Source organism: Clupea harengus, chromosome 26 (assembly GCF_900700415.2).
Source record: "Clupea harengus chromosome 26, Ch_v2.0.2, whole genome shotgun sequence".
Taxonomy (NCBI): Eukaryota; Metazoa; Chordata; class Actinopteri; order Clupeiformes; family Clupeidae; genus Clupea; species Clupea harengus.
The window spans coordinates 10,607,014-10,710,532 of NC_045177.1; the positions used below are offsets into that span (position 1 = coordinate 10,607,014).

The 103,519-nt window shown below is 43.1% G+C and overlaps 7 protein-coding genes and 1 long non-coding RNA gene across 12 annotated transcripts; 1 reads left to right on the forward strand and 7 right to left on the reverse strand.

The window, feature by feature from the left end:
• Positions 1-2,734: 2,734 nt before the first annotated feature.
• Positions 2,735-19,670, reverse strand: rgl3a (ral guanine nucleotide dissociation stimulator-like 3a). Its single transcript, XM_031563796.2, is given in 21 exon segments — positions 2,735-5,577; positions 5,854-5,968; positions 7,660-7,749; positions 7,752-7,757; positions 7,759-7,944; positions 8,620-8,755; positions 8,872-8,964; positions 9,284-9,405; positions 9,583-9,615; positions 9,792-9,878; positions 10,776-10,847; positions 11,670-11,754; positions 12,020-12,123; positions 12,353-12,583; positions 12,684-12,865; positions 13,108-13,328; positions 13,438-13,482; positions 14,093-14,382; positions 17,911-18,100; positions 18,759-18,853; positions 19,209-19,670. Coding segments are annotated over 19 exon segments (2,433 nt in total). The 5' UTR covers positions 18,070-18,100; positions 18,759-18,853; positions 19,209-19,670; the 3' UTR covers positions 2,735-5,401.
• A 2,424-nt stretch (positions 19,671-22,094) lies between these two features.
• odad3 (outer dynein arm docking complex subunit 3) lies at positions 22,095-32,915 on the reverse strand. The gene is made up of 14 exons (XM_031563833.2): positions 32,646-32,915; positions 31,969-32,090; positions 31,782-31,859; positions 31,430-31,609; positions 30,666-30,701; positions 29,970-30,071; positions 29,555-29,680; positions 28,987-29,109; positions 26,851-26,997; positions 26,596-26,756; positions 26,108-26,264; positions 25,558-25,707; positions 24,526-24,610; positions 22,095-22,730 (listed from the first exon to the last, which is right to left on the reverse strand). The coding sequence occupies exons 1-14, from the start codon at positions 32,722-32,724 to the stop codon at positions 22,600-22,602; spliced, it is 1,677 nt and encodes a 558-aa protein (XP_031419693.1). The 5' UTR covers positions 32,725-32,915; the 3' UTR covers positions 22,095-22,599.
• An 89-nt stretch (positions 32,916-33,004) lies between these two features.
• slc44a2 (solute carrier family 44 member 2) lies at positions 33,005-48,584 on the reverse strand. Of its 3 annotated transcripts, none has more exons than XM_012831193.3 (22): positions 48,432-48,581; positions 45,455-45,503; positions 44,939-45,012; positions 44,684-44,768; positions 44,420-44,504; positions 43,842-43,964; positions 43,669-43,729; positions 42,986-43,115; positions 42,762-42,845; positions 42,200-42,312; positions 41,505-41,636; positions 41,051-41,150; positions 40,863-40,955; positions 40,552-40,636; positions 39,327-39,589; positions 38,394-38,488; positions 38,018-38,121; positions 37,413-37,486; positions 37,245-37,315; positions 37,022-37,110; positions 36,734-36,818; positions 33,005-34,335 (listed from the first exon to the last, which is right to left on the reverse strand). In XM_012831193.3, exons 1-22 carry the CDS (start codon positions 48,541-48,543, stop codon positions 34,235-34,237), a joined length of 2,208 nt encoding a protein of 735 aa, XP_012686647.2. In that variant the 5' UTR covers positions 48,544-48,581; the 3' UTR covers positions 33,005-34,234. The 3 variants fall into 3 exon arrangements, with proteins under 3 accessions (XP_012686647.2, XP_012686646.2, XP_031419692.1); XM_012831192.2 differs by lacking the exon at positions 33,005-34,335 and adding an exon at positions 34,700-36,262 and having other exon boundaries at positions 48,432-48,584; XM_031563832.2 differs by lacking the exons at positions 33,005-34,335; positions 48,432-48,581 and adding exons at positions 34,700-36,262; positions 46,248-47,691.
• Positions 48,585-53,009: 4,425 nt separating this feature from the next.
• gcdha (glutaryl-CoA dehydrogenase a) lies at positions 53,010-57,555 on the forward strand. Its single transcript, XM_012831198.2, has 12 exons — positions 53,010-53,117; positions 53,570-53,681; positions 53,879-53,911; positions 54,033-54,173; positions 54,275-54,337; positions 54,572-54,742; positions 55,039-55,168; positions 55,971-56,187; positions 56,366-56,469; positions 56,674-56,799; positions 56,941-57,101; positions 57,357-57,555. Exons 2-12 carry the CDS (start codon positions 53,582-53,584, stop codon positions 57,428-57,430), a joined length of 1,320 nt encoding a protein of 439 aa, XP_012686652.1. The 5' UTR covers positions 53,010-53,117; positions 53,570-53,581; the 3' UTR covers positions 57,431-57,555.
• A 9,275-nt stretch (positions 57,556-66,830) lies between these two features.
• acp5a (acid phosphatase 5a, tartrate resistant) lies at positions 66,831-68,750 on the reverse strand. Its single transcript, XM_031563919.1, has 5 exons — positions 68,578-68,750; positions 68,178-68,377; positions 67,966-68,090; positions 67,536-67,878; positions 66,831-67,213 (listed from the first exon to the last, which is right to left on the reverse strand). Exons 1-5 carry the CDS (start codon positions 68,666-68,668, stop codon positions 66,950-66,952), a joined length of 1,023 nt encoding a protein of 340 aa, XP_031419779.1. The 5' UTR covers positions 68,669-68,750; the 3' UTR covers positions 66,831-66,949.
• A 1,807-nt stretch (positions 68,751-70,557) lies between these two features.
• On the reverse strand, positions 70,558-81,605 carry ilf3a (interleukin enhancer binding factor 3a). Of its 3 annotated transcripts, none has more exons than XM_012831194.3 (20): positions 81,513-81,605; positions 80,537-80,687; positions 80,115-80,235; positions 79,465-79,649; positions 79,090-79,252; positions 78,832-78,970; positions 77,685-77,776; positions 76,801-76,896; positions 76,434-76,545; positions 76,242-76,339; positions 75,782-75,887; positions 75,462-75,575; positions 74,739-74,947; positions 74,449-74,610; positions 74,041-74,187; positions 72,748-72,879; positions 72,378-72,474; positions 72,149-72,211; positions 71,727-72,050; positions 70,558-71,458 (listed from the first exon to the last, which is right to left on the reverse strand). In XM_012831194.3, exons 2-20 carry the CDS (start codon positions 80,644-80,646, stop codon positions 71,343-71,345), a joined length of 2,586 nt encoding a protein of 861 aa, XP_012686648.2. In that variant the 5' UTR covers positions 80,647-80,687; positions 81,513-81,605; the 3' UTR covers positions 70,558-71,342. The 3 variants fall into 3 exon arrangements, with proteins under 3 accessions (XP_012686648.2, XP_031419782.1, XP_031419781.1); XM_031563922.2 differs by having other exon boundaries at positions 72,378-72,471; positions 75,776-75,887; XM_031563921.2 differs by having other exon boundaries at positions 75,776-75,887.
• A 665-nt stretch (positions 81,606-82,270) lies between these two features.
• Positions 82,271-86,906, reverse strand: ptger1a (prostaglandin E receptor 1a (subtype EP1)). The gene is made up of 3 exons (XM_012831202.3): positions 86,097-86,906; positions 84,195-85,099; positions 82,271-83,886 (listed from the first exon to the last, which is right to left on the reverse strand). The coding sequence occupies exons 2-3, from the start codon at positions 85,056-85,058 to the stop codon at positions 83,626-83,628; spliced, it is 1,125 nt and encodes a 374-aa protein (XP_012686656.2). The 5' UTR covers positions 85,059-85,099; positions 86,097-86,906; the 3' UTR covers positions 82,271-83,625.
• Positions 86,907-98,643: 11,737 nt separating this feature from the next.
• Positions 98,644-100,566, reverse strand: LOC122128904. The gene is made up of 2 exons (XR_006151692.1): positions 100,252-100,566; positions 98,644-98,790 (listed from the first exon to the last, which is right to left on the reverse strand). It is a non-coding gene; the product is annotated as an uncharacterized LOC122128904 (long non-coding RNA).
• Between the last annotated feature and the right edge of the window lie 2,953 nt (positions 100,567-103,519).

Consider the following 103,519-nt stretch of genomic DNA (forward strand, 5'->3'; position numbering starts at 1 on the left):
TAGTTTACAGCTAGTTTACAACCGCCATAGTTTACAGCTAGTTCACAACCGTCCATAGTTTACGGCTAGTTTACAACAGTCATTCACAGCTCAAAGACCACATTTAAGTGTGCACTACCTCTTTAACGCTCTCTTGCCTGGCAGCCGCTCACAGCTCCAGCTCCCCTCCAGTGCTCATGACTGGCTGGCTCCATCCCGACCTGTAAGAGCTGTGATCTACACTCACTCACTCACCGTGGGCCCGGGCGCTGCCGCCGCCCTCCCTGCCGAACCGCAGTGTGGTTTCTAACAAGACCGGCGCACGGGGCCCACGGCGCACTCCAGACAGCCACTGTCTCACACGCGCTTCAGCAGGAGGCATGGCTGGCAGGCTGGCAGGAGCAAGGGCACGGGCACAGGCACGACGTGGCGACATGGCCACTTTCCCTTCCACCGCCAGAGTGACTTCCTTTTGGCTGGCAGAGTGGGAAGCCCTCGGTTGTAAAACTAGATTTTTTTTTTATGAATGGATTCAAGTAAATGATCCTCTTTCTCAATATAAACACACACACGCTATCTAAAGGGTGAATGAGTGTAATTACACAAGATTGTGACATAATGACTGGGGACTGCTTTTGTCCCTTAATGAGATTGGAAATGGTGAGCAATTTATAAAAGCCGTCTCTCCCACCTTCAGCCCACAGTAGATGGATGTGTATTTTCAGCTCATTCTGCTACAGCATCCAGCCACAAATATTAAAGGCTGTGTTTTCTAGCCAATCCATTTTAAATCCTAAATTATATTCCTCCTTCTCTAGTCTTGTCTTTTCAGTCACGAAGTTGCCTTTTTCCCCTCCTTTCCAGCTGCACCTCTCCCGAAATAGCACAGTAGGTACTCATGACAGGTTCCTGGAAAGTGGTTCCGTGCATTTATGGGCGTGTAATTAGAGAAGACACTGCTGCTCACAACAGGAGTTTGTTTGTGAACCGCCAAAGCCTGTGGCACCGAGACCAACTGATTAACTATCAATTACAGGAGGCAGACCCTGCCTTTGGCGCCTGACCCAGGATCAGCTTGTGCAAGGGGATTGTGTTTGCCTAACACACACCCGCCAAACACGTCAGCCAGCCGGCCGGCCGGCCCGCCCGCTCTGTGGCGAAAGGGCACTCGGCACCGTTCCTCAGTGTCAGGTCCTGTCATCTGGGTCAGTGCTGTTTGCTGGGTCAGCGGCCTCACATCCGCTAGACTGACCTTTACCGACATTCAGCATTCGTCACCAGGCCGACGGACTCGGATAATCTCCGTTCGTTTTGCTGTCACTGGTGTTTCGTGATGGGGCTGTGTCCCGTCCTTCCTTCATTTTGGAGACGATGCTCATTAGAGCACATCAATTTGTAGAGCTGTACCGCTAATGCCTCGTCTGTCTGGGTTTGAGAGGCCAAACAGTATTCAGTGTTGTACATCAGGTTCAAGATATAGCCTAGCTATGAGGAGGATGGGAGCTGGAGCTAAGAGTTGCATTTGGACCAGTTAATCAAAACACCAAAGCTTAGATGATATTTAGCACATTAAGCCACATCACAACTTCATCCGATAAGCATGGCAACAGACAAAGAAAAAGACTGAACAAAGAGCACACGAGCGCAGTGAGAGTCTAGCCTCTTCACACGCAGCAGCTCTGACCCCTTCAGGTGAAAAGTGGAATTGCTGTTACCCGTTCTGGAACACTGGACAAGGCTGGCCTCTTGTGGTGACATCTCACCACCACGCAAGCTTTGTGGACCCTCTGACATAGTGCTAAGGCATGCTTTTTCAAGTAATCAATATGAAATGTATCTATATTTGTGTGAGTTTGGGCTGTGATTCACATAGAAATGTCATGTGCGACGCATATATATTTATATGCTTGCCAATAATACATCTTGGAAGATCAAACCAAAGTTTAAGCCAAAGATCAAGTGGACTGGCTTGGACTGGGATTTTCTGCGCTCTCTCTCTCTTTAGCTTTCTCATATTCATATATCAAAGTCAAAGTCATATATAAACATTTAAATGCATATACAAGCACATGCACGTACACACACACACACCCGCAATTTCACTGACAAGGAAAGGGCAAAGCAACAAGGACGAGCAAAGTCCGTTACGCTTGAACTAAAGTTATCGTGTGACGCGTGGGAGCTTTGCCGTGACCCACCCATGTTTGTGCTTAGGATCTTGCTGATGGTATTAAATTACCATTAAATTAGCTTTAGTTCATGCGCGGCGGACTTTGCTCGTTGCTATGCTGGTTGTCAGGTGACCGTCAATGAAATCAGGGTCCACACTGAATGCAAGCTCTTTCTCTTTCTCTAAATCTCATGTTGACAGTAAATCTTGTCCATACTGGCCTGTCAGGTGCAGGACTGGCTAGATGTCAAACCATACAGCAAGTGGGGTCATTCCTTGTACAATCACACAAATTCTGAGAATCTTTCCAGGCTGGTCGTCTCAAAATGAGTAACTTCTTGTAGGCAAAACATTTCCTCCTCATTTCCAGTAGTCTGATAAACACATAAAAGAAAGTCCAAAGGATGAAAAGAACCTTTAACAGTTTTAAATATAACATAACATAAATAAGATACAACATAAAAAGCAATAAAAGGTACTCTCACAGTGTGTAGGTGCTCAGTAAGGAGGAAGGGGAACAACTGTTCAGCACAAATGTTTGTGTTGCACTATCTGCAATACAGTAAGACAAGTTTGTCTTGACCTGCAATTCAGAAAGCTTTATTCCAGATTATTGTTGTCTTATTCTTTACTCTACGTCTTCTTAATCATTTTAGTTACCCATCTGGTGGTTGTTGTGTCTTCCAAGTCCCTCGAACGAACCGTGGCACTGTCCTTTAGACTTACTTTATGCAGATGCCCATGCACATCCAACAGGGAAAGGAAATCACTGAATGCACATCCAACAGGTCTAGACATTAAAGGAGATCACTGAATGCACATCCAACAGTTCTAGACATTAAAGGAGATCACTGAATGCACATCCAACAGGTCTAGACATTAAAGGAGATCACTGAATGCACATCCAACAGGTCTAGACATTAAAGGAGATCACTGAATGCACATCCAACAGGTCTAGACATTAAAGGAGATCACTGAATGCACATCCAACAGGTCTAGACATTAAAGGAGATCACTGAATACACATCCAACAGGTCTAGACATTAAAGGAGATCACTGAATACACATCCAACAGGTCTAGACATTAAAGGAGATCACTGAATGCACATCCAACAGGTCTAGACATTAAAGGAGATCACTGAATGCACATCCAACATGTCTAGACATTAAAGGAGATCACTGAATGCACATCTAACAGGTCTAGACATTAAAGGAGATCACTGAATGCACATCCAACAGGTCTAGACATTAAAGGAGATCACTGAATGCACATCCAACAGGTCTAGACATTAAAGGAGATCACTGAATGCACATCCAACAGTTCTAGACATTAAAGGAAATCACTGAATGCACATCCAAAAGGTCTAGACATTAAAGGAGATCACTGAATGCACATCCAACAGTTCTAGACATTAAAGGAGATCACTGAATGCACATCCAACATGTCTAGACATTAAAGGAAATCACTGATCTGAAATTCCAAAATTATGAAATTGATGAATCCCAAGAATTGAACATCAGAGGACCTCTTCGGTCAGTCCTGAGAAATCTATCCACCAAATGTTGAAAAACACAGAGTTGAGTACATTTAATATTAATTTTTATTTAATATTTCATGGTTTAAAATATAGTCTTAAAATAATTTACCTGAAACACAAACCACACAAACAAACAGTCACCGCATCCCCAGAGCCTCTCTGGCCTTCTACTATTACTGAAGAAGCCTCTAAAGCATTTTGTGCATTTGAGATACTAACCCTTTAACCTTGTTTGTGCATCACTCACGCCTTCACCTTCTGACCACTCCATTAAACAATCAGCTGTCTGACCGCATCCATGATTTAAGATCCTCACACCGCACTCAAATCATCACTCAAATCACACATACGGTATCATTCATGTGCACACCAAGTCGCAGGTCTTCACTTCATATTACTCTCGATAAACCCATTCACTATGAGGCTTCAGAGAAACTCATCTCTAGCTTGTATTTGACTGATGTCTGCAGGAACACTCCTTCAACAATAACAGTGGCAATCCTTCAACAGTAACAATCCTTCATGAAACACAAAGGGAATTAACGGACATACACAAGGCAGTGTTACCTCCTCACTTATATGTTAGTCCACATCTGCATGTCCTGTTCATACATCCTTACATTTAGACTTATAGATTGAAAAAGCTCCCCAAAAGCAAGAATTTCATCAGAAGAAAAAAAGTAAAAACAAAAACTGACACCACAAATGCTGACACACATGAGCAAACACATAAAACTGATTACATTCACATTCACAATTAACACTGAAATGTAATGGCATTAAAATTAAGACTGACACAAATCTAGTCTCAAACATCATTTTCAATAGTTATCAGCTTCTCTTCATTTAAAACTGTATATAACTCTGTGTAATATTTAATTATTAGCCTGAAAGCAGTAGCATAGTGCATGTTTTTGTTAGAGAGGGGATCGAACAATTTTAGTCCCGGATAGACCCCTAAACTGGACCATCAATCTCGTCATACAATCAGTTCCCATGGTTCCTTCCCTGGTCTGTAGTTTATACTCTGTCCAGCCTATGGCTGTGTTTACCACCAGAGTTCTCTGTTCATTTTTATGTCAGTTGAGGTCTTTGTTTGTGTCCCACAGCTGAATTCCATCATGTCGCCCCAATAACAGAATGGCAATCCTCCAGATGCTTGTGCAGCATTGTTGGAATGACTGCAGAGAAAAGCGGTTCTCTATAAAATAGGCCTCGCTGTGCCAAGATGTCCTTCTCACTGTAGATCATCGTAAAGACCCTCCATTGAACGAGCTGCAGAGGCAGAACTGCTAGTGCAGTGATTTGCAGATGATGTACTAAAGTGCTGGAGATGTTTACGTCAAACATTGCTGCCTTGGAGAGAAAGGAGTGTTGGCCTTCCATTAAGCACCATTCCAATGTGTGTCCTTGTCTGTCCCACTCCAAAGCTAGCGCCCGAGTGACTTGAGCCTTCCTCTGTTTCCGCTCTGTTCATTGCACGTGTCCCACGCTCTTTCCTTTTCTGTGAGTCCGAGATCAGATGGGATCCCTAACCTGACATTTTATGTTAATAAAAAAAATATTCTAACTATTGTGCAATCTGCACACATCTCCTCAGAAAGGCAGGTGTGTGTGCTGCACTTCTCCTCGTGTAGTTTTACATATTAGCAGCAGGGGGGCGCTCTTGAGCTAGAGAGCTAGAGAGTAACGGCAGACCAACAGCCAGTGGTTTTCATTTGCCGTGCCGCACTCGAGCCACGGGGCACGGGCTGGAGGATGAGCCCAGGGATCTGGAGGATGAGCCCAGGGTTCTGCCGTGATTCCTCCAGCGCTGTCTCAGCACAAAGTCATAGTTGGCCGACGTGCACATGGCATAGAACACGTTGGCTTTGTCTGGGAACAACAACTCTGGAAAAAACACAGAGAAAAGGGCTGTCAAAGGGAGGGTGAAGCTGAGCTCCTCCACACAGCTCTGATACTAAAATGCCTCTATGTGTAAATCCCTTTTTTGTGGAGGATTTTTTCAAAAGGAAACATGATGGCATGTCATTGGAATTGAGGACCAGTTACAATGGATTCCCTCATTTTTATAACATATGATCAAACATAACATATGAGTGAACATTGTGTGTTGAGTTCCTGTGCAGTTGACAGAACTGTTGTTCCCTGGCTGTTCGCGCTCACCTTTGTCTTGGGACAGCACCTGGCTCAGGCTGAAGGCGTGGCAGTCCATCCCCTCCAGGTTGTGCTTCTCCAAAGCCTTCTGAACCACCTGGGGGGTCTTATCCTGACTCGTCAGCTGAGGAAGACACATCCACAGGGAGTGATAATGACATCACTAAAAGACAAACATGAATGGGCTATGCTAGGATTCCAATCCACATGACCCCACAGATTTGTATAATGCTTACTGCAGTAGCATGGCTAGATATATTCATTTAGGGGGTGCTTGTGGGAAATAAGGTGTACACTTATTTTAATATCTCATTTGCCTAATCTTAGTTCTATACATTGTATCGCTAGCAGGCTACTGTTTTTTTTGTTTGCTATTGCCAAGCAACATATGATAGTTTCAGGAAATAATTGGCAGAGGTGAGCACCTCATTTCTTCATGTAATGCTACAATGATTTCCTCAATAACATTATAGCACAACTGTTGCATACAACCTTGAGTTGTGGCGACTACAACGGTCTACTCACTGAACACCTGCAGCATTGAACATGCAACTACACCACATCACATTTCCATATAGCAAGGGTAACCACACAACCATAAGACAGCAACCATAAGATGACCACAAAACCTAGACGGCTCTTTTCTGACAGCTGTTGTCTGTTCCTCTTTCTCAATGCATGGACTCTTGAAAAACGTGTCCCGACTCAGAGAGCTTTCTTTTGGCCTTTTTAATTCAATCTCTAGCTAGCTAGCTTGCCGTGACTGCTAACTGAATAGCATAAAGGCAGTGCTTGTGCCAACACCACCCCCTGCTCATTCGATCGGTGAACTTTCATTCTAACTGATAGGAAGTCTCTCTGTGGCTGGGTGCAGGGGCATTTCTAGGAACTTTGGGGGCCGCAAACAAAACTCTGAGCATGGACCCTCTCACCCTACACCTGACCCCCTCATCACAAAGGGTATCTGTTCAAGACAACCTTTCATTTGTAACAGTAATTAAAACGTTTAATATTTAAAAATGTGTGCGTGTGGACACCTTATACAGATATTTTGGAAGGCAAGTCACTGTCATCTTCATATTGGCATAACCTGATCCTAGGCCTATCTGTGGAGACATCTACTTAATGAGATGCATTAAGAAACTTAACTAAATCTCCTTCAGAGAAAAGCGCATAGTTGTATCTGATCTGCTATCTCAGAAAATAGATTTGATATCTTTGGGTTAGGAGAGAACAATGCCAGCACAGTTCACACCCACCAATAGACCTATTTTTAAGATCTTAACGAAATTCGTCTCGTTGTTGTTAGAACTGACAACCCATTAATTGGCAGGGACAAATGAAACCGCTGCATGCCTACTTCAGCGTAAATGATTCTCACTAACAGCTGTTTTGTGCTTTCATCTCTAATAGTATGACAGATAGTTGAGTTTCATTTCTAATAGTATGACAGATAGTTGAGTTTCATTTCTAATAGTACGACTGATAGTTGGGTTTCACAGTGTTGCTGTAGTCTCCTAGCAAGCGGATGGTATGGGGATCCCGTAGGAGGTTTCTGGACAGATCATTGCAGGCTCCTGGAATTGTCGTTGCTGTGGACTAACATAATCAGCTGTCTTCAGGGTCCCCCTTCCAGCTCAGGCCTATTGCGCCACCGCCTGGCTGGGAGTGGCAGCTTTAGAGTTAGATGGCGGAGGCACGTCCGGGCACATCCATGGCTATGCTAGTGGCTTACTGAGGACAGCCTGGTTCTGAGAGCAGAAACAATCCATCCTATACAAAACAGGTAACCACAACATTCCACACTCGACTCACCAGAATGCTCTTGTAGACATTGCCGTTGTTGCCAAACTCCACGTTGACCCGCACGATACAGGAGTCAGCCACCTGCTTGTTGTAGACGGGATGAGACGTGGCACATGGAGGTGGAGAAAAAGAGGATGAGGAGGATGAGGAGGAGATGGAGGAGGAAGAGCTGTCGGGGCTGAGGGGTGTCAGGTCGGTCTGGGAGGAGCTGTTGGAGGAGCTGGAGGGAGTGGGGGACGTCGAGGAGCACGAGGAGAAGTCTTCAGCCACATTCTGACAGGAGTTGGAGAGAGACTGGAAGAAGGAGACACAGCAAGCAGAAGTACAAGTGAACCAGATGTCTCATGCATTTTACTCTTACGTAAGACTGCTTGAAGCAAACTGGTTTGACCCCCTGACCTCAGCTAATGTGACCTCTCGTTCGGCTAACCTTTGTCCTAAATCAAGTGTTTGTGAACGCACTCAGAACAGAACATTCATATCAGGCAAGAACCTCGGCAGAACAGCAAACATTCTGCGCACTATCACCTCAAGGGCATCAAGATTCAGTTGGCACCATTCCGGAGCATTTCACACAGGTTTATTAAACCTTGGTGGAATGTTACTGTTACGACCCCCTGCGCCCCTGCAGATGATGCAGTGGACATGCATGGCCTGCAGGCAACAAGGGGACGACGTAACAGCCATGAGTGATTGATTTGACTGATTATCCACACCTGGGGAGGTGTGGGGGATAAAGGCCCAGTGGACATCTCTCTCTCTCTCTCTCTCTCAGCATACAGACGTCAAAACCCCTAGACACGTTGTTTTTGTGTTATAATTGTATGGGCTAAATAAACACGTGTAATTTTGTAAGAAAACCATTCGTCATCTGCCTCCAATGTTTATGTTGCGGTCACGAGCCGGCCGTAACGTAACAGTTACCTTCTGAATTCTACTTGAGTTGTTTAGGCCATTCTAAAGACATACCTGGAGTTTAAGTCTGAGAGGGGAGGCGCTGGGGCTGGACATGTCCTCCATCTCAGAGCCACTGGATCCAGACGAGGAAACACTGATCTGGTCGGCGTGGGTCTTTCTGCCCGAACTCTCACTGTTGGTCAGCAGCCTTTCACATAAACAGAAATTCTACAGTTACTCACCGAACACAGACATCTACACAGAACACAGAAATCTTGTGATGCAGATCATGATGTCCTCGGAGCCTCTGCTCATGGTACTTACGAGGTGATCTTCTTGGAGATGAGGCGGTGGCTCCAGCTGGGTGAGTTGGGACAGGGGTCCACCGGGGGCTCCAGCTCTTGGGACAGCTCATAGCTGCAAGACATTCAGAGGGAAGTGTTAATACAGATGTTCCCATTAATATTTAATATACAGATGTATTACAAATACAGCGGTAATTCATGGAGAAACCAGTAACCACATATTCAATTCAATTTCAATTCAATTCAATTTATATAGCGCCATAACAATACAATTGTCTCTAGGCGCTTATATATATTATATACACATATTCTATCTATATGATACACACACAGCAGGTAATAGCAGGTAATAGCAGTGGTATCCCTTGGCCATCAATGCCAGTACCAGCAGCCCATAGAGGTCATTGGTCATAGGTCACAGTAGGTCGTACCTCTGCTGGTCGGTGAGCAGACTGCCCTCTGCCAGCCAGGAGCTGATGTGTGGGTGAGGCTTCAGCCGGTAGTTTGAGCAGGAGGCTTGGAGCTGCCTGATCTGGGCGACGATCTCAAACTCCTGGGGAGACGCGCAAGTAGAGAAGGCTATAAACATGTGGACCTGATGTGGCCCTACAGCTGATAACTTGTTAAGTGCCTTTGTAAATGACATTCTGACTGACTGCTCTGCGATTTATTAGTGCTAAGTGACGCACTGGAGTCTTTTTTGCTCCACAGGAAAGAAGGTCAAACTCACCCGTCTCCGCTTCTCAAAGTTGATGAGCCCGCCCTGGAAAAGAGACGGGAGAGGAGATTAAACACAACAATATTTATTAAGATAATCCATTTAGCCTCTGTCACTTTGCCCATGACATAATAGCATCATGTGGTCGATGAGCGTGTTAACGATGAGGAACGCTGCAGTACATGCGGGCGCTGACAACAGAGACGTCATGGTGCGCTCACCTCAACTGTGTCGGTCAGCGCGGTGTCCAGCATGGTGAGAACGGTTAGGTAAGTGCCCAGATATGGAATTATCCCCCTGTTGGTGCCCTGTTCAAAGGGTCAAACAAAAACACATTAGCACCATCATCAAACACTAGTCACACGCAAACACCACAGATGGGTTCTTTGCACCCTCACATAGCCTTTCAATAGCATCCATTTTGTATGGCTTGAACCAAAATAACCTTCAAATTTACACAGTGGTATCAAGTGAGTGCAAAGCTATGCTGGATGGCTTCACGTTTTTTGGTCCTGGTGTCATTGGAGGGCACTGCACTCTGGGTATCTGGGCATGTGACTTTTAGAGAAGCTGAAACTGGGCTCAGAGCTGAAATAAATCACTTATTTCCAGACTTCCTCTTTCTTCTCTCAGAAGAGCATCTATAAACCAGTAAATTCTGCTTAACTGACAGAATCACTTTTCCCTCATTTCTTTCTCTGCACGTGTTTCTTTTTGGGTGGTCTGGCTTCACTCCAATAAGGAACTCTGGTGGTTTGGTTGGATGCTACTGATGCTCAAACCTTTTCCATTAACATGCTAATAAATAAATGTACGGGCGACAGTGGTACAGGAGGTAAAGAAGTTGTTTAGTAATCAGAAGGTTGCTAGTTCGATTCCCTGTCGAAGCGTCCTTGAGCAAGACACTGAACCCCTAATTGCTCCTGATGTGCAGTGTGCCATCAGTGTAAATGTAAAAATGTGTATACATCCTTGTAAGTCGCTTTGGATAAAAGCATCTGCTAAATGACTAAATGTAAATGTAAATAAATAAAAAAACAACAGGAAAAGTCCTTCAGGGCACAGAGTCTGTGACAATGGTGAAGTCTAGAACAATCTGCTGACCTGTAGTGTACATTATACACTAATATAGATGATCTAGATCTTTCTGAAGATATCTCATGGGGATCAATGAGAAGATAAATGAAAAAAAAATGAACACTCACAAGCTGCCTGGACAGAGGACAGAGTTTGGGGGACTTGGGTGCAGGGTTACCCTCTGCTGAGGGGCTGTCCACCTGAAGGAAGGAATGAAGGAATGAAGGAAGGAAAGGGTCTGGTTATTTTCATGCCCGACAATTCTGACATCAATTCATACAAAATTGAATAGTCAATAAATACCCAAATGTAAAAATGATGGAGATGAGTAACACTGTTCTGGTCTGACTAGGCAGCGCGACTCTCGCTTTCTTTTAGTCTTAGGACCACACATTTACACAAGTCGGAAATGTACTGTTAAGTGGTATATTATCTGACATATGGTTACATAAGTTCATTATACGCCTTATAGTGGTGTAATTGCTCTGTTGAAATACTTAAATGACAGTTATTAAGTGACCCTTTGAAAACAAAAAAGAAAAAAAGTTTACTCAAGGCTCAGGGAACCGGTGGTACTGTTTAAGGTTTGTCCACTGTTAATAAACAAATAACATCTGAAGCTGCGCCCATTCACGCGGGGAAAGCCGTTGAAACAAGCCCTTCTCCAGCGGTGTGCATGACAACCATTAAGATGATTCATCACACTGTATTTCACTTTGGTTGGTGTTGTCTCACAAACATTGCATGAGACATTGAGTTTTGATTACCCTGGCCATACAATGAGGCTTTTAGGATGGGAGCAAGCATGGACCAGCCTGCATGAGAGAACAAGCTTATCGTTGTTCAAACACTGATACGGGTCCGGAGGGGGGTGGAAAAAAAGCGCCGCTAAGCCCTTCGCACTGACTGGTGACGTCAACGACACGCTAATGCTCATGCGAAGACAATGGAAAGTGCTTGGGCAGAGAGTTGTGGTTCCTCTCTAGCCCTGTGCACACATTGAAACGTGGGGGAGTGCTAACCTCGACCAGGATCTCCCTGCTGGTCAGCACGCAGTTCTCATCGGGGAACGTCTCGCACAGTTGATCAAAGGCTTCAAGGCTCTCCCTGCAAACGAGAGGTGGAGACGGCGGCCATTAAGATTCAGTTTTCCAAAAACATAACATAAACAGACAATAAAGTACGAAAACATTTTCAAATCTTCTGCGATCAAATTATCTTCAGCTAATTTGACTCTGACTGCTAGTGCGTTTGCTTTTCTGCGATGATGTCTGGGTTCGTGGTTACGACTCCAGAGACGCGGGTTCAGGCCCCATGTGGGTGAGTGTTCACTCCCTTGGCCACTCTGGTGTTTGTGTGGAAGGTGCCTTACCTGCTGACAGCCGTCCAGGTCTTCTTCAGCCTGTAGACTGCATTGGACTGGAGCGCTGATAGGATGGCTCGGAGGGACGAGAAGTTCCTCAGCTGCCTGCACTCCTGCAGCACAACAGACACAGAGACACAAATCAGGCGACGCTCATACTTACATATCAGCAATACTGGGATGGATCTTTCAAATTAAACCATATGCAATATATATGTTCAAAGGCTACAAACCTTAATTAAGGAAGCATTACTTGTGTCTACCCTCAGACCTCATCAAGCCATCAAACGTGCACTTTTGATTCAAAGTAAAAAAGCGTCTGGCGTAGCAGACGCCACTGACCTTGGCCACTGTGATCCACTTCTCGATGACCTTCGCCCTTTGGGCGGGGCCGCTGGAGGAGACGGGCTCTGTGGGGTAGCACAGCAGCGAGGTGATGACCCGGTTGGTGACGGCGTTGAACTGGGCAATGGTGGCGCGCACGGTCGGGGCGATATCGCGGTTCTCCTTCTTGTCTCGCTGGGACCAGACGCAACCGACGCAGTGGAACGGGACGACTTTAACAAAGAGCTCCTGTGAAAAGGAAGACAATGAGGCCGAGGTATGCAAGGGGAAGAAGGACAAAATGGAGGTAGAAAAAACACTGACTAGCATAGAGGCTAAAACTACTCACAGCATCCAGTTGTGTTAGCTGCTCTGCGATGTCTTGTTCTGTGAAGTCCATGAACTGATGCGGTATCTCTGGGTCTTTGAGGTTGCTGCCTAGTTCCCCTGTGAGTTCCCCTGATTCCTCCTCCTCCTCCTGGGCAGCGACACAGGGCTCTGGGGCAGAGGCAGCAGCGCTGGTGTGGTTATCTGTTCAGAACAACCATAGGGCAAAATCACTCAAAGTTCCAACTGCAACCCACTTAATCCTTCACATGTATGACAAGAACCCAGTTGTAAAAATGGTGCACAACTGTGGACACTTAATGAGAAATAAATGGTCATCTCTATACCATCAAAGTTTATTATTATTATACTCCAACAAAAAGCATACACTAGCTATGTAGGGAAAAATGATTCCTCATACAAGACGAGACTATTGAGACACATACCTTCATCCTGGAACTTCCTGAGGAGGGCCTTGGCCTGGCCTGCGAGGCGGCGGAAGCAGACGCGGTGGGTGAGGTGGACGCAGAGCACCCTGAGGGCCTGGTGCTGCGGAGGCTCCCGCAGGTCCTCCTTGTAGTCCTCCAGCCACATGCTGATCAGGGGCAGCAGAGGGCTGTTGGGCGAGAAACAGACCAGTGGATGAAACGTCATACCTTGTACTTCTCTTCAGAACAAGACGGGTGGGCGTCCACACTCAACTTGATCTGCATCACATATACTGCAGAGCAGAACTCTTAGATATTGATGTCAACATGGCCAGTCCCTCCACTCACCTTCTCAGGCAGACGCCGTTGTCCAGGTTCACAACCATGTCATCTCTGCAGAGACAGACATAGAGAGGTTTCAGTCGGCTTACACCACTTTGAAGATGTGGTTTTTTTTTTGTCACTTCAGGCGAACTGACTGGTATGAGGATGCTTAAGGCTGCTTGACTGGTTTCTAGCCGTGTGCGTGCAGAAACGGCAGCCATCCGCGGCTGAGGAGGCCTGACAAGTACTCTTGTGGTTGTGCTGTGCGTCATGCGGTTAAAACCGGTCAAGCACCCTTCCCATCGATGGAATCCCAAATATGTATGGGGTGACTACTTTCACCTCAGTCTCATCTCTTTGGCATTTATATAGCTGTTCCTACATATCATTAAGGATAAGGTCGTCATGACTAATTCATGTGCCATCTGAGGACGGTGAAATGTTCGTGTTTTGCCCTCTACTTCAATTAAAAGTATGGCAACTTATTTGCCATGTTTGGGAAAAAATTACAAGTGATACTGAAGCATGATCCTGAAAGCAAAGGCTCAACAATCAGGTAAAATGTGTTAAGATCTCAAGTGCACCCTTAACAGTATTCCATTGATGTCATAATTCGTTTATAAATCAGCATTTGATTGTTTCGAGGTCATACATGTTTGCTCTTCCCCTCATCACTCACCTCTGGAACAGCTGCTCAATAAGGGTGTTGGGGGTTGTGAAGGCTCGGTAAGTGGAGAGGAAGATGCGTCCGTAGTCAGGGTCCTGGCATTCTGTGTCCAGTAGCTGGCCCACCAGGCGGTCTAAGGTGGCGGCCTTGACCCTGCGGACCTTATGGGTCCGGTACTGAATAAAGCTAGACACGGGCTGGGCCTCGTCTGGTTCAGTGGGGGACTGGACCGGCTCGCGGCGCAGAGTGACACCATACACGATGTCCTCCTCTAGCTCGTCGGCCCACTCCTGCACAGGATCCTGAGGACACATTTCAAGAGGAGAGGATAAACATTCAACTCATGAACATTCAATCGTATGTATTTGCTGTAAAGCACTTTGAGCTGCATTCTTTTGCATGAAAGGTGCTATATAAATAAAGTTTTATTATTATTATAACTCAACTACACTCTTCTATATGATGGTGGTCCATGACACCTTTAAGCATACATCCATATCATGTAGTCATTAACTGACATTGTGATATCGTCATTGACATACAGCTGCTGTTTTTGTGCCTGGTGCACTTTCAGGAGGAAATGAGCTGGGAATTCATATTTCATAGTTCTCGTAAAAAACGATGTCTTTCCGGATTAGTTCTGGATTTAACTGAATGGTTTACTGAGGCCATTTCCTTATTAGTAATAAGACTCTTTCCAATGGTGTGGCCTATCGGGAAACTCAACACAGAGGTATCTGTAATGGTGAGAGTTAGGGAGAGGTCAGACTTGATCTGCATGGCTTAGGAGAAGGCCTCTTGATACATGATCCCTCAGGCTTATAATATTAATGTGCCTAACTGCCAAATCAGATTTCCTGAAGTACATAAAAAGATGGCACTCCAGATGCTTTCAAATTCCCCAGTATTATGAAAAATAAACCAAACTATTTTACATATGTAAATGAACCATAAACAAAGACAACTATTCATTTCCAGATATGCTTCAGGGAAGGACAACCAGGAAAGACAATTGAGATACCAGTTGAGCAAGAGGGCAGAGGCAGACTGATGGAATTTCTAAAGAGGGCAAAAGACTGCTTCTTCTTTTGAGACAGTCTTACAAATGGGAACTACAGGGAAGGAAATCCCCTTCTATTATCAGATCTGATTCATGAATAAGTTCCATTAATAGATAATGATATAATTCTTTCACGAGAAAAATGGCGACTTGCCTACATTTCAGTCCTGAAATCATCAGTTGAAACAGTAATGTTAACAAGTACATATAGAGTAGTGCATTCACTATATTTATGAATGCAAACTAAAAAATGATAAAAAAAATGTATTTATAACCAACAACACAACAAACCCAACACAAAAAAACCTACTCCTATGCCATTCCCAGTGCAAAATACAATGAACTGTCATTAGGCATAGTTCAGAGCCAGCGAATCAGGTTTTAGTTTCAGAAGAGCTGAAGGCTCTATTCCACCCGAGGGCTCCGGCGTAGATTATACATCTAAATAGCCAACAGTGATAAAGACTTAGTAAAGACTTAGTATCACTTAGTGATGAGACTTAGAATGTAACCGTACGCTTCTAAAAGATGTTAAATTAAAATGATTTCCATTCTTACTGTACATTACTGTAACTTCAATTTAAGCTTTAACTTACAATTAAGTTATATGCACGTCTCAGAGATTTTCTGAACACAATAGAAAATAGACCCCAATGACAAGTGGGCTACTGTGAGAACTTTTTTTATCTTGCCCCTATCTTGCTTGTTAATATAGATCACTCCGTGCAAGCCTCCTCAATCGCTTTCATTAGACATATCGATGCTCACAATTGTCTTATCAACATGACTGTCACGAATGTGATATAAACTATATTCACCATCGTAAGTTGACATTTCCCCATTATTTCTTCGTGCTCCTGTAGTTAGAAAATATTTCTAATACACGGTCAGGCGTTTATGGATTCATGTCTGTAATGTAGTGTATCCAATATCGTGAAGGTTTTTTGTAGTTCAGCTTGATCCACGTTACTGAAATCTTGAATCACAAGTTGCTCTCTGTCACCTGAAGTAAAGCGTCGAGTCAAAAATCCAGTATCGAACATTGACAGAGTTCCATCGCATTTTTACAAAAAAAAATAGCGCTACTGTCAGAGCCTCATATTATCCCAATGTTATTAGGCTACAGTTTCCTCGGCCGCCTTTGTGGACACAACTCTGTTGGCCTATCCTAAAACAGACGAACAGTTTTAAATTGCACACCTGTTCACTGGCTGGTGGGAGGGGCTTGAATCCCAGAGAAATCTTTCTAATGCGACTGTCTTGACGATTCGGAAAGAATGGGTGTGGAGAGGCGTGGCATTCAGCTGCAGTTTTACGTATTCATTCTCCCTTTACAAACAAGCCCAACCAAAATACCTTACATTACCGCTACCATTTTCAGTGAATTTCACAGGGTTCAGGATGTTACACTGAAGAACGTGCAGAAGCCTAGCCTATAGGACTACAGCAGAAAACTACGCTCGGATAGAATGTATTTCTCACGTGAAGTAGCCACAGGCAAGCACGGAACTCAGACAAGAGCCTTGGTTAGGGGAGCAATGTTCTTCGACATCATCTCATGCGGCTTTGTGCAACTGACAGTTGGCAGGGGCGTGGTCACTTAAGAATCACCCCACTGATGTCATCGTAAATATGTAAAGTTTGCTCATTACGGGTCTATTTTTCGCAGGAAAAATAAAAACACTTCATTCACCCTCCAGACAAATTAAGGTCACTGCAAGAGTTTAATAAACACTTTTTAAGTGCACTAGTCCGTCACTTTAATGTTTTCCACCAACAGTATCTCCATTATTTATTATTAATAATAATAATAACACAATAAATGTATTTGGGTTGATTTCGGTTTTAACCGTATTATACAATCTTGATATAGCCTATTGGACAGGAGTCAGACTTTAGTCAAACTGAGCAACTGGGTTCAGTGAATGGATGCAGTGTCTCTCTGCCCTCTACCCTGTCTAGAGACCTAACAAACACACAAAAAGTCACAGTGGGGTTACGCTAATTAGTTTCCACTAGTAACTAATGAAACAGGAATGAAACAGCCACAGGAACGAGACAGGTAATGATGGGTGTCTCCATCAGACTCCAACGGAATGACTTTCAGTGATAATCAAGACAGGTAGGTAAGTGAAGCTTCTGTTGGGAGGTCACACTAGAAGAGTTTTTATTTTTTTCATTTTCACCATCAAAATATTTTTGGTTTTCTCATTTCAATCATTTATGCAATGATTTTTCCGATGTACTTTAGAAGCAAAGCCTAGACAAGCAGGTGCCTGTGATGGATGAACTTCTCCTTCCTGGAATGTTACTTCCTTAGTGACAGAAATAGTTTTCTCCGGTCATTTTTAGCCATGTCAGACATCACTACTTACAGTACAGTACTGATGAATTAAGTTCGAAGATCAAACCTCTTTCTATAAACTGTCAATCACTTTCAAGTTACTTTTTGTAACAATACAATAAGACAATATTGTCCACATCTAGCACATTATACATGTGGAATAAATACACATTTCCATTAATATCTAGAGGGAACGAGTAACATAGTCTGTTCAAGATAAATTATATCACATATGTTAAGACATGTGTACACTCTAATAAGAATTTAGCCGAGAATATCCTAAAGAAGAGATTTGACTCTGTACATAATAACAACAGATGAAGTGCAATAAAACACTGACCAGGACATCAATGTGTGTGACGATGTTTGAGGTGCTGCACAAGTATTCTGATCCAGAGACAAAGACACCTGTCTGGAAGGACACACCTGGTCGTTATGTTCCATGTCCAGCAGCTGGAAGCTCTGGAGCCACACCCCAGGGTTGGCGTCCACTGGGTCCTCCATGTGCTGGCCACCCAGGCACAGCAGCCATCTCATCGGGCCCACGCGAGACCGCGGGCCCTTCTCCCCTCCAGACACTACCATAACAGACCTCATTCTTCACCGCCACCAGGACCTAGAACCAGAGTGTATGGACACAGATGAATTAAGACACGGCAGACCACCGGGAACTGTACTGAGCACCATTTTGTGTAAGATTGACTCACACTTCATATGAACTTGATCATGAAATTGAAAAATGTTCCTGGATAGAACATTACAGTCCTCTCCAAGAAACAAGCAAATAAACAAATTATTAAATTGTATCATACTAATTTGTAGGATTAATAACACAGGTTCACAATAGAACATTAAACAATGTAATTATTATTAATTAGGATTATATGATTTTATTTTATTTTATCCTAAACTGTTGCATGCATATTTTTCAGTTTAAGTACATTGAGAGCAATTAAACCCAGAAAAAATTCCTTGTATGTGGAAATGTACTTGGCCAATAAAGATGATTCTGATTCTAGGACAAAACCTCAAATATATCCTTACATTCGCTCCATTTATCTTTCATAAATGTATAGTACTCCCTCTCATAGTTTTCCTTCTGACATGTAATAATATAACCCATTCTCCAAAGTGTTTCCAACACAAAGCTAGCACGACTTTTTAAGAAACACCTAATGCTAAAACAGTGTTTGACATGGTCTCTGATCAACACAAAACTGTCTCTGTACAGTCTGTTGAAGTTGTTTACAGAAAAGTAATGACACGTTGCTTACCTCAGTCACATAGAGTACAGTGTCATCACGATGATTTGCAGAGAAATGAGTCGACTGTTGAGGGGTTATCAGCACGGAAGGAGTAGTCCAAACACCTACACAGTCAAAGTTTACCCAAGCAGAATAAACCTTTCTCTCTGACTCAATCAGACTTATTAGACATCCTCAGATAAGACAGCCAGCATGATGAAAAAAAATATATAACCATTTGTGTTAAATCTACTAGATTCTAGACCTAATCTAAAATAAGGAAAATTCATTCCAATGGTTTTACCATTTCACACTATTATCTAATCACAGATTTCCTCTTAACATTATGTTTTTAGTCATCATGGTTGATACATTCCCCAATTTCTCTCTATTTAATAAAACTAAAACTTTGGCAATCTTCTTTTGAAATGCAATTTACACAATAATTAATAACAACGAATGAATCAGATATGTACTTACAGGGGTGGATTTGTTTGTCTACCCAAAACTCAATGCCTCTCTACAGTACGGTTTAGTCCACCGCTTTCCATATCGTCTTAATTAATTCCTTCAGGACAGCATGACACCCGAAAAGGAACATTCCAGAGAGAAAAACAAAGTGACACTGTGATAGTGACAGTGACATTTACTGTTGTTTGTTTTGTTGTATTCTGGGGGTTCATCTGTCCTGTGGAACCCCCACCTCTCTAGCTCTCTCTCTCTATACGCCCTTCTGTTGTGTGATGATGGAAATTAGTAAACTATCTTCACAGATTTAATGGCTGTCACAAAACATTATTCCGCCTTGCTCTGAAAATTCATTAACCTAGAGTGACCCAACAAACCCTGCTGTCCCTGCACCCCTCTCTTTTGTTTTCCCTTTGGGGCATACTGTATGCCAGCTACAACACAACCCCCTCTTTGTGAAGATTGTGTTTGGCCTGCTGGAGAGACAAAAACAATGTAAGTATTAAGGTTATAACTCTCAACACTGTTTCAATAATATTTTTAAATCTGTCCAAAAATTGGGGCCTGCTGCTGGGATTTTGGAGTCTTTTCCAAAGGGCTGTTGTGTGAAGGTTACTACCTGCTCAGTAGTGCGTAACTGGTTGTTGGAACTAATGCTGCTTTGAAATGGCGGGCTTGAAATGCACATGACTGCAAATGCACTTGGGTTTTCTTACCATCAACTTTGTGGACTGGTTTACTCCACAATAAATGTCTTCCCAATCACTCCTTAATAAGGCTACCTTTCACAGAGGTAACTAAGGATTTCGTCAGCTCAGCAATATGAAAAGGTGTTTGACATCATAGCCTAGTTTCACTGATTACCAGCGACTGCGCACTAATGAGGCTACATTCACATGTAGACCTTGGATTTGGTGGCTAAACCATGTCCGTTTCACACAATTGAACACTTAATCGATCCATTTGTTACGGAAAGCACAGGGCAATTACCATATTCAATTTACTCCCCACAGTCAAACCATGTAGACGGTTGTGTTGTTATACAGGGTGTTTGGTGTATTCAAACAATTGCAACCAAACGAGTCGGACAGGTAAGCTTTGTGTCAAGCTAACGTCAGTGCACGCCATGACGTGTATTACAGACGCACACGGGATGATTGGTGGCGGTAAAGAGGTCATGAAGAGACTACTGCAATTAAGCTCTGATCAAATATGTTAAATAAAGTCTTTCATATGTAGTATTTTTATTTCCACAATAATTGAAATTGAAACCTTATTCAAATTAAATCCGATTGCTCTATTTTGTTCAATTTGAATTACCCTTTTTTCTTTCTATCCCTCTACTGGGCAGGTCGTAGGCAGATGGGTCCCCCGTTCTGAGCAGGGCTCGGCTCAAAGTCTCCTCCTGTTAAAAGGGAGGTTTCTTCTTGCCATTCACCTCTGTGACTTCTTGTAAAGGGTCAGGCTTTGGGCTCAGTAATCTGCCCTGAGACAGTAAATAGTAATAGTAAATAGAAAGTACATAGTTAATGGTGCTATGTACATAAACACAATTTTAATTGAATTGACCTGATTTAAAATACCAAACCAGTCTACTTGAACCTTGACAATTGTGTATGCTCAAAATATGTACTGTGGTGAACACAAAAATGTGCACTTCCTGCGCCAGAGGAATGCTCTTCTCTGTCCTCTTGCCCTTGCCCTTCAGCTGGTTATGTGATGTCTTTGTGTTTCAGCCAAACATACCTCCCTTCCACCTCCTTATCAAGAGCAAACACCCAACAAACTGCTCTCCTTCGAGAGTACACACAGCCGACAGCTCACGCCAGGGATTTGCATGATAGTGAAGCGTGTGGTTATGTGGTTGCGGTTTCTTCTCTTCTTACAGTCTAAATGGTAATGGTCTGTGAGCAAATCGAGAGCTGCTTTTACTTGGAAATGTTTTACTTACTTTCACTGGAAATGCTATGGGTGTCAGTGCACAGGTTAAATGTTATTAGGTTGCTATAGCAGAAACACACACACACACACACGCGCACGCTCACTCACAGTCTCACACACCCATACTAATGAAACAGAGAACGTCTAATCCGTGTGACTCAGAGCTGACTGAAAACCCCTTTGTTTTCGCTCTGGCGATCGGACTGCTTATGTAATTGTGTCAGTCAGAGTCACTCAGCCACCATCATCAGCATGTGAGAACACCAACATTCATTGGACGCAGAGAGGAACACCAGGTTCTGTTCACAAGATGAGGACACAAAAACAACGCTATTGTTTTCCATCGAAAAGATTTGCATGTGCAAGTGTGCAGAAATGCAGAGTTATAGAAATTACAATATAATTACTAAACCATATAAAGGCTCTTAAAACTATTAAATTGCAAAATTGCACAGAAAATAATGTGCAGCAGCCAAACGACAGTAATCTCAGTAATCAGAATCTTATTATTTCAAACGGAAAAAAAACTCAATTTAAATTGATACTTGTCCATTTAGATCAATGTTTTCCTTAATGATTAATCATAACACAGAGTCCAAGAAGAACAAATAAACAGTACATTTATGTTGTGCCACTATAGTTGGAAACTTTCTGTTGTCAAAATATAGTCAGTACTCATACACAGAGCCAAACTGGTTTTTAGCAGAAATGGTGCAATATACAGAAGCATAGACATACAGAAGCAAAATGAAATAGAGCAGAAAGATTAGGACAAGTTCCAGGGATGGGCACTGGAGGATTCTGTGCCTGTCCCCTTCCTAGCCGTCCACTGCATAATGAAGGACTCAGTGGACTACTGCGAAAGCACATCATTCTCAAGCCAAAATGGAAGTAGAAAATTAGAATTACATGGAGCCGTACTGTGGTAACATACAGTGTTCTCAAAAGGGGAAGAGATCCACTTCAGTTTTTATTTTATTTTTATGATGGCCCAGTTGAATACATGGAATGGCCTGGTTGGTGTCGTCTCCTGCCCCTATCCCACATCCCACATCCGTGATGTTTAGACTCAGTGAACATACACAGAACTCCTCTAGTCAGAACAGAATGCTCTCATCCAGGTGTTTACATTTTCTGTCATTTATTCAGCTTTGTCATGTACAGATCATCATGAGGAGGAAGCATATACAGTGGTTTGTGGAGATACAATCAATATGTGCATGTGATTGAGGTGCAAGAGAATGTGTCAAGACACTGCAGTTCAAATATAACATCTCTAGTCCTAGGCTTAGTATACATAGTTCTATGAAACAAAATGACCCCACTATTATATTTCACTGTATCAAACTCAGTAGAGTTACTACAGCTGGTTGTGTACAGGAGGAGAGGGACTTCAGATCAGATCAGTCTTGGTGCTTTGGTCCAGCCATCATACAAACCATCAGGCGGTGAAGACCTGGGATCAGAGCTTGCCCTTCTTCTTCTTGGGCCGTGGCTTCCTCTTGGTCTTGGAGTCAACGATGATTTGTGATTGGCGCTTGAGGATGGCGCGCGTGATGATGTCACCCTCGTCATCCCCGCTGTCCTCCTCCTCTGTTGTGGAGGAAAGAAAGAAAGAAAGAAAGAAAGAAAGGAAAGAACAGAACACGTGAGGCATTTCAGGAGGAGCGCTGAGATCAGAAGCTCATCTAAAGGCACCTGGAATGTTCAAAACTCCACTTGCAACAGCTTGCATGTGCCGTATAGTGTTCTGAAGTACAGATTTACACTGTGTGTTATTGTGTGCTGTGTTTACTGTGAGCACTTAATGCCTGAGATTGACCAGTTCCCAAGAGTGGTTTGACCAATGCTTTAGACAAATAAAGAGAACACGGCAGGCTCTAGTTATTAATAACCTAAAAAGTGCTCTAGGGCCTCTGTAGTTTTCTCTCTCTTTCTCTCTCTCTTTTGTATAATATATCTATTTGACATTTTTCCAACAGCTATCACAACAAAAGAGGAACTAAATCGACCCTGATAGCACAGTTACGTAAATGAAAAGGTTATTTATAAGTCCTCTTATAATGTCAACATGATTCTGAGCATGTGTGTATTCAATACTTAGAATAACTGCACTTGACCTTCACTGAGAAAAGAAAGCCAAGAAAGAAGTGATAATAGCATTCTGCTACAGGGCAACATCCATCACTCACTCACGGTCAGCAACACACACACTTTGGAATGGCACGCAATGCTATTGGAACCAAGTGCTACAGCCCTCGAGGAACACATGACATCTTGGTATCTGGAGTTCTTTCAAACAAGGTGACAGTCCTTGTCGCGTGCAGACACACATGAGGTGACAGTCCTTGCAGTGTGCAGACACACGTGGTTCACACCTGATGTACAACATGTCAGGCACTCTGTTAATCTCTCTGTCTAATAAGCACCTGTCCTTGGCCAGCAACATTTTACTACCAGTATATCACTCGACACGAGTGAAACAAGTTCAAGTTCATGTCTATTTGCTCTCAGCTACAGAGAATGTTCTTAGGGGACTCTACAGACACCCATGCCTCAAAAGCAAACTTGTACTTGAAGAAATAATCACTTCTAAGGGAAGAAACTTTTAACTCAACACAGCACATATGTAGTGCTCAAATTTGCTCCACTATTGTCCTGCTATGACTAGAGAGTACTGATTTTGTCAGAGAATGTGTGTGCAGGTCAAAGACGGACCCTGGAATGTGTGTGTATAATGAGCAAGGCCAAAGGCATGCGACTGCATTGAGTACTGAGAGTCTGGACTATCATTTGTGTGTTTTTGAGAAGGAAGTGTAGGACTGTATGAATGTAGTATGTATGTCTACTGAATGTAGTCACTAACGTGGGTGAGTATGAGTGAGTAGGTGCATGTGTGTGTGAGTGAGTAGGTGTGTGTGTGTGTGTGAGTGAGTAGGTGTGTGTGTGTGAGTGAGTATGTGTGTGTGTGTGTGAGTGAGTAGGTGAGTGAGTGAGTGAGTAGGTGCATGTGTGTGAGTGAGTAGGTGCATGTGTGTGTGAGTGAAGCGAGAGCATGTGTGTGTGAGTGAGTAGGTGCATGTGTGTGTGAGTGAGTAGGTGTGTGTGTGTGAGTGAGTAGGTGCGTGTGTGTGAGTGAGTAGGTGCATGTGTGTGTGAGTGAGTAGGTGCATGTGTGTGAGTGAGTAGGTGTGTGTGTGTGAGTGAGTAGGATTGTGTGTGTGAGTGAGTAGGTGTGTGTGTGTGTGTGTGAGTGAGTAGGTGTGTGTGTGAGTGAGTAGGTGTGTGTGTGTGTGTGTGTGTGTGTGAGTGAGTAGGTGTGTGTGTGTGTGAGTGAGTAGGTGCATGTGTGTGTGAGTGAGGCGAGAGCATGCTAGGGGCCTCTCACCTTCATAAGGGTCCGGTCTCTGGGTTTCAGGCAGCAGGATCCGGGTGTTGTAGGTGGGGAGCTTTCCCTCAATGCTGCCATAAAACTGCAATGATTCAAAACAAAGGCACAATACATTTAAGTGCAATGGACCAAAGACACTGACAGATCAAATGAAGTGGTAGTGCCGAGTTGTCTGTAATTCTGGCAAAAGGTTGCTGATATTTTAGGCTCAACAGCTCATTAAACGACACCCCTCCCTTTTGTGCTCCTGAGGCAACGTGTTGATTGACTGGAATTAGTTTGATTCCCATTGACAGGGCCAGGACTACATATGAACACCAGAGCGTTTCTGAGCGCACACACAGGACAGACAAGCTAGAGGACCCACACAATACGTATTGAATTAGAAGCATGGACTGCACCAAGTCAAATCACTACTGTCTTTTGTGTGATAAACTACCCACTTTACTAATCCATTAAATATATGTTTAGCTTTGAACAAAAGCCATTTATACTATCTCATACAACACATTACAAATACAAACGATAAATACACTGGAGTAATGTAGCAAAAATATTGACTCTGTGAGCTATTTTGGACCAGATAAACAGGGTGGGACGGCCTTCTACTTGCAATGAATGCAATCAATCTACTATTATCATATCAGGAACTTGTATTGAAACCTTCAGTACACCTAATTACCCACACCTTGTTGACCTGATACTCTATAAACATAATACCCTATTCGCATGCTTTGCACATTTCTTCCAACATGACCAGTGTCTCAACAACCACACCTGTGCATTCACATTCACATTTCAGCCTGCGGGGCCACTAGGAACACTTCATTGTGACAGAAAACATGTAATGAGTCATTCATGGCGTGACCTACTAACAGAAACAAGCCCAGTGAAAGCTATCTGTTCCCTGGTAAGGAATAATAAAGCCAAATCTGAACCGTGACCCCCTGAAAACGCGTGCACACGCGCACGCACCCACACACACACACACACACACACACACACACACACACACACACACAAACGTACATCTTCCTCCTCCATCTCTTTAGTGAGGGTTGCCAGGTCTTTCCCCTGAAGCTCCTCCTGTAGCAGCAGCAGCTTCTGTTCTGCCTGGGCCAGCAGCTCCAGCACATACTCCTCTGAGCTGGCATCCAGCAGCGGCCTCTCCCCCTCCGCCTAGAGCACACACACACAGCAGGAGCAGGTTAGAAACGCTACTGAACTATCTGACGGACGTTTCCAAAAGTCAACAAGCTGGAGCAAGACAACAAGCTGGTAAATCAAATGACAAGTCCATAGTTAGAACTAAAGAATGAGCATGGGACGTTTTGTGGGTTGTATGTTACGTTATAAACTGCATATTCTAAAACAAATAAAGCAAGACCTTCCAGCTGTGCACGCCAACATAGATAGGGATAGATGTTGATGTTAATGTTGATGATGATGGACTTGGAAGAAGGTCTCCAGCTTTACCAATGCTAGATTTAAACAACCCATCCGTTTCTGTTTCATAGTGCTAACTGCTAACTAACACGGCTAGACACGATGGAGCGCACAGAGGTTGAGTGTGCCGTACCAGTTGGATGTGCTGCAGCTTGTTGCCCAGGTGCTCCACACCAGCGCTCACTGTGCCGAGGAAGCGGCTGAGCCAATCCAGGTGTTCTTTGGCCGCTTCGTGCCTCTGCTCCTCCGTCTCTAGGTGGCGCTGACACTCCTCCAGCAGCTGCTGCTCACTGCCAGAGCAAGAACACAAAACACATGAGCAAGAACACAAAACACATGAGCCGGGAAACAGCTCCAATCTGTCGATCTAATCAAGCAGTAATGACAAATAAAACTATAAGACTATTCTCGCCAATACGTCATGGTTGGACTGTCCTCATTTATGCTATAGATACTCTACTGGCTTGAGGAGGTCTCTTGAATAAGAAAAGGCCTTGGCACAGTAGAGCTAAGAGGGGCTCAATTAGAGCTGGAACCCTTTAAAAACCTTTGATGCCAGATGCAAAACCTCTATTATTGTTTTTTTTTTTCTCCATCACGACATCACGACTGAGCTCAAACCTGGAGAGTTTGGCCTCTCCAGAGTACTTGATGTCCTGGAAGTGGCTCTGGAGTTGGTCTCTGTCCTCCTTCAGCTGGAGCAGAGTCCTTTCATTCTCCTCTTTCAGCTCCTCCAGGTGCCTCTGTTTGTCTCCCTGGGAGATGAACCTCTCCACCACCTCCTGCGCATCCACACAAAGACACACACACACACAGTTTAAAGGCTGTGTCACACACACACACACACACACACACACACACTTGATGAGTCCTCACCCGAGTGTCGGTGACCCCAGTGGCGTCTTTGATGCGGCGGAAGGCCTCCTCGAAGGTGGAGATGCCTCGCTCCTCCTCCCCGAGACCAGTGGTACTCCGCTGGGCCTCGCTGCTGAGCTCATCTGGGTGCATGGCTGTCCTCTGGCCCTGAAAGGTTACGTGCGCCACATAAATGTTCAGAAACATCACCAACAAACACGTCAGTGCTGCTCAGTGGCACACAGTGTCAATGAAGTAGGGTTCCAGGGAGACAGGGTGATGTTCAATAGCGTTAGCGGTGTTGGTGTGCGTGTGAGACAGGGTGATGTTTAATAGCGTTAGCGGTGTTGGTGTGCGTGTGAGACAGGGTGATGTTTAATAGCGTTAGCGGTGTAAGTGTGAGACAGGGTGATGTTTAATAGCGTTAGCGTTAGCAGTGTTGGTGTGCGTGTGAGACAGGGTGATGTTTAATAGCGTTAGCGGTGTTGGTGTAAGTGTGAGACAGGGTGATGTTTAATAGCGTTAGCAGTGTTGGTGTAAGTGTGAGACAGGGTGATGTTTAATAGCGTTAGCAGTGTTGGTGTAAGTGTGAGACAGGGTGATGTTTAATAGCGTTAGCAGTGTTGGTGTAAGTGTGAGACAGGGTGATGTTTAATAGCGTTAGCGGTGTAAGTGTGAGACAGGGTGATGTTTAATAGCGTTAGCATTAGCGGTGTTGGTGTGCGTGTGAGACAGGGTGATGTTTAATAGCGTTAGCGGTGTTGGTGTGCGTGTGAGACAGGGTGATGTTTAATAGCGTTAGCGGTGTTGGTGTGCGTGTGAGACAGGGTGATGTTTAATAGCGTTAGCAGTGTTGGTGTGCGTGTGAGACAGGGTGATGATTAATAGCGTTAGCAGTGTTGGTGTGCGTGTGAGACAGGGTGATGTTTAATAGCGTTAGCGGTGTTGGTGTGCGTGTGAGACAGGGTGATGTTTAATAGCGTTAGCGGTGTAAGTGTGAGACAGGGTGATGATTAATAGCGTTAGCAGTGTTGGTGTGCGTGTGAGACAGGGTGATGTTTAATAGCGTTAGCGTTAGCAGTGTTGGTGTAAGTGTGAGACAGGGTGATGTTTAATAACGTTAGCAGTGTTGGTGTGCGTGTGAGACAGGGTGATGTTTAATAGCGTTAGCGTTAGCAGTGTTGGTGTAAGTGTGAGACAGTGTGATGTTTAATAGCGTTAGCGGTGTTGGTGTAAGTGTGAGACAGGGTGATGTTTAATAGCGTTAGCAGTGTTGGTGTGCGTGTGAGACAGGGTGATGTTTAATAGCGTTGGTGTAAGTGTGAGACAGTGTGATGTTTAATAGCGTTAGCGTTAGCAGTGTTGGTGTAAGTGTGAGACAGGGTGATGTTTAATAACGTTAGCGTTAGCAGTGTTGGTGTAAGTGTGAGACAGGTTGATGATTAATAGCGTTAGCAGTGTTGGTGTGCGTGTGAGACAGGGTGATGTTTAATAGCGTTAGCGGTGTAAGTGTGAGACAGGGTGATGTTAAATAGCGTTAGCAGTGTTGGTGTAAGTGTGAGACAGGGTGATGATTAATAGCGTTAGCAGTGTTGGTGTGCGTGTGAGACAGGGTGATGTTCAGTAGCGTTAGCGGTGTTGGTGTTGGTGTGCGTGTGAGACAGGGTGATGTTTAATAGCGTTAGCAGTGTTGGTGTGCGTGTGAGACAGGGTGATGTTTAATAGCGTTAGCGGTGTTGGTGTAAGTGTGAGACAGGGTGATGTTTAATAGCGTTAGCGTTAGCAGTGTTGGTGTAAGTGTGAGACAGGGTGATGTTTAATAGCGTTAGCAGTGTTGGTGTAAGTGTGAGACAGGGTGATGTTTAATAGCGTTAGCGTTAGCGGTGTTGGTGTGCGTGTGAGACAGGGTGATGTTTAATAGCGTTAGCGGTGTTGGTGTAAGTGTGAGACAGGGTGATGTTTAATAGCGTTAGCAGTGTTGGTGTAAGTGTGAGACAGGGTGATGTTTAATAGCGTTAGCAGTGTTGGTGTAAGTGTGAGACAGGGTGATGTTTAATAGCGTTAGCAGTGTTGGTGTAAGTGTGAGACAGGGTGATGTTTAATAGCGTTAGCGGTGTTGGGGTAAGTGTGCGTGTAAGTGTGCGTGCGCTGCCTCACCCTCCTCTCCACTCTGTCAGTCTGGGCCCGGCGCTCCTCCACCTGCTTCTTGTAGAAGGACAGGATGCGCTCCCTCTCCCTGCGCTCCCGATACACCTGCTCCTCTTGGCTCTGCAGCTCCTCCTGGAGAAACACACACACACACACACATTTATACATATACACACACACACACTTATACATATACACACTCACACACACACACACACACACATTTATACATACATACACACACACACACACACACACACACACACACACACACATTTATACATACATATACACACACACACACACACACACACACACACATTTATACATACATATACACACACACACACACACACACACACACACACACACACACACACATGTATACATACACAAAACACACACACACAGACATACACACACACAGACACACACACATGTATACATACACACACACACATTGTGTACACATTTTTGTCCATTGTTGAAAACGATTGGACTTAATGTGCTGTGACTGCTAGCGAAGCTGACTCAAGCCCACGCGCCCAAGTCCAATGAGATGGTGAGGATGGCCTACCTTAGCCGTGTCCTTGGACAGGATGGCGTCATTGTTCATGACCTGCAGCTCCTGCAGCTCCTGCCTCGTCCTCATGAGCTCTGCCTCCAGAACGTCCAGCTGGGACTGGAATGTCAGACTCTCCTCCTGGAGAGAGGATGGGAAATTGATGAATTGGGAGCACATATTTGTTACTTATGAAACATAATGAACTTCTGTGAAGACCGTCAACCGACCATCATTAGAAAAGCAACAGCAGAAAAGCATTCTGCGGTAGCACATCTTGTTTCTTTACATAAACAATCCAAGCTATGGTCTCTCTTATGTGATAGGATCCGATTGTATGGGATTGCATCACTAATAGGTTTCCAGTCAGCAACCCGTTTTGCCCAGCAGTGCCTTCATCTGATTGAATGCAGCAATTCAGTCAAATTACCTGGAGATGGGCTTTGAGTTTCAGGTAGCCCCGCATGATATACTCTGCCTCCTGACACTTCAGCTGAGCTTTCTCCAGTCGGTTCTCAAGCACACGCAAGTTCTGGAAGAACACAAATGAATAGTCAAGTCAAATGTATTTATAAAAGCACATTTAAAAACAACTCACGTTGACCAAAGTGCTGTACAATTAAATATCAAAACAAATAGAAAACAGAAACAAAACAATTAGATCGCAAAAACAATAAAATAGAAAAACAGAAGCAAAACACTCAACTAAGCATCTATATACACAGAAAGCAAATATACAAATTATCAACTCAAATCAGCAAGATTCAAATCCTAAAGAATGAAAGTAAGTTTTGAGCCTGGACTTGAAGGAGTCAATAGAGGGGGCTGATCTTATAGAGAGGGGGATGCTGTTCCACAGTCTATGGGCCGCAAAAGCGCGGTCACCCCTGGATTTAAGCTTAGATTGGGGGACTGCCAGGAGCCCTAAATTAGACGGGTGCCTGGCGGTGGAATAAGGGGTTAATAGGAACGCATACACACCCATACTCACGTACACACACCCACAACCACACACACGCAAGGACCACGGTAAAACCATCCAATGAAGCTTCTACATGCTACAGGCGACACAGCTAATAAAAGGCGGTGAGCATTGCAGCGTATTCGGGCGGACAGGAAAAATAACCTTTTGGGGATGTGTCTCAACGGTAGCCCCTTCATTCTGTTGAGGGTATCATTGGATGAGGGGAACATGTCAGTGACAGTTTCTGACACAGAAATTGCACATAAAAACATTTTTAGGTCAATGTGTGTAATGTAAGTGTACTGGTAGTCACTGAGCCCAAGAATTACTATTTTACAATGTTAAAGTGAAGGGTCAAATGGGCTCGTATGAAGATGAAGTATTTGTATACATGCATATTATGCTTTTTTGGTATGTGTAACACAGGACTGGGGAGCAACTAATTACATGTAACTGTAACAAAATAAATGTAATTGTAATCCGTAACAGTTACTGAAAAAAAAAGTAAATTAATTACAGTGACTAATCAAAATGTTGGTGATTACAAAGAGGTTGGAATCGAATATATTCTTTTTGGTAAAAAACTTTAAAGCTTAGTATATGTAGAATGTAACAAACATTCTGTTGCTTCTTCTTACCATTTTATCACCATCTAGACAAAAAAGTGATCAAATGTAATGTTACATTACTTTGATGAAATAATTAAAATAGTCACATTACTTATTACATTTTGAACAGGGTAACTAGTAACATGCAACCTGTTACATTTCAAAAGTAACCTTTCCTGGCGTAACAAAGGTGAGAAGGAGAAAGCTGAGAGAGAGAGAGAGAGAGAGAGAGAGAGAGAGAGAGAGAGAGAGAGAGGTCATTGCCTGGGAACATGTGTGCAGGTGTGCAGTGCAAGACCTAACAGCTCACTGGAATACCTTCTCCTCGTCCTCCTTCTTGTGCAGTCCACTCTGAGGGCGTTTGTTCTCTGGCTTCAAGGTCTGGTACTGATCCTGCAGATCCTGCAGCCGCTTGCGCTGCGTTTGTGTGGCGTGTTTGAGAGCATTCAGCTTCTTCATCTTATCACACACCTTCTGGTCCAGAACCTTGAGGGCATCCTGTCAAGTAACACGTTAAGACAAAAAAAATGTAAATGTATCTTAAAATATCCTAAATATATCCCTTAAGCACACTACATAGGTGTGAGGATCATTGTTCCTCATTCTTCTAATTTAAGATCACGATAGCATTTTAACAGCAAGAACACTGATGCAAAAATCTATGGATCACCTTTCCAGACATATTCCGGAACGCTGCTTTCTCCGGTCCACGATTTTGGAAGGCCTCTTTTATTACTTGCTCATCTCCCTGAGGGAAACAACACGCATGTGTGAAATCAGACTGTCACACTTTAAAAAGTCATATGTTAGTTTTTGTTGAACACTGAGTACTGAGTGAATGATGTTGACCAACATACTACAAGGGCTTCTTTGAGTGTCTTGTGAAGCCTTTTGTTGTCCTGCCTTAACTGGAGAACGGTTTCCCTGTTCTTTTTGATGGAGGCCTGAGAACTTTCATAATATGCGCTTCTGTCTCCCTCTGCAGGAAGAAAGGTAAACAATCATTTTCAATTATACCAGTAGCCTACTTGCATAACCACAAATTAACCTGTAACAACCAGTGCTTTCAGTTCATTTTTTGTATCTATGTTATTTTTAAGTTTTAAATTAAAAAGCGGGCAATCATCTTCTTTATTTCACCAATAGTTTAAAGACAAAATGTTCTTACCAAACAGTATTAGTTTGAGTTAACAACTGTTCTTTGCAACACTTAATTATATGGCAAGTTAAGCTACGTTACTGCTAAATATCCTAGGATAGTCAACATTGCCAAGGTAACAGCCACTGTGAACAAAGCTTTAACATTATCCAAGATATCCTAGCTAGATATATCGATAGCTAACTAATGTTTCACATACACAAAGTAGTTCGAATATTTCGGTGAACTTAGTAAAACTAACATTATCTTGTTATCACTATCTGATTCACATTGTGCTTATTTATACCTACAATGATTTAAACGACAAGTAGCTACCCTTCGTAACCTAATGTTTGCCAGCAAATTACGTTAGAACGACTGCGGCTAGTGACATACCAAGCAGCTGAATTTTCCTCTGGAGTTCAGTGATTTGGTCGTGGATAGGAGCTTTAATAGCATCATAAGTGCTTGGCATTTTCGAAATATTCCTGCAGGAACAACGTCGATCGACTTGAACACAAACGAAAAACTTTACAAAGGTAACATTAACGTGCGAAGCCTCTTATGTCTGTGTACGTTTGCTAAGGAACACCCAATGTTTCCTGCACACTACTTGTGTTGCCTAGCAACCGATGCAGACATCCTGGAAGAGCGTGCTCCGTGCGGTTTGATGTCTCTCTGTCTCTCTCTTAGAAAACAATGTGGAACAGAAAACCTTTCAACAGTGTCACACAACAATATATCTACAACACATGTAGAAACAGCAACTTTAATGACAGATTTGCAATACATCTTACTTTTTAGTTCTTACTTGTTTGTACAGAACAGTAATAGAAGTAGGCTACTGGGTAGGCCCCTACAAATATTTAGGCTACTCAAAACACAAGCAAGCATACAAAATTGTTATGGCATATAAGAAATACATCTTGTAATTCATTTGGACAAAAGCGTCAGCTAAATACCTATAATTATAACATCTGCTTGCGCGGCAAGCAGCCAGTCGGTTAACCTATGCATGTTCAAAGACTTTGGCCTCATATAGAAAAAGCTCAAAGCAGAGTTCAGACCCATGCATAATTTTGCCACAGACTGTAAAGTATTATTAACAAAGTACACGTTTGCCAGGCTGTGGGATCCCTGAAAAGGGGACTTGACCCACACCCCTTTCCCTCATCAACATCAGCCCTGGCAGTTAGTTTTCAATCAGTTCTACGCAACCTACATGACAGTCTATAGGGTAAGGCTTCTGTAGGACAACTGTGCACTGATTGGGTGCAATAGAACAATTCAGAACAAATAAACATCATGAAGCACCCTAGGAACAATTCATGCCATGCACTAGCATTACATTAGTCATTACACAAATATTTCACAACTATTTGCATCACTCGCACACACACACACACACACACACACACACCCACACACACACACACACACACACACACACACACACACATCATACAATATGCTCAACATGTAATCTCTTATGGCCTTTGGTAAATTGGAGCATACATCTGGTAGTCTAATAAAAATAAAGAATAAGAATAAAGAAAATACTGCATAAACAAGCTTAAAAAGCCAAACACCTGTGCCCAAGAAGAAAGGCAAAGTCTATACAAATCAACATGTAAAAAGCAAGATGTGCAAGAAACCACGCACAGCTCCACAACGTTTATGTTACCACAACTGACATAAAGCATTGTCGAACTGACACCCCCAGACAAAACCATATTCAATCTGCAACCATATTCAATAGCCAACTCTTCAACTGCAAAGCATGCATCAGCTAAGCAGTATACCTTTCTGCATTGCAGGAGTGACTTATGGGACATATTCAGAGAGATAGCCATTTTTTTAATACTGTGCTCAGAAATATTACTAATTATCAGGAATGTTTGTTATCAGTGCAAGCATGGAGGCTGAACTGTAATTGATCCATCCCTGAGAAATGTCCTTCTTTTAAGCGATCCTTCCAGTTGTTTTTATTTGGTCTCCTCGTTCTTCTTCTGCAGGGTCTCGAGCAGTCTCTCAGACATGAAGTAAGGTCTCTCTGCACTGCCATCATTGCGCTCAAGGTCCTCCACTGTGAGTAGAACACACAGCAATGAGACACACGCATCTGCCAGGTATTCTGTATGCCTACAGAACAACACCAGTAACACAACACCAAAAAAAAAAAAACTAATACAGACAGACTGATTGTCACTGCACTTGCAGAACCTACCTTAGATGTTCCATCTGAGGAATGTGAGACACAGCTAATAGGGTGCATTTCATATATATTGTACCTTTAATCTTTCACTGTTATTTTCCTCCTATTAACAACATAGTGTAGATCTAATGCTGAAGTGCAATCTATATTTTAAAATGGGTTGCATTAGCAACAGACAACAGAACAGGCAGGTTGTGAAAGAGTATGTGTGTAAAGGAAAGCCAGAGAAAGTGTGTTATTGTAGAGGAAAGATGCATTTTAATAGAGCAGTAATAGACCATGTTAACAACATGCAGTAAAGAGTGAAATAGACAGAGGTAGAAAGAGAGACAGATAAAGGCAAACGAATGTCCAATTTCAGTGATCAACGCCACCTACAATCCCAAGGCAAAGAGGTGTTGTTTTCTTCAGACCATCACTTTGTTGGAGCAACTATTAGCACGGCAAGTAATTCATACATTTATAGAAACAACTCAACATTATTTTTTTTTAGTTTAGATATCACAATTTCATACGAAAGGACTTGACCATTTGGCGTCAGCTGGTTTGAGTGTAAACACAGGAGCACTGGGTTATGCCTTTTTCTCATACTGTAAACGTAGCGTCAGTAGAATAGTGTACTCTGGGACACGATTAAGACATCAATCCAAATTTGACATTGAGTAGGCACAGATTCAGCACCAGTAAAAATGTACATCCTTTACGTACAACACTCACACATGTGCATGAGCGCACACACAAACACACAGACACACAGACACACAGACACACACACACACACACACACACACACACACACACACACACACACACTTCTAAAAAACAAACAACACAAGACACATTTTTCGCAACTTATTGTTCTGTACCTTATAGTGTGTGGTTTTAGGACCTGTTCGTTTGATTGAAGAGGCTGTATGCCTCCCCAAACGCCACAGTTTTAGTGTCAAGAGATTGTAGCACAGCTGCTTACTTTCATATACTTAATTGCGCACTTAATGAAAGAACAAGCTCGATTCCGCAGTTCCCAGTACCCAGAAGACTAGATAAGAATTTGACTCTGATCCTACAGCTACCCAGAATGGCAAGCTTTTCTTTTTTTTTTTTACCTTATCCATACAGGAAGTGTTGATAGATGGACTTTTTACATTTGCCTGGTGCATACCAGTCTACACAAACAGCATACCACAGCAAGCCATTTAAATCTTAAAGGTATATCCAGACATTTCTCAACGAGCCTGATGGTTGTCATTCCATCTAAGGTTAATGACTCATGATCAATTCTGAATTCAGTCCTGAGGAGTGAGTGGGGTGTCAATTTCTAGCGGTCCATTTTCCTTAGGCTTCTCCTCTTCATCCTGCTCGTCCTCCTCTGCTGCCACTGCTCCTGGTTGGGGTGTCACTTCCGGCTCGTTCTTCTCCTCAGGCTCCACGTCCAGATACCCGTTAAGTAGAGGAGTGGTCTGGGGCTCTGCGGTCTGAGTCTCTGGCTCCTGTGGCGTCTGCGGTGGAGGCGTCTTGTCCTGCGGCGGCTCACTCTCCTCGGCCGCTGCCTGGCAGGGGGGCTCCTGGTTGAGGGGCTGCTGCTCCTCCTCGTTCTCAGTCCTCAGGACCGTTTCCTGCTTCACCTGGATCTCTCCATCCTCCTGCTGCAGCGGGGTCTCCTCGTCTGCTTGGACTTGGGCCGGTGGAGAAGCCTCGTCGGGTTCGTCTGGTTTGATTTTGGACAGAATCTCGTGTAGTTCTTTAGACATGAAATAAGGCTTGTCTGTGGAGCCGTCGTTTCGCTCCAGGTCCTCGCCTGATGGAGTTTGAGCGTTTTTCAAATCACCGCAGTGGAAGAGGGGGCGCACAAATGCATCGGAGGGTTTTGGAGAGTTAGGAATTGGGTTAGTGGAAAAAAAGGGGAGGGAAAATGATAAAGGAGGTAAGTAGAAAAGGAAATGGAAAGAGAGAGAAAGAAAGAAAGTCAGAAACATCACGCCTGCCAGACATGTTTTCAAGCACTTGAGAAACAGGGTTAGGGGACAGATTGAGCACTGTGCAGTGGGGAAAAGCATTGGGACTGTGGTTTCATTTGTGTGTTTTTCTTTTTTAAGTGACTAATGTATCAATGTCCAAACCAAAGATAGTGTGCTATAATAAATATTCTTGATTTTCTGTTGTTAGGTTTCTACGATATTTCCTGTTCATGAATGGTCGCTAGGATTCTGACTCACATGATCGATACCAGACTCTAACACAGACAGAAGAATGAGTGGGCACTACTCACAGAAGCAGAGGAACAGTGTGTCCACACACATGGCATACACACTGAAGAAGCCATGGGCGATGAGATAGGAGCCAAATACAATAGTCTATAAAACATAAACACAGGGGGACATCATTTTAGAACATTGTTAGAAAATCCATCGAATCAGATTACGAGAGCCGATATTAGACTGCATTTATGGGATGTACTGTCTGATGAAGTTTTGCTTGGGATGGAAATTCAAACCACTTAGATTTCATGACATTTTGGCAAATGTAGTGATTAAAACGGTTGAACTCTATGCCTTACCAGAATTGGTACCCAGTAATAGTTGAGGATGGGCGTTGCATCTTCTATAGGCTTGATCTTCCCAGAGAAGAAGAAGAATGAACAGATGCCTAGACACAAATGAAAGAACACAAAAAACATGAATGAAAGAAAAAAGATAACATTACCTTACATACAATTCTGTATTAAGATTAATCCACCTGGAATATAACTGTCGTTTGCAGTTTTAGTCAATACCACTTACCCACAATTCCAACAATGAGCAGTTTGCCCAAAAAGAGGAGGAAATCAGTAACCTTGTCAAGAACAGCCACCCTGGAAGGATCAAAATGAAAAGGCAGGTGAATACATCATTTATAACATTTATGAGCTCTGTGCCGGTGCATGACAACTCAAAACTTCCACAACTCACCTCACAATGTTCCTCATTAGAAGGAAAAAGGCATCCTTTGCTGCTGTGCAGAAGTTTTTGCCATATATCGCCACCTAGTGGATTAAAAACAATACCACACATTTTGGAACCATGGGGAGAATAGAACCTGTGTAGAATTAGGCTTTTTTCATGTACTTCTATTGCTAGAAAATGTCAACACTGACTATTCATCCAAGTTGCCACTAATGCAAGACATGTAATCTGGGGACAGCACTACAACAGGTCTGCTTGTAAGGCTTCAGAAGGGAGGGTGAGAGGTAGAGAAGGTGGCAGCTGTCTAAAAGCACAACAAATAACCAGCAATGGATATGAACACATAACTCCTGATAATGTGATAATCTAACTGTGATAATGCACAGACATACACCTTACTGCAGATATAGATCCTTCAAATGACTGAAGATTTCACTCTGGCTTTAGACTTGCTATTGCTAATGCCACTTTATGGTCAAACACACAGACACAGACACAGACACAGACACACAAATATGGTTCCAGCAACAGTCTGCGTTGTTCTGAGGACTCAGCAAGGACTGAGCTCAGTGTCCTCCAAAAGTGCACACAACCCAGGACTATCCTCTTACCATGATGTAGGCATTTCTGTTCAGGAACTTGATGCACTTCTCCAGGCACCAGAAGCAGCACTTCAAGCAGGTTAGCAGGAATTTGGCAAACTTATTCTGAGCTCCTATTGGGGACAGTTATAGAAAACAAAGATCAATACAAATTCATTTCCAAAACCTTGTTGATAAAATCTAACCCTTAGTCTCTATATATTAACTGGGTCACGTTCATAGCTACAGAGCTAATACTTTCATCTGAGGCCATTTACAGAACAGTAAATATATCTCATCAATACATTCACCTCCAGGGAATTAAAGACATGACTATTACACTTTGTGAACTGAACTTCATGCATGCATTACAGATAATCTCTCAGCCCGTCCAGGGCCTCCTGACCTTTCAGTTTCTGGTCCAGATACTCCAGGACGACCCTGATGACCTGGACGATGGAGAGGATGAGGGAGCCAAAAGCCAGAGAGCCGGTGTGGTACCTGCACAGGGGGAGGGAAGGAGAGGGTGACATCAGGTCTCAGGTCAGTTATCCCGGCTCTTCTTCTGACCACACCCTTTACCAGACAACGGTGATGCTGGCCTTGTGCCTGTTCATAGCATGAATTATTCATGTCCATTCAGACATTCACGCACTAAATATGATCTCTCTCAATGTTTTATTGATGACTGTTTTCCCCCCGAGTGGCCACACCTAATTTCTCCCACGATCACGAAAGGGTTGTCTTCCACACTCTTACAAGGTAGTTTATCGAGTGCAGTGCTGTGTAAACCTGACTCCTGCAGGGTCAGACACCATGCCAGTTGTAAGGCTAGCCATCATGGCTTTTAGATTTCCTCTGAACACACCACCCCCTTCCCTGAAGTTAGGAACTTGAGCCCCAAAGAGTGACGATTGGCTCACATTACCCATCCATACAATATGTGGAGCACGCGCCACACTCACACACACACACACACACACACACACACACACACACACACACACACACACACACACACACACACACAGACAGACAGACACACACACACACACACACACACATACACACACAGACACACACACACACACACACAGACAGACAGACAGACAGACAGACACACACACACACACACACACACACACACACAGACACACACACACACACACAGACAGACAGACAGACAGACAGACACACACACACACAGACACACACACACACAGACACAGACACACAGACACAGACACACAGACAGACACACACACACACACACACACACACACACACACACACACACACACACACACACACAGACGATGTACAATATCAGTGTTAGTACCTGAGAGCCCTTCCCAATGAGGCGAATATGGGGTAGGCAGGCATGTCATCGGGCTTCTTGAAGGCCCAATAGAACGAGGCGAAGGCCCCTGCTAGGGTGACCTGTCCCAGCGCGGTCACAAAGTTGGCGCACCAGAAGAAGAGGAAGAGGTTGTAGAACTGGAACACAATCAGGTACTTGTGGTAGAGGGTTTCTCCGCCGTAGAAGGCAAACTGGCACTCAGCATCTGGACACTCCGCTGTGACGTTAGACTTACTGAAGGTCTGGAGAGGGTTAGGAGGGAGAGATTACTTAGGCCACACAAGCAATTCAGAATCAATAAATCTGCCCCACAACTAATGACCTGTCTCCAAAGATGGTTCTAAAATGACTGATGTAAACAAATCTCATGTAATGATTACGAAATGCAAGGGGACAGTCTTGACACACACACAAACACACGTGCACACAGACCACAGGCAACATGTTGTGTTCTTACAGTCATACTAATGCCACCTGCAAATGCATGGTCTGTATGACTCATATCTGCATTTGAGGTCCAGGCAAACACAGCTGAAACACACGAAACACACCCCCCCCCCCCCCACCACCCACTTCCCCTGTGGAGAAAGCTAACGGTCTGTATGTCGGTTTTGTTGTACGCGCAGTCTTGAAACTACATACCCTGATTTTCTTATCTGGAGGGCTGTACATGATTAGCTGTGGCGCGGCCTAGCCTGCAATCCTTATGTGCTTCAAACGTTCTAGAGACTGGAGAATCTGGTCTACTTCTCATCTTTATAAATGCCATGGAAATGTCATTACTATAACTCTAAAAAAGATGCAACTGTGACCAAATGTGATGACCCTCCAGGCTAAAATTGTCTACATAAAATTGTATAGATATTGTATATACAGAGATTTGGCCAATTGTTAAACTCCTCGAGGAGGAAATCAGCAATAGTAAAGTATTAGTAATAGTAAAATAACTTGTGTTATTACTGTTTTACTTTGTATACCTGTGTCAAAACAATACAACACTTGAGGTTGCGGGTCATCATCATAAATAACATCACAGCTGTTGATGTACAACTATGTCATAGATGTGGCTGTCCTTTTTGTGTTATATTATTCTTAATAAAATGTCAATAAAGAAAATAAATAATTTGAGCATCATGGTCTTCAAAAATGCTAGATTGTAAGGCTCCTTCTTTGTTGAAGAACCTGAGCTTTGGGAGTGGCTTACCTTTGGGTCACAGCGCTCCAAAGAGCGGGAGCACTCACTGATGTTGAACACTTTATAAATGGCTTCATTAGAGGTAGACAAGAAGCTGGGGGATTGTCAAGGAATTCTGCCACAACAAAATAGTTATTCAGTCATTCATGTTACTCAGTCATGTTTCTGTAAATGTATACAAGTGAGCCTGACTAAAACATTCCCTTCGTAGCCCTTGTCTCCTTGTTCCTTGATAATATGCATCTGACTGGTAAGTGGGAAACCCCCTTCAACTTCAACCCAAAGGTCTGTGGGTGATTCAGACGGGCAGAAAAGGATACACGGCGGTGACGCCCCAGTATGCGATGACCAGGGACAGGAGGAAAAACGTTATCAGAGGGTAGACCAGCGAGGACATCACATGACCAATGGCCCTGGAGAAAGAAAAGGGGTCATGAGATCATGAATAACCAGCACGTGAGAAATACGCTGAAATGAACAGGCTCCAGGGTCCATGTCCGGCGCTCACCTGCTTGCTTCCTTGATGAGAGCGATGGCAATGAGGATTCTCTTCCTGAGGAAAATGAGGAGGATGATGATGACTACCTCCACAATGGCCAGGATGATCACTGAGACATGAGGAAGGAGAGAGAGAGATAGAGAGAGAGGTAGAAAAAGAGACAAATACAGAGAGCAAAAAAAGAGGAAGCAAGAAAGAAAAATTAAAGACGGGTAAAAGAATAACTTCCCAAAAATGTGAGTAGACCAACGACCACAATCCCACAATCAAGGAATCAGAATTAAACGAGAACGAGACTTGGGTTGAATGATAAATGCAACGGACAAGTTAATAGCCCTCCGCAGCATTTAATCCTCTTTGTACCGACTGAAATGTCAAGAGCCAGCAGCACAGGATGCAGTATCCTTAAGTAACCATATGAGCAATCTGTTGCTGAATCTTTAGCGTCTGCTAAAACACTCACTGAATGCTAGCCAGGTTTGCCGGATCTGCAGGTACACAGAGAAGTCCGTCTGAAGACCTAGGTCCCGGATGGTGACATCAGACCCGGGGGTCCCCCCTAGAGCAGCGAACTCCAGGTAGCAATGGACGATCCCTGTGAGGACGTTTGGAAGTTTACGTTTGATGCTTGGACCTTTGGGATGTCCACATTCTGTCTTGCATTTTCCACATCTACTTAACACAGTTTTTGAGTCCTACAATTCTAATCCAGAATATAAATGTATCTCTACATTTACAATTACATTTAGCAGACGCTTTTATCCAAAGCGACTTACATATGTGCGACTTACAATGTATACACATTTCACATTTTACATTTTCACTGATGGCACATTAGGGGTTCAGTGTCTTGCTCAAGGACGCTTCGACAGGGAATCGAACTAGCAACCTTCTGATTACTAAACGACTTCTCTACCACTGTACCACTATCGCCCCCATATCTCTTTTGTATGTATAAATAGATGAGACAGTAAATAGATAGGGGAACTACTTTGCATGTAGGAGACACAGTAGAATGTACATTAGAATGGCTAATTTCTGGCTCTTGCAGTAATCCACACGAAACTGAAACTTCACTCTATCTGGTAATGCCGTGCATATTCCTAATCAGTAACCAGACCTTTGTCTCTGATATTTTCGATGGAAACTTCAATTTACCGTATAAAATGACGAGGATGACCATAAACATCATGACCCAGACCATGATGCCTGCTAGGAAGCGCAGCAGGACGATGAAGATCAGACTGACGACCATTGCAATAACTAGACCACTGCAGGGAAAAGGAGTCACAAAGGTCCACATAGTAAGATGACATTTAAGAATGGGGTTGAGTTTAAAAGATGACATTTAAGAAAGGGGTTGAGTTTAAAAGATGACATTTAGGAATGGGGTTAAGTTTAAAAGATGACATTTAGGAATGGGGTTGAGTTTAAAAGATGACATTTAGGAATGGGGTTGAGTTTAAAAGCGCTTTGTCTGCATTCCAGACTCCACCTTCACTTGCTAATCCAAATATAACTGGCACTACCAGTGGAAATTAATCCCACTCTGAATTTACAACTAAACAAAATTTCGGAATTGGTAATTCCGAATCATTGTCATCATCCATACGAAATAAACTGTTGTTTGCTACAGTTAAAGTTACAGGACAATTATTCAGAAAGAATTCTCCGGGTTTTGGGTTGCTATGCATAAAAAAACAGCCAAACAAACGCTTACATCAGGATAAAGTGCCAGGACTGAGTGTAGTCTTCAAAGATCCTCATGAAAATCTGGCGTGCTTCCATGGCAATGTTTGACTTCCTGTAAAACACAGAACACGCAGCAAGCGCATCTCACTGCCTGAACCATCACTCAGCAACGGACCAGACTGGTTCTATGGTTCTACCAGTACACACTGGCTTGGAGAACAATCCAAAAGTAAGACTGGGAGGAACACTTACTTTGCAGCATCCAAGAGATCACTGGCATTGTGGGTCAAATTATCCTCATCAATGTAGCTAGTTGTGTTGTCGCCGACGACAACAACTCCTCCCTTCTTGGTCCCCAGGTCTGGCAGGCACCGGCGGGAAACTGAGACAGGGCAATCAACTGGTTAAATACTGCCTTTTAATCATCCATACATTGAAACTGAGACAGGGCAATCAACTGGTTAAATACTGCCTTCTAATCATCCATACATTGTACAAATCTGTTTCAATCTGTACCATGCTTGCTACACGTAGTTCCACGTTGGTGGAACGAGCTGCCTAGCACTACCAGAGCAGGGGCGTCCCTCTCTACCTTTAAGAAGCTCTTGAAAACCCAACTCTTCAGAGAGCACCTCCCTTCCTAACTTGCACTTCTAATAGTACTTAACTTGCACTTACAGCACTTACATTCCTGCACTTTTTTTCTACTTCTTATCTAAAATAGTATTTATTGTTACACTACGTCTCTATTGCTTGTAGCTTGACTGTTCTCTCCCTTGTACGTCGCTTTGGACAAAAGCGTCTGCTAAATGACTAAATGTAAACGTAAAATGTTGCATAAACACAGAGGACATGAAAGGTATATTGTTTAACAGAACACATCTACTATGCTCAGGTAATACATGCACACTTACATATACTTAACATATACTTACAGTTCCTGCTGGGAAAGAGCATTCCAGGGCAGAGGCGATCCCTAAGGATCTCTGCGACAGTCTGAAAATAGAAAGATAGAATTTTGTGCTTTCAATTAGACGCATTCTTCAAAAATGAATATTAAAAGGTAAAACAGCTCAGTGACTGGGGAATAATCTCTTAAAATACAAACCAGCTGGCTGAAGTCTACATCCTTGCAGAACTTCTTGTAATAGTTCATGTCTTCTCCTTCCTTAGAGGAAAGACGGGCATTCGCCAGCGTCAGGAACTTGTTCGGACATGTGTCCACACAAATCTGTCCAAATAGAAAGAACTGGATAAGAACTCTTTTTTTCAGTTCAGTTCAGGCCCTGTGCTCTGTTAAGCACTTTGAGACAATTTAATTGTTTTGACACTATAAAAATAAAATGGAATAGAACAGAATTCAATTGAATTTCAGGGTGCAAATACATACAGTGTCAATACACAGTACTATACACACTGAATACACAGTACAGAAAATGAAATACTAGAATGATCAAATTGTTTGTTGACAATAACAATAAACAGTAGTTTACCAATTCATGGTACTGCCAACAAACATAACAGTACTTTTTTTCTCAAAACACTAACCCAATTCAAACCTACTTTAATAGAACTACTCTAATTTAGCTTGGCAAACAGAGTGGGTTTATTTCCTGTGACAAGATCTTTGTGCATTGGGGAAAATGAGAGAGCGAATGGGAGTTAATGCTCAGTGTGTGTATGGACCTGCGGGGTAGGGCACTGGAACTCCAGCAGGGTCAGTGGGCTGGCACACTTCATGATGTTGAAGTAGAACAGAAGAGGCTTCTTCCTACAGGACCAACACAGATGGAGATGTTTAAAATCTCTCAGAAAGAAACATTATTCGTGGGAACAGTACATAAGCGGTAGGGTCAAGGACCGATATGTGAAAGTAGGATGATTTTCTAATTGAATACATTATGACATTTGATGCATTAGACATAAGGGATATGAATGGAGTCAACTTACTCCAGTTCAGTCCCCGCTTGCCCACAGAACTGCCCTCGGCTGTCTGTAGGGTATATGACTTTACGAGGGTCACCTCTCGACCAAGCTACAAGAAGAAGAAAGAGTGACAGAGAGTGATATAGAGAGAGAGAGAGAGAGAGAGAGAGAGAGAGAGAGAGAGAGAGAGAGCAGAAATAAAAATGGCATATTTAATGTATGAATGAAATGTGTGTGTAAATTTGTCATTTACAATTAAATATCAGGGTGAAAACTTACCCAGAATTCCCACCGCAAAATAGCCCAGGATGGCCAAGATGAAGAGGATACAGCACAAGATGTCTGTACAACCCCTGTCAATAGAGAGCATTTAACTGTTTATTAAATAGTTACATTGTACAGAATAGTACAGAAGAAAGCAACATGGTAAGACATACTGTACGTGGTGTATCATAAGTAACCACACTGCACAATATAAGACATACGTGGTGTATTATTAGAAACCACACTGCACAATATAAGACATACGTGGTGTATTATTAGAAACCACACTGCACAATATAAGACATACGTGGTGTATTATTAGAAACCACACTGCACAATATAAGACATACGTGGTGTATTATTAGAAACCACACCGCACAATATAAGACATACGTGGTGTATTATTAGAAACCACACTGCACAATATAAGACATACGTGGTGTATTATTAGAAACCACACTGCACAATATAAGACATACGTGGTGTATTATTAGAAACCACACTGCACATGTGGAAAAGCCTCTTCCTCACCTGTTATGAATTGGGCCTTTAAAAGTGGGGTCAAACTTCCGTGCATCGCCTGTAAGGAAACACAACTGTGATAAACACTGTGTACATGTTGTTTCCCAGCGTATGTGGGTTGTGTTTGTGTGTGAGCGTATGAGCATATGTGTTTATATTTTCACATGGGGAGATCATGGCATACCATTCGTTCTTACCTGCCAAGACAGACATGCCTAGCAACCAACCATATTGCTCCTTGACAACCCTGTCTAGGCTTATTGGATGGCTATAGCAGTTATATTCAGTTACTAGGTCAGAAATAATTTGTTTAGTTACAAAACAGCTGAGTTTATATTTAAAATTAATTTAAAAAAAAGTTTACTTCATTTTTACTTTACTTTTTTTTTCTTAATAGAACATTAACAAGAATTGAGTTCAATATTTCAGGGGGGAGGTGGACTACAACCTCTCGTTTCCTGTGTTTAAAAGTTAACATCTTAAAACCTTGACACCTCCACTCAGGAAGGGTGCAAAATGAAATGTCATCAATCATCAGTGACGTGGCCTTGAAGTACTAAGAACTGAGGCAGCACATATGGATAGAAGGAATCAAATAAAACATGTGTGTCTACCTTTACGTTTTTAAATAATAGTCAATTCACCCTCACCCTTAACTGGTAGGAAACTGTATGTGCATAACTAGGAGCAGACACGGTCACCACAGACAGTGGAGGACCTTCACCACCGATTTGGTTTGGATAACATCTCTCTCAAGAACAAGAACGCAGCATGGTGCCTTAAATCATCTTGCATTTCTCACCAGAAGCCATGAGTTTCGCCCTTCTGTGCAGTAACGATATTTATATTTAGCCCATTTCCTGTCTTTGTCTTCTCCCAACTACCACATTTCCGTATTCTATAACCTGTCAACTGCTTGGTGTCAAAGATCTTCGCAGAGACCAAATTCAAGAGTGTTCTCTTAGGATGATCCACCTGAGACTAGCTAAAGAGAGACAAAACAACAGCTCAGCATCTCTCTGTCGACCTCCTTAATTCCCCACTCTCGGGGTGTTGATGTTGCGTGGCGGTTCTGCTTTGCTTTCATTTTCACATCCAGTAGTTAACACCACATCCATGTTAGAAGAGTGTCATGTTCTTCTGTGGTGGAAATGGTGAGTGAAGATGTCTTAGTATGCCAACTTTGGACAAAAAACACTTGGCGATAAACCATTACCATATTGTATCTGTTGTTTTGCACTTTTCAACTAATTGAAACATTGAAACAACAGTGATAAAACCCCAAACCCAAAATCTTAATCTAAATATTCCACAAGCCAAAGCCTCGCCTCACAAATTCAGAGAAAAAGAGCAAACTGCTTCCTTCCTAAGGCCAGACTGGCTGCTTTGTAGCACACCTACCTCCCTCTCAATAGCTTTGCTTGAGCGCTCAGATCTAATAAGTCTTGCCCACCAGCGCCCAGCCTTAGGCAGAGTCACAATAGGTTGTTTGTGGCCGGCTGAGTGTCCAGCTCCAGACAATGAGACTGGACATTAGCTCTGTGTCCTCGGCAGCCCACACTACTGAAAGTGGGGAGTTTGTTGACAGGCTGTTGCCTGTCTGGTTCACAGCTTGTCTGGTGGCTGCTGGGAGCGTAGGGTTTAGCAGCCAGAGCTTTTCATACGGTTTCAACATCTCACGACAACAAATGCACTGCAGGTTTAAACAGCTCATGACAACAAATGCACTGCAGGTTTAAACAGCTCATGACAACTGAAGCAGATATAGTCTGACTGCTTTGTTCGGTAGTTATAGTAACAACTGGGCAAGAGACAACTGTCCAAGAGTCAGTAGGCAATGGTTCAGAGCAAAGGCTAGATGATTTTATGGCTTCCTAGACAAAAGAAGGAGCTGGTTTGTTGTTGGGGACCTCACCAAAAAGCTTTGCACGGAAACAGGACATAGGTGAGGAATTCAGGATTTAAGAAATGCATGTTCAGTCTGTTGACTGAGATAACATCAGCACTATTCAAAGGAAAATAACCTCTTCTTTAAAACCATTGCAAATATCAAGAACTGCAGCACAATTCAATTGTTAAACATGCAGGTCTGGGCTGTGTTTTATTATATAAATGATACACCCATGATTAATCCTAACATACATTTGCGGTATGGCTTTTGGATACAGTTTAGACATGGAGACATTTTCTGTAAACTAAGCGAGAGATTGAAAGTGAGAAAGACTGAGTCTGAGTGAATGTGTTTGTTTGTGTGTGTGTGTGTGTGTGTGTGTGTGTGTGTGTGTGTGTGTGTGTGAGAGAGAGAGAGAGAGAGAGAGAGAAAGAGAGAGAGAGAGAGTGCTGAGTGCCTGTGTGTGTGGCATGTTTTGGTTTCCTGCTTGCTTCCTACGTATAAAACAACATCCTACTGGCTAACTATCTTCATCCTAACTAATTCATTAAGTCATTACAAGAAGAGCAGTTCATCGCACACAATGCTTCTCACTGAGTGAATGATGTCACATCTTCAGAAGATCCACCAGGTTCATGCAAACTACAGTACACAGCGCCGACTATGAGCGGTTAATGTTGCCTTATAAGTCAGACAGATAGGTCTACACTTTTTTTTAATGTAAGACTAAGTTAAGCAGAGAAACTAAAGTGGTTGATTTATTTTTACCACTAGGGTAACGGTCTCCTTCATTTGCAAATGTTCTCGTTCGAAACCTATGGGGCTACACCCAGTCTATTCGAAGGTTGGTATTCAAAAAAACATCGTTGGCACCAGTCATTTAAAACACAATCAATGTGCAAGTTTTGTAAGTATGTTTTTGGTAATGAATCTAAATACTGAGAAGTAGAATTAGACTACTGCCTATGATGCCCATGCTGTCCCCACCCATTTTATTCGCTTGCATTAGTCATTGTTTCCATTTTGCTGTTCTTCTTAAGACATTCGCTAAGAAAAAGGAAAATATACAGCGACAATGGGTAAATGATCACTTACCATATTTGGAATTGCCATTTTTCTCTTCCATTTCCATGTTGGAAGGTTCAATTTTTCGAACCAACCAGTTTGTGGGTGAAATCTCGGAGGACTGAGTACTTGAAGCCAGCATAGGCGGTAGCTACGATGTTTGCCCAAAACCCGCAAACGGTATGTTGTGCTGCACTATCCGTAGTGCGTTCCAGTTCCATGGAGAACATTTGACCAATAGGAAAGGAGTGTGTAACTGAAGGACAGACCTATTCGCCTATTATGTTAAGAAAGAGGCGGGATATTTCGGCACTTTAGAAAATGTTATTTTTACGCTTATTCAATGGAATGTGACAAATGAAGACAAAAGGTCCGATGTTTTTACGGCTAACGTCCGTATCGTGTGAATTATGAGTGGGTAGGGAACGGGGTTTGTAAGTTAAACAGGCTATCTGAAATGTAACGCTGTCTTCATTGTCTTTGCGGTAGGCTATATAATGCCAGAGGGATGGAGTAGGTAGTTGGGTAAGGTAGTTTTTAGTGGCATCTATTAGTAGAACTGGAATAAAGAATTCATACTTATGTTTTCATTAGTGTATAATTGCCGTAACCATGATTCGTAGTTAGGTAGTTGTAGTGTTCGTGTTTAGTGTTGAGTTTCCGTTATCTTAGAATGAGCCCTTCCTATCTACATAGGGAGCGGGTCTGTAGGTTAAGTTTCATTATCTGTAAGAAATTAGGCTACTGTAGATAAAGATCTCTGTGTCTGTAGGGATCCTGTCCACTGAGGCAGACACTTACGATTACATTGTGTGAGCCTGTCAGTAGCGCGGGAAAGCGGTTTACTTGCCCATGCATGCCCACATTGTATAGCCGTTTTGCCGGTAGCGTCTCAATTCTCGCAATACTCAATACTGACAGATTTCGATCATTTTTGTAAACATTTGGACCCAAAAAGACGGGAAAATAGGGCCCAGGTTATAAATCCCGAAGTATCTTTAATGAGGTTCTGATTAGGTGATCGCCTTAACGAGAATTAAAAAAAAAAGAAAACACTGCTGTGGTCATCCTCTTGCAATAGGACCAGCTGGATAACAAAAACAGTGCTAGTAGTACCTCAAAGTAATTGGAATTAAAACAAATCATGCCAAAGGAGTTGAAAAGGAACGTTTTGAATGAGGAAAAGAAGTGTTCAATTTTGGCTTTACTGGCAGAAGGATACAGTGAGCATCCTTTTAAGCATCCTTAAAATGACAAAGACGGTGGTTCATAGGTCATAGGATACAGTGAGCATCCTTTTAAGCAACCTTAAAATTTCAAAGACGGTGCTTCAAAGGTCAAGCAGCAGACATTGGGGACAACAAAGCTACAGACTGGCAGAGGGTAAAAAAAAAAAAAAACTCTCCACTGACTCTGACTTTGTGTAGGTTAAGTGCCCTACAAAAAGAATGGCAAACAGCAACTGAGGTGTGAAGTGCACGGCAAGGGCGGTTCGAAACAGGCTCCTAGGGGCAAGGCTGGAGTCGTGCGAAGCTAGAAAAGAAGCTGTTCATCAATGAGAAGCAAAGTAGAGCCAGGCTGAGGTTTGCAAAAGACCATAAGGATTGGAATGTAGAGGACTGGAGTCAGGGCATCTTCTCTGATAAGTCAAATATTCCACCTTGCCCAACCCTTGGTCGTAGACCTGTTGGTAAACATCGGAAACATGAAGGAAGCAATATATGAAGCGATTTCCTCTTATTTTTGTTCATATCCACAATTTCTTCTCATTTGTTAGTAGCCGCTGGTTTCTGGGATTCACCAATGTTTGCTTATTTTTGCTCTTCTCTTAGGTAAGAGAAAAGTTGATGAGTGGTCGAGAACACTCTTACCAAGATAAGAAAAAACTTCTGATTTTCTCAGTCCACAAATTGTTTGTCCAATGCAAGGAATAATGAGTTTTAAATTTGAGGAACATAAAAAATATATAATCATATAATCAAATGTACACACTTGTGTTCCTATACAGTTTTCCCAGTTGTTTTTTGGTGGTATCTCTCTCATTCCTGGGCAAGTGCCAGAGTGTTTGGCATGGCACAACACCTGCCCTATACGTTTAGGGAGTGTTACCTATGTTAATAAGAAACAATCGGCCTGTCACCTCCAATTTATGATCAAGTGGGATCCATCATTCAGCACACCAGGGTAAGAGCAGATTTGGTAAAGAACGTTTGGCGCATCTGGAGTTTACCTCTTTTTTTTTTCTCCTTTAAGAAAATTAAGAGAATGTTTCTGCATGATGCCCATATACAGACTCATGTTGAGCTTTGCTCAGGGAATAATTATAACAATAGATGTTTTCCAATAAAAGCACTGTATGTGAGATGCAGCAGTTGACAGCAATAAAACACAGACTTGGCAGAAGAAGCCAATAACATTCTAACCACTGGGGATCATCTAGGACCCGCCCAGATGTGTCTACCAATCAGTGGGGCTATAAAAGTCACTGGGAGCAAATAGTATGCTCTCTATGCTCTGCAAAATGTAGTTTACCAGAAAGAAAAAACTTGTTTTAGAAAAATAAAATATCAGTAGCAATTAATGTAATTTCATTAAAGGTTAAAAAAAGAGGAAGGGCTGCTGCCAAGAATCAAATGGTTCTATTTTGGAGACTGTGCTGTACTGTAATGCACCGTACTGAGGCTTAAACTTAGTTAATGCTTTATGTCCTGTATAAGCAAAGTATTTAGCAAAATGACCAGGCATATGGAAAGACAACACCAAGAAACACAGTATGTACATTTGTGTTGTTTGAATTCTTTAAGCACATCCTGGATAAGTGTTCCTAAGGGCTCTGTAAGCCAGCCCTCTAGAAATATATGTGCAGCATCACAGAGATATGCCCCTCTAAAGGGTCTCAAAAGGCTTCAATCATAAGAGAAGTTCATGACCAGCATTTTACAAAAACATTATCAGCGCCACCATTACTGAACTGCAATTTCAGTAGTCTGGTCATTCTACAGAAACATCCATGTGTGGAATATCAAGATGAAGTCATAATGTGCATTTCTTTTTCTACACTACATGCAATAGTGGGCAACAGTATAACCTAAATCATTGGCTTTATGATTACACATAAAATGACAACTGATGTTAATTTTACCCTAGAATTAATTTTACCAGTGGCAGTAACACCAGTGATGATTTTTTTAAAATAAAAAATGTGTTTTAGAAAGTGGCTAATACAAGGCCTCACACCACATGTTGTGAATCATGGTATACTCACGAAATTATATAATTTAGTCCATATCGTTTGTTGTTACAAATTTCTTATGATAGAGCAAATAACACTAGTGACATCAACTAAAAGCTTCATTCAAAATGATGAGATAATTGAGAAATCCTTTCTTAACTGAATAGAGCCAATGGACGACCCATGTGCTAATTTTGACAGATCTTTAAGAAAATCAGTGATGTCATCAGTGGGATTTTGTTTAACAGTAGCACCAGTGACAAGATTTCAGGTGACCATTACTTAAAAAAATTTTTTTACATTAAAATGAAATATTTATTCAGCTTTTAGTGTTGTATGCCTTTCACATCGTCCATTTCATGATGTATTTGATAGTGATGTAGCGTATTGCTTATTAAATAGGAAAAAAGACTAACTAACTGTCTAAAAGACATGGATGAATTGGGACACATTAGATGGACAGGCTGCTCCACTGCCTGCACAATATGTTGCAGCCTGCCTAGTATGAAGGACAGCGAGTGTGCCATCAACTCCTGACGCTCGACAGAACGTTTGTATTTCACCTTTTGAATAGGTATGTGTGTGTGTGTGGTATGTGTGTGTGTGTGTGTGTGTGTAGGTGTACGGGTGACTTAATATTATTGTACAGTCTTTTTTTTCAATGCTAAATTATAAATAAATGTGTTGTTTTATGGTTCTTTGTGCTTTGGCAACACTGTATCTAAACAGTCATACTAATAAAGCAAATTTGAATTAGAATTTAGTATGTTAACTTTCTGCAATGTCTATAACGAGAAATGAACTGTTGAATACCCAGTTGTGTTTTTCTCCAAGGTTCGGATGGTTGGAGAATCAAATGTATTAATGTTGTTTCTTTTTCTAAATACAAATAAAAATTAATAAACATAATTCTATACCACTGGCAAATAACACTGTGACACCAAGGCTGCCCATCACCAAGCCAATGTGATGACAACGTGCATACATACATGTTGACGTTTCACTGATGTCACGTGTTCGTTCGCATGTTGCTCACTGAGCACCTACTACAGAAGAAGCCCCTACTACAGGTCCAGCTGTGGTAAATAAGAAAGTTTGATGGACTGTACCAGTAGCCACTTTGAATGTGTCACCCTGAAGTTCTGTCTCAAAGAAATTAATAGAAAAATAACGTGTTTTCACCAAGTCCGTAGAGAGATAATTATGACAAACAGGTGTTGACAACCATAAGTCTTGTGATTATAACCAGAGACAATTTAAATTACGTCCGATTTTGTAACGCAATATCACAACGTTCAAAGCAAACGCTCCAACGCTCCATGACACACAAAAGATGGCGGTGCTCATGGTCCATTGCTGTACTGATGACCTCACTACAGACCGAAGTTACAAAACGTTCGTGCGCCCAAGGGTAGAATATAAAGGGGAGTAATTGCGAAAAAGCATTTTGTGGGCTACGACGAAGACATAACAGTAAAAGCCGGGTAAGGCAAATTCTTAAAACTGTTTTCGTAATCAGACTTCGGTAGGCTAACATGCCATCTCAAGGGAAAAAAAGTATATAGCAACGTTTCTCTCTTGTTTAGATTTGTTTTGTAACGATACCTCGAAACGTTCGGCTATATCGAGGTTTCTGTCTAATTTCTAACTAAGAACATGCTCATAATTAGTTACATATATCAACATTTAGCCTCGGTACACTGTATTGTACAACTGACAGAGGCTTTACGTTTGTTACAGAATGTTTTTAATGACATAAAAGTTGTCCATGTGCACGAGTGTTCATTGCACCCCTTACATAACAGCCGCTCTTATTTAACCGATTTATTTACTCCATCAATTACAATGTCATGAGGCAAACCATCGTTTGTTTTTCAATACTCTTTCCCTTAATAATTATGTGGGAAATGTTCTGCTTAAAAATGTATGTTTTCAGACCCTTTGCACCATGGCTCTAAGGACAGCCGCCCTCCGCCTTCTCAGCTCCCAGAAATGTGCTCTTGTCACTGCTTCCAGAGCTCAAGGGACAGCCGTTGCAGCTCAAGAAGGTATGCCTCTCACTAGTAAAATAATCACAGTAAACGAAGAGCTTTACAACTGATATGGATGTGTTGTTAAATGGCAAAACAAATGTAAAGCCTGTAAACGCATCCCATTGTTGTACAGATATGCTATATACTGTTTGTACTTTGCCACATAACTGTCAGAATTCTTAAGCAGTAATTTAGAACTTTCAATTTTTTAGAGTCCATCAGGACCCAGAAACCTAAAAAGACCCGTAAGTCACCATTCAAAAGCACTTCAACACCATGCACCATTCAAACCAATGCCACTTCATGCTTTTTGAATACTATTTCCTATGTCTTTTCATACTGATTGTGTGTTACTTGCCACTTCAGCTAAGGTGCAGTTTAACTGGCAGGATGCCTTAGACCTTGATGGCCAGCTTACAGAGGATGAGGTGATGATTCGAGACTCCTTCCGTAACTACTGTCAGGAAAAGCTCATGCCACGCATTCTCATGGCCAACAGACATGAACGTAAGAGTTTGCTCACGGTCATTATAGACTTTTAAAACTTGTCCTTCATTACAGTACAACGGGTAACCTTTGGTGTTTGTGTTGTGTGTGTGTGTAAACAGATTTCCACAGAGAGATTGTCAGTGAGATGGGGGAGCTTGGTGTCCTGGGCCCAACTATTAAAGGTAAGCTTTGGGATATGATCCATTTTGTCTACAGAAACAGGATCACAAAGCTCTCATTACTATATTAACCAAGAACACGAAGAAAATTACTTCTATTAGTAAACACTGGTTTTGTATTGTTGTACACCTTGCAAATAGTTTATGATGTATGCCTTTTTCCTGAGTTTGTATGAACCTATTTTAACAAATAATACGAAGCATTGAGACCACACTCTTTGTTCCTGTTGGTTTCAGGATATGGCTGTGCTGGGGTTAGCTACGTGGCATACGGCCTCATCGCTCGAGAGGTGGAGCGTGTGGACAGTGGGTACCGCTCGGTCATGAGCGTCCAGTCCTCCCTGGTGATGCATCCAATCAACGCCTACGGCACAGAGGCACAGAAGGAGAAGTACCTGCCCCGGCTCGGTGAGCACCGCCGGATGGATACTCTGTTGGGAAAGGGCCATTTTCAAACTGATGAAATGAATTTCCCACTTCTGCACATCTTGTATTTGATGTTGTGATTTGAGATAAATACATACAAGTACAAGTTCAAATACAAGTATATACACTCATGTAAAATGCTTGAGATGCGTGTGAAAACACACTAGGAAATCTCATGTATGTGGTTACTGAGGCAAAATGTGGTGTTTTTACAACAACAAATGTAAAAATGAAAACAAAATGCAAACGTATCGCTGTGCTGTCTATCTGCTGCACAGCCCGAGGAGAGATTCTCGGCTGCTTCGGTCTGACGGAACCCAATCATGGCAGCGACCCCAGCGGCATGGAGACCCGCGCCAAATACAACCCGTCCAGCGGCACCTACACCATCAGCGGAGCCAAAACATGGTGAGCCTGGCTTTCACGGCATTGCCAAACTATTAGACACACACATTGACTTTGTAGGGAAAGGTTTTTGAAGCATAATTAAAACTAAAATGAAACATGTTAAAGCTTACTCCACTGGATGTAAAACACTAGTAGAACAGATATCTGGAAATAAGTGCACAAAGTCAAAGATCACAGTGTCCTTAGCCTGACTAGTTTCTAAGTAGCTCACTGAATATGAACAAGTGCTTCTGAACATTACACAATGTTTGTGTAACCAGATGACCAACCTGTCAAGGTTAGCTATAGGACAGACGACTTATGTAAGAAAAGCCATCTGAGGGCCGCACTGTGCCCCCATATATAGATATTGCAACCGCACACCCAGGTATGCCTCTACCACCAACGTACCTTCCCACGTGCCTGCGTCATGTTGGGGGACTAGTCACAAGGTCTCATCCCATGAGACTGGAAAGGACATGTTGTGTAGTGTATGAACCAGACATGACCTGACTTGAAATGAAGGCCTTTGGAGGTTAACTATTTGGATTGAGCCCTGAACATACAGTATGTCCTCACACTGTGTTGATGGAACTGAAGGACTGAGAGCCCTAGCAGCTTAGTTAGTTATTTTAAGTGTAGATTATTTTAGTTAAGTGGGAGGCATATCATTTACACGTTTAAGTACATTCATTTTATTCCCAGCAAATGTTGGCAAGTAAACTGACCTTTTCAAGTGTGAACGCTCAAAGGCCTCTGCACCATGTCTGCCTGCCTCTTATCTGAGCATCCGGTCTCTCTCCTTGCTATTCGCTCGAACCAGGATCACTAATTCTCCGGTGGCTGACATCTGCGTTGTGTGGGCCAAGTGTGAGGATGGGAAGGTGCGAGGGTTCATCTTGGAGCGCGGAATGAAGGGCTTGGTCACGCCCAAGATAGAGGGCAAGTTTTCGCTGCGGGCGTCCGCCACGGGCATGATCCTGATGGACGAGGTGGAGGTGCCAGAGGAGAACCTGCTGCCCCACGTCTCGGGCCTGGGAGTGAGTATTTATGGGCACCTAGCTTGAAATGTTGAACTTCTCGCTCCTCAGTCTTGCTCTTTTCAGTATGAAACATGGCCAACTGACATACACGCACAGAAAAGCATTAGGTCAAATAATTATAAATGAGCTTCTGCGCTGTGACGCTGACTTCATATATGTGTGATATGCTTGTAAGGGTCCTTTCGGCTGCCTAAACAACGCCCGCTATGGTATTGCCTGGGGAGCCCTGGGAGCGGCAGAATTCTGTTTCCATGCCGCCCGCCAGTACACCTTGGACAGGTACAGAATATTTGTGTACTCTTTTTATTATAAAGACACATTCTGTGAGAGGAGAAACGATTGCTAAATAAAAGCATTTAAATGTCTTCAGGAGTGATGTATTAAGATATCCAAACAGGATTGGTTGCAGTGTGCATCCAATGCATCCATATACTTAACATCGGTGGCTGTATCTTGCTTTATTATCTTATTTTTTGCTGACAGAATCCAGTTCGGCGTGCCGCTGGCCAGAAACCAGCTGATGCAAAAAAAGATGGCTGACATGTTGACTGAAATCACCATTGGTTTACAGTCCTGTCTCGCACTGGGCCGACTCATTGATGAAAAGAAGTAAGGGCTCACTAACATACATTTTTATATTGTTTGCTTGCATAATGACTTAACAATCAAAGGGAAATATACATTATAGGACAAATAACAGACAGGTTATGACAAAAGAGTTTGATGCAAAGGGTTTTTTGTGCACTATAGGGCAGCACCAGAGATGATCTCCATGCTGAAAAGGAACAGCTGTGGCAAATCATTGGACATCGCTAGGCAGGCCAGAGATATGCTGGGAGGCAACGGTATTGCTGATGAGTACCACATCATCCGTCATGTCATGAACCTGGAGGCTGTCAACACATATGAGGGTGAGAAAACTATTAAGGAAGTAATTGCATCAGACAGAGAAATCGTGTAATATGCATGACCATAGCTTGATGTACTACAGAAATGTACATTGACTCGCAACACCAGCAGGGGTCAGTATAGTACAGATGAAGCTGTACAACTTACCTTGTACAACAGCCTGAAATAACCATGCTTTGTGTGTGTGTCCTCCGCAGTATCAGTGACAAAATAATTGGACCCTGTTAATCAGTCTCATGTGTGTCTGTTCTTTTAAGGAACCCATGATATCCATGCCTTAATTATGGGGAGAGCCATCACAGGACTGCAGTCATTCACTGTTGACAATTAAACCTCAAGAACACTGGACGTAAAGAACAAAAGAACCTCAGTGACATTAAACGAACTCTGACCTTTTGAAGTGCCTCTGTATGTTACCATGTGCATGTCACATTAAATGACTAGTAATGTTTGAAATATTGGGTCCAAGCTTTGAGTATCTCAAGCTAAATGTAAGGTTGTAATTATTGTAAGGTTAAATGTAGTTATTTTTGTATGTTTGTAATGGATTGTGTCTTTGAACAGTTAAGAAGCATTATTTTTGTGTTCTAGAGTTGAAAGCTGCAGTTCACAAAACTGTATCATAATTATGGTGTTAGGGAAATATTTAGATCTAAAACTAAAGTAACCATTTGTGAAATAATTGTAGACTGGGTGTGCAAAAACGTAACTATTTGAGTCTAGACAGTCCCAGATAATAGATGGCAGGAACAAGCTGGATATTCCAGAACTTTACTCTTATAACAAGGTGAGAACTGCAGCTTTCAGTCTGAAAAATGAATGAATTTGGGCTTAAATGTCAGACTTATTTATTCTCTGTTAATAAATGTGTACAATAGTAAATGTATAATAATGTGTTAGGACCACCTTTGTTACTCTTCAGTTATAAAATGTTTTGGCCATATGTGACTTAATCACAGAGAAAGCAAATAGATGAGGATTCAGTCTGCCAAAGAAAACAACCTGAAAGGGATAAAAGCTTAAAGCAATTCCCCACAATAACGTCTCACCGCAGTCACCACCCGATGGACAAGCCAACAGGTGAATTATGATCCCAAACCCAGATGTTCTGTTGTCTGGTCGTACAGCCAGGGTCAAAAGAAAACAAAACATGGGGCTCTGTTGTTAAGGGGGAGTCTAATTATATTTGAAAAAGTATGATACACAGTGTCACAAGAATGTTGGTTTATTCTGTAAACCTGAATAATACAGTAGTTAGCTCTGCACATATATATAATATATATGTGTATATATATATATATTCCAAAGTAAAATAGCTGCGGCTTCATTGTGTACTGTTGTCTTATGCCAGGTTATTCTGGGCCAACTATTTGTTCAGGACTACTGCTGGCTCAGTCCTCTGCCTGACATAAACCTGTGTTGAGTGCTGCCAGATCTTGGCTGACTCCTTGCAGGTCTGCCAGCAACTGACTGCAGTTCTCGAGCACCTGTGAAAGTTCTAAGAGTCTGGCCTCCATGGCCTGACTGTTCTCCTCATACACAATGAACATGTGGTCCTTCAACTGCTGGCAGACCATGCTCACCTGCGAGATCACAAGAACAGAACGTGAAGAGGGGCCAACACACATCAGAGCCATGAGGCATTTATAGTGTTCTATGGGTTTTTTAATCATTATACCATACTATAAAGCATGGGAAAAGGGTACCTTGTTTGAAAGTTTGTCCTGAAAGCTGCTCATCATTCCTTGGTCAGTGGAACGGTTGTCATTGATCTGCCCAATCACATCCTGGACCCTTTTTTCCAGTTCATCTATTCTTGTGCTGACACCAACAGAAACAAACAACAAAGCACATTCATCTTCAAATATAGAAAATACAATCAAGAAATATTCACTTCAGTTCAAACATGTTAAGTTCAGAGGTTTGTACTGCTACTGCATTGGGCAAGTTGGGATATTTGACTTGCAGTTTTACCAGCAATACAGCAACTCACAACCTGTTTTATAAACGCTTATTTTGCAGAAAAAAAATAAGAATATGCTGACTGATGACTAGCCTAAATAAAGAGAACACAAAGATCCTATTTACTCTTCATTTTCCTACCTTATCTTTTGGTCAGGACTCTCATCCAGACTGGCAGCCAATGCACACATCTCATTTGCGGTCTCATGGTCTGTATCTAAACCTTCATCTGCATCCTATAGGTTCAGCAGATAAATACAATTATCTCCATACAAGCTTTTAGGTTCAGGTGCATTTTTTAACTATTTAAAAATTCAAGTTCTTGGTTATCCTGCAATACCGAGAAGCCAATGGTACCTCTATCTGGCGTGGGTTGTAACATTCGGACTTGGGGGGTGACTGTAAAGATGACGGACTCTCAAAGATAAAGTCTTCCATTTGGTTTACCTAATAGTGGGGTGAGCAGGAGTTTGAGTCCAAGCCAAATCAACACAGCAATCTAACAAATAAACCAGATAAGTAGCCTACAACTTGAACAAGGTGGATTGTCATTCAACTGTTGTGCCTCTCAATGTTTGTCAAACTGACAATTAACGTTATTAACCTTAAAAGCCAAATAAAATAATGAATGACCGTAAGATGACAAAGTTATGATGATAAAAAACTAATGTTACTAACGTTAAGCCATGTATTACTAAAAAAAAACCTATGGTAAAAATAACAGTTAGCTAGCATAGCCAGAACTAGCTAACTTAGCGATACGTATCTTAAAACGTTAGCTAGCTAGGTAACGTTAGCTAGTTTATAAATTGCCTACTAGTAGATTGACAGTGCTTTATCTTCAATCTAACCACACACAATAACTCCAAATGGTCCTATACTGCATTACGATATTTCTTTATCCATAGTCCAAACACCAAACGTTACTTTGTATTCCATCACATTAGGTAACTTACCAAGTGCAAAACAACTAGCTGCAGTAAATTAGATTGATGACGTACAGCAGGTGCGTGCTCCAATTAAGGTTAAGAAAGTGACGTTCATGAGCCTTTTGCTGCTATCGTAGTTCCAAATGCTTGCAACAAAATAACCTTCTACATACAATACCCAAAACAAAGTATCAGTGAAGTGGCCTGACATCCTGCAGGCTGTCTTGCCATTTCAAATAGCAACGTTATACCCAGACAGACTATAACAGATCGTTATATGGATTGAATGGTTCTTGCAGCTGGCTAAGAGGGTTGGATGAAGGAACTTGAATCCTTTAAAAATATCAAATAGGAACGAGGATATTATTAATTAAAAACAGGATCTTGAAGATAACGAGGCTATGGTTTAGCCACAGGCCAGCTGTTCCAGTAGGCTATGCATGATATCTTGAAGTGATAGGCCTAACCAGGTGCAGAGTGGGACTCTGAAGCTGTGGTGCATCCAGCCTCCTGCCTCAGTGTAGGACAGACTGGTATGAAAGCCCTAAAGCTGAGGGATTTATTGTTCATTATGTAAGAATCAATCAAACTAAGTCATTTGTGTCTCAAGCACAGCTTGATTCTTAAATCCCAGGACAATGTTGTCTTGTGTTCAGGGACAATGGTCAATTCCATGACAAGGGAGTTGCCACCATGAACCAGTTAAAATACATGGTGTAAATTCATATTTTAGGAAATGACATAGGTTATGTCCTTTGGTGTTAAAGGCAATTGAAATTTGAGGTTAAAGCCAAGTCTATGACACAAAGCCCTTTTGCAAATGGGAAGACGCTACCATCACTAACCACACCCCCACCCTTAATTTCACGTTCGTTTTATTTCTTAACGGTACCTACCTGTGCATGATGCTGGCATGACTGTCATGAATCGTCCAAAATCAGTTTGGACCTAGGCCGATGTTGTAACGTCAGACCAATCCCCGTGCTTAGGATAATGACGATTACTGTAATGAAATCCCTACCAACGCAAGTGTCTCGCGTAGCACAAGAGAGCGGAGCAGTGTTGGCGTGTAGACAATGTCTGTGAAGAAATGTAGGTGAGCTGGTTAAAATGAATCTCAACAAATAAGAACAATTATTTAACATACAGGTAAGTTCTGCTACTTTATTCTATGTTTTGTCTTTTTTGTCTACATACGGCTTTTCAGTGAGGCAGTTTAAAACTGCAGTATAGACTAGGCTATACCCTAATACAAGCAATCTTTTAAATATTTATTTAAATATGTACTTTTGTTGATTTATTATAAATCTCTTTGTAGGATAAGCTGTCTCACATGGAGGAGGTCAAAGTCAGTATGACGAAGCGACCGGACGACTAACCTGTGGATTACTTGAAATTTGGATTTTCAACCCCACGTTTTTTTGTTTTTTTTTGTTTTTGTAAAAAAAATTGCAACAATGGCTGCTGTCAATAGTTCCAACTTATCCTATGGAGGAACAAATTCTTACCAGTATGGCGTATACGAAGCGCCGTTCTACAAGGAGTACAAGCCGCCCCCGAGGGACCTCATCCAGATTCCTAAAGCAGTGTTGTATTTAGGGATGGCTTTAATAGTGGTCGTCGCTGTGGCTTACGCTATAGTTGGCCACCTAATCAAGGACCTTACCCTTGACATTATAGGTAATATGAAGAGGAGAGGACTGTGATAGATCATTTAGAAAGATGATTTGTGCAATTTTTAATGGTCATTTGGTTTGTATTGGACTCACCAGCTTAGCAAGTTATATCTTGTACAACAAACAGGAAGTTGTTTAAGAAAAAAGTATCTAGGAAAAGATGGTAGAATGGGCTACACATTGCTCTCTTCTATATTCTTTTAGCCAAGGTCTGATAAACATGATTTGCTGACTTAGCTCTCTCTCTCTCTCTCTCTCTCTCTCTCTCTCTCTCTCTCCCTCTCCCTCTCTCTCAACAGACTGTGTTCTGGGCCCTATTGACGATGACACCAAGGGAGCCGATGTTGCCCACACCACTCCTGTTCCTTTCCCTCCCATCCACACCCACAACGCTTTCCATGTCTGGGACCAAGACGACGTGGTCATTCCCCTCTCATTCCCCGCAGAAGAAAGCCCTCAGGCTAGTCCGATGCTAACAGTCGTTCCTTACATCTCTAACTTCTTCCCACACCACCACCACTCTCACGGCATGACCAACAGCCCATCGCTTCACTCTTCTCATCCACTTCCAGGAGACACCATGAGCTCAAGGGAAGCGGTCTATGCCTACCCGTGACTAACCCTATTCCATTATCCCCCTGAAGAATGCTGTGTCACCTTGTGTCACTCCATGGTTTGCTGTGGGATTTTCAGACAGGCACACTGTGATGATCAATGTGGAATTATTGCATGTGAAGTCTTGGGAGAATTGGGACGTCTATGGCAGTTTTTTTTTTGACATGCTCTTCTCTGAAAAATCTATTTTTTCCCTGATGTTGATGTTGTCCTGCCTTGAACTTCTGTAGTTTGTAGATTTCTTGGAGTTTTTGTTCCATACAAACATAACCCTGATTTAACCATTGGACCGGTTTTATTTGAACGACATGGACCCGACAAACATGTCTTAAAAGAATCTTAAACTAAATGTTTGGACATTCTTTTTCAGATACATCTTGAAAGGCACGTGCCGCTGACTATTAAAGTCTATTTCTTGGCCAGGGCTTGCTTGGAGAAGATACCTGGTCTCAGTGTGACTACCCTGGATATATGATACAAATACAATTAAGATAAAGAAGCCTAGTAAGAGGACTGCCTGTATGGAAATACCTTGTCCTTAGCCACACCCCGATGAGCAGCCAACCCTGTCATGTGACGTGGATGGACTGGACACGAAGTCTTAGCATCTGTTCGCCATCACCATGTCACATCGGGACCTGAATTCTCTTCTTTTTTTTTAAAGGACATTTTGCAACTATCATCTTCTATAATATTATAGAAGGAAAGTAGTATGGTTGATTTTCTCAGATATATAAAGTTCTTTGATTGAGCTATGGGGCACACTACTAAATGGTTCTTTTCTGCAAGAGGACACTTCTGATGAAATGATGAACAAGAAAGGTCTTGGGGCTGAATGTGAAAGATGATGTAACCTATCCCAGCTGTCCTCGCTCTGTCTTTGTCACTCTCCTTGCCTCCTTAGCCTCTGTGTGTGTGTGTGTGTGTGTGTCAATAAAAAGAATACTCCTTAGTTTGTGTTCTGATTCCGGTTCTCAGCGTCATCCGTGACGTGAGGAAGCACACCTTGACACTGTGGCTATTTCCAGGCTCCAGCCAATTGGCTTAAGCGGTAGAGTTGTTGTGGGGTTGAGTTAATAGACTTACTGGGGGTGGCATAGGGCTAAGGGGAGCTTGCTGTGATTCACTGGTCACCCTGACGCCCAAAGATGTTCGATATTAAACGTTATTTCAAACTTCAGTATTGCTGCTTAGAGTTATTTAGGCTTATTACTCCATGACCGGCATGATTCCGCCTCATAGATTTGCACAAGGTTTGATACTGTCACATTGCTATATGCTCAAAAGGATCGATTTTTTTTCTTTTGGTTGACCATGGCTGCCTTGTGTCTGAGTGCCACTAAAGCATATTAGTGGTCATTTTCAATTGTTCAGTTACGCAACCACTAGGTTTAGGATACCCGTGTAGCCTAATGTCAAACGCTGTTTGTAAATCAGGGTTTTAGACATCACATAATGGCATGTAATGTAAATTGCTCTATAATGTAAATGCATGGTTCAGCATGCATGCAAGAATAGCTGCATTCACACACACACATTGAAGATGGGACATAATCTGACATCTTAAATGCTTTACGTTATTGTATTTTCTATATCCTTTGATCCTGAGTCAGATCATCTTTTGAGGCTCAAATTCCTCCTCTGTGCACGTGGAGAGATTTAAGGGCAGGAGAGGATTACAGCGCAGTTTATCGGAATTCTACTACATCCCCATCATAGTGTGTGTTTGTGTGTGTGTGTGCGTGTGTGTGTGTGTATGAATTCCACTACGTCCCCATCATAACTTCTATGTGTGTGTGTGTGTCTGTTTGTGTGTGTGTTTGTGTGTGTGTGTTTGTGTGTGTGTGTGTTTGTTTGTGTGTGTGTGTGTGATTTCTACTACATCCCCATCATAACTTCTGAATGAGTGATCCATGTCCTAAAATGGTCTCCAGGCCAGTCAGCGTCTTAAACCTTAGGCCAAATCCACAATGAAAAACCATCAATGGTAAAATCTACAAACCCCAATCAAGACCCCAAAAGAAACAAACCAGAAATAGTCTTCTATGCAACTTTAGAAGCTTTGCAGGGGATGGTAACAGATCTGCTGGATGTGCACATTCTATTCTAACTACATGTAACTTTTTGACTGGGGGATTGACCCAAAGAGAGTAAAGGAAGTGATGTAGTCAGTGCGAGGTAATCAACTTGGCCACTCCAGACAGTCTTGTTCCTCCTTCCTTCCTCTGGGTCAGAAAGGAATCACAGATTAGCTTCTTTGTTCCCCTTATTTCAAATTGGATTACAGCCTGCAACCGTTCCTGCCGATCTCAAGATTTAGACAAATGTCAAACAATTCTGAAGATAAGGCTCTTGTTTCACCAATGTAATGTACACTACAGATAATATACATATCCTGTCCTAATAGTCTCATGATCTAAGTTACAGAGTGACCATAAACCCAGACATAATGCATGTCTAAGGTGCCTGCTAAAAACATTGATGTCCTGTACCCTTGTAAAATCCATGGGTGTCGGCTCCAAGTATGCATCACCAGTAATTATGCCTGCAAAAAGAATTGTTTCATAAACTTGAAGAGCTTACAAAATGAGAGCAAAACATGTTTAGTTTCCTGAAGGCAGCCTTGGGATATATTTATGCTGGATTTTTTCATTTAGCAAGTTGCTGTATTGGCAGTATAGTGCAGTGATACATTCTATCAGTACTTGCACTTGCAATTAGCATCATATTTCTTCCCCTAGAGCAAAAGGGCAAGATTCTTCTGGTTTTACAGAAGAAACCGAATTAAGAACAGAATGATTGATGCACCATCACAGAATTGAACCGTGTTTAGCATTCTTTAGGGCCTAACTGAAACCCAACTACTAGTGCCATGATGCTGCCTGGTTACTCTTGAAGAAGAAGGCTGCTCCCTGTGGTGATTTTGGGTAATCCTAAATTGGATAAGAGTGAGGCACATGTGAAGGTTGGATTATAGCTTTGAAACGCACATTCAGGGACAATTTGAGGATAGCCAGGTTTTGCATAAAATGCTATCATGCACATATTAGTTGTCAGAAATAATACAGGACACCACAATGATTGCAAACGCAGTTAGTTAAAAAGGTCAGGTTGAAGGGTAGGTAATTGCAGTGGAACATGCTGATTTGATCAAAATTATTTAATTATTTTAAAAAATGTGATTCAATTCAATCTTGTAAACTGTCAAAACAAGAGAGTATTCTATTATTCTACTATGTTATTAGTAGTACGTATGATCACACATGGGCATTGTGTCTCAAATGAAAGGCCTGTTGGTAAAGAGGAGCAGAACTGTCAGTCTAGATTACCTCTGTCCCCAGCCTGAACTCATGGGGTGACCAGCGCAAGCACTTCCGCACATCCATGCGTGACTGCAGCCATCTGGCAGTCTGTACTAAAGCGTGTCAGTCTGGGACTGCTCTCATCTTCCCATGACAGACAGGACCAGACTATTTAGCCCAGAGAACAGAATGTGTTGCAGACTACGAAAAGGGATGCGCGTGGGCTTTGTGTGTGGATTGCGCTCACAATATTTCAGATTTAAGGTGGGAGTTTCATTGGTAAAAAATAATTTATAATAATAATAATTAACTTCTTTTCAGACTCATGGCAAAGAGTCTATGATATTCATTACAAATCTCTGGTGTATTTTTTGGTACAGTCTACAGGTAGAAATGAACTTAATGACAAATACAGAACAGTTTGACCTGGGAGAAAGCACAAATCACTGAGCAGGTGTCAAAGTCAGAGCAGGGCAGAGGAGGGAGGCTGCGGTGACACAGAGGCAATCGGCTCTGGTCTACTCTAATACCACCGGAGCCATGTGACTGAAGCAGTAATAGCACAGTCAGCACGCCTCAAACACCCGAGTCAGCCTCTATCAGTAGACACGCAGGGGAAACCATGCCAGGGTGAAGAACACAAAATCTATGTACAGCGTTGAACAAAATGAAGACGCCGCTGCAAAATGAGCGGTTTCTCTGGTCTTACAGGAGTTGGGCAAAGCTGAACTCACTGATGTGGTAGTCCTGAACTCTTCCCAAATTGAAACAGAAGTCTGTTATGAATATGAACTCCTCTTTGTATTCTTTGAGGACTGAAATCACTGCTTCTGAATTGATACGTGTCATAATGTGCAAAGGAATGGTCTAAAGTGGGATATTTGAAAGAATTGTCAGTAGTTAAATTAAAGCAAATTTAGTAGGGGTTGTGTTTTTCCCCCCTGAGCTGTTTAGTCATATATGACTAAACAGGCTTACCAAGTAGTTTTAAAACCTTTTAAACCTTCAGATAAAGCTTGCGTTGGCAAATCCACCCAATTTATTCTACACAAACTGACGTAGTTCTGTAGTTACAGCCCCAGCACAGAATAGTGACTACCATCGCCATCTTGTGGCTAAAAAGGAGGCGCACAACCACAAGACTCGTAGAGGTAGCAATGAAAGTCAAAACCAAGTTAAAGTTGACATTTTATTAGCCTCTTAAAACACATTATATATATATATAAAAAAAACTATTTAAATCAATTTATTCCAGTGTACTAAAATATTCTTAAAACATGGATTAGACACTGACCCTGTGGATTTTACATTTTTTTGTACACATTGTTTAAGGGTGGAGACTAAAGACTTTTTCAAAACATAACTGCTACTCAGAGTCGGCCACTCTGTCAAAGTCCAGATCCCGTTTGGGAAGGACGGCCTGGTACAGAGACGTGCCCCTGGCTTGTATAAAGGTCATGGTCATTTTCTTCTTGGTGATCTCAACGTGGGCAAAGCCACCTAGGGTCGAGGCCTTGCCGGTGAAGAACTTGAGGGAGTTATGGGGAACGTGTTTGCGATGGCGTACGTCAGGGTCCATGAAGTTCCCAGCGCCACTGACCACGTAGCCAATTCCAGACTCCTTCAGATACTACAGAGGCAGAGAAATGTACACACGTAATTAATGAAACCACTAGGAGGGGGAAAAGAGATTTTTCGATGACCGGGCTGAGTAGTCCTTTACGGTGCCAGTGCGGTTAGTACGTTTATTTTATTTTATTCATTCATCTCTTGAAAATCTGTGTGTTTTTTTTTTTTTTTACAAGTGTTTGTAAACCCCCCCCCCCCCCCCCCCCCCCCCTTTTCTTTCCTACTGTGAGGCGCATTGTGTTACTTCCTTGTATGAAATGCGCCGTACAAATAAAGTTGATTTGATTTGATTAAAAAAGCCTTTGAAAGAAAGAAACACCAACCTGTAGGTTATGGTCATGGCCGCAGAAGTAGGCTGTAGCCTTGTACTTGACCAGGAGGGGGCGCAGCTTCTTCAGCAGGCAGTCAGTCGGGCCGTGCTCAGAGATGGACCACACAGGGTAGTGGCCAGCGACGAGGAGGAAGTCAGCCTTGGAGCGGGCGAGGCGATCCTGCAGCCAGGCCAGCTGTTGGTTGGCAAGGGTGCCATGGGGACCACGGGGCTTCTCGTTCAGAAAGTCATCGGTTTTACCACACAGCAGAACCGTGTCCAACATGAGGATGGTCACAGTGCTGTCCGTCTGAGGGATGCGGAAGTTCAGCTCGTAGTAGTAGTACGGGAATTGCCTGAGGGTTGGGCAACAAGCAGGTTCAAAGACAGGCAGTTTTTCCCCAGTTTCACCACAACATGCAAGTCACAGACAAGGGGCTCACCATCTCTTGGACACCTTTGTGTAATCAATTTGAGCCTGGACGTTCCCTGCATGGTCATGGTTGCCAGCAACGACAAACCATGGGACGTACAGAGACTTGGCAGTGTACACTCGCTCGAAGGTCTCCTGAAAGGCCCAGAAATCAAGTCATTCCACAGTACAGAGACAAGCAACAACAATAAACAACAGTGGACCAAAAGCGTGGGCGCGAACCTCAAACCTGGGGTCATTGACATCAGTCACCCCCTTGTAATAAAAGTTGTCTCCCAGGGCGAGAATAAAATCTGCTCCCATGTTCTCAGCAACTCTGCCCATCTCAACAGCCGTGGCCTTCTCAATGGGGGTGATGTAGGGAGGGTAGGGGAGGCCTCCCCAGTCTCCAAGTGCCAGGAAGCGAATAGATGACCGGTTACCTGAAGATGCACAAAGGGGCATTGCCTGAAGACACGTTTTTCCAAACAGAAAAATATTAAAGTATAGAGAACTTGCAATTATAAGGGAGCTTATCCAGGCTATTGGCATCTGCAAATCAGGATACCTCTGCCCAGTCAGTGAAGACTCAACTCACCACACTAAATTAACTGATAGTAGATTAAGGAAGCACAATACTTACTGCCTATGCCTTCAAGGTCAACATATGAGGTTGGGTAGCAAAGGGTGACTGGTAGAACAGCGAGCAGGACGGTTAGTAGTGGTGCAGCCATCTGTGCAGAAGACAAGAAGTTCACGTAAGACTACCTTCTACCAGGTCCTATCTCCACCACTCTCTACTCACTGTGCCCCCCAGCCCTCCCTTTTAAAGCCAAATCTTAGCTGCCTGTTAATCAGCAACACCTGGGTCTACAACACACAAGCCAACCAGCTCTTGGCTAACACTGATTGATCATCAGGATCATTGGCCTGAGGCAATGAGGAGTGGACAGCAAGTCATCAGAGGGAAATTTGGTAAAAAGGGAAAATACAGTGGAGTGAAACTAATTGGCCAATGTGAAACACCACTTATCTGAGTTGGAAGTGTGGTAATGTTTTAAATTCCAGACACGCCTACCAACTAGCTCAAGTTAAAAAGAGATCCTAGCATCCTAGTGACAAATAGCCATACCAAAACCACAACACAGGAGCAGAACTAGTACAGTCCAGCTGTACCAGACAGAATGTAGAAGACAGATGTACATGGTTAAATATTAATTCAAATTAATATATCACTTTACTACAAAATGATTTATTTTGCACATGGCCTAATTACATTCAATTATAGGTGACACAGAGTCTTTCTGCCATCATAAAAAATGAAAATAAATAAATACATGTTTCTACACTGCAAATATCACATTTTTTTCCCTTTCTGATTGAGACCTGTCATTGTATTTAGACACAGTCTATTGTATTTTGCATTTATTGGCACGGAGACGCACAGAGCGCAGATGTACAGCAGAACGACATCATTACTGTAGGTTTATCATTTTATATTTGATAAGACAAAAACGACTTCACCTCTGACTGACTCCAAATGGTAAATCTCTTTGACTAAACATGAATCTAGCAGTCGTGCAGAGGCGTCTGACTCACTGTGAGTGGTAGAAGTCCCCAGTGGTCGTCCTCGAGAGGAAATGTCTTTATAGTGGTCACCCTCCAACACTCTCCTGTAAGGGCCGTCTCTAAGCAGCAACTTATATCAGCCTCCTGTTAAAGGGTGTGTGTGTGTGTGTGTGTGTCTTGGAGATCACAGTCACAGCGTGAGAATGCCATGTGGGAAAAGCGTGTTCACACTGACTCAGTCTCCATGCCGGAGCGTCACTCCAGGTACATGTGACCAAGCCACAAGCAAACAGCTGGAGCCCACATTGGTTCACTCTGTGGCTACTTTGATTTTCTGTCACGGGGGTTTATCTATCTTTTCCGCTCGGGGGTCAAATTCTTCACTGAAACTTGATACCCTAAAGAGGAAGTAGGGTCAACATGATACTGGTGATTAGATAAGCAAACAGACCCAATTATCTGTTTAACTGTCAAGTCCCTTTGGATGTTCTTTGGATGTCACTTAGATTGTTGTAGTTTTCAGCATTCTTTTGCGTAAAGCAACTTAAAGATCTTAGTAGCAAGTAATGATGGCAGGTATCTATGTGAAGAAATCCAAACCTTGGCTATTGGATTCATGTGCAATATGGATTAGTAGAAGAAGCTTTTCAATTGATTGGTGAAAACAAATGGTTGGTCTTCACAAAAAGACAGAAGTGTCTTGTCCACTCAATTTGCCATGTTCCCTAAATGTGCCCTCGGGTTGGGTTTGGTTTGAAGCTTCAACCGAATGTTTTTAGGGTTGTGGATTCAACCGACTTTCAAAATGATTAATACTCAGCTGGGTAAGGAATGTCTGCAATACTCACAGGTTCGTTACTACTGTATTAATTAGTCATTTCAAAGTGCCACAGCTGCAACATTTAGCAAATAAGTGCAAATTGGCAGCTCAACCTAGTTCAGAAGTTTACAAACTAAACCCGCTCACCCATGTGGGTCAGTCTCTAAGCCACTCATTAGCTTTTAGATCATTTCAATTTTTCTGAAATCATGCAACACAACATTAAAGACTGAATGAAAATACAAAACTCTTTATTATTTAGAAACCTCATTAAATTTGAAACAACTTGGAAAACAACAACAAACTATCCATTTGTTAAGAAAAGTCTGATCGTTCTGTACTTAGTTTGGAAAGATCTTGCCACTTGGCTACATTCACAAAAAAACAAATCATTAACCCGAGAATGTGACTGAATTTGATACAAAATAAAGTCAGCAGCAGTGGCTTGACCCACTACACACCTTCTTATGTACAACAGCTTCGGTGCCCAGCCCGTTAAACACACTGATCACAAAAGAGGGGGGGGGATGACAAACCTTTTGCCCCCCCCTCCCCCAAACGGAAAATAAAAGATTTTTTTAACACATGCTGACTTCCTCTTTTCCCAGATAGGAACAGAATCCTGACCAGTCACAGTTTATAATTCATTTCCGTTACAATCAATTTCCAGACAGACACATCTTATAAATATCAACAGATGATATGGGAAAAAACTGGTAATAAAAGCCGAGAGACGGGACCTGCAGTTAAGCCTCGCTGAAATAGCGAAGAAGCTAAATCAAACCAAATTCTGGAACATCACCTAGAACAAACAACGCATGGACCTTGATCAAAAAATGATAATGAAAAAAAACAAAAAAAACTAAACAAAAAAAAACAAAAAAACAAACAAACAAAAAAAAGAAATCAGAAAAGAGAAAGCCATGCTTGATTTGAGATGCTGTACATTTGATTTGAAGCGAGTGAGCTCATTCCCAGCACTGAAAGCACAGTGAGGGTAGATCACGGCTGCAGGCCATCTATTTGTAGGTGTATGTGGATCCGGTGGCATAGCCCCCGATGTTGGGATAGGCTGACTGGCTGTAGCCGTAGCCCTGAGCTCCTGGCACGCCGTAGGACATCTGGCCGGCATAAGCTGTAGGGGGAGATGATGCAGGACAATGGCAGAAGGAATTAAAGGCTGTAGATTTCATTCAATCTTCATCACACTGCTAGCTATGAACATAAATAGCAAATAACTAAACCAGTCAATGTAAAGCAATCATACCTGGGTAACTAAACCAGTCAATTGGTGATGTGTAGCACAGCTGACGGACATTTACGCTCACTTACTAGCACTAAAACTGCTCATAACATGACAGCATCCCTCAGACAGCCTAACCCAGACCCTGTGCAGTGCTCACCTCCATAGCTGTAGTCCGTGGCGGTTGGAGCCTCTGCCGTGTGCCGGGGGTAACCGTACCCATAGTCAGGCCCCACCACTGGAGGCTGAGTGGCCGAGGGCTTCTTGTAGGGGGCGTAGGTTTGGCTGTAAGGGGCTGGGTAGGCGGTGGTGGCAGGGGCGGCAGCTTTGGGGCCAGAGGCGGTCACCACCGTGCTGCTGGCGTAGCTGCCGTAGCCAGACATGTAGGAGGCCAACGCTGGGCCGCCCGCAGCAGCAGTAGAGGAGGCGGCGGCTCGGGCCTCGGAGACGCTGGTCGGGGCTCCGGTGCTGGTGGAGGTTGGGTCTGGTGGAGGATGGGCAGGACAGAGGAAGGACTGAGTTAGCGGAGAAGACTAGACCCAAACCCCCAAGGTCATAGAGTGGGAAACTAAGGGGACGTACCGTAAGTGCTGCTGTACATGGGCGTGGAGGTGCTGTCGTAGCCGTAGGTTCCCATACCACCAGCTGAAACAGATCATCAGGGACACAAACATGAGGTCACACTCGTGTGAGAGGTGAGGTCAGAGGTCAGTCTGGTGGGGGAGGACTCCAGTCAGGAGGAGGGGAGTGAGGAGAGGAGGTCAGTGCTGTGGAGGTCAAAGGTCAGTCTGGTGGATGGCTGCTGCCTCACCTGAGTAGTTGGTGGTGGTGTGGTTCAGGCCCCGCCCCCGGCCCCGCCCCCTGCCGCGAACAGCTCCTGCCTGAGCACCGAAGCCTGAGCCATACTGCTGGGGGAGACAGACAGACAGACAGACAGACAGACAGACAGACAGACAGACAGACAGACAGACAGACACAGACAGACAAACAGAACACCCTCATGTTAGGAGTCGCCTTTTTACTGAATCTGTGATTGGGATTTAAGACAGTAGCAAATAAAGAGTGGGGAAACTTGGAATTTAAGAAAAAATATGCTTTTAATGGTACATGACAACTCAAAGAGAATACATGTTTAATGGTACATGACAACTCAAAGAGAAAAGGAGCTCTGTCTGCTTTACCATGGGAGGTTTCTTCTTCTTAAAAGGGACGCTGGCCTGCATGACCTTCTCCAAGGCGGCCATGGCTGCGTTGGCTTTGGCCAGCTTCTTACTCGAACCCGTGCCCTGGAACTTCTGCCCATCAACCTCCACCTGACACAGACAGACAGACAGACAGACAGAAGACAGTTTAGATCAATAATTCCAGCAAACACTGTCTAGTAATCATATTCCAGCATATGTGCTCTGCTGAGTTTGTTATGGTACGCTACACTCCTAACTGTGCAACTAGTGTCACATGATGATGGTGTGTGTGTGTGTGTGTGTGTGTGTGTGCGTGTGTGCGTGCTGTATGATGCACCTCCCTCCCTGACTCTGTCGAATCATTTAGGGATGCTAATGTCTGTTTTAGTACGCAGAAGCAGAATTATGACCACACTAAAGAACCTAGTGCTTGCAAAGGTACATTTACAACGTAGCATCAAAGCCGTTTTGATGGGCTTTTATTTTGAGTTGTCAAATCTAGGCCACGTCCAGACCCTGAGGGGAGTAGAAGTAGGTTGGCACTCCTTACCATCAAGGACATCAGGAACAAGCACCATCTCAAACACACACTAGTGTCTCTTAATGATTCGACAGAGTGCAGGAAGGGAGGTGCATCATACAGCGTGCACACACACACACACACACACACACACACACACACACACGATGTGACACTAGTTGCACAGTTAGGAGTGTAGTTTACCGTAACAAACTCAGCAGTACACATATGCTGAAATATGATAACTAGACAGTGTTTGCTGGGATTATTGATCTATGGGTCAAACAAACTCAGTCTCAGTCTTTCCGAAAGCAAATCGGACACATACCTTTACAATTTATTTTTAAATTGTAGGCGCTCTTTCTTGAAGACAGATATTAATTAATAAACATTTGATAAATCATGTTAGTTCCAGTTAGCTCCCATGTAGCAAACTTTTGAGTTTACCCTCTTAACGCCATCGATCATCACAGGATCCGTTTGAAAACTGCTCTGACAAAGAAGTCCATATATGGGCAAAATATGGCTGCGTTTTGCAATTCATCTTCAGAGGCTTCAGAGGTACTTAAAAGGGAATAGCATCTTAACATTTCAGATGTTCAAATACTGGGTGTTTAATTCATCAAGAAAAAAAGGCTGAGGTGTCTTAAGGAGAGATTTGAGATTCAAAAGGCTCCTGACAATCTGTGGAGTTTGTGCGAGGACATGCTGCGGTCACTGCCGCAGCCACTAGCATTGTGGTGTTTAATGGAGTTGCCATGCCGACTGACCTCGATGACGAAACTCTTGATGTGACTGCTGCCCGTCTCGGACACCAGCTCGTACTTGAGGCCTCGGCGCAGCTCGTTGAGCTCCATCACCGGGTTCTTGCCGTGCTTGGTGAGGATGGGGCCAGCCTGGAAGGCAGACTGCGCCTGCTGCATGGAGAAATCAAAGAAATACAATTCAAGTACTGTATTGTTTCCATCATCTCCAATTGTTTCCATTATTTAAAGGAAAAATGATTCAAAATGATTCAAAATGATGCATTTGTACACCACAGTAACAAGTCTATTCATGGCCACCTCATGTCAGAGTGGGCAGTGCACTCCATCTGCCTCTACTACATTGAGGGGATGATGATGATGAAACACCAGTGCGAGTGTCTGAGTAGTGGGTGGTTCTACCCTAACTCTCACCTCAGTGCTCTCCTCTGGTGCTGAGGCAGGAGCAGGAGCTGGAGCTGGTGCTGGTGCTGTGGGCACGACAGGCGGCTCCTCCTGCTCCTCCTTGACTACGGGGTGTATTGGGGCCGCTGCCTTCTTGTCCGGAGCCAGACGAACACCCAACCCCTCCAGAGCCTGAGGGCAGAGCACAGACACAGACACCGTCACCAAGGAGACAAAAGACAGCTGGACTTCATCTAGCAGCTTCTCAGAGTCTCAAGTAGCCGCTCAATAACCCTCAAAACACACACACACACACTCACTTTCTGGGCCACCTGCAGCTTGGCCAGGCGCTTGGAGGGCCCGGAGGCCTCGTAGGTCTTGCCATCGATGTCCACAGCCATGGTGAAGACAGGCATGTGCACGGGGCCCGTCTGGGAGACCAGCCGGTACAGGAGGCCCGGGCGCATCTTATTGAGCTTCAGCATGACCACGGAGCTCTGAGGAAGGGTGCTCTGCTCCGCTGCGGTGGCTGCAGGGAGGAACCGCACAGATACAGATCATCATCAGGGCAAACACCTGAACTACACAACTGGTCCACACACATAGACACAGATACGGATCATCATCAGCACACACACCTGAACTACACAACTGGTCCACACATAAGATACGGATCATCGGCACACACACCTGAACTACACAACTGGTCCACACATAGACACACATGGAAGAAGAGTTACTGTACAAGCTGTTGATGTCTTTTAAATAACCAACTGGCTGGATCACTTCAGTTTAGTCAAATATCATCTCCCAGTCCTAAATAGGTCATTTGACAGGTATGATCAATCTTGCATTGTTCACAGTGAATTCCTGCTGTAGGCCTGTGGTAAACTCCCTTTCAGGCCTTCATGAAGATTAAAAACTCTTCCAGATAAACACAATTCGTGACCATGCTTTTTAAATTAATTAAAAACAGAACATTTTACAAAAAAGTAATAACTTTTGCAGGTCAAAATAGTGTCAGAGTCTGGCTGTTTACATACGTTTCTTCAGAGGCTTCTGAAATTTCTTCTTCTTGTTTGGGATGCTGATATCAATTCCATCTTCAATGGGTCTCTTCGATGGTGGGGCCGGCATTAGCTCCACAGGCTTACGGACTAATATATGACACAATAAAAATGTCATGTTTTTACATACATCTCTGCATGCATTTCTACACACTTAAATACCTGTACACTGTTACACTGACCTACCCCTTTCTGTTATAATTAGTTATCTACAAATTAGTAGATTAGTAGGTAAATGAATTGTTTGGCCATTACTGTGATCTCTGAATGAAGACCCGAGGGAAGCCTACCCATACCTCCTCCACCCAGCACCCTCCCTCGGGCGGCCTTGGGTGTGTAATTGAGTCGCTTCATACCCAGCACCGTGTGAAACTGTCCGAACGCAACCAGTCTTAAGGCTTTCTGTACGGTGAGAGAGAGAGAGAGAGAGAGAGAGAGAGAGAGAGAGCAGAACACAAACACATCCACTGGCTTTAATGTCAAACTCTACCTTTTACTGACATTGTACATTTCAAATCATACAGTGGGTGCTTTTTTCCCCCTAAAGAGAAGTGGAGTGTAGAGAAGCTTCCCTGAGGAGCTGTTTACTACAGTGACACTAAACTCCCCCAGAAGGGTGAAGACCCTGACAGCAGCCTACTGCTCCAACCAACGCACTCGTCTGTCAAGGCCCGAGGACTCAACCCAGTGGGACCCCATCCCTGCACACAGGACACAAGCGTTTGAATCGGTTCCCTCAGCAGCCTCTCTACTCACTTGGGCGCTTGCAGTAAGTTCCTCTCGCTCCTGGCCGGTCATGTGGCCGGCGGCGTCGGTGGGCTCTGACTCACAGGGGTCTTTGAGGCCTGGGCCGTCTGGACATGGAGACCGTGCGTTAGTTCACAGAGCATTTCGAAATCACTCCTTCACAGAAGCACTCACTGACCACCGGAGGGAAAAAACACCTGCCTTCGAGCAGGATTCCAGACGACACGCACTCAAGGACGCGGCGAAGCGCTTCAGCGACTCCCAAAGACCTCTCGCAGGTCCTGATGGCCTTTTCACACAGCAGCTCCAGGGCCTTGAGCAAGGAAAAGACAGAAAGTGGCATGTTAGTAAAAAAACTCATCACATTTGGCTCTTCTCCAAAGTCTCCAGTAGAGTAGAACACCTCTACTGCATACTGCGTACTACATACTGCATACTACATACTGCATACTGCATACTGCGCTCACTGCACCCCCCCATCCTTTCAGAGGGAACCAGGAAGGAATACAGGTGCAGATGTCTCTCATACTGCGTACTACATACTGCATACTGCGCTCACTGCACCCACCCATCCTTTCAGAGGGAACCAGGAAGGAACGCAGGTGCAGATGTCTCTCATGATGCGGATGACCACCACGCAGGACTTCAGCTCATTCACTCTGGCCTGGGAACCAAACGGGGAAGAAAAGGCGTCAGCTTTGCACAGTTACGTCTTCATCCGTTAGCTTCTACTGCAAGGATCCTCTAAACAAATCAAGCCAGTGGAGCGTGGTACTTTTTAGGAGCTTTAAGCCTTTATAAATCAGGGAATTGTAGGGGTTGTTTTGAAGGCCAAACAAAAGGACAGACCTGTTGTCAAATGTGTATTTCTTAACGTCTTAAGACCCACGTTTGCTTTATGCATTTGAAGGCACGGTCCTGTTTAGATTAACATTTGACATGCTGTTACGACCGTATCAAAACGATCTCAAACGCTTCAGGGAGTAGTTCACCCACATTTCACATGATCATTTGCAAACATTCCTACATTTAGACATGTTAACTGGCTGGAAGGGTCTTACCATTACTGGCCATCTACACACAACACTATGAAGCTGAAATGAATCTGACAAAGTGAGGAAGTCACACAACCAGAGAGAGACAAACCGGCACAGAAAGAAGCAACAAAACAGCTTGATATGTTGAATCATGAAACACCCCATGACAGTACTGCTAATATTAGAAATTTACCAGGAACTGCGAACTCAGAATAATTATTGAGCTGCTACTGTGAAATACATTCTGCACAAAGCATACACCCCCACTGATCTATAGACACGGCCCCTCTAACACTTACAGGATGGCAGGATATGAAATGATGGGTGAACTACTCATGAAATACACATCTGATTCAGGTCTGGGAGGTCCTGTCATTTAATCAAACAGCGTGACAAGTAAAGGCAGGGTGCAAACCTGGAACCACTTGGTGTGGCGGAGAGACGCCAAGGCATCCAGGCATTTCTGCCTGTCCAGGGCGTCCGGTGGAGGGCTGACCGATTGCATTTCTATTGGCGAGTGGAATGAGAAGACAAGGCACAGTTTGACCAAGCGGGGTTCTGTTACATGTCCCAGGGGAAGAGGCAGTGTTGCCATGCCACTGGCACCCAGAGTGAGAGGGGGGGGAGGGGCTCCTAACCAATGTACTGTGGCACCCACGCCCTCCTACTTATGACTGATGCAGTTTAATGTGCAACTCACTGTGCCAAAGGAAATGGCAAGCCACTGCCTTAAAGGAGTGCAGATTATTAAAAGACACCACTCTTGCGATATACTACATATTATATTACTCTGATTGTTGCACTACACACTGCCAAAGGTGGAGCCCCTCCCCTCTCCCTCTTTTTAAGGTATACTGCTTTTCCCCTTCAAAGACAGACAGCATCCAGTTGGTCAAAGGTCCAGCATCCCTAAAAGTGGACAGACTTGAAGATTTGGATAAAATAATCAGATTTTTGAACACAAGCAACAATATTCAAAAGTAAAACGACTGAATACCAAACAGGTCCTTACTGCAGCAAAACAAGACTGATTTGTGGACTCATACGAGACTTGCTAGAGCAAAGTTTCATTAAGGCTTGATTTCATTTTACTCCATGACACTAAAAAAGAAACTAAAGAAATCTAAATTAAAATGAAAAGCAAACAAGCAAAATTCAAAAGCCCTATCAAGTACAATGTCTGCCAATGAATGAGTCCACCTCATTCAAGTTCACAAATCTACAAATGAACTGTGTCAATTTCACGTAGCATTTTTTGCTGCAATACAAACCATTTGAACAACTTTAAAAAGTAAAGCACACGCGTGTATTTCGCACTCTGGAAATTTATGTCTCGAAAAAGCCTACCTAGAAACGCTAGGAACCAGCAACGAACGAGATTCGACTGAAAAGAGCAACGAGGTTGGGTACTTGAGTACTACGGCACCCGTGTCAAAGCTACAGGAGGGAAAGAAAAACTCCCGGAGCAATGGTCAACAACACTGAGACACATGGAGTTGTGCTTCTCTTTTGCACCACTAGAGGCCAAAAAGACATCATGAGCCCGGCTCATCTGGACCTACCTCCATGCTCGGCCTGCTGCCTGACTTCTGGGGAGGTCACGTGGACCACGAGGGTCAGCACTGGTTCTGTTGCAGTCTTGATCTTAATGCAGGCCTCCTTAGGACACGGCGTGACAGTATAGTCCTCATCGGCGATGCTCTGTCAGCAGAGGAGAATCTGGGCTCAGAGTTCTACACATGTCAGTTTTTCTTTAACGTGTATGTGCCATAAATGTCTGTCCGGGGGGGGCCAAAACATTTCTATGGCGCTGGTGATACCTTCAGCTGTAATGAGAGTTTGCCCGTCACCATCATGACCAGGGAATTGGTGGGGATGTCTTTACACAGCAGCACCAGCTCCAGCTCCAGATCGTCCTTCAGCAGCAAGCCCTTGGCCACCAGGCCCACTCGGAACACCCCGTGCAAGGTGCGGGAAGGCTCGCTTTGGGGGAGAAGAAAGAAGCAGTTAACACGCATTCATGTTCCAGCACCCTTTCGTGCCATTGAGGTTTTTTCACATGCTGGCACATACTTCATTCGTCCTCTTTGAGCAGACCCCAGGTCAGTCTGGAGCAGAATCCTAAGCCCCAAGGTAAACGTGTGGCTGCTTGATGCCCCCTAACCCTGACTGCCAGGGCATCCCTTCTCGCTCACCTCTCAGCAGACCGCATCATATCCTGCTCGTTCATCCAATCAGCCACAGCCTTCAGGCCACACTCCACATGTCCCACCATGGTCTGCACAGCCTCCAGCTCCTCTGCCGGGGGGTAGATATCGGTGTGCTTCATCATCATGTAACGGTCCGCACTGGCAAACAAGCGGTTGGGTGGTGCGGGGGGCTGTCAGAGAGATGGATGAGGGAACGGGGAGAGGAACGCTGTCATTAAACGTGCCAGGTAGACAATGCACTGCACAGTGGGGGAAGAAAAAATGCTATATTTCACACATTCAAATTCCTCAATTATGTCAATTCAATTATTTATTATGTCGTTCTTCTGAATAGTGGGATATCTCTGACTTTGCTATGAGCTTGTGATTTGTTTGGAAAATCTGACACAGCTAAACATATCCAGTGTCTGGTCAAATTCTTGGCAACATGTGATTCCAGACTTTGGCATGACTGCATCTTGCCATTTCTGAAAATGTGATTACCAAAAACAGTTAGGATGAGGAGAAATGTTTAGACATAATATTTACACCTTTGATCAAGCCAGTTTTTAAATCACGGACAAAATATACCACAGCTCAACACAATTATGTAACCCATGTGCAGGCAAGGTCAAAGTTCAATGTGGAGAGCTTACGGCTTGTGGGGCAAAGGCATGCTGATTCTCCTGCTCATGGATGGCTGCAATGTAATCATTGTACTTTCTGAGCTCCTCGTCATAGTACAGGCAGTCATACCAGTAACGCAGATCCTCATACCTGACAGGAGTAGACCACATTAGCTCAACAGATAAGCTCACGCTACTTTATCACAAATGGATTGCACTGTCTGCAGTAAATGCATCATTGTGGACATACAGTATACAAGATCATACACTCTGAAATAGACCAAACCAATTATCATTTGCACACATGTTTAGAGACTGCTTTAAGTATATTCATATTCTGTATAAAGGAGGCGGAGTGAGACAGCCTTTGTCAATGATTGCTTGTATAAAAGAACCAAAAAAAAGGAAAAAGTAAGTGAACATGTACCCTCGTACAAAAAGACCATGATTACCTGTCAAAATCGTGAGGGTGTAGTCGGTGGCCATCTTCTATTAAACTATCCCAGTATAAGAGTTCCTCATAGGCCTTCTTCTCATCCCAAAGCGACGGTTCGGTCTGCATTTTTGTCTTCCTTTAACCGAAGCACACTTACCACCTCTCTTCTGTAATGAGACAGAACATACAAGTTCAACTCAGACATCAGCTTTGCAAAGGCGAAAAAAGAGGAGAAATAAAATGTATCGCAGGAGATTAATAACTGACAAGCTTTTGGAGTAACTTATTGGAAAGCTGTTCCTGGTGTTATGAGCTAGCTAGCTAACGTTTATAACAGTAACGTTGCTTTAGACATAACCATAACAGTTTGTTGGCTAACATTATCTAAAGTTGCTTCAACAGACTCAAATTTCACCACATAATTTAATATTCCAATCCCAATGACACTGAGATCTTGTCATACATTCCCCATCACATTTACTGTCCTGTCGAATGGTGTATCCAATAGCTAACGTTAGATAGTTACCAATAACTTAGTTGTTAGCTTGCAAATTATGCTAGGTGAACTAAACGTATAACGTTACAGATACGATAACGTCAAACACTAAAGTTAACGTTAGTTTTCCAAAACAATTAGAAATCACCCTCTATGTTTTTGTTACTAATGATAAAACACAAAACTGGACTAAATGTATAATGACTGACATCACCTGGAGATACCGGGTTAGACAGCTAGCTAACATTTGTTAGCCTAAATAACATGTTGCTAGCTATCTTGCAAGCTAATAGGGCAACCTGAGCTAGCGAGCTAATGCAGCCATACAGATTAGCCGTAAGATTTCCACTACAGTCAGAGCACTTCCTCGACCTACGAGGAGAGCCACACTGCCTATAGCTCCCATGGCGGTTTTAAGTGGCTGTATACAGTAGGATAGCTTTGTTGAGTTGTTGTTGTTTATGACATTGTTGATGTCATGCAATGATACACTCACCTCCGCTCCTTCAGTAGTCCTTACCCGCCTACTCCTACACACGTGAGGGTTTCTCCTTCCATCTGCGATGTAAAAGTAGGGGAGGGGAGTGGGAACTTCCGCCCCTAGTGGTTGCATCCCACGCAGCCCCAGTACAGTAAGGTGATATTTCTGATATTTCACTTGATTTTACTTGAGGGGCCACTTTGACCCCTACGTCCTGTGATGCTTGTTAACACTATCTTTTATCTCTACTGAAAAATACTGTGTTTATTTGTGAGAAATATCTGTACCACCAACCGTTTTATTTAATAAATCATTCATGTTATTCTACCTACAGTGCTCACTGGTTACATGTCCTAATTACTTAATCAATTAGTAATTTGTGTTGATAGCTGCTGCATTCTACATGCATTTGATCCTTAAGGCAGATTTATGGTCGTCCATTTACGGAGACACGGAGAGCCCTCTCCGACGTTGCAAACCCTCTCCGAGCACCTCTCCGTGGCCTGACATGCACCTCCCAAATTTTGTAACTGTCCCACGGAGACCCCAGGGCTGTTTACCTCGTGGGTAGTAGCATGCTAACATTAGATAGCTGGCTCAGACACCTCGCAAATCCGCTCAGACGTATATTCCAGTTACAATAACCGAGTTTTTACATGTCTATGTCTCGGTAACTTTAAAAAAATCTAAGCAAAAAAAAGTCAAACAAACAACTTTTATGTACAAATACATACCATCTACAGAGTTTGATCCGACATCTTCTTTTTTTTTTGAATTGCTTTGCAACACCCACAACTGTCGGAGAACCATAAATGAAAACGAGTCCGTCCCGGCAACTGTGTGACCACAGAGTAACGGAGTCGTAGAAGTATATTTCGGCCTTTACTGAGTAGAGAACTTTACCAGTGGCTGTGATGATTTCACCTGATTTGTTTTGCCTGTCACTGTGACAGAATTCATTTGTTTACCTGAACAGTTACACACCCATGCTGAAACAAAACCACACAAAATGTAGAGCATGTTGTAATCCTACATCTATACAAATACAGCGAATTGATTTCTTTAATTAGCTTGTGTGATGAATTAATTCATTAACTCATTTTAATCTAATATATTATTTCTCGCATCACAAAACTCATGACTACATGAGACAATTAGTTGAGGTTTATACATTTTACTTTGTTATAAAATTACCCCAGAGAATTGAGGAGATAAAACAGGCAATAAATATGCATTGCGTTCATACATTCATACATATACTTACATACTAATGTACATTCAGAAACTTATACACATGTATAAGCAAAAAAAGAATACAAAACAGTTTTCCATTGTCTTTGATAAAACATTGCTCACAATGCGCACAGCTCAAGCTGCTAACAAACATGTATTATTTCAATGACAATATCATTGAAGTCTACTCTCCAAATAACTTGAAGCAACATTCATAATTGAATTTGACAATAATGATAATCCAGTCATTTAAAATGAATGCTATGCAATCACATAATGCTAATGTCATGACCTTTCTGTGGATTGACAAGACAACCCGGCATCCAAACACTTGGGACTCAGGACTCCTATGTGCATTAGAAGACCATATCCATCTCTACATTCAAAACCCCTTCACTGAAAAGGTCCCGGCTGGTGTCCAAACACGTGTGTGCTACAGCTAAGCTAGTTTCCATTCAGTGAGTGAATCCTACACGACCTAAGGTGTCCTGTCCTCAAAGTCAATAGTGTCAGTAATACCTACTATGGCATGGTCCCTGTACTGACTAATTACTGACCCTCATTACTGTGCAAAACTGAAAAAAGAATTGCACCAATCATCAGTCAATGTCCCTCTGTCATTTAGAATGAATAACCACTGATTACCCATGTAGAAGAGATGGCACAGAGGAGAATGGAGGACATTAAAAGCTTAGTATGAAGAAGTATCTTATTGAGATTAGTTCTGTACATATCCAACTACAACTGATGCTATGCTTGTGCAGTGTTAACTCTCTTTGCTCTGCTTCAGTCAGTACTCCACAAGTCGGAGTTAATAGTTGGAATCTGGGCAGAAATACATGGAGCTCCTCTGTATCCCCATTGGGGCTTCAAAACGAATGTTTTCCCAGCAGTCTCAGACCTTGTTGACAGCGTTCTTCTCTGAGTTGGGGAAGGAGCTGACCTCCCAACGGCGGAAGGTGCTGGCCTTCAGGTCCGCCTGACGCTTCGTGATGATATAAATCTTCCTCAGGACAGCCCGCCGGAGCAGGATGTACACCCAGGGGTCCAGGATCTGGTTCCAGGAGGCCAGTCGGACTCCCATGATCATCAGAGTCTTGCAGGTGGACAGGTCTTGTCCCATGATGCTGCTGTGTACTGTGATGAGGCCAAAGATCTGGTGATGAAAAATGTCGCCAACAGTCAGTCAGAATACACATGATCTTGCAAAGACTCAAATATATTTTTTATTGATTTTTTATTGATTACATTTGACAAAACACAAGACTTGATGTTGACTGATGACTGATTTTTCAGACTCATTATATTATATGTAGAAAATCATAGTCAATAAATTTTCAAATGTATTACAGATATATAGGGCAAACTCTATTATAGTAGCTATCTAGTCAAATTCTATATAAAGTCGAATATTTATCCTGTCAAGACGCTCCGTCGTTTCTCAGGGATGTTCCTTAGACTCACCAGCAGGGGGCTCCAGCAGATGCAGGACGTGACCATGATCCCCACCAGCTGCACCACCATCTCGATGTCGTGCGACTTTGCAGAGCGGCGGTTGTATGTCCTCCTGCGCATTCGAGCTCGTACCAGCGTCAGTCCACTGATGGTGTTACACACGAACGCCACCGCCAGCGATGCCAGGCCGAGGCCTGAAAAGAGCAGGACAAATGCCACGTCTGCCTGCTTCGTGTCCTCCAGCACATTGATGAAGCACCAGGTGCCCGGGTGTTGATAGGTGTAAGAGCCCAGTTGGAAGCACGGCAGCAGAGCCACACATAATGCTGCCAGCCAGATGACTGACAGCGACACCTTGGTGCGCGTGGTGGTGACGAGAGAGGAGTGCAGCAGTGGCTGGGTGACCCCTAGGCAGCGCTCGGCGGCCATGGCACAGCCCAGGAAGAGTGGGCACAGGCCGAAGAACACCATGCTGCCACCCAAGAACTGGCACAGAGGGTCGGCAGACTCGTAGTCCTGCGGAGAGGTTCCTTCTGACAGGTAGAGTCTTAAGACCAAGGCACCAGGGATGACGTGGCCGGCAAAGTCCGTCGCCACCAGGGAGGTGGCGAACAGCAGGAAGGAGGCTTTGGAGCGCCTGCGGACGTGGTTGGAGGCGTTAGCGAGGATGATCAGTGCCACTATGTTGGAGAGGATGCCCAGGGTCATGGACAGGCCGGCCACTATGAGGCCACTGGCGGGGGGCCTCCACAGAGAGAAGTTCCCCCGGGTGAGGGAGGTCATGGCCATCCCTACCTCTCGCTGGCTCTGGTTGAAGAGAGGATGGAGAGGCAGGCAGCCGGATGAGTTGCAGTGATCCATGGATAACATCATAGGGCTTTTGGACTCGGGGCAGCTAGCAATGAGACGGGATGCTGGAGGAAAAATTATAGATGGTATTAACGAGGGCAAAGACACATGTTCAAATTTGAATATTTAATCTTGTTACTGAATAAGGATTATTGACAATTGAATGGAAATTGTCAGTAATCAGAATCAGGTTCACACCACAAAAATAGCGCCTTGAGAAAATGTTATTGTTTCGGCGCTATATAAATAAAATTGAATTGAATTGAATTAAATTAAATTAAATTGAATTCATCCTAACCACAGCAAAAAAAAGGAATGTATGCATTAATGCCTACAATTGGGAAAACCTTTGTGTGTTTTGTGGTGAGCTGAACTGAAAAAGGGTATTTGCTAAAAGCTTAACATCAGTTCTGTATTGTACTGTGTATTGACAGGTGGGAATGAAATGAAACTGTTCCTGTTGACAGCCAGTTGTAAGAGTGAAAAACTACCAGTTAAGGGTCAGCTCCAATAATTTATTTATAATTAGAAGTGATTAGAGCAAAGGTTACTCTGGGTCAGCTGTCCATGGCAAAGCACGTATTTACGCACATAATTAAACACATTCCATGTGGTTTGTTAGCTGCCTCCTTGAGAACTATTATTTCATGTCAAGGTTACAAACATTTTATGAAACTCAGAAGGTCTCACTGGGGAGTGGTGGATCTATTAAGACAAATTAATGTTATTGTCAGTGGTAATACACGTTTTCTGAATGTGGTGAATCCAATTTGTAGGTTTTGAAATGCTGAAATACCAGGACACATTTAACATTGCATAATGTGTCACAACGCAATACTCCAATCCACACAAACTAAAGATCTGTATGTTTGCTTTGCATAGTTAATTAACCAGAATGCTATGTTAGACATCTAAACAGTAAACTCCGATATTGCTGCCACTGAAAATGTGGCTAGTTCTAGTGCAGAAACAGGTAGGCGATCATTTATGGATAACATTTAAATTGTGAATGTGAATGTGAATGTGAAAACGTCTAATCTTTTTAGAACAGATAGTACTCACCATTATTTAGTGTATCCCCTGGAAAGCACGATCCACACTGAAGAGTCAAACGTTTCCTCTGTGTCGATGATTCGAGATGTCGATCAGATTCCAGTTCTTAAAATAATCCAGATCGGAAAGCGCACGTCGAGATCTTCCGAAACACTAATTATAAAAAAAAACCGGTAACTGCACAATTAAACTGTCCTTTAAAACTTTTACTGTCGTGTAATTCAAAAGTCTTGTTACTTAATCCCACTTTCTAATGGGCTAACTAGTGTGTCATCGTGTTGCAACACAGACAGGGAGACTTGAACTCAATGCTGCTTACTTGAAACTACCTAAGAAGTACTCTGGCGTTTTATATACGCGCAACTCAGTACAACCCCTAGGCGGCTCTCTGAGTCAGGTCGTAGTGTAACTTATTGATATTCAGTCCATATTTCAACTGACTCACCTCCTGACCAATGTGTATACAATAATGTTTATCACAGTTCATCAGAGGTGTAAAGGTCTGAGTATTTTAAATGTCCCTACCACATCAGTGCATCAACGGTATAGTTGTATATACTATAGGCAGATGTTGATGAGCCACTGACTGATCATCTTAAATGCTGGAAGAGGATGAGGAGGTTTTAGCGGTAAATGCACTCAAAGGAGAGATTGCCTTCCTTATATGTTTGCGTAAGATGTGTAGGATAGTTATAAAGCCTGCATTTTGTTCTCTTTTAAAGTTTCTTTGAAATGATCTAATATGATGTACTGAATTGTATAAGGGACAGGTGGTACACACTTTTATATTTAGCATGAATTCAATTTGAATATATTTTGGCCTGGAACAATCAAGCCTCAGTGTGCATTGAAAGAGATCATCTTAGATCCCTGTTAAGAGTGATACTCCCTGGGTTTTTCAACAGATCAGTCCTAAAGAGGCCTTCATCTCCCAATCCACTGCAATTCCATGGGGATGCGCTGATATGTGCTCTGCTTTCTTGTAACAGATCTGGATCAAAAGTCATTGATTGAGAAAAGTGAAAAGTGTTTCAAGATCACTTCAACCTCTTTCTTGGGATTTTAACTGCATGTCACAGAACTGTTCAGAATTGAGGTGGTATGCACTTCTCACTATAATGTTATAACCCCCTCTTTGATGGAAATGTATATCCCCTCTCTCTGACTGACAGTGTCAGTCGAAAGGAGAGCTGCTGCTTTAATCAGCATTAAATCAATGCTGGTGTTTCTATATTGGAGACAGGTGCATGTGTTTGTTTAACTCCACCAGCCCTTGGCACTCTCCCGAGCGAACTGAGACCTGTGGTCTGGAAGCAGACTAAGAACAACACTTTAGAGTGGCCGGCCGGGCCCTCACCATTCAGGGGAGGGGAAGAGAGAGGGGCACTGCTTGTGGAGGGCCAACACAGTGTCACACAAGCTGGATTTTCAACGTTCCCACTGGAACAGAATTTTCAAAAAGAAAAAGAAAAAAACGAAATATAGCGAGCACAAATAATATTGTAAGATATAGTTTAGTGCAGAATAATGTCAGTATGTCAGTATGTCTGTATGTCTGTATGTCAGCTGCTGGAGTATGTACAAAATGCTCCTTTATTACTTTTTCAGTTTTACTCAACCAGAATGACAGAACGACAACATTGGTAGGACTAGTTTGTGATCATATCATATCATGTGATGTAGTTCCATTTGTAAATATATTTAAACAATAAATTATATTGTATCGTGATTATCAGTAAATGAGGCTATCCTCATTTAAGGTAACCTTTCTGCGGAAAAAATAATTTTACACGCTAAGTGTAAATAGGCCTAGCACTTGCAAGCTCAGTAGAGACATGTTTCAGTTGGATTTTGTGTGATGAGATTCCACATCTAAATCTGCCCATGAAAACACATCAGTGCACTGTGAACATTTCAGAAGTCGAACATCTGAAGCGGTAGAGGAAGGTAAGCAGACCATAATATTTGAACCTTGCGTATCAATGGGGTATTTATTGGGCGCCTAATGAAACCCGACAGCCAAAACATAGTCCCAGACACAGGAAGCAAACATGTTTGACTTAAAAGCTTGCGGATTCAATTTCATATGCCTGTGTTTGAATCCAGTACCTGATAACATAGCAGAGAGTCACCTATCAACCGCACCCACCTGAAAAAAAAACGGAGCAGTTTTAGCTCTCCCCATTAGTACCACACAAAGGCCTCTCAAGCTGAAGTCCACAGTTGAATGTATTGACCTTGGAGCTGAAAACCAGAATGGAGACCACAAACTTCTTTTTTTTCCTCTCACTTTCAATTTTTTTGAACTGCTGCGGTGTTTCTGCTGCGGAGAACAGAAGTCAAGCACTTTTTGGCCCGGGGGATGACATCCGCTCCCTTCCTCTGAAGAGGAACCATCCTCCCATTTTCTGAATCGCTTTCTTTGCCATTTGGCCCCTGACACTTCGCAAACCCTCCAAGACCAAGTCTGCACCCCAAATTCTTCATTTTGCTCCCAGCAACCACAAAACAATTTGCAGAAAAACCACTGACTGCTTCCCCATCCCTCAAGGCAACCTGCAGGGCTTTCAACTGCTTCTACCTGGATAGCTCTAGTCTAGCCCCTTCTGAAAAGGGTACCTTGTTTGCCATTCAGATCCCTCTGCTGATAAAGTTGGAAATACACCTCCGTGGAAAGGCTGGCGGGCTCCGACGGAGTTGGCTATAGAATATCATTTGCGTGCGAAGCCCACAATGGATTCCAAGGCCTAGTCTCACCCGACTTTTGGGTCTGTTTCTTCATTCGTCTCTCACCCACTCATTTGCACTCACTGCTAACTCTCGCATCAAGTAATGAAGTAGACATCTGTGACAGGGGTATGGCAAAGCCATTAAATATTATGGAAGGACTTGTAATTAACTCACATCATCAACATACCTTCTCAAATTGAAATCTCAAAACCTATTTGAAACGTTTTTTTTTCAATCTCCGACTCCTATTCCGCAACGATCAATCTGTAGCGGCAGATCAGATCTCGCGGGAACCGCAGGAAAAATAATTGAAAAATAAGTGGAAAAAAAACACACGCCGTTTGTCTGAATGAACGAAATGGAGGAGAGGAATGTCGGCATTAGATATGCATATGAGTTGTAAACACATGACTCATGGTCAGAGTTGAAGTTGTTTTCTTTGGAATTCTGAGGAGCATAGACCTGGCCCCAACCCCCAGAGACAACAGTAGCTTATGATTTACCACAGAGAGGGAACATAGCTCACTGGCGGCCAGGCGTTTTTAAATCAACCCATGTTCGCATATTTTTTTATTCCAACCTGGGGAATGCAAAACTGCATGTTTCTCCAGGCCTCTGTTTCTCCTCAAGTCAAGATGGACACTTTAGGACGGAGAGGACTGGAGGGACAGCGTTATGTAGTATTCAAAACCGAAACAGCAAAGATCTCCATTGGATGTAAACCCATGCATTGTCCTGTGGGTTTCTTTGTCAAGTGTATTTCGACAAACCACTCTCTGTAAATAATGAGACAAATGTAGTTGTTTAGGGAAGCAGTCAATCAGTTCAGACTGAAGATCGAGGCCTACACTGCTACCTCACATCACATACGGTTGTGTCTTCTCTCTGGAGGGCCAGTTGGATTAACTGACATTAGAATTATTTATTTCTGGTAAATGTATATTTATACTGGTAAAGGAGATATTGTTTGTTGACTCAAATGTGAAGATTCCCACATTTATACGCAGTGTGCTGTGCATGATGCTAAGAAAAGATTATTAACATCTGCCTGAAATTGTTAGTACATAATAAATCTTTTAAAATATTTATTTTTTTACAGATCCAGATGTGCCTAAATCCTGAGGGAAACAGACTTTTGAGCAGAAGGCCTGATTCACCTTTAGCATAGATGCTGCGCAGTAGCACATGTATTTCAATATATTGAAGTTAAAGATAAATATAATAATAATAATAATAAAGATAAATTATGCCCATATCACTTTTGTACGTGTTTTGTGTGTTGTTTGTTGTCTCTCCTTGCTGTTCAGATGAACCTTTCCCAGACAGTTAAATGCCCTAAAGACAAGAGGAATTCTGAGCTCTCTATGAAGACTAAAATGTTGTTTGAAGGAGTGAACTCTTACAACATAGGGCAGATTTGAGGGTTATAGTCTTCCACCATAACAGGGTCTATTTAGAAATGCATCATTGTCTAACGAAGACCAAGGTTCACGAGCTGAGGCTTGTACAGTGTGAGCTTAGAAACAAAGATAAAGCCATATGAGGTCCTGAACAACAACACCGACTATCAGTGTCTCATCCCTAGAAAATAGCGGGTGAGAGGTTGCTCTAAGATCAGATTTCATAATGTTAAAGCAATCTGACATTTAAAATAAGCCAACATAAAAGAGTCGAAACTGTATGTGTGGTTCTTTGTGTGTGTGTGTGTGGGGGTCTTATTTCATTTCTTTTTATGAGCACGAACTTCATGGTGAGTAACAATAAGAGTTTCTGGCTGTGGATCGGCGTTTTTGAGGAAAGCCATGAGCTGCTCTGCTGCTCTCCGGGTTTGTTGTAAACATCATTAGAACATCTGATGGAACTGATTTTGTGTTTTTAGCACAAGTGTTTGCCTACACATGCCTGACAAGCCGCCTTTTCCTTTTCTGCTGCCTTTTTTGGCAAAAATCCTACATCTAACACATAAACACAGCACATACTTGATTTACTGTGTAACTCTGGTTCGTAAATCACCGGTGAGTTCCCATACCTTTGATAAATATAGGGCAAAAAAAAAAAGCAGTCATAAAAAGTCTCCGCAAAAATCTCTCTACCGGTCCAGATTTACAAATTCCTTTCACAATGTTTACACAAATATACACACTATATTTAATTTGTCCATGCATGACGGCCGTGATTACGGATAAACATGAGTGTGTGTGTGTGAAGGTGAGTCTTTTGAGGAAAGTCTAGGTAGATGGTCTACCACACTAAATTACAGTATATATCTGTTTAATTCCACTTCTTCCCTTAAAACGAGCAATCAGGGTCAGGCATTCAAATCGTTCATGTTCAAATCGGCATGTAATTTCCCCTCATGACGATTAATTGGACCGGGTGTCTATTACACAAACACTAATGGCTTCAAAGCGTTTGCTGTACAGCCGGGTGTGTATAACTTACAGACCTCTTTGAAACCTCAGCCCAACCCGTCAAGTCTTCACCCTGGAGGTCTCATAGAACATTCACAGAAGTTTAACCTTTTTTCACTTCTGACCACAAAGTGAAACTCTGATTCCAAATGGGCTCAAGTCTGGAAGAAAGGGGGCACAGCAAACCCCAAGTCATCCAGCATCCCAAAATTCCACTCCATACATCTCCCGGAAACCAAGGCTGGTTCACCGCAGGCGCATAAAAATGTCAGGGCTTTGAAAACCCTCTCCCATCCACAACTTATTCCTCCAGATTTAAAGCCAATGTGGTTGTGTGGTTTGGACAGCAAGAGGTACGGGGGGCCAGTGATTTAGGGGCCAGAAGCACCAAACCATGAAAGATATAGCTTGCAAGCTTGCATTCCATGACAGAACGCGTTTTACAGTGACACGTTTGGGATCAAGGCCAGACATATAGGGCCATATCACTTGGTGCAAATTATGGAGGTGAATCTGGCCATCTGGTAGTCAAAAACATTCGGCAACTCTTGTCCTTATATCTGAATGTTGCAGTAAAAAACAGTGTGTGAGTTTGAAATGAGAAGCTTGGTCAAACTGTAGGTGTGAAGATGAATTTGTCATTTAGAAAGAAGAAGCTACATCATTTCATTACCATCATTATATTCTTCTTCTTCTTATTATTATTATTATTATTAATAATACAAGTAAATTCAGATATTACACCCTTATAATAGTAACTCTACGAGGGCACTGTATACCCACTAAGCTGTTCTACAATACTTGAATGCTCTTTCTCCAACTTTTCCACTACCAATTTGGTATGCATCATGTATACACCACTTACCACATGAATGCTGTTTACATTCACCCCATGTATGTTGTGTACATCTACCACATGTATGCTAGCATGCTCATCATGATACATGTCTGATTTCTTCTGCTATGTTACTCATAATGATACAGTACATGTCTGATTTCTTCTGCTATGTTGCTCATCATGATACATGTATGATTCCTTCTGCTATGTTGCTGAATGTTTCCCCTCCCCTTCTTTCCCTCCCCTTCTGCCACAGCCCCCCCCCCCCCCCCCCTCTCTTTCTACCTCTACCCGGCCCACCTCAAGCAGATAGGCCCCCCCCCCCCTTATGTGCCAGGGTTCTGTTCTTGCCCCTGTCGCCTTATTGCTTGCTCTAAGGGGGTTCAGGCCTGTAAAGCGCCTTGAGACAATTGTATTGTTTTGGCACTATATAAATAAAATTGAAGTGAATTGAATTGAATGTGGGTTTGTGTGTGTATATATATATATATATATATATATATACAGTATATATACTATATATATACATATACAGTATATAGTGGCAAGCAGATAAAACAGGTATGAAATCAATACAATGATCTCACGTGCTGAATAATTGTCAAGTGTTGAATTCAAATGTTGGGAATGGGAATGGGACCCCCCCCCCCCTGCATAGTGGAACATGTCAATCATTAGCTGGGTTTCCATTCAACTTTTTAATGTCAATTTGAAATGAATTTGCTAGATGGGGCTGGATTAACTCCCGATTCGCATCATGTGACTGAGGTGGATGGAAATGTGTTTGTTCGCATCAAATGGCATTTGTTGAGATTGTGTTACGTGTTGTTATTAAAGCTTTGAAACCACAGCTGTCCACAACTTCTCCCTGGATTAGGAGAGGGTCCATTTTTTAATTTGCATAACACGTTGGATGGGAACGTGCACAGACTCATATTTCTTTTAGCCGAATGTTCATGAATGTGATTCAAATATGTGAATGAGTTGGATGGAAAACCCAGTTATTGTGTTTGGTGATACACCACATGAGAGAGAATTGGTTCGGATTTAGCCACAAAACCAGCTTGTACCCACCACATTGCACGTATACACACACACACACACACACACACACACACACACACACCACACACTCTCTCTCTCCACATTGCACGTATACACTCACACACACAGACACACACACTCTCTCTCTCCACATTGCACGTATACACACACACACACACACACACACACACACACACACACACACACACACACACACACACACACACACACTCTCTCTCCACATTGCACGTATACACACACACACACACTCTCTCTCTCTCTCTCGCACTCTCAAAGTGAAACAGATGACTCAGATGAACAAATGCTGAGGTGAAAATGGCCTGACCTCAGTTCCTCGTTACGTTGCCCATGCCCCTCTCATCTCCACTGAAGCCAGCCTCCAGGGGCAGGTTCAGGAAATGGAAAAGAAAACTAAATCTCAGATCCTCATCGTCACCTCATCAGTGTCTGCAGAAACCCCCGCCGATCCAGTCTAAAGAAGGCTCACGAGATAAGAAGCGTCCAGTCGGTGGGCATTCTGCTGAGATTCCTGTAAATTGCCATTGTGCTGGAAGACTGAACTAGAGGAAAATGAGGCTGTGCCCTTAAGCTACCAATTTCTGAGTAAAACAGCAACGAACGGCAACAAAGTGTGTCAGACATAAGCTCCTCACTTCAATTTAGTTGAATTTAGTAATCCCTACAGGGCCATAAACAATTAACACTTCATCAGACCTAAACCCCCAAAGAGGTGATCATTAAAGGTTAGTCCCATAGCTTTAACCGCTGACAGTTCATTACTGTTGCATCAAGACGGATAAAAGATGACTGGCACCAGGCATTACTTTTACCGACTGACACAATGACAGCTATGCAGCGGAGGTCTGGTAGGCATTGATTCAATATTGGCTTGGCCAAACCAGCAGCACTATTCCCTAGTGCCCAGACAAACAAACCGTCCCTCCTGCTCCCTTAATGAAAACTCTGCTTGACTTTGATTTTGTTTACTGTCCTAGAAAGATGGCGAGATCGTCATGCCAACACTGTTATTTTCCAGTCATTCTTGGCAGTCCAAGGTTCAATTGGCTGCTTCCAAATACTTCACAGATGACCTGCTCTTACAAGTTATTCATATGTGTGGATACAAATTGTCTGCCAACAAGGAGGCTAGGGAGAAGGAATAATGTGTGCTTGGTCAGGGAAGGGCATTTCTGCTGTCTGGAGTCGGGCCAGTTTCCAGGTTAACTGAAAGGGAAAGAGAGAATAAATGAGAGAGAGGGGGAAACAGGAGAGACTGAAAGAGAGAGAAACAAGCAGTAAAAGAGGCATTTATAGAACATTAACAAAATATAAAAACTCAGCACAGATAACAACAATAAGGTCTGGATTTCATCGGTTCGACCCCGAGCTTGATGCATAGCACTGCCTATGGAGGGGGTCAGTGAGTCTGCACGAGCAGCATCCGCTGACATCCGCAAGAACAACACTGGCACACTTTAAAGTGACAGACGAACAGCCCCAGGTGGGCTAGCCGCTAGCGGAACGAAGGGGCAGCCAGTGAGGCAGGCCTTGCAGCGGGGAGTGAGATTTATGAATGGAGGCTTCTGGTGAAGTCAGCATCGGTCTAATTGATGAGCCGCACATGCACACACGCCTGCCTGTCAAAGCTTGATAAAGTCAGCGAGCTCCTCGGCTCCAGAGCGGAGGCTCACTACCGGGAAACCACAACAGGGCTAGCGGCCCACGCAAGCCGTGAACCATTCATGACAGGGGATGCAGTAAAAGTGACCCATGACTGATCTGGTGAATTTATATTCAGGGTTTTTATCACCGGGATGTCATGCTGGCCGTGCAAGGCCTTCTTCACTGCTTTTTCTCTCTCACAGCATTTCTGTCACCTCCAAACGTACGCCTCGTTGCTCAGACCGGGATGTTATAATTTCCATTCCCACAGCAAGGCCAGAGGACAAAACAGTAGTTCACAGTTCGTAGTTCAGAGTATAATAATATTATAATATGGAGCATTTTAAAATGCCATGCAGGCAAGAATTTTGCCTGTCAGTATATTGGTTTCAGGTTTTCTGATATCTAACATTTCTATCAACATTTGATATCTAACATATCTAACGTTTATGTTGTAAACCAAAATAACCAAATCCTTTGGTAAAACATTGTTCAAGCGTGAACAAAAAGACTGCCTTTCTTGGTATTGTTTGTTCATAGTTGTGAGTCTTTTCTGGTGAAAAATTATAAACAAAATCAACCAGCAAATCAGAATAGATGGAATGCAAACGATATGATCATAGCAAATGACACCATTATTGGCAGAACTTCAGCATACTGTGTTTGCAGAGAAAGGGTTGTAAGTCTTGTGAACATTAATGGTCAAGTATAGTTGACACCGGATGCTAAGCGACAAAAAAGGACGGGACTTTTAGCTTCATACCAGCAATGGCTCTCTGCCAGTCACAGGCTCCCTCTCAGCCAAAAGGGGAACAAATCTCCATTAGGTCTGTCCCTCAGGGAAGACAAACAAATCACCCCCCATTCTGCATCACGGAGCCAGCCTCGCGTACGTTAATGCTGAATCACTCCCCAAAATGAGCCACAACAGCATGGACCGGGGACAAGGGATGTGGATGCAGCCAAAAACCGACCCGGCAGCCATTATCTGCACCTTATAAAGCCTGTGGCTTTTCAGGGTATGGAGGTTCTGTAGATATTATAGGATTGGTAACTGCATAGATTGAGTTCCTGCAAGAAGACTCTTTAACCTTCTTTAACAGAGCCGTCTTGTCCTGGAAGTGTAAAGGCTCTTTTGTAACACACGAGTAAAAATCTCTGAAATCTTGTGAGTCATGGAACAAAAAAAAAAAAAAGATTTCTGGTAATGAGACAATTCCATGTGTTACTTAAAATGCAGCTGGTGTCTGTTTACTTCTTGTAAGATATTAAAGGCACACAAAAGAGTCGAGACGGCCAAGTGAAGAAGAATACTCTGACCGTAATCACTTGACAAGTTTACCTCATGCGGTCCAGTGTCAACAGAGCGGTTACAACACTGACACTTCGAGCTTTGAGTAGCCTGCATACAAATGCTTGAGCAACAGTGTAGTGCATCTAAACAAACGCAAAAATAACCCCATGATTCAAAAAAGCACTTTCTGCAAGCAGACAATATATATGAACTATACTGACTACTACACCCCCTCACCTCTCTTTATTTCCTGATTTGTGTGCTAGCTATGTAACATTCAGTGACCACCTGAGTCTCATTAAAGTAGGGCTGGAAGAAAAACATGCGATGAAGAGCCTGAAAGAAGAGGGAAAATCCCTGCTGGTCGACATGGAGTGGCTACTCGGGAGTATCACCCATAGTACATAAATACATATCATGTTAAAATGTTTCCATTTCCAATGAATACATATCATCATGTCAAAACTTCATGCGCTTTTCCAGAAGATCTCTTGTGCTAACTGTACATCGTTGTGCAAAGACAATGGGCACAGCCAGTTGTGTAGCATTTTCTGTGTTATCACACGCAGAGGAACAGCCTCTAGAGCAAGGGCCCATTTGGGTTTCCAAATAAATCCAAACATTCCATGATGTTTTACTTCTGAACCACAGATCACACTGATGAACGTCCTCTGCTGGAGTGAAAGGAGGTCAGAGGTGTCATTGACCTCTGATTGTGACATCAGCAGGTCAGTCACATCCTGTTCCAGGCTTCAAAAGAGTTCTGATGGATTGGACTCTGTCGGTCGTTCTCTGCAAGTACATTTATAAATAACACAAGAGCCTAACATCTTTAATACCTATTCTTGGTCTCAAAATCCTGATGATGTTTTCTGTGTGGATGGTGAGCATGACTCACTGGATTATGAGAGGAACGGTCAGAGTCACTGGATTATGAGAGGAACGGTCAGAGTCACTGGATTATGAGAGGAACGGTCAGTCACTGGATTATGAGAGGAACGGTCAGAGTCACTGGATTATGAGAGGTATGGTCAGAGTCACTGGATTATGAGAGGTATGGTCAGAGTCACTGGATTATGAGAGGTATGGTCAGAGTCACTGGATTATGAGAGGAACGGTGAGAGTCCCGTTGTGAGAAACACATCTGAGGCCGATAGCGACCCATTCTCAAAGCAAGAAACATTACCCTGTATTTGTGATTAGTCCTCCACTTTGGTAAGATGTTATTGAGTTATGTTCAATGTCTTATGTGCAATAACTCATTGTGTTCAATGTCTTATGTGCAATAACTCATTGGTCATTATTCAGTCAGTGGTCCGCTGACCTCCGTCCTACCTCCAAGAGATCATCATTAAGTGTTTAGTGTTTTGGAAGCCCACGGGTGCCAGTGGCATATCTGGCAAAGGTTAGATCCTGGTGTTTTTATGATACACACAAATCACCTATCATTAGTGGTTATGCTGAAGAAATTTTAGTTGAGTGATAGTGTAAAAATGGTATTTCTTTGATACATATCAAGGTCTGAAATAAAGCATCTCTTATTTGCTCTTAATCCCATGAATCGAAGCAGGCTGGCTCAGTGGCTAGTTGGAAAACATTTTCTGATGAACCCATTTGAAATCAGAACTGGCCTATCCTCTCTCTCTCTCTCTCTCTCTCTCTCTCTCTCTCTCTCTCTCTCTCTCTCTCTCTCTCTCTCTCTCTCTCTCTCTCTCTCTCTCTATCCCTCTCTCTCTATCCCTCTCTAACTCAACTCTTCCCTCCTTCGAAGCAGCCCCCCCTGAGGCTGAGCTAGACCCCCACTAGGCCTTCCCTCCACACCTTCCACTGCACACCCTCCAGCCAGTCCCTGAGCCAAATAAGCACTTTTCCTCCCCTGAAGAGCTCCTCAGTTCAGGTTGGGGCATCAGTCAGCCTATACATGGCACCTCCGCTCGTTATCAGACATCTGTTTCATTCCCCTGACTCACAGTGAATTCTTCACACCCCTGAAGTCTTGGCATAACAAAAAGCTTACGATTTCGAGGTAGGTGGCCGTGCTTAGTGCCTTAATTGAGCCTCGGGCAGATCTGTGTGGAATAAACAGAAGACTTCGATTGTTAGTGATAGTGAGAGAGAGGTGTAAACAATAGGTGCTGGGAACACAGCATGCACTTTCCACAACGTAGCAGCGGTGCGTTACATAATGGTGACGTTCGGTGCCACTTGAACACCTCAATGGCTGAGGGGGGTGTCTGAGCATCTTATGCCAGGAGGACGACACTGGACTGGAGTTATTTTTATGTATTCGGGGACCTCTGGATCCAAAGGCAGGTATTGCATAATGACCGTGAGGTCAACCCAGGCTTTATTTTGACATCAACAAAGGAGAGGACTTCAAAATAATGTAGCCCTCAGTGAGTGTATGTAAAATCAAAACAGTCAGGCAGTCACACTTTATCCTGGACTGACAACCATTATCTTTTCTAAGCAACAAAGGCACAAAGATGGATACACAGTGGAAAATGTGTGTAAATTCTGTGTCTCGTAAAAAAGAAGCTACAACTTTAGAGGATGTACTTTAAGCACACTTAGCTTTTAATGCAGTGTGACAGTCTACGGCGGATGGGTGCGACGGGCTGCTCCAGCTGTATCCTGTATCCATGCTCAGCGTCTCTAAGCCGACACTCAGGGGATGGGTTTTGTTTACCGTCAGCCATTCCTCTGAAAGAAAGTAATGGAAAGCATTTCAACACACACATATTTCAAATGTTACATAATGTACAAGGGACAAATGCTCAAATTCCTATTTCTGGATTTGCGCAAGACTGAAATGAAAGGGTTAAATCTGATCAAATGAAGCGCCCACTTGGAGCGTAGTCATTTGTTTTATCTGGGCCTGCAAAACAATCTCCGGAGAAGTCCGTGTTTTATCAAAAGAAACATAACTTTGATGGCTATCAGTTTCAAGCCTGTGGGATCTGAACTAATCTCGAATTACTGAGATTGAAAACAAGATTTCGCTCGAGTGCCCCAAACCCAGCCAATGGTGCTTTTAATGCAATCCACAGAGCTGCTGTGTCAGTCCCTCCTAATTGAATGAAAACACTATCTCGTTCGGAGCGGGAGAAGAAAGGGTAGAGAGCGAGTTTGACAGACACAGATCTGATTTTTCCATTAGTAGAACACCGGCCCCCCCTCATTGTGGGTGTCTGACTGAAACTGGGCTGTGGAAGGTGTTATAGGTGTAAGCTTTATTGGCTGGAGGGCGGAGAAAGTTCTGGAAATGTTGTCCGTCTGACCCCTCGAGTCAAATATCTGCTTTAATCTAAGTCTGCCTGTGAGGGTCTGATGGGGCTCCACTCAGCTACAGTATGGATCACACAGCTGGGGAAGTTGAGCAGATGCAGGATAATGTTTTGGCAGACGTAGGTGCCAAAGTCGGCCCGACTCAACCCGCTTTGAAGTGAGCTCTCTCCTAGCGTGGCTTTGAACTCCGCTGCTTCAGGTCCAAGAAAGTGAAATATCTTTCGTGAAGCCCAAATGCACTCACCCACCCACCTGTCTCTGACCCAAAAAGTCAAGGTGTCAAATGATCATATTGAGATATGATGTCTAATTTAAAGTGCCTTGTGTTAGAGTAGTATATGCACAGCAATAGTACTGTAGTTGTAGCAGTATCATACAATAGTAGTCGACTGCAGATGTCTTTACAGTAAACAGCTGTGCATTTAGAAAGAAGTAATTAAACAAAGTAGCTTTAATTTAAATCTAATGACACATCTAATGTTCAGATTAGGACTGCTGTCCATCTTTAAACGGATCAGACTTGTATTAGTGTACAAGCGAAACTAATGGATTCACCACTCCTTATATAAATAATGAATCTGCCACACATCTGGAAATTGTAAGCTCGTAGATCATTGTCAGTGTTCCATGTTATTAGCCCATGGTGGCTAGCATTCTTGCTCGTTTCTTTTGCCTGGAAACGGCTAAAGCTGTGGACCAGGCCCAAATCCAATTGCCCTGTGAGTGCTGCTGGAAGACAGGACATCCTAAAGGCATAAATATGAGTCTCGTGAGACAGAGGGAAGTCGTGATCTCGAAACACAACGATACTGAAAGTCCATCATTCTGGTCTGTTCACCTGTTATTTCCTTATTTTGCATGCAAAACATTAATGACCTTTCAGGATGAAGAACACGTCTTTGTTGGCAAACTCCTGCTTGTCCTCGCAAAAAAATGTTCCGCTAAGGGAAAAGGCAACAAATAAATAGCCAGACAACCTGCCGTAATCATTGTGGTGAGACACAATGGCTGTGGGCCACGCGATCCTGCCGTAAATAAGCTTGAGAGGAGCTGTGTCGATGAGTGCTGAGGGTAGATAAGAGGGGTGACGTCATTCTCTACAGCAGATCGATCCCAGCCCAGGCTTCGTGCTGAAGCTGAGGGAACAATGGAAGGGTGAGAAATGGTCCGAGCCGTACAGTGAGTGATCTTCTGTCAGGAGACTAATGCTGACCAGTGTGTTTTTAAAATCAATCCGTTTCATTTCAGATCATTAGAGCCTAAATTAACCACCCATGACAAGATTGGCTATTCACTTCCAGCGGTCATATTGAGTCTTAGAGAGATCATATGGTGTTGGGTTAGCGGAGTATCTTAAAACAGCCACAATGCTCTGCGTTTAACTGACATTATGTGAAGCAAGTCAGCTGCATTTAAACGATGCAGGGGAAAAGCGGAGTTAATAAGTTGACAGGAATTTGAGGGTGAAATGAGTGCAAGCATCAGGCCATGAGTCATAGGTGATCTGAGCGCCAGAACTCCAGTAGGTCCCTTCCCCTAGAAAAAAAGTGATGGGAGAGGGAGGAGAGAGAGGAGAGAGAGAGAGAGATAGAGAGAGAGAGAGAGAGGTGGAGAGGGAGGAGAGAGAGAGAGAGACGGAGTGAGTGGGAGGTAAAGACTCGCCAGAATGTTTGCAGAGTGTAAACAACATAAACAATCCCAATAGCTTCCATAAATGCCTTGGCTCTGGGTGATAATGTCACAGTTAGTTATATTTTTAGCTCTTTGCTTGGAACTGGCTACTTTGCTTGGTGTCTGCTTAGTGTCTGCATGCGTGTGACAGAGTTTATAGTCATCGAACACGAATATTATTTTTAGCATCATATATGTTTTTTTCCCCCCTAATGGCCTCAAACAGATACCCATCTTTACTGTTGAGTGATTAGAGGGAAGCGCTGTTACACAGAGTTCTGGCCAAGACTTGGCTTACAGATTAGTCAGATGTTTTCCCCCACGTGGCTTCCGCTAGGGCCTATATATTTTTTTTTTTTTATATTTATATACAAATATATATATATATAAATGCACCAGTTGAGTCGGTGCCATACTCTACCTCTGGTTTGTATCAGGAGCTTACTGATGTGACAGCTTTTCATCCCCTTCTTGATCATGCTTGATCTCCGTTGTCTAGCAGTAATACACCGTCCATAAAACATTCAGAACCTATTGACCTCGTCAGTTTAGTGTGATGCAATCTGGGGCCATGGTTTGCAGTCTGGTCTGGTTCTGTCTGCTACAGTATAGACACTATTTATTAATACATAATTGAAATCTGAGTCAGGTATAGGAAAATGAAGACATCGATCATCTTTAACTGTCACCGGAGAGAAACACTTACTAAAGGCCTGGGCCTCATAAGAGCCTTCGACTGGCCCCGTATCCTCAGTCAGGTCAATGCCAAGTGCACGGGGTGGGTTCCGTATAATGACGTAGGCCATTTAATGTCGGACCTGTGCAGGTCATCAAATTAACCTGCTCCAAAAATAGCTCACTGGTCAGGCAATGTGGTATGGTGATGGGAGTGGAGTGGAGTAGAGCACCCAAACAGGAATGGATCCGATTTTTAATATCATACTCAGCCTGAATTGTGGCCTGTCCAGAACCTTTTATTATCATTAGGCTGCCCCAATTTGATTTTTTTTTCATTTAATGTTGTTAGGAATTCTAATGGCGGTTCAGACAAAAAAGAATCAAAGCAGATAGGTTTCAGTCAAGCACTTTTGCAGATATCAGTCAATTTCCCCTCACAGCACTGCCACCATCCATCTCTCCCCTGAGCCTGGAGCAGAAGCACCGTCAGGACTAATCCTCATGATGAGAGAGGACTGACCGGGGGGGGGGGGGGGGGGGGGGGGGGGGCACAGACATACAGAGAGGGGCGATGTCTTCGTCTCTGTGTCCAGGTCCTGGGCTGACCTGACCTGAAGGAGCCCGTTCTCTGGAGGGACAGTGGCCGTATTCACACTGTGATCAACAAGCGGACAAAGACCCGGAAATTAACCTATTGAAAAGCTATATAGTTGTGTGATATTTCATTGAGAAAAAGGGATACTATTCTGAAATTTAGTGGTGCAGTACTGCAAAGGCTTGACAAGACCCCTCGTTTTTTATGCAGTATAAAATGTGAAATTATTTAAGCCTTTTAACTGATACATTCATTACCACTGAAATAGTACTGTAACATGAAAAAACATACATACTCAGCGAAGAAATATAATGTTGCAATCAACTTGAACAACCATGGCATACACTGACAGATAAATCCCACGGGAGGAAATCTTCCTGTTTTTAATATGTGTGATAAATCATCGTAGATTACTTTGAAAAGAAAATAAGGCCACTCTCTGAGTTTACAACTTTGGAAAACCCAGAATTAGCTCAGGGGTACATTTATTGAACATGGCATGTGTAAGCGATGCGCTAAGTTCTACCATTTAGCAATTCCACTGGCTCTTCCTGGCTGGGCTGAGAGGAAGGAGAGACATGTACAGTTACAGTCGGGACAAACGTGCTGGGTTGAAGAATCCATCAGGCACATCTTCATCTGTCTAACACACAGCGGTTCTCCTGTGTGACAAGTCAGAGAATGATGTGACTTCCGCATGATGTTACTTTTACAGCGCTGAAATATTTCTTCAAGGGAATTCCGATATGGTCTCATAACGTGTATCTAACTCTGATCACTCCATTGCTGATATTTGACATTTTCAGGCTAATAAGGTTGTAGGTAGGTTGAAGGTATAATGGGTAACTGTATTTCCCTGCATATGAAAACTATTAAAGACACCGTGACCCTCTTGTCATATATAACAACACACATGAAGGACCAATAAGACTTCAGAAAAGCTCTCAACAAGTAGCTCAACGCGGGCTTGGTGAGTGCTGTGCTGTCCTGTCTAGTAGCATGGGCTGTTATACACTGCATGACAACTTGAATCTTTTTTTTTTTTTTAAGATTTATTTACGGGCTTTTTAGCCTTTATTAGTCTTTTATACTTTATCTAGTACAGTGAAGTATATTGGACAGGAAGTCAGGAGGAGTGAAGAGGTGGGGAGAGGATCGGGAAACGACAGCAGGCCGGAATTGAGCCTGTGTCCCCGTGGG

Coding starts and splice junctions, on each gene's coding strand:
- ptger1a (XM_012831202.3), bottom strand. CDS start 85,058: ATGATGTTATCCATGGATCACTGCAACTCATCCGGCTGCCTGCCTCTC. Junction 83,887..84,194: donor TCTGCTGGAGCCCCCTGCTG/GTGAGTCTAAGG, acceptor TTTCATCACCAG/ATCTTTGGCCTCATCACAGT.
- acp5a (XM_031563919.1), bottom strand. CDS start 68,668: ATGGCTGCACCACTACTAACCGTCCTGCTCGCTGTTCTACCAGTCACC. Junction 68,091..68,177: donor TCAATGACCCCAGGTTTGAG/GTTCGCGCCCAC, acceptor TGGGCCTTTCAG/GAGACCTTCGAGCGAGTGTA. Junction 67,214..67,535: donor GCCATGACCATAACCTACAG/GTTGGTGTTTCT, acceptor CTGCCTCTGTAG/TATCTGAAGGAGTCTGGAAT.
- slc44a2 (XM_012831192.2), bottom strand. CDS start 48,543: ATGCTGGCTTCAAGTACTCAGTCCTCCGAGATTTCACCCACAAACTGG. Junction 43,116..43,668: donor GCTCTTTCCCAGCAGGAACT/GTAAGTATATGT, acceptor GCCCTGTCTCAG/TTTCCCGCCGGTGCCTGCCA. Junction 40,637..40,862: donor TACTGGGGCGTCACCGCCGT/GTATCCTTTTCT, acceptor ACAATCCCCCAG/CTTCTTGTCTACCTCTAATG.
- ilf3a (XM_031563921.2), bottom strand. CDS start 80,646: ATGCAGACCGAACCGTCGCTTTGGGATGAGAAGAAGGCCTATGAGGAA. Junction 76,340..76,433: donor GTCTGGAATCCTGCTCGAAG/GCAGGTGTTTTT, acceptor CTCCATGTCCAG/ACGGCCCAGGCCTCAAAGAC. Junction 72,880..74,040: donor TCAAGAGTTTCGTCATCGAG/GTCAGTCGGCAT, acceptor TGTCTGTGTCAG/GTGGAGGTTGATGGGCAGAA.
- gcdha (XM_012831198.2), top strand. CDS start 53,582: ATGGCTCTAAGGACAGCCGCCCTCCGCCTTCTCAGCTCCCAGAAATGT. Junction 53,682..53,878: donor AGCCGTTGCAGCTCAAGAAG/GTATGCCTCTCA, acceptor TCAATTTTTTAG/AGTCCATCAGGACCCAGAAA. Junction 56,188..56,365: donor CCCACGTCTCGGGCCTGGGA/GTGAGTATTTAT, acceptor TATGCTTGTAAG/GGTCCTTTCGGCTGCCTAAA.
- odad3 (XM_031563833.2), bottom strand. CDS start 32,724: ATGCCAAGCACTTATGATGCTATTAAAGCTCCTATCCACGACCAAATC. Junction 31,610..31,781: donor TCCGGAATATGTCTGGAAAG/GTGATCCATAGA, acceptor GTTACTTGACAG/GATGCCCTCAAGGTTCTGGA. Junction 25,708..26,107: donor AGCTGCAGCACATCCAACTG/GTACGGCACACT, acceptor TGTGTGCTCTAG/GCGGAGGGGGAGAGGCCGCT.